The sequence below is a fragment of the Euleptes europaea genome, chromosome 20, assembly GCF_029931775.1.
Source record: "Euleptes europaea isolate rEulEur1 chromosome 20, rEulEur1.hap1, whole genome shotgun sequence".
Classification (NCBI taxonomy): domain Eukaryota; kingdom Metazoa; phylum Chordata; class Lepidosauria; order Squamata; family Sphaerodactylidae; genus Euleptes; species Euleptes europaea.
In genome coordinates, this window is record NC_079331.1 from 630123 (window position 1) to 752018 (window position 121896).

Sequence of the window (121896 nt, forward strand, 5' to 3'; positions counted from 1 at the left end):
AAGGTCAAGGTTGAGGGGGTATGCTTCTCCTTCCCCAGGAGGCCTTTGGCCGAGAGCCACAGTCATCCCGAGTGGGTTTTATGGCAGGTTTGACATCTGTTGTATGAAGTCATTTTACTGCTTTAGCATGATGTTAATGGCTCCTGATCTGGTTTTATGGTCGCCTGATTCTGATTGTCCAGTTTTGACTACCGTTGCAACTTCAGGACCATGCCCTGCGAGACACTTAGGAAGCGACTTGGGCTCTGCCTGCCCTTATCCCCCCCCCCACAATCCATCCTCCAGAAGGTACCAGCGCATTCTTCCTCTGCCCTGCAAGGTCCCCCCAATACCCTCTCCCCGTACCTACCAGGCTTCACCCCCTGAGTTTTGGGTCAGAGCCTCCAGACACGTGGGCCCTCTTCCTGAGCACCTAGTTTTCTCTCTGCAGGGAATTTGACAAGGTGGAGCCGTCAAGACCTGGACCAGCCTGGAGGGGGGGGCATGCGTGCCAGGCGGAAGCTTGGCCACCTGACGCTTTTGTGAACTTGGCCTCAGGGGTCACGGCTCCAGGGGCTCACCCTCGCCCGGCACGGGGCTGCCTCTGCTTGCAGCTCATCTGGGCAAGTGGAGGCAGAGACGGCCAGTCTCCTCCACCTACTCACAGGATGCGTTTCCCTGCAGCAGCCAACCACACCTCCTGGCTGGCAGCCAGCCGGGGAAACCTGTCCGACAGTCCAATGAGCGCACATCAGGCTTGGCAGCAGGGAGCTCACCGGAGAGGGCCTCCTTCTCCTGCCGCTTTTCGTCCCCCCTCCAGCTCTGTAGCAACCTAGCTGTCTGAGGGTGGTCAACAGGTGAGTGGAAGGGGGGGGAGTTTGCTGGCTCCCTGGCTTCCCAGTCCTCCCCCCCCTCTCTCTCTTGCGTCGGCTGCATATAAATAGAGGCGGCCAGCAGAGTGACGAGAAGGCAGCACGTGGTGGAAATTGGGAAGCGAGGTCTGGGAATGTGAAGTGGGCTCGGGAAAACCCGTCCTGCGGCCTGGTCAGATGATTGCCAGGGCCGCCTTGGGGCTCGCCAAACCTCCTCTTTCGACATTTTGGGAGGGGTGTCAAAGTTCAAGAGAAGCCAGAGAGGATTACAGAGCTGCCCTTTTGCTAGAACTGCCGAGCAAGAAGTCCAGATGGCCAAGAGGAGCGAGAAGAGCTGGAAGGACAGCTTCGCCTTGAAGAACCGTTTGGTGAAGGAAGCCCTCTCAGAGTTCCTGGGGACCTTCGTTATGATAGTAAGTGGAAGCAGATCCCCCCCTCTCCCTCCCTCCCTTCCAAGCAGCCGTGCATGGCGCTTCACTACTCCCTGCTTCAGCTCCTCTGCAGACACTGCTCAGAATGCATGCAGCCCTACAGGGCCCCTCCAAACTAGGCCAGGCAAAGGACGCAGGGCAGGCTGTCCCACGGCACACACAGGACTCCGCTGCACGCTCTCCAGCACCCCGAGAAAGTGTGCAAAGAAGAAAAAATCAGATCCAAACACGCCTCTGCCATTTACAGAACTTGTGAGCCGGGTCCCCTACGGCCAGCATTAGAACGAGCCATCTTAGGGCCAAACCACAAGCATTTTCCTTCCTAACGAGCAGCCACAGAGGACCCCAGTTCGGATCACGGGGATGGTACAAGGGAGAGGAGGCTGGCTCCATCCCCCAGGGCTGTTGCCTGAATGTGCTTCAGCTCACCCCACTGGGGCACCCACCGTCCAACTGGGGAAACGGCACAAAGTCGAGCGGAGAGATTTCCCAACCCAATCAAAGGTGTCAGCCCCCATGCCCGCTGTGCCGTTGCCCCAGCCTGGCCCCGGGGGCTGCACACGGCTGCTATTGGTGAGCGTCAGCTGCCCACAGGACTCTTTCCACTGGCTTTCGCTGGAAATATGTTTCAATGTGTACCTTGCCCCATGCCAGGGGGTTTCTTTGAGGTTGTACTCCTCCTATGAGGGAATAAGGAGGAGGTGGGCTAGCTGTTTTGGGTGGGCAGGGTCCCTAGCACACACGTTCCTGAGTGAATCCTTGCCTTCCCCTCCCCTCAGCCCACCCCTCACCGCTTGGGAAAGACCGAACCAGACAGCAAAGCACCAGAGTAACCATCAGATCGGCAGGATTCCAGCTCCTCCCAAAAGCTGGAAATGTCTCTGTTCTGATTTGGAGCATGTAGGATAGTTGTGAAGGGGCACAGTTTGGTCAGAACTCAGAAAGAAACGTTGGTGAATTTCGCAACCTGACTCACCAACAGCTCAGGTGCCTGAAAACCTGCCGAAGCACCTGAGGAACTGCTTGCCAGAGCCGTTGGTTCTAGAGAGGTGTTGAACAGTCCCCAGTGGGTTTATTCTGTCAGGAACCAAAGTGTGGGTCTGGGTGCTCCATCCAGCACACAGCCATTCCTGCCTTCTGCGACCAGAGATGAGGGCAAGTGAATCCCACAGATTGGGGAACTGAGGCCCAGAGGTTCAGTTCTGCCCCGGGCTTCTCCTTCCATGGAGGTTTTTAAGAAGAGGCTAGATGGCCATCTGTCAGCAATGCCAATTCTATGACCTTAGGCAGTTCATGAGAGGGAGGGCATCTTGGCCATCTTCTGGTCACTGGGTGTGTGTGTGTGTGGGAGGTAGTTGTGAATTTCCTGCATTGTGTAGGGGTTAGACTAGATGACCCTCGTGGTTCCTTCCAATTCTATGATTCTATGGGTCTTTGTGGCAATTGCATTTCTTGAGCGAAGCCTGATGAATTCAGGGACGGCCCGGCACAATCTGGTGCCAGCAACAAAGAACCACACGTGGATGGGAAGTGTGTATGTGGGGGGGGGGGGAGATCCATGAGGAACTTCTCCCTCAAAGCCTCATTGAAATGAAAGGGAGCTGCGGAAGAGAACAATTCATTGCATTGAGGCTTGTGCAGGAGATCTTCCCCACAGATGGGCCCTCAGGAAGCAGCGGTCCCTCTGCCACCCCCAAGGTGCCCCAAATCTGCCACCTGCCTGAAGCCAACACTTCTGTCTAGGGCAACCCCATGGACTAAAATAGAGTTCAGAGACAGTGATTTGAATGTGCCGACAGTTTGGATTATCTGGCCAACCTGAGCAGCCGAAGACAATTGTTATCTATTTTCCACATTAAAAAAGTACCAAGAATAGACAAGCAAAGCTTCAGGAAAGCACTAAAAGAGCCGAGAAACTGAGCTGCCCTCTGGTTCAAGTCATTATTACAGTCCACGGCCAGTATATAAATAAAGAAAACCTTAATTACAAAAGGAATAAAAGTAATATACAAAATCCCTTAATAAACACCGGATGTCCTAATGGATGCCAGCTAAAACTACACATGTCTGACTACAAATTGGCACTTGGACACTCTCCTGGTCAAATATTAAAAATTGCATCATTTCAGTGTCTGAAACCCTTCCCCCTCTTCAGTGTTGTCCCTTCCCACTTTTTTTAACGATTAGACCAGGGTGCAAAACTTGGCAACCAATCATGTCGTATGGTGGTTCTTATCTTACAGAAGCTATTCAAGCATAATTTTATTAGATCTTTCTAGCAACGGTCCGATAGAATAAGGTGCATTCAAAAAACGCGTGCTCTATCGATTTCTTTTCGTGGGCAGACGCATGATTTCTGTTCGTAAGGGATTTTCTTGAATCTTCCCTCCAGTAGTGCAGAGGGTAGGGTATTACTTCTAGCTAGTGTAAACACCCTCCTAGCCTTAGTAGATTCCAAAAAGAATAAATAAGCCGCCGGGGTTGCTATAAATCTGACATTATCAGGAGAGATAAATCCGGGAGCAGCCGTGATGTCCAGTTGTCTCTACATCAATCACCCTCTTTCAGCTCTTGTGGGCTCCTGCCCTAGGGCCAGGAGTGTTTGTGGTGTGAAGCCCAGTTTTTGTAGGAAGCTCCACACAGCCCTCTGCCAGCTAGATTGAAAATTATCTTGTAGTATTAGGGGGAATAAACCTTGGGGATTTAAGTTACCTGAGAGCCACTTGTAGATCGATAGAATGCGTATTTTGGCTTCAACTCTCAGCATTCCAGTTTCCAGTCTGGTCCAAGCATTTGGCACACATTTGGGGACCTGTAAGAGTGCCACCCCATAAACAAAGTCTGCCTAGGAAACGTCGGAATGTGACGTCACCCCATGGGTCAGGAATGACCCGGTGCTTGCACAGGGGACCTTTACCTTTAAGAGTGCCCTTAGAAACTTTGCCTGGACTCTCTCGAGAAGATTGAGAGATGAGGATGGTGAACCTAAGTATGACCCACAGACAAGTTGTGGTAACGTTTTGGCTTTGAATAGCTTGAGCACTGCAGGTATGGAAAAGCCCCCTTTGGGTCTATAGAATGTTAATATACCAGTTGCTGCTCTTGTCCCAACGGCTGCCGTCGTGGTATACGGCGCACCGTTTTCACGCCTGAGGCCATCAGCACCCCCCCAAAGGTATTTAAAATTTAAAATTAGAAACTTGTTCTAACTCGTTCCCCTGCAATTTCCAACATCTAATCTTTGGCCTTTTCCCAAAGGAGAGGATCTTAGTTTTTTGATATTGGGGCTAAAAGGCATCCCTGCCTTACACCTTTAAAAGTTCTAATGGATTCCGTTAAGTGCCCAATGCGGCTACACCTTACTCTCAGAGCGGTCTGCTCATGGATGGCTTGAATAAGAAACAATAAACTGAGGCAGCCCGTAGTTTTTCCCAGAGTCTCCCCCTAGGAACCGTGTCACAAGCCGCTTTTAGATCTATGAACGCTGCATGGAGTGATGCATTTCTCCCTGAGCCATTTTTTTCCCAATGAGATGCTGTAAAAGCAGGGAATGGTCTACTGTAGATCTACCTGCCCTGAATCCTGCTTGTTCTTCCGCCAATATGTTCTTTTTGTCCAGCCAGTCTACTAACTTCTCCAGTAGATGCTTAGTGTATAACTTGCTTATGATATTTAGCAAGCTGATTGGTCTATAATTTGAGCGGTCGTTCCTGTTACCCTTCTTAAAGAAGGGGGCGACTATAGCTGTACCCCAATCCGAAGAAGAAGAATTGGTTTTTATATGCTGACTTTCTCTACCACTTAAGGGAGACTCAAACCGGCTTACAATCACCTTCCCTTCCCCTCCCCACAACAGTCACCCTGTGAGGTAGGTGGGGCTGAAAGAGCTCTAACAGAGCTGTGACTTGCCCAAGGTCACGTAACTGGCTTTGTGTGTAGGAGTGGGGAAACAAATCCAGTTCACCAGATTAGCCTCCGCCACTCACGTGGAGGAGTTGGGAATTAAACCCGGTTCTCCAAATCAGACTGCACCGCTCCAATTTAACCATATTCTCCAAGTCAGATGTGTTTAGGATTGTTTCAGAACTATCATACATGGATTGGAAAAAGGAAACCCATCTGTCTGGCGGAAGGCAAGCTGACAAAGGGGAAGCAGCCTTGGTGTTTCCTTCAGTAACTAATTTCCAGAAGAGGGACTGATTTTCACTCTTTGCTTCCTCGATCAGATTGGCCCATACCTGTCTATTATATTATGTCTTGCGGAGTTGAATCAGGGCTTTGTACTCTTTCTTCTTAGTCAGGCTCTGCTGCAAGTTTATACGCAGAAATCAGGGCGTTTTTTGCCATAGCACAAGAGTGGTCAAACCACGGCTTGGGAACAGGTTTAGGATTCTTTTTCTATGTTACTGAACAGATTTAAGACCTTGAGCTAGGTCCTCGTACCTTTTCAGAGGATCATCTATATTTTGAGGGTTTTGAGCTACCTCTTGGTTGATTCTCAGTCTTTCGGCTGAGAGGAACTCCTTCACCCTCCTGTCTAATCTTGATGACCATTTCACCCTACAACCTGGATGTTGGGAAGCTAATACACCCAGAAGGTGTACGTTCTTGCAATTCTGGACTTCTCTGTCCAGCTGAAGGAGAAGTGGAAAATGGTCTCCCTCAAAGAAGGTAAACTCGCCCTTTGGTTCACACCCCTCATTTCTACATTTAATTTTCTAATAAATCACGCTGGAGCAGCTAGAGTAAAAGCAGATTTCCAGTAAGACATAGAGAAGCTCGACTAAAGGGTAGACGTGAAGGGCTGTCACAGAGAAGAGGGTGCTGTTTTCTGTTGCCCCAGAAGGTCGGACCAGAGCCAACGGGTTGAAATTAAATCAGAAGAGTTTCCGCCTAGACATTAGGAAGGATTTTCTAACAGTGAGAGCGGTTCCTCAGTGGAACAGGCTTCCTCGGGAATGGTAAGCTCTCCTTCCCTGGAGGTTTTTAAGCAGAGGCTAGATGGCCATCTGTCAGCAATGCTGATTCTAGGACCTTAGGGAGACCATGAGAGGGGAGGGCACCGTGGCCATCTTCTGGGCCTGGAGTAGGGGGGTCACTGGGTGTGTGTGGGGGGAAGGCAGTTGTGAATTTCCTGCATTGTGCAGGGGGTTGGACTAGATGACCCCGGTGGTCCCTTCCAATTCTCTCCCCTCTGGAATAACAGTGGGTCTCAGGTCAGTTCCGGAAATCTTTGTGTCCTCATCAGTGGGGCAGTCCCATCGCTTCCTTTGACCCTCTTATCAGCTGTTTTGCTGCATATGTGACCCACAATGACCCAGGCTGAGTCCAAGGTTAGGAAAGCAGAGGGGCCGCTGGGAACATGCTTGTGTCGTACAGCACTAACAAGTGAATAGGAGGGGGGTCAGCAGCAATGCCCCCCCTCAGAAGACCTGGGTCCTGGCAGCTGCCCCACTGCAGCCTATGCTGATGCCAGTCCTGGGCCGTGGGGCCTGCCTGCTGCCCAAACATGGTCAACACCTGGCAATTGGCAACCCTGGAGCAGGGTTGCCCTCCAGGGGCAGCTCCAAGCCCCTTCTGCAGGCCGGCAGGGCCAGACGCCAAGGGCTGCACGTGGGCATCCCTCAAGATTGAGCAGTGGGGGCTTTGGGGGGGGGAACAGCCTCGGGGTTTGCTGGAGGAGAACCTTGGGGAGGGGCTGCGGCTCAGTGGTAGAGCATCTGCTTGGCATGCAGAAGGTCCCAGGTTCTTGAAATAGGCTGGTGGTTTTATGAGATTAGAGGAGGAGGTGAGGGCCGTGAGGGGCTGGGTGGCTCAGTGGTAGAGCCTCTGCTTGGCATGCACAAGGTCCCAGGTTCAATCCCCAGCGGCATCTCCAGTTAAAGGGACTAGGCAGGTAGGTGATGTGAAAGGCCTCTGCCTGAGACCCTGGAGAGCCACTGCCAGTCTGAGCAGCAAGACTGACTTTGTTGGACCAAGGGGGGTCTGATTCGATAGAAGGCAGCTTCATGTGTTCATGTGTTCAACCAGAATGGGCATCCCTGGCTGTGGAAGTCAAAGGAGGCCTCCTTCCCTGAGATTTGGTTCCCTGGAAGAGGCTTTGCATATCATGTGAGGGGGAAGTCCTGAAGTGCCTGGTTGTCTTATAGAGTCCTGGCCTGTGGAAGGTGTGGATCAGAAGGCTTGGAAAGTTAATTAAGAGCAGATTGCCCACAGCCAATCTGGCGACACCCCTTTTTCTTGTAACAGAAGGGGGAGGAGAGTGCCCCGGGGGAGGAGAGACGGTGGGGGCTGGCTTTTTTCCTAGAAAGTGAAGGGTGAAGAGAGGAGACGGTGTTGCTCCCTCAGTTTCCGTTTAAAGAATCGATACATGTTGCTCAGTTCTAATTTCAGGAGCAGCTCAACTGAACACGGGGCTTCTGCTGAAAACGGCATCCCCAGGTCAAGCCCTGCCTCCTTTCTCCCGTTGCATATCAGATGGTTCATCTCGTTCCCCAATGGCATCCCAATAGGGTTGAGGGCGGGGTTTGTAGAGGGGAGGGACTTCAATGCTATAGAGTCCAATTGCCAAAATGGCCATCTTCTCCAGGGGAACCGATCTCTATCGGCTGGAGATCAGTTATAATAGCAGATCTCCTGCCACCACCTGGACGTTACACACCTATATACACAGCAGCACAAGACAACAAAACAAACTGGTCAAGCTATGCAACAAGTGCTATATTCTATGTGCAATGACAAAACATAAACACTTATTAATATATACAGTGATCTTATCTAAACAAATAGAACTATTTACAAAGGTTAATCTTTCTTCTTTAGAAGCATTATTCTTTTGGAATCATTGTCCATGTGTAATCCTTTCAAGGCTGTCAAGATTGAATATCTTGTTGTTGAAGTGCATACGTGGAGTCATATCCTGTTGGTTGCACTGTCAGTACAAGGTTGGGGTCTCACGAACTTCCCAGTCCGGGGCGTATTACAGGGGTCCGGATAGTCGCCCTGTTTCGACCCAAAGTCTTTTTCAGAACATGTTCAAGACAGTTAGTATGTCTGCTCTTCCGAAAACAAGAGCAGATTCTTGAACATGTTCTGAAGAAGACTTTGGGTCAAAACAGGGCGATAATCCGGACCCCTGTAATACACCCCGGACTGGGAAGTTCGTGTTTTGCTACCACCTGGAGGTTGGCAACCCTAGCCCCGATCAATGTGAGAATGTGCAGCCATCTCTCCCCCCTCCCGCCAACTATTTAACCCTTCTATTCCTGCTTCATTTCCCACATGCTAAACTAACAATAAATGTTTTTAAAGCCTTCATATAAAAAGGCCACACTGGTATTTTGAGTATTTGCGTTTCATTTTACATGGGCCATTTGAACCAGATCTTTATGAGCTTTAAAAGCTTTCAACGTATACATGTTGGCTGTCTCCTTATGAAATGGACATTAATATAACCTCGCCATAATCCCTTGTTCTGCCGTTGGAAAGGAAGCACTTGGGAAGAGGCGGCTTTGGCGGGGGCTTTTGCCCACGATTTTCGATTACTTAAATAGCCGTCTTTAATTCCAAGACCCCCCCCTTTTTATGATGCGTTGGGCCCGAGACCAAATGAAGGGAAATCCATTTGAACCTGAAAGGGTATTGACCGCATTCCTTGGAGACCTGCCGAATAATGGATATGACTCGTTTTATTACTGAAAATTTGATTACCTTGTAATACGCAGCAGGGAAACGATAAATATGTAACTAATGATCAAGGAAGAGCCACTTAGTTTTAAACAATTTATAGGGCTGTGTCGTCCAATCAATTGTTTCACGGGAGAGTTATATGCTCCACGTGCCGGGGAGGGGGGAGAAGCAGAAGATCATCACCTGTCACCCCATCCTGCCAAGGTGCCCGGGGCTTCCTTTGAGGGGACTGCTGGGAAATAGGCTCTTCTGTGACCCCCTGGGCCAAGGAGACATGGGGAGTGCTCCCACGGTCTGTGGCTCCCACGCTTGTCCTGCTGTTCTTTCAGATTGAACGGCAGGGGGCAGGAAGACTGCTATCCTCATGGGTTTGGAGGAAAGAACCAGAGGCCCTGCCGGGCAGCAACGTTTCTCTCCAGATCAAAAGAGATTCTGTCTAGACATTAGGAAGAACTTCCTGACAGTGAGAGCGGGTTCCTCAGTGGCTTCCTCGGGAGGTGGCGGGCTCTCCTTCCCTAGAGGTTTTTAAGCAGAGGCTAGGGGGCCACCTGTCAGCAATGCTGATTCTGTGACCTTAGGCAGATGATGAGAGGGAGGGCACCTTGGCCATCTTCTGGTCATTGGGGGTGTGGGGGTGGGGAGATAGTTGGGACTTTCCTGCATTGTGCAGGGGGTTGGACTAGATGACCCTGGTGGTCCCTTCCAGCTCTATGATTCTAAGATCAAGTGAGCCTGTGGCAAGTCTGGACTTTCCCCGTGATGGGAGCAAGGGACCAGGGGGTGTTCTTCACCCTCCTCCCTTCTGTGGTCGGGCATCCGTCCATTGCTCCCCATTGTGCAAGCACAAGCACAGAGGCCCCCACAGACAGGCCACACTGAGGCCACAGGCAATCCTCCTCCTTCCGCCTGACGCAGCTCCGGCTCCTCCGAGAGTTGGGCAAGAAGGGAGCGTCCCTTGCCTCCCTTCTCCCGTTCGTCCTGTGGTTTCCATTTTACAAAGAGGGAACTGAGGCCAAGGGGCACCCACCCTGGCCGGGCCACCCAGCGAGGGAGTGTTGTTTCTAGAGCCCAGGGCCCGGGTGTCTGAGAGAACCCTATTTATCCTGGAAAGCCATATTTATATATCTTGGAAAGACTAATACACACATCCTGACAACAGGAGAAAGGAAGAGCCCCTGAGCTTTACTCTCCCCTCCGCGAGGGATGCTGATAAAGCCCAGCCACTTTCCTGGGAACGAAAGGCAGGGCCGGTCCAGGAGGGCCTTTGTTTTCCTTCCTGTGATGTCCGCCCGGTTGTAGACAAAAACAAGGATCCGATATCGATGAGGCAAGGCTTTCTGGCAGAGGGAGCGGAGGTGGCCGGGACGGGCTCTGCCAAACTAAGCTTTCCTCTAATGACTACCATGACTAAGGGGTGGGGAGGCGGGGGGAGCCCACCGCAGACAGCATCTCCCCACCTACCGCAGCCGAAAAGATGCTGAGGGCAGCGCAGAACTCTCATTTATACCCCACCTTTCTCCCCAATGGGGACCTCTCCTCCATTTTATCTTCACAACAACCCTGAGAGGTAGGTTAGGTGGAGTGTGTGCAACTGGCCCAAGGTGACCCAGCAGGCTTCCGTGGCAGAGCGGGGATTCAAACCCCTTGTCCAATACTGTAACAACTACATCATTCTGGTGTGTTGTGTGTTGGGTTGCCAGGTCCCTCTTCGCCACCGGTGGGAGATTTTTGGGGTGGAGCCTGAGGAGGGCGGGGTTTGGGGAGGGACTTCAATGCCATAGAGTCCAATTGCCCAAGCGGCCATTGTCTCCGGGGGAACTGATCTCTATCGACTGGAGATCAGTTATAATAGCAGGAGGTCTCCAGCTAGTAGCTGGAGGGTGGCAACCCCAGTGGTGTGCTCTCCTTATTTGAACCAGAGCAGAGGCTGCCCAAGAGGCAGAGCTGTGCAACCCCCCACCCCTCCACCTCAGCTGCATTCATTCCCTGCACAAAACCCCGGGTCGCACCTGACGGAACTGCTCGGATGGCACACCTAGACACGCCTCTGCCTCCAGCAGCCTCCTGTTCAACTTGTGTAACCCGGCCCCCGCCCAGGATGTGTTTCAGCCTGATCCCCCAGCAACCTGGCCGGGATTCTCCCTGTCTCCAACCGTTCGTTATGCAACACAGTAAAACACACAACCTCGGGCTCTGCGTGGCCACGGGGCGTAGCCTGCCAGCGTTAGGTCAGGTCCGAATAGGGTTGCCAGGTCCCTTCCTCTTTGCCACCGGCGGGAGATTTTTGGGCTGGAGCCTGAGGAGGGGTTTGGGGAGGGGAGGGACTTCAATGTAGGTTTGCCAACTTCCAGGTAATAGCTGGAGATCTCCTGCTATTACAACTGATCTCCTGCCAATAGAGATCAGCTTACCTGGAGAAAAGGGCCGCTTTGGCAATTGGACTCTATGGTAATGAGGTCCCTCCCCAAACCCCTCCCTCTTCAGGCTCTGCCCCCAAAACCTCCCACCAGTGGAGAAGAGGGACCTGGCAAGCCTACTTCAATGCCATAGAGCCCAATGGCCAAAGTGGCCATTTTCTCCAGGTGAGCTGATCTCTATCGGCTGGAGATCAGTTGTAATAGCAGGAGATCTCCAGCTATTACCTGGAGGTTGGCAACCCTAGGTCCGAAGGCTCCCTGTTTGACCCGGCTGAGGTGGTCTGTCTAAATGGGCCCCTGTCCTCCAATTATATCGGGTGCAATCCCCCAACAAGTTCTCCCACACAAGTAGGGTTGCCAGGTCCCTCTTCGCCACTGGTGGGAGTTTTGGGGGGCAGAGCCTGAGGAGGGCGGGGTTTGGGGAGGGGCTTCAATGCCATAGAGTCCAATGGCCAAGACACCCATTTTCTCCAGGCGAGCTGATCTCTATTGGCTGGAGATCCGTTGTAATAGCAGGAGATCTTCTGCTATTACCTGGAGGTTGGCAACCCTACGTACAAGCCCCACTGAAATGAACAGGAGTTGTGCAAAGGACCAGTAAAAAGGGCCCAGTGAGATTCAAACCGGGCCTTCTGTCCCAGCACTTCCCACCCACCTTGTGCCCCATGGCAAGGGGCAGCCTAAAAGCCAGGCAGGCTCTGGGGGCCTGGGCAGCCCGCCCTGTCCTGTTTGGGCCGCTTGGCCTTGCCGATGCTCCACTGGGGCTGCTCTCAGCAAGCTTCTCTCCCCCCCCTCCCCGCAGACCCTGGGATGCGGCTGTGTGGCCCAGTCGGTACTGAGCGGAGGAGCGTTGGGAGGGGCACAGGCGATCTCCGTGGGCTTCGCCATGGCCGTCACCATCGCCATCTACGTCGCAGGAGGCGTTTCCGGTAAGCCCACCTTTTTGCCTCGGGGCTGTTTTTTTTTTTGTTTTTTTTAACCAGTTCTGCTTCTGGTTGGGTTTGAGGTGGCCGTTTCCAAGTAGTCTGTATGCTGACTTCTCTTCTGCTCAGTGTAGATTCGTGTTTGGGGATATCACAGTGGATTAGTGGATTGGTTGTTATTAGGGATGCATGTGTCTTCCCACCCACCCCTGTGGTCAATTGGCCGAACAAATGCCCTAAATAAACAAACAGCAGCCTGCATTTAGCAAGGCTGAAACAATGGGGGAGGCAGTTGTGAATTTCCTGCAATGTGCAGGCGGTTGGACTAGATGACCCTGGTGGTTCCTTCCAACTCTGTGATTCTATGATTCTATAATTAGTCAATTTAAAATATTGCTTAAAAACCCTCTGATGGATTACAAACTTGCCCCCGCACTAACTGGGCAGCGATGTTTTTTCAATTGTTGATTACTTTTATCGTAAGCACCCATACGTTGTGGGGTGGTAGGGTCTTAGAAGAGACATTATTTCCTCTTTCTCAGGAGGGAAAGCTTCTTCTGGGAGGAGGGCCAGCCACCAAGAATGCCTCGGTCCCCAGAACAATTTGGGATTTGCTGTTTTAGTTTTGTATTTAGTCAGGGATGTGCTTAGATATTATGGTAAGGGGCCTTAAACCCCAAGGAAAGGCAGGATATAAATATTTTAATAAATAAATAAATGAACCATTGTGGTGTAGCGGTTAAGACTGCTGGACTAGGATCTGGGAGACCTGGGTTCAAATCTCTACTCGTGCCATGGGAATTCGCTGGGTGACCCTGGGCCAGTCGCATCCCCACGGCATAACCTGCCTCACAGGGCAGCGGTGAGGAGAAAATGGAGGAGGGAAGAAATTATGTGAACCACTTTGGTGGGGCATAAATGAATTAAATAAACAAGATGTATAAAAAGATCCCTTTATGCATGAGCAAATCTATGCACACCTAACTCAACTGATCCATCAGGTAAAATCCATACAGTTAATTTGCGGCAGGCTCTTTCACTAGAGGGCAGCTCGAGTATTTTTTGAATTCTTGTTTTGGAATGTTAGAAGGACATTTGAAGTTGAGACTTCTTCAAAAAGGCTTCTGTCCCCTGCTTGCAACTGTCGGTGGCGAGCAGCACCAAAGGGTCCAGTGGCAGACCCCGGGCCCATTAAGTTAGCAGCTGATCCCAAAGTAGCGTGAACCGCAACTAGTTGGGAGGACAGGACCTGGGTTCAAAACGATTGCTGATAATTTGGAGAACCCGCCCCTGAACTGAAAAAACGAACCTTAACAAACACAATCTGGGGAAACAAATGCACAAGAACAAAAACTTGACCACAGTTGGATAAACAGTAACAATAAGCCAAGAAAGATGCTGGAATCGCACCAGGTGACTCACTGAAAAGAAATCTGCCAGAAATCTGATCTTGTAGAAAACCCTGGAAACACGATTCCAGGAGGCATTCAGAAAAAAGAACCCAGCCCAAGGAAGAGGAGGACACCACTGAGGTCAACCCATCCTTGGCCTCGGTCCCAGTCACCAAGCTGGAGAGAACTCAGAAGAAGGGTCAGCGGCCCAGGAAGCAAGACCAAAAGGAGCAAGAAAAGCAAGTGATTAAAATTCAGTTGATACCCTTGGATTAAAAAAAGTTAAGCAACAGCCTGGATCACGCGTGTCGACCGGAGAAATTCACCTCTGGCTCCGGTTTGGGCTCTCAGCCTCTGGGGATTTTGCATCCTCTATTTTGCAGTTCTGGGCCAAACGACACACCCTGCAGGGGAAATCTGATCATCACACTCCCAGAGTTTTCAGTTTAAAAATTGGGGGGGGGGGAGAGGGTAGTGGAGAACCAGGCCAAGGCTATGAGGTTGGCAGGAAACAGCTGTCCCCCTTTCCTCTGCACCGGCACACCAAAAGAAATGCTCCCTCAATCTATTATAAGGAGAGACGAAAGGCAGCCACGCTCTTGCTCCACTCACTCTGTTTATGCCCTGGAACACCATCTCAGAATTAACCCCCTTCCACTCATGATGTGGCTGTCTGATCTAGGGCTGCCAACCTCCAGGTACTTGTAACCAAAAAAACCACAGAAACACAATTCAATATTGCATAACCATTCCGTATTAAAAAAATATACACAATCAAACACCAATCTATTTCCACTACAGTGGAACCAACACACCAACCATGGAGCATACAGTTACTCCTTATCCTATGTAACAATTCACAATTTGTATTTTGGTCACGTCATGAGACGACAAGAGTCACTGGAAAAGACAGTCATGCTAGGAAAAGTTGAGGACAGCAGGAAAAGAGGAAGACCCAACAAGAGATGGATGGACTCAATAAAGGAAGCCACAGCCCTCAATTTGCAAGATCTGAGCAAGGCTGTCAAAGATAGGCCATTTTGGAGGACTTTGATTCATAGGGACGCCATGAGTCAGAAGCGACTTGACAGCACTTAACGCACAAGCAATTCATAGGTAAGTATTACAATAGTGTAACTACAAGTGCTATTTAGTATACAAAAATGTTATTTTTGGAGCATACAGTTACTCCATATCCTATGTAACAATTCACAGGTAAGTAGCAATTCATAGGTAAGTATTGTAATAGTGTAACTACAAGTTCTATTTAATATACAAAAATATTATTTTTGAAGAATTATTATACAAAAATACCAGTTGGTATTATTCTTTTGTGTCATATAATTCAGCACATATATAATTCTTCACTCTCCCCATGGGTAGAACATTTACATTTTCTTCTGCCTTACAGGGGCTAGACAGATTTCCTAAGGGGAACCCACAACTCAGAGGAAATCTGTCTAGCCCCTGTAAGGCAGAAGAAAACGTAAATGTTCTACCCATGGGGAGAGTGAAGAATTATATATGTGCTAAATTATATGACACAAAAGAATAATACCAACTGGAGATAAAGGTGTCAGAGGAGGAACTGAAGAAGAACAGAAAAGATCGTCTTCCTCTTCTACCTGACATCTGGAAAAGACAATGAACAGATTCAAATTAATATTTTTGTATACTACGGTAAATAGAACTTGTAGTTACACTATTGTAATACTTACCTATGAATTGCTACTTACCTGTGAATTGTTACATAGGATATGGAGTAACTGTATACTCCATGGTTGGTGTGTTGGTTCCACTGTAGTGGAAATAGACTGGTGTTTGATTGTGTATATTTTTTGAATGGTTATGCAATATTGAATTGTGTTTCTGTGGTTTTTTTGGTTACAACTATTGTGTACACAGAAGTGTCTGTATTTGTTAATTAACCTCCAGGTACTAGCAGGAGATCGCCTGCTATTACAACCGATCTCCAGCCGTTAGAGATCAGGTCCCCTGGAGAAAAGGGCCGCTTTGGCAATTGGACTCTAGGGCATTGAAGTCCCTCCCCTCCCCAAACCCTGCCCTCCTCAGGTTCCACCCCCAAAACCTCCCGCCGGTTGTTAAGAGGGACCTGGCAACCCTAGTGTGACCCCCTCTGGGTCCCTCCCCCTATGACTGATCCCTTTGGTGATCTGACTGGTGGCCCATCGTGGAACTTATCACGTGGCCCTCAGGTGAGGCATTTCCAAGGCAGGTGCCTCCTCCTCCTCCACACACACACAAACACTCCTGCTATTACAGTGGATCTAGGGTTGCCAGCTCCCTCTTTGCCACCAGCGGGAGGTTTTTGGGGCGGAGCCTGAAGGCGGGGTTAGGGGAGGGGAGGGACTTCAATGCCATAGAGTCCAATTGCCAAAGCGGCCATTTTCTCCAGGGGAACTGATCTCTATCGGCTGGAGATCAGTTGTAATAGCAGGAGATCTCCAGCTAGTACCTGGAGGTTGGCAAGCCAACGCTAAGCCAAGCCAACGCTTTCCTGGGCTCTGGAGTTGCCAGCGGAGGCCCCCGTGCTGCACGCCTGTTTTCTCCAAGGGATCTCCAGCACCACGAAGTGCTGCTTAGGGACTGAGGAAGGCCTGGCCTCCACATGAATCTATCCCCCCCCCAAGCCATCTCAGCGCCTTCTGGCCCCAGGCAGTCCATATTTCCAATTGCTGACAGAGGAGAAAATTGTTCATTTGATTCAAAGCCAGAAAAAAGGGAGGGTCTTTTTTTTTAGGAGCCGTGCTGCCAGCGGCCAGCAATTCTGCAGAGACAGTCCTGGGAGCAGGCGGGCCGGGCTTTGCTCTCTGCTGGGCATCGGAGGTCACACCACGTCGGACGCGGCACAATGCTGGTCTTTATCCCGCTTGCCTTATCTGTGTTTGCTCGCTCGCCAGAGATCAGAGATGCTCCGGTTCCCGAGATAACACCCTGACCCCCGGCGCGAGTCAACAGAGAAAGCGCACAGACGGGGCCCTTTCTTCGCAGACAAAGGTCTGTGCTTATCGGAAGCTTTTTATCCAAGGCAGCCTCAGCCGGCCTTCAAGAGAAGCCCTGCCTGCAAATCCCGTCATCCCAATAAATGCACTTGAAGCAAACCGAAGACCTGCTTGTCTGGCATTGTGAGCAAAACCAGCTCTTCCATTGATTCGTTGAGATATTTCTAGCCCATTTTGCTCTCCCATGGGGACCCAAAGCAGCCCACCATATTGCTCTCCCTTCCTCCATTTTTTCCTCACAACAACCCTGTGAGGGGGGTGAAGCTGAGTGTGTGTGTGACCGGCCCAAGGTCACTCAGCGAGCCTGCACCACACGAGTGGGGATTCAAACTTGGTTTTTGTCCAGCAGCACTTCAGAGACCGACAATAATTTCGGGGTATGAGCTTTCCACAGTCAAAGCTCCATTTATCAGATACTCCTCAAAAGCTCATACTCGGAAAATCTTGTTGGTCTCTAAGGCACTCCTGGACAGGAGGCTGAAGTTGGTTCAGGAGGCTGAAGTTGGTTCCAGTTCCCAGTTCGTTCCCTATTCCCAGTTCCTTATTCACATTTCCTAGTTCCTGAATGATATTGAGGTCAATTTAAAAGCTCTGAGCCCCCAAATAAGGATTGGACCCCTTAGCCTCCTCTCCTGGACTTGAATCTATCTCTTCTACTGCAGACCGACACGGCTCCCCTCGGAAACTGGCCTTGGCACGCCCCACACTGGCTCTTCACCCCTTCCAGGATGCCTTTGGGGCAGAGAGCCGGGTCTTCACAGCTGGCTGGCTGACCCAATTGTAGAGAATCCAGCCTTTCCCAGGCTGTACCATTTTGGTGGGGGTGGTGCTGGACTGCTGTTCTACTCTTGAACACATGAAGCTGCCTTATACTGAGTCAGACCCTGGGTCCATCGAAGTCAGTATTGTCTACTCAGACCGGCAGCGGCTCTCCAGGGTTTCAGGCAAGGGTCTTTCCTATCACCTACTTGCCTGGTCCCTTTAACTGGAGAGGCCGGGGATTGAACCTGGGGCCTTCTGCATGCCAAGCAGATGCTCTACCACTGAGCCATAACACTTCACATGAAGCTGCCTTCTACTGAATCAGACCCTCGGTCCACCAAAGTCAGTATTGTCTACTCAGACCGGCAGTGGCTCTCCAGGGTCTCAGGCGGAGGTCTTTCACATCACCTACTTGCCTAGTGCCTTTCACTGGAGATGCCAGGGATTGAACCTGGGGCCTTCTGCATGTCAAGCAGAGGCTCTACCAATGAGCCACAGCCCCTCCCCACTCTGCATGCTGGGTGTCAAAAATTATCAGGCTGAGAAAACATTTTGGTCTGTTCTTTCCCCTCACCCGTTCATTTGTTTGCAGGGAGGAGGGGATGTGACCCACTGGAGAACATTTGAGCAGCGCCCTTACAAGCCTGGATTGCCACCTGAGATAACACCCTGACCCTCACTGAGCACGCAACCTGGGCCAGGAGTCCCAAAACGATACACGGGGCTCTCTGTGACCAAAGTCGCTTGCATGGTTCTTGCCCCAGATGAGGAGCTCTGTCCAGTTCCCATGCTTGCATGTTCCTACAGAGACAGGTCCACCCCAAAAAGTTGTCATGGGGCTTATTTGGTCCCACTGAATGAAGTGGCATCTCCCCTATCCACCCCGCAAGAGTGGCTGTACACCTGGTTCCACAGGCCCTGGTCATTCATCCTCTAGTCTACCACAAGGGGGGGCTGAATGGGAGGCTTGCCCCCACCTGCAAATCCCAAAGTTGACATAGAATCATAGAGTTGGAAGGGACCACCAGGGTCATCTAGCCCAACCCCCCTGTACAATGCAGGGATTTCACAACTACCTCTCCCCCCACACCCTCAGTGACCCCCCTACTCCATGCCCAGAAGACAGCCAAAGTGTCCTCCCCTCTCATCATCTGCCTAAGGTCATAGAATCAGCATTGCTGACAGATGGCCATCTAGCCTCTGCTTAAAAACCTCCAGGGAAGGAGCACTTCATGTGCCCAAACAGAGAACTGCATCACAGTTGCTGGGGTGGGGACTTTGTATGCACCATGTGGGACTCAGAGGCAACCACACACGCCCGGCTCCTCTGACGGTCCACCTCCTGAGCCATGTGCCTGAGGAAATGAGCTGTGACTCATGAAAGCGCAATCTAGAATAAATGTTGTTCACTTTTAAAGTGTTGCTGGACTTTTGTTTTGCTACGACGGACTAATGTGTCTCCCTCTTTGCTTCCCACCTCCTGGGCGCTCTTTTCCAGGTGGCCACATCAACCCAGCCGTTTCCTTTGCCATGTGCATAACAGGGAAGATGCCCTGGGCCAAGTTACCCATCTACATATTCATGCAGTTTCTTGGAGCGTTCTTCGGAGCTGCCACCGTCTATGGGGTCAACTATGGTGAGTGGAAGGAACACGTTTCTGCCTGGGGAACTGCAGAGCAAATCCAGTCTTCAGTGCCGACACTGGGAAATCTTGCTCCAACGAGGGCTGAAAGACACTTCATTCCGGTGGGGCTTCTGCGCAAGAAGTTCTCGCTGGATCATGCCCCTTTGGAAGTGGCCAACATGAAATGGGGAAAAAACACTTGGGATATGGGGGAGATGGAGCCCATCTCCCAAACATCACTGTGCTTTTAAAAGGGGTTCCTTCTTTAAGAAGAGACACATGTTCAGACAGATCACCTGAATGTTCCTTTCATGTGTGGGTGTGGGAGGGGAAGCAATGCAACCCACTGAGCCAGCATTCAGTCTGCTGACACACACACATGCACACATTCTTTCTCTTGCAAAGCTGGGGGAAGCCCGGCCGAGGGACACACTGGAAAGCTCTCCTTTTCTGCTCTGTCTTCTCCGAGAAGGTCTTTGCCCAGGGGTGGGTAAGAGAGAGAGTGCACAGTTCACCAGTGGGGGGACATGGCCAGTTTCTAGTGGCCCACCCCATATCTGTAGGTTGCTGGGATTCTGGCCAGGCATGCCAGAGATACACACCTTGGTCTGATCCTGCATGGTACTTCTCCTGTTCTGATGCAGGATCACTGAGTGCCAATCAAGGCACTGATCCCTCTGCTGTGAAATCCTACATGTGTTTTTGCATAGTGGGAACACTTTGGTGGGCCGTGGAAATTCTAGCCAGAAAAGGCCCAAGGCCCCCACCTGGCCTTAGGCAAGCCAGCCTCAATCCCCCATCTTCCAATTGGCAATATGAGCATCATCTCACTAAACGACCGTGCAGGGTTGCTTGTAAGGCTTGCTGTGAGTCTGCATGAAATGCCTCGCAATGTGCATGTGCTGATTAATTCTGAGTGCAACGACCGCCGCTCCCTAGATGCACTGATGGCCTACACCGGGGGGAATTTCACCGTCACGGGGCCAACTCGCACCGCCCATGTCTTTGCAACGTACCCAGAGGAATACCTGTCAGTGACCAATGGATTTGCCGATCAGGTAGGCAGCAACGAATGAGGTGGGCAGCTTGAGCTGCCAGGGAACCGTGGTCAGGCTTTCTAACCATCAGCGCCTCTTCCTGGAAGGATGGCAAGCAAGCATTGGAGCGCCAGGCTCTGGGAGGGCGGAGGCATTCCTGGGTGGCCAGACGTGGGCTGTGCATGCTCTAGGCCCCATTTGGACTTGGCAGGGGTTCAGTTAGAGCTCTCTCAGCCCCACCTACCTCACAGGGTGTCTGTTGTGGGGAGGGGAAGGGAAAGTGACTGTAAGCCGGTTTGAGTCTCTCTTAGGTGGTAGAGAAAGTCGGCATATAAAAGTCAACTCTTCTTCTTCCTCTGGAGCACAGCAGTGCCTGAGCCTGTCCCCTTCCCACTCCACAGGTGATCTCGACCGCATTTCTCCTCCTGGGCGTCTTTGCGATCTTTGATGCAGGCAACCTGGGCGTCCCAAAGGGGCTGGAACCCATCGCCGTGGGGCTGCTGATCATCTTGCTGACCTCTTCCATGGCCATGAACAGCGGCTGCGCCATGAACCCGGCCAGGGACCTCAGCCCGCGCCTCTTCACATTCCTGGCCGGATGGGGGCCAGAGGTCTTCACGTAAGTGGGATCCGGTTCTGCTCCAAGAATTTCCAGAGCCCTCTGGGCTCAAAAGCATCTTTGATGCATGTGGCCAAACTGCCTAGGGGCAAACCTATCAGGAGAGATCCTTTTGCCACACAGCTAGATTTGAGTCCAGTAGCACCTCTGAGACCAACAAGATTTTCAGGCTATTAGCTTTCAAGAGTCAGAGCTCCCTTCATCCAAAACCATTTTGCCACACAAACACACATACGCATCTGGGTAGACAATACTGACTTCGATGGACCCAGGGTCTGATTCAGTATAAGGCAGCTTCATATGTTCACGTGTGTTCATGTGTTCATGCGAGCCAGTGAGCCACAGCTTCAGCCCCTTAGCCCTGCTGGAACAGGGAGCTTCTGCCTCTGGTGTGCGGTTTTCCAGACAGCTTTGCCAGGGACAAAGTGGCTTCCACACTGGTTGCTTAATAACTTTTGCTCTCTGGTTGCTTGTTTATTTATGTAGAGCGTTTCTGTGCGCGTCCTCTTTCACAGTCCTGCATGAGGCAGCTTGCAGTTGAAAAACACAGTATTACAAAACAAACCCTGACAAAAACATATGACTTTGAATGAGAAGAGATTTCCCCCAACCTCTTCAGATCTTCCCCAGTGGGTCCCCCACCATGGTTTGGAGACACATCTGGAGGTAATACAGCGAAGAGCCTGGAAGAGAGAGTGCTCAGGACCCCAGGAGATACAAGAATATGAAGCAATAACTTGGAAACATTGCGGCATGCTTTCAGTTTTTAAAGTGCACATGCATTATATTGCTATATATTTTACAACAGCCCTGAAAGGCAGACCAGTACAATCCTCCCCATATGGCAGATGGAGTGGGGGGGGGGGTCTTGCCCGAATGCACCTGGGGAGATAGTTTGGAATTTCCTGCATTGTGCAGGGGGTTGGACTAGATGACCCTGTTGGCCCCTTCCAACTCTATGATTCTGATTGATTCTATGAGATTATAGCAGGGGTGACATTTGAATCAGGGACCTCATTCTTTTAGCCCCTAAACCGATGATGCTCCTTTGGGTTAGTGCCAAATAGAGCATGGCTAGCCCTCGGAGTCTTCCATAGGATTGCCAACGTCAGGTTAGGAAATTCCTGGAGATTTGGGGGCGTCGATCCTGGGGGAGGGGGGTTGGGTTGAGGGGGCTCAGCAGGGATGTGATGCCAATCAAGCCCACCCACCAGGGCTGCTATTTTCTGGGTTTCAGTTGTAAGTCTGGCAGAATCTCCAGGCCACACCTTGAGGTTGGTAACCCTAGCCTCTAAGGTCTAACCCCCTCCTCCTGGCTGCCGGTTGCCAGAATTAACCAAGAAAGGGGGGGATTTCAGTGACTCCTTGGTGTTGCAAGGGTGACATCTGGTGGACAAGGACTGGTAGTGCTTCCTGGAAAATGTCCTTAAAATAAGAACTTGTCCCTCCCTCGAGCTTGCTTACTTTAAAAAATAATAATTCTTATATCTTGTAATCACCGTTGAATGCCCCCACTGGGATAGAAAAACAGCAACTTCTTTTTAAAAACAAATACATGTGAAACGCACTATCCAAAGCTTTTTTGCCCATTGCAGCAAAATAAAACAGGCCCCTGAATAGGGTTGCCAACCTCCAGGTACTATCTGGAGATCTCCTGCTATTACAGTGGATCTAGGGCTGCCAGGTCCCTCTTTGCCACGGGTGGGAGGTTTTTGGGGTGGAGCATGAGGAGGGCGGGGTTTGGGGAGGGGAGGGACATCAATCCCATAGAATCCAATGGCCAAAGCATTCATTTTCTCCAGGGGAACTGATCTCTATTGGCTGGAGATCAGTTGTAATAGCAGGAGATCTCCAGCTAGTACCTGGAGGTTACAACCCACAATAATTACTTAGCTGTACTAGTTTATGTTATTCAAAAAAACACAGCTGTATGGCTTATATTTTCTTTCTCAAACTTACTAATAAGGTTACCTTATTTTGGGTAACAACAATAAGCTCTTCAATAGTAGTAAGTTTGAGAAAGAAAATAGAAGCCATACAGCTGTGTTTTTTTTTGAGTACCTGGAGGTTGGCAACCCTAAATGGATCTCCAGCCGATAGAGATCAGTTCCCCTGGAGAAAACGGCCGCTTTAGCCACTGGACTCTATGGCATTGAAGTCCCACCCACCCCAAACCCCGCCCTCTTCAGGCTCCACCCCCAAAACCTCCCACCGGTGGCAAAGAGGGTCCTGGCAACCCTACCCCTGAAAGACAAACCAACCAACCCAATTCCATCAATCAAATGAGCAGGAGTGGAGCAACACCAAACCATCTCCAACCCGGGAGGCAGCTGTGTGAGGCACAAGAAGTAGACCCAGTTAACAGCTGGGGAGGGTGGCACCGCTGGAGCGGGCAGCACCAAGAGGCGGTGAGGAAACACAGACAATGGCACCATGCTGATCCCTCTTTCTCTCTGCCTCTTTTTCTCAGGGCTGGCAACCACTGGTGGTGGGTCCCGATCCTGGGCCCCATGGTCGGGGCCGGTTTTGGGGCCGCTGTCTACATGCTGTTTATCGAACTGCACCACACTCACCCTCCACCACCTCAGAGCAACGCTACCCGCGACAAATATGAACTCACCAGCATGTAGGCTGGCTCCCCCCGGGTCTGCCCCTCGCTCATTCTGGAACGGCATCCTGCGCCAAGCTCTACTCCTTCTCAGTTCCCGCTTCACTACGAGGATTTCTCACATTAACTCCAGCACTCGACCACGTGAAGTTTGCAGCATTCACGTGTGCCCATTTCCCAGGCTATGTCACTGACGTGCCCACACCGATAAAGCACCACACACTTGTTTTATACAATTGCGCTGGGCCCTCTTTTTGTGCCACGTTTTGCCAATCCATGCTCGTCCATCACTGAAACCCCACACACAAGGAGCAGGCCTAGACTGCTTTTTTAATGTGCGTGTTGCTAATGGGGAGAGGGGACGGGCAGGGAGGGACTGCCAACCACAGACGCACGGAGCTCTGAACCAATCTTGGAAATAAGCAGAATGCAGGTTTATCTGAGACAAGCCAGGGAGAACGGTTTGACTCCTGAATTGCAAAAACCAGGTTCGTTTGGGGTCAACATGGCTGAGCCAGCAGCAAATTAGGTCCCGTCCGTTCGCGAGGATTTGATCCTGGGTGAAACACGGAAGAAACTGGGCTAAGGGACCATGCGTTTTAGACCTGGGTCTTAAACCAGACTAGGTCATGTACAGCCTCAATATCCTGAAGAAATTTGCTGAAGGAGTATTTCACAAGCATCTCTGCCTACGTGGAGGAAGCTTTGGGTAGGCTGCCTGCCCCCATAACACCACTGGGAGGCAGCTGGGCAACATGATGCTCGGACCACCCCCTGCCTCACGCTCTCCTCTGAGCATTTGAAGGGTGAGAGGACCCACGCCCCTCCTCTGGCTCGCCCCCCCCCCCCATGGCTGTTTGTTGACGGCTCCCAGGGAGAGGCTGAGCAGGGTTGCCAGGGCATCTGGCACAAACACCCGGGCAGAGCTGGGGAAGGAAGGCCGCTCTGGGTGTCCCTCACCGTTTCCCTGTCCTGGTGAGTGACCACCTGCCTGCTCTCCACAGCCTCAACCTGCAGCTCTCGCACATGCGGGGACAGGCCTTCTTCCCCCACTAAACTCAACCACCCTCCCAAGCAGGCCTCGAGTCGGTTTGTGGCTTCAGCGCTGCTACGGGGTGGGCATTTAAACCAGACCAGCAGCAACCAAACAGGATGGGGGAGGAGGGTCCAGAGGGCAGGAAGGGGCCAGTATGGGAAGCAGGGGGGCAATCCTGGTGGGAAGGTCTGCAAGGAGGTGGGCAACAGACGGGGGCGGGGGCTGTCTTTGCCCTCCTGACTCCCCTTCCCCTTTGGCTCTTCATCTCATTTCCTCCCACTCCATTTCCTATGGGATTGCGACTGACACAGGTTTGGCTCCAAAGCGCTCTTCCTCCAAAGTCGGGTCCATTAAAGAGCCTGCCCAAGAATTCATTGGTGGTCAGTGGAGCACAACCTCTTGACTGGCACGGCTACACTGTCCTCACAAAACAAGACTGTCCTACACACCCTACACTTTGCAGCAGCTGGAATGGAAATAAGGGGGGGAACCCTGGAAGCCCGAGGGGCAGAAATTTGAGGGGATCTGCCATTCTGGAGAAATTCTGGCAAGAGCTTAGATCACCATGATTACATTCAGAGAAGTTGTGCCAGAGGTCAGATGCATTTTGGAAAAGAGGCAGTTTTATACTATATTAATTATCTGTAAACCACTTGTAGAGCTGGCTCAAAAGGCTGCGTGCCCTTGAAAGAGGGAAAGAGTTTGTGCTGTAGCACTGAAGGAAGTCGCATTTAATTTCATTTTGATTTTTGTCACACACACACACGCAGAATATATCCCCCCCCCCTTGCTGAGGATTGCCAAATATCCGCAGTTCCTGTCAAGGTGGCCGATTCCAAACTCCGTTTCATAGCGCAAATGACATTACCCTGGCCTTCCTTTCACAGCTCCCACTACTCCAAGAAAGATGGCATCTTCTCCGGTGCCCGGCTCAGTCCGAGGCCAGTCTAGGACTCAACTGTTGTCCCCTCAAACCGAAATCCAAAGCCTGCTAAAAGCTGGAATTAAACTTTTCCGTGACAATGAAGACCTCCGAGCTCTGGCGGCATTCAAGAAAGCTTTCCTACTCTCGAGTCGCCTTCCAGAGCCCCCACACACGCAGGCCACCTGCCTCTTCAACCTGGGGGCCGCGTACATCGCCACCGGCAAACCCAAGAAAGGCCTAAAATGTACCCGGAAGGCAAAGAAAATGGGTGCCGCCGTGGAGAAAGACGGCGACTTCTCCTTCAACATTGCGGCGGCTTATGACAACTTGCGAGAGTACGCAAAAGCCGCCGAGTTTTATGGGAAGGCGGTTCATGAATATGAGGCCGGGGAGACCCCCAATGCCGCAGATGCCCTGGTCAAGCTCGCTTACTGTTTGGCCAGCACAGGTGACTCCGCCTCAGCTGCTGGGTCCTTCCGCCTTGCTGGCTGGGCTTACCGAGAGGCACAGCAACCGGAAGACGCGGCCATGGCCATGCGGGAGGCAGCCAATTACTTCCTGCGGAGCCCAAAGTACCACCCAGAAGATGTGCTGGAGGCCTTGCAGGTGTGCAGCCAGCTGTGCATGGGCATAACCAACCTGGAACTGCTCGGTAGGACCCAGTTTGGTCTCCCACACATCAGAATCCTCCTTGCCCGACTTCGCCCTGGCATTTGGGGGTCGCCAATTACCAACTCTCCTTTCTGAAGCATAGCCAAGACATTGGCCAGCGCCAAGACATTGGCCAGCCTTCACACAGGGCCCTAGAATCATAGAGTTGGAAGGGACCACCTGGGTAATCTAGTCCAACCCCCTGCACAATGCAGGAAATTCCAAATTACCTCCCCCCACACCCCCAGGGACCCCTACTCCATGCCCAGAAGATGGCCAAGGTGCCCTCCCTCTCATGAACTGCCCAAGGTCATAGAATCAGCATTGCTGACAGATGGCCATCTAGCCTCTGCTTAAAAACCTCCAAGGAAGGAGAGCTCACCACCTCCCGAGGAAGCCTGTTCCACTGTTCCCCTGCATGCTTGTTGCTTGCCACAGATCCCAGTTCCTCAGTTCAAGGATATCTGTTCTCATGCCCACCCTCCAGGTTAGAGATGTGCACATGGTAAAACATATGTAATTACTTTTTTATAAGAACATAAGAAGAGCCCTGCTGGATCAGGCCAGTGAGCGTCCCATCTAGTCCAGCATCCTGTCTCACACAGTGGCCAACTAGTTCGTCTGGGGGGCCAACAGGGCTTAGAGGCCTTTCCCTGATGTTGCTTCCTGGCATTGGGGTTCAGAGGTAGACTGCCTCTGAACATGGAGGTCCCCTTTTCTCACCATGGCTAGCAGCCGCTGATAGACTCTCCACAGATCTGTCTAATCCCCTTTTAGAGTCATCTATGTCTGTGGCCATTACTACATCCCCTGGAAGCAAATTCCACATTTTAATCATTGGTTGTGGAAAGAAATATTTCCTGTCCATCCTGAACTGATGTAACTATGTGTATGTTTGTATTAAGTTTCTTCTAACATGGCATTCTCCTGATGTGCAGGAACACCTGTACGCAATACAAAAACACTGCCTGAAAAGAACGGGGAGGCAATCATATGCATGATCACAGAAAAGTGGCTTTTGCTTGCAGTGTTTCTACCCACCTGTACACCAGTAACATTGAAGAAGAAGAAGAAGAGTTGGTTTTTATCTGCCGACTTTCTCTACCAGTTAAGGGAGACTCAAACCATCTTACAATCACCTTCCCTTCCCCTCCCCACAACAGACACCCTGTGAGGTGGGTGGGGCTGAGAGAGCTGTGACTAGCCCAAGGTCACCCAGCTGGCTTCGTGTGTAGGTGCAGGGAAACAAATCCAGTTCACCAGATGAGCCTCTGCCCGCTCATGTGGAGGAGTGGGGAATCGAACCCGGTTCTCCAGATCAGAGGCCACCGCTTCAAACCACTGCTCTTAACCACTACACCACGCTGGCTAACATTGGGAGGTGGGAGAATAAGATGCACATGAACTGAAAGCAGGGGCAAATTGTGCATCCTTCAGTTCCTCATACCTCTAAGCAGTTTTGCAGAGAAAGAGGAGGGACACAGGTCATGTCTCAGGGGTCTCCGAAATGCCGGAAGAGTGAACAGAAGGGGGTCTCTAGAGACCAGCCTTGTATAGTTATACCGGGGCCTATAAATCAAGAGGGCATAGAAAGGAGAGTCCAACCACATGGCACCCATGCCCTAGCATAGCCAGAGGAGCATCCAACCCCTCCAGGAGGGCAGTGCCAGCATGGCGTCGTGGTTAAGAGCGGTGGTTTGGAGCAGTGGACTCTGACCTGGAGGACCGGGTTTGATTCCCTCACTCCTCCACATGAGCGGCGGAGGCTAATCTGGTGAACTGGGGATTTGTTTCCCCATTCCTTGCACAAAGCCAGCTGGGTGACCTTGGGCTAGTCACAGCTCTCTCAGCCCCACCTGCCTCACAGGGTGTCTGTTGTGGGGAGGGGAAGGGAAGGCGATTGTAAGCCGGTTTGAGTCTCCCTTAAGTAGTAGAGAAAGTGGACATATAAAAACCTCCTCCTCCTCCTCCTTTGTGCTCAGTCTCCCACCCCAACATCCTTTCTGCTACAAGGGGAGGTGTTTCTGAAGCCTGAAGCCCCCTCTTGTCCCCCACGGCATTTCCACAGCAGTCCCGCTTGTGATTCTCTCTCCCTCCCTCTTAGGCAAACTCCACAACCACCTGGGCCTGCACTACGCCGAACTGAAGCACTTTGGCCAAGCAGAGATGCATTTTGCCGAAGCCCTGAAGCTCTGCAGCGGGGAGAACTTCACGCTCCGCAAGGGGGCCGTCCTGCTGCAAAACCTGGGGGCCATCTACAATGCCAGGGGGGAGCCCCAGCAGGCGCTCAAGTACCACAGCCAGGCGGCCGACAGCTACGGTCAGAATGGTCCCTGCAGCTCCCCTCTCTAATGGGCACAATCCGATCCTAAGACAGCGTGGAGTAGTGGTTAAGAGCAGTGGTTAAGAGCAGTGGTTTGGAGAACCGGGTTCAATTCCCCACTCCTACACATGAGTGGCGGAGGCTAATCTGGTGACCCGGGTTGGTTTCCCCACTCCTCCGCATGAAGCCAGCTGGGTGACCTTGGGCTAGTCACAGCTCTCTTAGAGCTCTCTCAGCCCCACCTGCCTCACAGGGTGTCTATTGTGGGGAGGGGAAGGGAAGGTGGTTGTAAGCTGGTTTGAGTCTCCCTTAACTGGTAGAGAAAGTCGGCATAGAAAACCCCAACTCCTCCTCCTTCTTCTTCAGGAGCGCTGGGAGAGAGGGCCAGCCAGGCCCAGTGCCTCTACAATCTGGCCAGTGCTCACAGCCAGCTGGGGAACGTCCACCGTGCCCAGCTTTACTATCAGCAGGCACTGAAGGCTTTCGTGGAGGCAGGTAAGAGGAGGGGGCTCCCCACCCCGGTTTGCCTAAATATGAAGAAGACCGAGGAGGAGGAGGAGGAGGAGGAGGAGTGGGATCACTGTCCCTTGCTCACCAAGGGCCCTCCAGCACCAGCCTCAAGCAAGCGCTGACCCCCTGCTCCTTCCCTCCAGGCGATTCGTATGGTGAGGCCCAGGGCTGCGAAGGACTGGGGACCGCCCACCTCTTCATGGGCCACCCGGATCAGGCCACCCAGTATTACAAACAAGCCCTGGCTCTGTTTGAAAAGTCAAAGGTACATCGCTATTGCGCTTGCTCTGTTTGCTTGGCACACAGGAGAGGAGGTGGGGGGGGAAGGAGAGGGAGGCCTCCTTTGCAAACTGCCTTGACACCCTCCCCCCTTTTACGTACAGAAGAGCCCCTTCGCTCCAGTAGGGCTTCTCTACCACTGGTGCCTAGAGAAGGCGACTCCGTTCAGCTCTCATCTCCTTCCGAATGGAGCTTTCGGCTCCAGACCTCAAAGGCCACGGAAGGCACCTCAGGAGAGAGATGGCCATGCAAACAGGAACAAAGGGGCAGGCGGGTGGGGGGAGTGGAACTTCTCCTTTTGCGTCGGGACTGTGAAAAGGCATTTTTAAAGTCGCATTTTAAAAAAGAGCTTTGAGCGAGCATCAAAATTGACCATGCAAAAATGGCCAGAGAGACATTTCCCCCGAAGCCTCAACAGGTCCCCCTTCAAAGCTCAAGAAACTGAGATGGATAAGTGGAGGATCAGCACCAAACCTTCCTCCAGTCAGCTGTGTGTGTGTGTGTGTCATTTTATCTGCACTCAACCTCTTAGAAACATTGCATGTGTCAGATCGTAGGCGGGGGGGGGGAGAGTCCAAGATGCCCCCTTTGAGCTGCCCCACTCTGACAGGCAGGACCCCATTATGCCAGCTGCCGAGAGCATCTGTTCCCCCTGCCCCTGGCTCAGTAGTCCAGTCTCTGCAACAACCCAGGGCAGAGCGTGGAACGGGGGCACGGCCCAGGTCAGAAAAAGGCGCAGGGCTCTCTCTTCTGCTGTTTCCAAACTGGAGCTCTACCACCCTGCTCTACCCAGAGACCTCTGAAGATGCGCGAGTCAGTGTCTCAGCCCACGGTCAAGCGTAGCTGCCGGCCCCTCTTCCTGGCAGCGGCTTTTCAGGATCTCCAGGCTGAGAAAGGTCTTCCCAGAGCCTGCTGAGACCCTGAGGTTAAGGATGCCAGCAAGGCTGGGTGAAGTGGCCAAGCGCAGGCTGGAAGCACCAGGGCTGACCCTGGCATTTCTGAAAGAGCCAGCTCCACGTTGCCTGAAGCCAGGCCGCCTGGGGGCACATGGAAGAAGACCCTTCCCGGTGGCTCTGGGGCTTTTCGAGGTCCCCACTTTGCAGCAAGACTGTCCTGCTTGAGCCCTTCTCGCGGCAGGTGTCTTTCTCACATCCTTTTCAGCACATTACGCAACCGCTTTAATTCCAGAGCAACGTCTGCAGCAGCAACCAGCTTGAACATCACTTTGTGACTTAATTACCATAAGAGTTTCGCGACAGAATCAGTAACTTAGGCAGCAGGTGTGCCGTTTAGTTAACAAAGAGGGGTGGGGGAGACATCGTGGAAGGGGCTCTCCCAAGTTTGGCAGGGCCTTGGAAACTCCCAGCCAACCTCTCTAGGAAAGGAAAACTGCAGAACGGCCCGATAGGGGAAGCCACCCCCCCCCAACATTCCCTGCAGAGACAAGATTTGCTCAAAGGGCTGCTGCACAGAAGAGGTCGATGTGGCCCGTCTCTCTTCCACACGTCCCTTTCTGCAGCACGCGCTGTGATCTAGAGATCAGAGCCAGAAGTACACACACAAACACACATAACCGCCTAAGACTTTGTTTCTGCTTTCCTACATGTTCAAACTCCGGCTGGCTTCACAGCCAGCAAACTTCACACGAGTTGTGGGTTGGACACAGAGATTCTTCTCCCCTTCTTTGCAACGCAACACACAAGAGAACCCAAAAATAACAGCAAAATAGGCACCCGGGGTGACGTTCCTGCCACCGGCAAAGGGTGAGATAAAAAGCGAAGCATGGGGGGAAGCAGGGCCCGCCTTCACCCAACAACAGCCAAACCGTATTTACTTTGCACAGATTGGTTTCCAGCTTTGTTAAAGGAAAGATTTAAGAGGGATCAATAGCATCCCATCCCTCCCCCCAAAAAGAACATTGCCATGACAACCGGCAAAGCAGAGAAGGGTGTGTGTGTTATGCATAGGCATTTGACACAGCCTGAATACCCAGGTGAGCAACATGACGGGGTCGAGCAGAGGAATCACGACATGGAAAGGCAAAAGGGTGGCTGAATGCAGAGAGAGCGGGAAGGGACCCCCCCCCCCGGCCCTGTTGGCAGGGGGCTGCCTCTTCCAAGCCCCACTTGCCAATGGGGCGGGGGGGGTTGGTGGTTGAGGAAAGGTGGAAAGGGACAGATCAAGGGCTGCCTAAGCAAGGGGCACCCGCAGCCCCCTGAGAAAAAGCCAAAGCCGAGCAAGTGGGCACTCAGCAGAGTTGGTTTTTATATGCTGACTTTCTCCAGCACTTAAGGGAGACTCAAACTGACTTACAATCACCTTCCCTTCCCAACAGACACCCTGTGAGGTAGGTGAGGCTGAGAGAGTGCGACTAGCCTAAGGTCACCCAGCTGGCTTCATGTGTCGGAGTGGGGAAACAAATCCAGTTCACCAGATTAGCCTCCGCCGCTCATGTGGAGGAGTGGGGGAATCAAACCCGGTTCTCCAGATCAGATTCCACCACTCCAAATCACCGCTCTTAACCACTACACCAAGCCTTAGACGCAGGCCTCGAAAGCTGTCGGCTCATCACTGTGACCCTGACCCAGGCTGTTGGACCCCCCCCCCCCAGCCCAGTGCAGTCTGCCCCTTTCCGGGCATGAGGCCCGACATCCTCTTCACTGGAGATGCCACAGACTCAGCCAGGGACACCCCTGTGTTCTTTCCCCAAGCAGCGCCAGCCCCCCACTCCAGACAATGGTTGCTTTGCGCTGGTTCCCTCCTGGTTCTCTTTCCTCCATCCTCCCACAAACAGGAAGCACCTGACGTCCCCCGAGAGCGAATCCTGGAGAAACTGGCTGACATCGCCAACTATCGAGAGGCTGTCCCGGGTCGCAGTTCCCACACGGGTGGCATTGCTGACTCAGGAGCAGATGTAAGAGAGGGGTTTGGGGCCAGGGCAGGGAGAGACACGAGAATGTTGGAAGCACGATCCAAGGGGTCAGCATGCCAAATATTCAGCTGGGGGGGCGGGAGAAAGGGGAGCTGGCTCAGGAACTTCCATTTTTGTAGGGTTGCCAACCTCCAGGTATTAGCTAGATCAAAGATGCACTGGTATAAATTAGACAAGCTGTATGAAAGAATAATACCAAACTCGAAAATTTCTATGAAAACTTACATTCTAAATAGTGAGTACTGGTAAGTGCAATGTGCTGAAACAACATACAAGTGACAAAACTGAAACTTAAGGTAACATACAAAAGAACAAAGAGACACTGAGTAGCTGTGACAACGCTACTGACTTCTACAAGGCAGCAATGCTTGCAAGGTAAGTAAAAGTCCCAGAGATATTATAAATGTCCATAAATATGCTTTCCTTCGTTTTCTCCGTTTTTACTCCAGGTTGTATAGACGTGCAAGAACAAGACGGAGAACGAAAAATGTCTTGTTCTTGCATGTCTATACAACCTTAATTGATGTTGTTTCAGCATACAATTCTTACTCACTATTTAGGATATAAGTTTTCGAGCTTGGTATTAGCTGGAGATCTCCTCCTATTACAACTGATCTCCAGCCGATAGAGATCAGTTCACCTGGAGAAAATGGTCGCTTTGGCAATTGGACTCCGTGGCATTGAAGTCCCTCCCCAAACCCCACCTTCCCCAGGCCCCGCCCCCAAAATCCCCCGCTGGGGGCAAAGAGGGACCTGGCAACCCTAATTTTTTGTCACTCAGGTCAAAGGGGCAGGGAGGGTGTTGGAAGGTGGAGCAGATCAGGTTAGGACTGAAGGCCGCAGACAGGCTTAAACTGAAAAGGAAAGGCAAAGATCCAGCTTCTGGGTCGCACTAAGCAGAGAAGTCCCACTGCAGCAACTGGTGAGGGGGCAGGTGGCACCCCTTTGACTTCTGCTTGGCATGCAGAAGGTCCCAGGTTCGATCCCTGGCATCTCCAGTTAAAAGGGACTAGGCAGGTAGGTGATGTGAAAGACCCTTTTCTGCCTGAGAACCTGGAGAGCCGCTGCCGGCCTGAGTAGACAATACTGACTTTGATGGACCAAGGGGGGTCTGGTTCAGTAGAAGGCAGCTTCATGCGTGAGTACCGCAAGGAAGAAAGGTGGCTAATAAATGTTTTTAATAAATAAAAGAAATAGTAAGGCCTGGGGTGCCGCAGAGTAAGGACAGCCCATCTCTTCCCACTCCCGTTTTTCTCCTGCTCCCCAACTTCCACCTCTTCTTCCTAGCTTATGCCCGTTCTTCTCCCGGCGCAAGCCTTCCTTCCGGCAAGAGGTGGAAGCAACCTTGGAGGGCTCTTGATTGCCTCTCATGCATCCCCACCCCACCCCGTGCTTGCCCAGGAGATTATCCGGGAGGGCACCGCCTGTGCTAACCGGGTGTGTGTGTGTGAGAATGCGGACTCGGGCAGAGAAACGTCTTGGCTGGGCCCTCTTTGCAGAGCACCACAGATCATTTTCGCTGTTTTTGTTTTTGCTTTTTTTACAGAAAGTTTCCCAAGGGGGAAAAAGCACTTTCTCAGACTATTATTTCCTTGAAGCTGAACCCTTACGTCCAGATGAAAAAAGTTAATTGCTTGCCTGCTTCAGTTCAGCTGACTCTCCTAGTTTCCAAGTGATTAAGATTGCATTGGAGATGATTCGCGGACTTATTAAATTAATGTTTACAGTTCTGTCTGTGACAAAAAAAAATAACACGTTGTCATTTTAATTAAATTATTAATACATTACTTTGGTTCCGCTTCAGATGTCCATGCAGTGAGAAGGGGGGGGTCCCCCTCAGAATTCCTGATGCAATATTTGCCTCTAATTGGCAGTATGTGGGAAATTTTGGATTAAAATGCAAATGGACTCCGTCTTCCAGGGGGCTTCCGGCTTCTGTGCTACCCTCCCCTCCACACCGAAAGTCACCAGCTCTTTCATATCAACCTTCCTTGCTGCCAAGGAAGGGGGGGGGGAGACTTGGTCTTGAAGTAGGGTTGCCAACTCCAGGTTGGTAAATCCCTGGAAATTTGGGGCTGGAACCCAGGGAGGGAGCTTAGCAGGGAAGCGATGCCCTAGAATCCACACTTCAAAGCTGCCATTTTCTCCAGGGGAACTTATCTTGGTCATCTGGAGATCAGCTGTAATTCTGGGAGATCTTCAGGTTGGCAATCCTAGATTGAAAATATCCCGGACTAAATTGAAGGTGAGAGGAAGCCAAGAGAGAGCCTGTAAAGAGTGGGAAACCTGCTGAGTACGATCCCCAGTTCCTTTGCCAGGGCCCTCCAGATACAGCCACCTCTGTTCTGAATTTGGGCTAGGAGAGGTAGGCCATTGGCGAGGGGATGCAGGAGAACAAGCTGGCATGGAGTTCAGGGAAGATGGAGGGGGTTGTGGGTGGAGAAGGCCTGAGGGCATTGATCTACCAGGCTAGACTGCCTCAAACTGAGACCAGAGAGCCAGGCACTCAACCCCTGGAACAGAAGGGGAGGGTCCGTGGCTCAGTGGTAGAGCATCTGCTTGGCATGCAGAAGGTCCCATGTTCAATCCCCGGCATCTCCAGTTAAAGGAACCAGGCAGGTAGGTGATATGAAAGACCCCCGCCTGAGACCCTGGAGAGCCGCTGCCAGTCTGAGTAGACAATACTGGCTTTGACGGACCAAGGGGGGGTCTGGTTCAGAATAAGGCAGCTTCATGTGTTCATATATTGTGCAGAAGGCCCTGGCCACTCCAGAATGCTGGAAATAATTTTGGTCTGATGTGGAGCATTCTCAGCATTTGGCCAGCTGGACAGTTCAGGGCACCTCTGAAAAGCCTTTCTCCGGCCTCCTGAGCTCACCAGAGAGTGGCCAGCAGCCAGCCAGCAACCCTTCCTTTGGCCGACCCTTAGCCAAACATTTCCCTCCCTCCCTCTCTCCTTTTCTCTTGGCTGTCCACCTCTTCTGCCATTTCTTTTCTTTCCAGCTAGAAGAGCAAAGAACAGAGGATAATTACATGCTAGCGGTTGGAAGGCCTGATTTGTTCTGAACCAATAAACGTGCCTTCCAGTTGTCAGGGAACAAAAGGAGGCGACCGAGGAAGAACAGTCTTCGGTTTGCAGCTGGTGCTCCAGTCTGCGCTCCCCCCCCCAGCCTAAGAATCCATTGTTCCCATTTCCATTTTTCTCCCTTCTTGGGAAAACAAACAGACCCCCATGGCAGAGAAGGGCTCTCCAGCCTTCTTGAGAGCAACGCAGCCATTTCTCGCCTTCCAAAACAATGCAAATTCCATTTCTGACAAGCATCATGCAACCCAAGAGGCATGCCCCAGAACCCTCACAAAGTACTAAAAAGTACCTTAACCAAAATACAAACCACACACAAAACCAGAAGCGGTATGGACTGAGCAACAGTCTGATATTTGCGACACTGTTCTGGGAGCTGTTCAGTAAAATATATCCATATGTAAAAGTATATTTTGGGTCTCTAAGAGCGGACCTGCCAATATTTCACAGCTGAAAACCGGCATACTCCTCTGCTTCAGCAGATGGGGCTACTGGCAGAGGAGAGCTGCCTCATCCAGCACAAACAAGATGCAAATGAGCCCCAGGCAGAAAGCAAGAGCTAAAGTTGCATGCAAACAGATGACCCTTTCTGACGGTGAGGGCTGTTCGAAGGTGGAATGTGCTGCCTTGGAGGGTGGTGGAGTCCCCGACTTTGGAGGTCTTTAAGCAGAGGCCGGATGGCCATCTGTCGGGAGTGCTTTGATTGTGGGATCCTGCATGGTGGGGGGAGGGTTGGGGTCACTGGGGGTGTGTGAGGGGAGGTAGTTGTGAATTTCCTGCATTGTCAGGGGGTTGGACTAGATGACCCTGGTGGTTCCTTCCAACTCTATGATTCTATTGATTCTATGACCCCTCCCCCAGGGGAGAAAGCAGCCAGGCAAGGAAAGTGAATGATAGAGGGCACGCGTCCTGACACTCTAGCACATGTATAAAGGTAAAGGTCCCCTGTGCAAGCACCGGGTCATTCCTGACCCATGGGGTGATGTCACATCCCGACGTTTACTAGGTGGACTTTGTTTACGGGGTGGTTTGCCAGTGCCTTCCCCAGTCGTCTTCCCTTTACCCCCAGCAAGCTGGGTCCTCGTTTTACCGACCTCAGAAGGATGGAAGGCTGACTCAACCTGGAGCCGGCTACCTGAAACCCACTTCCGTTGGGATCGAACTCAGGTCGTGAGCAGAGCTTGGACTGCAGTACTGCAATTTGCCACTCTGCGCCACGGGGCTCTTAGCACATGTATACCTGCATGGTATACATGGGCCCATTTTACAGCTGAGGGATACTGAGGCACAGCAGTAAAGAAGCAAGCCGAAACCAGAGAGAGATACGCAGCCACAACAATCAAGAAAATATCCCCCATTTTCCAGACTGGTAGGAATGCTATGCCACTCGATTGCCATCCAAATTAGCATTTGGCTGTGAATCGAGTGCCCTGCTTGGATGCTTTCCATCTCTCTGTCCCCTCTTGGAAACAGGATATGGGGCTAGATCGACCCTTGGCCTGACCCTGCAGCCTTGTTCTGAGGGCCTCCTTAAGCAGGCAGGGCCAAAGAGGCAGCGCCTTCCCCTGCCGGTGGGTGGCTCTCAAGCCCCTCCACTTGTCTTGGGAATTGCACACATTTCTTCCTCACCGGCATCAGTAGACCATAGGCAGGATTACCTAGGAATGGACACCCCCCCCCCTCCAATTTTCATCAAGTAAATAGCTGCTCCTGTGGTGGACGCCGGGACTCAGGAGTGCCTTTGAAGGCTTCAAGCAATTATAGTTTTTCTCTTTCCAAATCGATGTAAGGGCTCTAACACACACACACACATTTTAAAAACAAGATTGTTATTCGTGAACTAGATTGCCTGGCCAAGTCACATTTCTCATTAAAATTTCTGCAGTGTCGGTTTCAAGAGAAAACAGTTGAGGAGGGAATAAAAGATGCAGAACGAGAGAGAGAATGAGAGAGAGAGAGGCCTCCTGGAAGCTGAAAGTCCAGAGAAGGAGCAAAGGAAGAAAAACCGGGGAGCACCTAAAAGTTCATCTAGCCCAGTCCACCACCACCCCACAACATCAGATCAGCATGTTCAGCGCCACAAACAGGAACCAGAGGTGCACCGCAAAAGCTGGGTGCAGAGGAAACCACCGCTGGTTGATTTGCTACCTTCAACCCTGGACTCCAGAACTCTGAAGAGCTGCATGATAGATCTAAATTCAACAGGGGCGGTTTTGCACTGAATGGAAGACTAACCACAGGGCTGTTGTCGTGTCACAGGTTGGGGATCTCACTTGAGGGATGGATGCACCTTTTGCCTAGGATATGGCTAAGCCTACCTGGAGGAGATTCCTTTCCTTACTCTCGCTCCCAGAGCCCTGAGCTGCTGGCAAAAATTGAACCACACATCAGACAAATTATCAAACCCATAAAATAAGAACACACATCAGACACAGAGCAGGAAGGGATCAAATCCCTTTCAAAGTGTGTTTGGACAGGAAACTATCAGCTTTGGTGGAAGATAACAGCTCAGTTCAGAGGGCGGAACAATCACTGCAATGGTCAGAGAAGAGCCTAGCGCAGACTCCGTCCTCCCACGGACTCGTGCGGGGAGACACCATGCCACGGCATGAGCCCTTGCATGAACAGCGGATCCACCTTGAGCTACCAGGCCCTTTTGGAGAGCCCGCAGCTGCCCCTTCCTGCTGCAGAGTCCGAATGCTCGCAGTCACTGCTTTCAAGCCAGGTTGTCTGTGCCATCATCGCTACCAGAGAGAACGCGCCCAGTTCTTCTACTCAAGCCACTCCACAGGAAATCTAGTATCTGCATAGTCCATGTTTATGCCACCCTTCCCAAATGGAAGGGAAGGAAACCTGGCCCTCCACCCCCAAAGAGCCAAGGCCTCCTGGCCAGCCTGCGCTTGTGGCATTTGACTCCTGTCCTGGCAGAAGATGGCAGCAGTGGGGGCGGGTAGGTGGGAGAGCTGCAGGGCCTTTTCAGCAGTTGCCCCTCACCACTCCAGGATGTTCATCAAGGGCCTTACTCACCCACAGCTTCCCAGAACTCTGGTTCCAGGGGCCTTTTAATGACTTGGCTGCGTGGACCGTCCGGCGGGTGGTCCTGGCTCCTTGGCTCCTGACCGTTTCAGCCAGGTTGGGCATCTTATGCACAGCCCTGAATTCTGAATCGGGCCTTTTCCTGTTGCACAGAAATGGATTGGTGGCAGTTGGGGTGGGTGGGAGGGAGTTACCAGCGGTGTCACACTTGCCTAGATTATTGCTTTAGCTTTAGGATTTGTAGTATCCGTTTATTTTTCACGTAATGGGAGGCCAGTGGGGGTATTCTTCAGAATAAAAAAGCAGCAGGCACATTTTGTTAAACCCCCCCCCCAGTCCAAGGACACCGCCATTCACTGCAAACAACCACTTGGATTGTTTGCCGAGTTACCTGGCCCTGCTGAGAGAGACACACTTTTCTGCCTGTCTATCATCCACCTCCACAGTCAGCCAGGCACTGCAGGGGAAACACCGTGGAAATGGTGGCCAAGCGACCCCCACCCCCTCCTCGGCCAGCTCTCTTGGGAGCAGCCTAGAACTTCTGCAAATAAAGCCAGCCAGAAACTGATACTGGCCCAGGACCCAGATGACCCACACACTTGACCCCTCAAGCCTTGGGTGGGTAGTAAGAGAAGTGCGCTGGGCACATGCCCCTTTCCATCACGCGTGGTGCAGATAAAGCAGACCTCAAAAGCTGGTTCCGTGGCATCCTGCCGCTTGAAATCCCCATGCAACAGAGAAACATGGCAGAAAACCCACCCCACTGAGGAACATTTTCCTACAGGCTGGCAATTCTGCGCTCGGTGACTGTGCATTAAAATTAATTGGAATTACTCATGTACATCACACAGGGCCTTTTAAAAAAGGAGAAGTCGACACTGTCCACGCATGCCCAGCAAGCCAGCAGCCAGGGAGAAGACAGGACAAGGAACTCCTTATTTACAAAACCATCTGGAAGAGCCAGGACATAACTTAAGGACTGCGCAAACAAACCTCAAACACACTTATCTATTTCCCGCACCAGTCCGACTGGCCCCGGTTCTCTCAGGGAGGGCAGGATCCTTCCCACCCGCCATCCTCTGCACCACCAGGGGCCTGGACTTCGGACCTCCTGCAGGCAAAGCGGGGCTCTTCCGGTGAGCCAAAGGCTCAACCCGCCCACCTCTCCAAAAGCCCTGCGCTGTCTGCTCTGGCTACTTCTGACCTGGTTATCCATTTCCCTCCTGTCTGGCTGAGCAAACATCTTAGCGGGACTCGTCCTTGGTGCTGACCCATCGCTCTTCCCAGCTGCCCCTTCCATTCCTTGAGCCCCGAGGATCACTTTTCCTTGCTCAAATCTACATCAGTCTTGCGGTGGGAGGGGGGGGGCTTGTCGGGCCCTCTGCAGGGTCACCACATTTTGCCCTCCAGGGGTATCTCTTTCAGCAAAGGTTCCCTGACCAAGGCTTTTGCCCACCTCATGTGCAACACAGACCCTGAACTGTCCCCCCCTCCCCGCGCCTTGTCCTGTCGCTAACACGTTTTGTCATGAGGAGGTTTCTCCCTCCATCTTGCACCCAAGTTTATACCTCTCTCTGTCCCGAGAGGGCAGGGTTAAATTAGCGTGGTTAGCAGGGCAAGGGGCACGGCTCCCAGCCAGGCTTCTAAACAACCTCTCTAGCCTTTGGTAGGGCTGCCAACCTCCAGGTGGTGCCTGGAGATCTCCCAGAATTAACACTGATCTCCAGAGATCCGTTCACTTGGAGAAAGTGGGCCACTTTGGAGGGCGGGCAGTATGGCATTATATCCTGCTGAAGTCCCTCCCCTCCCCAAACTTCGCTCTTCCCAAGCTCTGCTCCCCCCCCCCCAAATCTCCAAGAATTTCCCAGAGTCGGCAACCTTTTAAGTAAGGTTAAAACACAGCACCTGCTTCAAGTATTGGGAAAGGCGCCCTTCAGATGCTGGGACTTGACGGCACTTTCCACCACCACCACCTTGTAGTGGTTAAGAGCGGTGGGTTGGAGCGGTGGACTCTGATCTGGAGAACCAGGGTTGATTCTCCACTCCTCCACATGAGCGGCGGAGGCTAATCTGGTGAACTGGATTCGTTTCCCCACTCCTGCGCACGAACCCAGCTGGGTGACCTTGGGCCAGTCACAGCTCTCTCAGCCCCACCTACCTCACAGGGTGTCTGTTGTGGGGAGGGGGAGGGGAGGCGATTGTAAGCCGGTTTGATTCTCCCTTAAGTGGTAGAGAAAGTCGGCATATAAAAAACCAACTCTTCTTCTTCTTCAGGCTGCAGGGCCTTTTTCTTCACATTTCTGAATACTTCCAGCTGTCCTTGCTGGGCTTGTGTCTGTAGCAGCCCCTCAAGCCCGGGAGATTCCTCGGGGGCTCAGAAGCACAGACAGTGGGACGGAGAGAGCAGGGCTCCCTTTGGGAGGTTAATCATTAATGGGCCTCTGGGTGGTGATGATCGAAGGGCCCCGGGTTTTTTTCCCTCTTCTGGGACTCGCAGAGAAGCCGTCGGTCCTGCATGGAGGAGGCCCACCATGAGAAGCCCCCCGGTTCTCGCCCTGCTGCTGCTTGCCTGCGCTGCTGCTCAGGAAGACCCCACAAGCAGGAGGAGGAAAGGTGAGCAGTCCGATCTTGTGCCATCGGGAGCTCAGCAGTGTGCTTTGGGGGCACTCCCGCAGGCTTTAAAATGGGGCTGTTGCGGTCTGCTCGGCCCTCAAAGGGGGGGGGTTGAAGCTGACCATAGCATGCAGTGGGTCCTGACTGGGAGTCTGAGAGCCAGCGTGGTGGAGTGGTTTGGAGCGGTGGACTCTGATCTGGAGAACCGGGTTCGATCCCCCACTCCTCCACGTGAGCGGCGGAGGCTAATCTGGTGAACTGGATTCATTGCCCCGCTCCTACGCACGAAGCCAGCTGGGTGACCTTGGGCTAGTCTCAGCTCTCTCAGCCCCACCCACCTCACAGGGTGTCTGTTGTGGGGAGGGGAAGGTGATTGTAAGCCGGTTTGAGTCTCCCTTAAGTGGTAGAGAAAGTCGGCATATAAAAACCAACTTCTTCTTCTCCTCCTCCTCCTCCTTCTCAGAAAGGGCTAGCTTCTCACTTGCTTGAAAGCAGAGTTGGCACTGGCAGAAAGGTGGAGAAGGGTGAACCAGAGCAGGGCAGGGGGGGTTGCTCCAGCGGTTAGGAAAACCTTCCAGCTCCCAAAGGCCTCTGCTCTAGAAGCAGAGCCTGCAGAGCCCTGGGCTATCTTTCCTTGTTCCCTTTGCCTAAGGTAAGGCTGCTGTGTGTAGTCTCAGAGGCGAAAAGGCCCCTAATGAACCAAGGACGCTCTCACCAAAGTGGAAAAGAGCCATGGAACAGGGAGGGCTGCAGGTACCCTGGGTTTGACGGGAAGGTTTATCTCTCTAAAGATGCATTTAGGAGTTTGCGAGGGGAAATTCAACTTGAGAGGGGATTTGGGAGCAGAGAACAGCCCGAGAGGAACGAAGTTCACCCCCACCGTCCCTTGTTCTTTCCTGCTCAAACTAGTCCCCTCTCAAAGCTGCTCTTCTGCCCACTCCAAGCCTCACAAGCATTGGGGTTCTAATGTGATGAGCTCCAGGAGGGGGGAGTGCCTTAATACCAAAACCAGAATTCATCACCCAGCCTGGCAACAAACTCCAGACAGACCAAAAGAAATATTTCTTCTCGCAGTGCAGAAATAATTAGTGGACTTCACTGCCACAGAGTATGGTGACTGGTGACAATTTCAGACACCACCAGTGGCCAGGGGGGCTTGAGCTGCGCTGGTTGCTGCTGGAGCAGGGCGAGGCATGCCTGGCGCCTCATGCAGGGTGGCGCTTCGGTCATCCCCCCCAGGGACGAGCCCGGGGAAGAGGCACACGCCTTCTCTCATCACCCATAAAACAGCTGGCCAGGGATGCTCTGAGCCCATCTGCTCCTCCCCTTCCTTGCTCAGGAGGCCGCCTGCACGCGCTGGCCATGGCTTAATGTTAATGCTCAGGCATTTGTTTGCTTTTGAAAAAGACAGGGTTAACCCAAGAAAAGCCACCCAGTTGATAAAACAGAGAGTTGTGAGGCAGGCCAGCCAAAGGAGATAACCGAAGAAGAGCTCTTGCAGTTTCTTGCCAGTTTCCAGCGGGCTGTTACACGGCCCGTTTTGCTGACAGAAACAGGAGCTCCGTCCCCGCACGGAAGTTGGGGACTAGCAATCTCAGCCTCTGCAAGCAGAGCAGCCTCCCCTGCCTCAGCATTTCTGTCCTCGGCAGGGGTTAAGCTGGGCCTGAGGAGGAAAGAGCTTGGCAGCAGGTAGCCTGCGCTCGCCGCCATTTCCGAGCAGCGTAATTAAGTTTTCCTGGCAGTGAGAGGCAGGAGTGACAGAAGGGCCCGTCCACCCACGCGTGCCAAGGCTGGTGGCGAATGTCCCACCCCTTTGGCAAGGGCTCCAGAGGAAATACGGTGCTGACGGCACAGGATGTGAGGAAGAAGAAGAAGCCAATCAAATGAATCTGTCAAAAACATGTGTTGAACTCTGAAAAGCGAGTGGCACCACAAGAAGAGGAGGAAGAGGAGGAAGAGGAGGAAGAGGAATAGTTGGTTTTTATATGCTGACTTTCTCTACCACTGCCCCCTTTATCAGAGAATCCACCTTAACTTCATCAACCCATTGTTTGCTGGTAGGGCATGAGCACCCAGTTGAGCGCAAGGTAGCTTTTCTAATGCCTATTCAGGATGTGGCCACAATTGACCATGTAGCCTAGTTTTTGCAGTACGCAATGTGGATCCATGAAAGACACTGTAAACGGGAACAGGCGAGCTCTGTGGAGTAAAACTGTATGATGATGTTCTCTGCAGGTATTCTGCATGCCAATAAAGGTTTGATTGATTGACCTCAGATCAGTGCTATGATTTATGCATTTTCAAGGAAGCCTCTGTAGCTTGTGGAACTCACATCCCTGAAGCGCATCCTCTCTATCTCTCAAAACAAACCCTCAACGGGTGGGGCAATTTCTTGGCTCAGTTCACCTGCAAAGAACATTCTGGTTCCAAGAACTGGAGAAACGTTCTGCTGGAGTACGAGAAAAGCCCAGCCCAGCCCGATTTAGGATGAACACAGCCCTTGAATCTGGTGCGCAGCCCCCTACCATTAAAATCAACAGACACTGGAATCAGAAGCTCTTCTTACCAGACAGCCTTGGGAGTTCAGGTGGCCGGCAGATGACAAACGGGCTTGTTTGCAGAAGATCTTTGCAGCAGACGATTCTGCCCAGATGCTGATAGCTCGCCCCTCAGCCCACTGCCTCCTCCTCCTCCTCCTATTTTAGAAGTAAGAGGGGCAGCGGGATTAATTAAACTTGGCTGGATTTGCCATTCAGTTCTTTCCCTTCCTGGCCTGCAGACTCCACATTCAATTATTCCAAACTCTGCAAATAAAAAATACTAGCTAGAAACATATGAAATATTCACCCTGGTTAATTATGGATGGCATGATTTAATTTCTCCCCTGGTCTCGAGGCTCTCAATTCAATTATTCCGGGACCTGCAAATAAGAAATACTAACTAGAATCTGTGAAGTATTCGCCCTCTTTAATTATGAATAGAGGGATTTAGTGGCAGCCGAATGGCAAATAAGAAATGTTACCTTCCTGCAAGAACATGTTCCCCAGGCCTTTGCCCCTCACCCCTTTGCAACCTACCCCCACAATTTTTACTGCTCCAGCCCTTCCTGGCAAGAGGGGGTGGGTGTTCATCAGGCACCAGACTTTGGCTGCCATTAAGATTGGCGGCAGGAGACAAGCATATCAAATGCGCAGGGCCCCGTCCACTGGAGAGATCTGACTTCAAGTACTTGAAGGGCTGCCATAGAGAGGAGGGTGCCGAGTTGTTTTCTGTTGCTCCAGAAGGTCGGACCAGAACCAACGGGTTGAAATTAAAAGAGTTTCCGTCTAGACATTAGGAAGAATTTTCTAACAGTTACAGCGGTTCCTCAGTGGAACAGGCTTCATCTGGAGGTGGTGAGCTCTCCTTTCCCTGGAGGTTTTTAAGCAGAGGCTAGATGTCCAGCTGATCGTATGACCTTAGGCAGCTCATGAGAGGGAGGGCCATCTTGGCCATCTTCTGGGCATGGAGTAGGGGTCACTGGGTGTGTGTGGGGGAGGTAGTTGTAAATTTCCTGCATTGTGCAGGGGGTTGGACTAGATGACCCTGGTACTCCCTTCCAACTCTGTGATTCTATGACTTTGGAAAGAGCTGAACCTGGAAGGGCCACTCTAAGAACTGCCACACTGACAAGAGGTTTCCCAAAAGCAGCAATGGGGAGGCATTGCTGGCTTGGGGGAGCACCTTGCCCAGGGCAACCTGGACAGGTGGCATCTGCCTGATGGGCTCTTGGGGTGTGCATTTGGAGATTTTTGGGGCAGAGCCTGAGGAGGACGGGGTTTGGGGGCAGGGAGGGACTTCAATGCCATAGAATCCAATTGCCAAAGCGGCCATTTTCTCCAGGTGAACTGATCTCTGTTGGCTGGAGATCAGTTGTAATAGCAGGAGATATCCTGCTAGTACCTGGAGGTTGGCAACCCTAGGTGTCACCATGTGGTAGCATTAGTCCAGCCCTCTTCGTCCCCAGCAGGTTTTGGAGCCTTGAGTAGCCCATGTGGCATTTGCTACTTCTGTCTTCCCATTTCACATATCAGGAACTGAGGTTGAGATAGGGTTGCCAGGTCCCTCTTCACCACTGGTGGGAGGTTTTTGGGGCGGAGCCTGAGGACGGGGTTTGGGGGAAGGGAGGAACTTCAATGCCATAGAGTCCAATGTCCAAAGCGGCCATTTTCTCCAGGGGAACTGATCTCTATCAGCTGGAGGTCAATTGTAATAGCAGGGGATCTCCAGCTAGTACCTGGAGGTTGGCAACCCTAGGCTGAGAGAATGTGACTTGCTCAAGTCAACAGACCGAGTCCCAGGGAGAGGTGGGACTTGAACCCAGCCCTTCCTAGGCCCCAATCTCTCCCTCTCATTTCTCATGAGCGTGGCTTTTTGAGTTACTGATATTTGAGCTTGTTTTTAACGGTGGCTTGCTGATTTTAAAGAGGGTGGTTTTTTTTGCGAGCACCCCCTCCTCCCAAACACACTTGAAGCCCAAAGCCGTGCTTGTCCAGAAAAAAAGCTGTGCTTCTGCTGATTTATCTGAACTGGCCCTCACCTTTGGCTAGTGAAAAGTTCTGGGGACCACTGGAGGGAGGACAGCCATTAATCTTTAACTAAGGGATTGTTAGCCTGCCATTCCAAAGGTGGCTTCTTATACGGCCCAGGAAGAGGTCAGACACTAACTGAACCCTAACCCTTTTATTAGAATATTATTATTATTATTAAATACTTTGTGTGAGGGTCCTTCCCTTCTGACCAAGAACCTTTAACTGGCTTTGGCAGGAATCAGACCTGGGGCTTGGTGCATGCAGAGCAAATGTCCTCCACTATGACCCCTAGTTCCCCCCCCCTCATGAAGAGGTCTCAGCAAGACAGAATAATAGACCCTCCGACTTTGTGTCTTTCTTTCTGAGCCCCGCCTTTGGCCCTCATTTCTACCTCCAAACTAGCCCTCTCAAGCTGCTACGTACTTTAAGAACAAAATTAGTTCTCCCAAATGTTTGTCTCTGCCGAGAACATGCCATCCAGGTCGGCAAGCCAAGTCCAATATGAGAGTGACAAAATTGTGGGGTCAAAGGTATTCCAACATTTGAACGCGCTGGCTTTTTCCACATCAGGGAAGCATTTATTTGGTACTTGCTTCATTTATACTCTGCTTTTCTCTCCGATGGGGACACGAGAGGGCTTGCGTCATTCTCTCCTCCATTTCATCCTTACAACAGCCGTGAGGTAGTGGTTAGTCTGAGAGTGTGTAACTGGCCCGAGGTCACCCAGCAAGCCTCGAAGTTGGAGCCTAAGTTAGAGAAAGTGAGCCACAGCCATTTGCAATGACAAGTTCCTGGAAAAACAGTCCTACAAAAATTATCCCCCTTCATCTGTGAAAAGTTAAGATGGTTTTTGAACTGGGACTGCTACAATGGGTATCCGGTTACGTTCCTCTGGCGTTCAGTGTGGCCTGCCTGAAATTGCCAATGTAGTTTTCAGCCCTAAAAACACTCAACTGTCTCGCATCATGTAGCCCTCAGAGGACCGTTGCTGAATCATAGAATCATACAGTTGGAAGGGACCACCAGAGTCATCTAGTCCAACCCCCTGCACAATGTAGGAAACTCATAAATACCTCCCCCAGCCACCCCCAGCGACCCTCACTTCATGCCCAGAAGATGGCCAAGATGCCCTCCCTCTCATGATCTGCCCAAGGTCACAGAATCAGCATTGCTGACAGATGGCCATCTAGCCTCTGCTTCAAAACCTCCAGGGAAGGAGAGCCCACCACCTCCCGAGGAAGCCTGTTCCACTGAGGAAGCGCGCTAACTGTTAGAAAATTCTTCCTAATGTCCAGACGGAAACTCTTTTCATTTAATTTCAAATTTGAAATTCCACCTCACTTTCCTTGCTCTCTGGGCATATGTTTATGCCAGCTGACTGGGGGTGGGGGAGAGACTTTGGCACAAAGGAAGAGTTTTCCTGGCAAAAGAGCTTCGTTCTTCCTTCTCTCCCTCCTTTGCTGCCTTTGAAGACTATCTTCAGCCAAACCCCGTTTCGGACCTTTCGGCTGGCACCCTCTCAGTGGCCGCATCCTGCACCTGGCAGAGAAGTCCTGGCCTCGGCACTCCTTTCTCTGCTCCGAAGCGACTAGAGGGCAGACATCCTGCCCAGCGCCAGCCGTTGCCTCCCCACTTGCCAGTGCCAAGGCAGGTCAGGGGAGTTATTCTTAGCTCTAATTAGCACTGCCACCTGCAGCTCTGCAGTGCTCTGGAAAAAAGAGGCAGAGATCTCTCAGACCTTGGAAAGCCACGTAGGAGCCGCCCTCCTGCCTGAGGTGGGAACTGGAACTGGTCCAATGGGGGCTGTCATATAAATCCGAAGCAAAACGGTCCGAGCCAGGAAAAGGATTCTTCCATGGATGGATGCGATGGTTCAGTTTCCGGTCAACTAAATCCTGGTGTCAACAGGCTTTTTGGAAAGTGCCCTTCCCAGGCAAGGATTTGGGCATGGGAGCCCACTGTCCTGCCAGCTGTGCCTAGCAGAGGTTTCCCAGATGTTGACGGCCATGCTGGACACAACCCTGGGCTTTCTAATAGGATCCCAAGTGAGCCTCTCCCTGCCTGGCATTATCCCAAAATGGTCCCCTCGGTCCAGGTGCCTCAGCTGAAGAAAAGGGGCACGCAGACATTTTTTCCCCGCAACCTCCTAGCTGCAGAGACCAGCGGCTGCCACTGCAGCATATGGTCCAAAGAAATATGCATGTGCGCCGGCCCATTCCAGGGACCTCATGAAAACCCTTCTGCTTTATTACATTAAACACAGGCTGTCGGAGTGGCTCGCAATATTGACACCAAATGAAAAAGGGGGAAATGAGGCTACGGACGCCGTAAACGAAAGGTGTCCAGGTGTAGGTTTATGACGCTGGTGTCCACAGCTGTGGAAGAGTTGATACTGAAAACAAAGCCCTCTGGGCCCAGAAGATGGCCAAGGTGCCCCTCCCTCTCACCATCTGCTCAAGGTCATAGGATCAGCATTACTGACAGGTGGCCATCCAGCCTCTGCTTAAAAACCTCCAGGGAAGGAGAGCCCACCACCTCCCAAGGAAGCCTCGTTCCACTGAGGAACCCCTCTGTCAGAAAATTCTTCCTAATGTCTAGAAGGTTTTGAACGACTATCTTGGCATTAGTGGCTGGTGATTTTCTTTGTCTTTGGGGTCTACACTGGGGCTATTTCTTTGTCTTTTGAAAGGGGGGGCAGCACTGGGGCTATAGGCTAGGGCTACCAGAGGGCAAGGGGATCAAGGCCTTACTCAGGCAGAAGAGCCAAGACTGACCTGGATGGACCGAGGGGTGGCAAGCACCTCCTCCTTCCCCTGCAGAGGAATCCCCCCCCCCAAGAACATTCAAATGCACTGGCCAATTCTTTTAGGGACAGACGTCCAAACAACAAATTATGCACGTGCACCATCAAAAGTTCCAGGTTGTTTTAAAGTTTCTCCTCCATTTGGGTGAGGCCAAAGGGTGCTTTGCTACTCTTGCATGTGGGACAGCTGCAAACAGAAGTTGTCTCCCCCCACCCTCAAGTTATTTTGCCTCTGCTAGTTGCCATGCTCTTCCCCAGAGCAGCTCCAGCAGCAGTTGCTCTGCAAATGTTCCCTTATGCCAATTCCTTCAATTGCTTCTGAAAAATGCTTTGCATTTAAGGCTGGCTCTGGGGAAATCTCATTTGGCGTCTCTCCTGGAAACGGTCCTATTTATTCACCCGCCTTTTGTGGAGGCATCTGGGAGCACGGCCTGCTTCAGACTGGATGCGATGGCCTTAATCTTCTGCTCCAGGAATGCTCTGGAATGAGGAACTCTTTGGGAACTGCTGGCCGTTTTCTCAGAGGAGGGCAGAGGAAACGGGGGAGCCGGGGGCCTTGGGGGTTTGTTGTGGAAGTAGGGGTCGCTGGGGGTGTGTGGGGGAGGTAGTTGTGAATTTCCTGCATTGTGCAGGGGGTTGGACTAGATGACCCTGGCGGTCGCTTCCAACTCTAGGATTCTCTCTGGCTCACAGAAGGGGCTGAGCCTGAACTTCTTCCCGACACCAGCATCGCGGCTGGCAGAAGCACTTCAGTCCATTTGCCACACCAGGCATATCCCAGCCTTTTCTACAAAGCTCGCTTCCCTGCAAAATCTCAATCACGCACCCCTACTGGAGAGTTTCCTTGTCCAACTCTGCAATGCAGATACTGTGCTGGATTGGTGGGTTTCCAGTCGTCATTTCCAATGGCACTTGGCACTGCCCAGGACTACCTTGCGGGTGAGCTCACCATTCAGGTGGAGGCCGAACGGTGCAGCCAGGGAAAGCGACTCCTGGCAAACAGAAGCAGCCTTACCGGAAAGTGTGATGTGAAACACCTCTGCCTGAGACCCTGGAGAGCCGCTGCCAGTTTGAGTAGACAATACTGACTTCGATGGACAAAGGGGGGTCTGATTCAGTAGAAGGCAGCTTCACCTGTTCATGTGTTCGGTGACCAGCATAGACCCTCACCATGCTCACAGACTTCCATGCCTATGTACAGCATCATCTTCCCAAGAGGAGTCCCAGACTGAGCGAGAGAAGAGCTGCAGCAGCCCCTTCGTTTATAATCTTAGGAGTCCATCGGACTCCTCGGGGCTCTGCCCTCTCAGAACCCAGGGAGGGGATACCCCCAGTCTCTGAGACACTTCAGCACCCTCACTTTTCACATAAGGAAATTTGAAGAGCTGCCAATTGAGTGACTAAGAGGCAGGGGTGGAGCAAGGACTTCCGGGAAAGGCTCAAGGGCTGGACCACATATCACACATGCAGAGAAATACCAAGTATGAATGCAAGAAAATGTGCAGAGCTGGGATTGGCTGAAGCCAATGGGAGCTACCGTTCCCTCTCCAAGGTGCTGCTCTGGCCTCCCTGCTCACGGCAAGAAGGGTCGGGTGTGAATCAGGGGGATAACCCACCTATTTCCAGCTTTCTTTGTCCTCTATCGCTGTTTCAGCCAATGAAGCATTTCACTAGACCGACGTTCAGCTGTCCCTCATGAAGCAGCCCGTTTGGCCTTCTGAGCACTGAAAGAAACAGAGAGAAGTCCCTTGATTTCTTCGGCCCTGCAACCTCAGGCATTCTCTGAGGCATGAACAGAACTCTGTTGTGAGCAGATCTTCCTTGCCTGGTTGGGGAGTAGGCTCGGGGGCCCTGCACCTATGTCCAGTTATATGTGAGGCGCTTGGAAAGCGTACAAGGAGTTCTTGCAGAGTTTGTTTGTGTGTGCATGGGAGGCTCACTACGTGTACCCTGGAAGCCCTGAACCCACAAAAAGTTGCTAGGCCCAGGTTCTTCCCTCTGAAGCAGCCATGGTCTAAAATAAATGCATTTCTAAGCCAGAATTTTTATTTAATTAAGTGATGAAAGTACTACATTTGTTCCCAGTGTTTACGGCTCACAGCTTGCCTTCTGGCTTCACGCAGCTCCCGTTCCAAAGCTTGGCTGTGGATGAAGTCTTGCTAAAGGCGCAACAGGGTGCAAATCACATTAATGTGTCAGAAATTAAAGGGGTGCCGAAAAGAGGAGAGTCAGTTGGGCGAAACACGAGGACGCAGGCGTCAGAACATCAATGGATGATTGGAGCTGGTTTTGTGACAGACGTACACACTCACCCAGCCTGCCCCGCATTTAAAACAAACGATTCCAACTCCCAGCAGTCTTTTTCTTGGTGAGCCTAGATGGTGCAAAGCAGGAAGTGAGCACCTACTCCGGAGGCCTGTGAGAGAAGGGCTGGCAGCCCCATGTGAGCCCCCCCCCGGGGTCTTCAGAAGGCTGAAGCCCATGTGAACCCCCCCCCCCAGGCCAGGATCTGCTGCTTGCTCTGCGTTCCCCTTAGATGCCTCCAGCTGTTGCTTGGTTTGCATGAGGCGTTCAGAGCCTGCCGGAGGAGAAATCGCATGGACAAATCACAGCTTCTTGACATGAACACAGACAAAGCTGCCTCATACTGAATAAGACTCTGGGTCCATCACGGTCAGTATTGCCTACTCTGACTGGCAGCAGTTCTCCCGGGTCTCAGGCAGGGATCTCTCACATCACCTATTACCCAATTCTTTTTACTGGAGTTGCCAGTAGGAGAGGGGCTGTGGCTCAGCGGTAGAGCCTCTGCTTGGCACGCAGAAGGTCCCAGGTTCAATCCCCAGTGGCATCTCCAGTTTAAAGGGCCCAGGCAAGGAGGTGATGGGAAACACCCCTGCCTGAGGGCCTGGAGAGCCACTGCTGGTCTGAGTAGACAATACTGACTTTGATGGACCAAGGGGGGGGTCTGATTCAGTAGAAGGCAGCTTCATGTGTTCATGTGAACCTGGGACCTGCTGTACGCAAAGCAGAGATTCTGTCACTGAGCACAGACCCTCCCCAAAACAGCACACAGCGGGGGATAAAATCTGTTAATCTCTTAATCCCCTTTTAAAGCAAAAGCAGAAAATAAAAACCACCAGTGGAGGGTTGCAAAACTTGCTTTGGATAACTGCATGGTCTCACACCCTCCAGAACAGGGAGGGCGCTAACCTGTTGAGGGTGTTTGTGACCGAGTCGTTTCAGCACCCGTACCTGAAGCCTCTCTCTCTCTCTCTCTCGCTGTCTTTTCAGGGCCTTTGGGGTCGCAGCTGCCACACCTGCGGAGGAAGGGTGACGGCCACGGCTCAGACACCCGGTTCCTGCTCTACTCCAACACCGCAGAGGAGAGTTGCCTGATCGAGTTCAAGCAGCTGCCGACCCTGGAGAGATGCAACTTCAACGCCTCTCTCCCACTGGTCATGATCGTCCACGGCTGGTCGGTAAGAGGGGACATGATCACCATCTTCAAGTACCTGAAGGGCTGTCATATAGAGGAGGGTGCCGAGTTGTTTTCTGTTGCCCAAGGTCGGACCAGAAGCAACGGGTTGAAATTAAATCAAGAGTTTCTGCCTAGACATTAGGAATAACTTTGTAACAGTTAGAGCGGTTCCTCAGTGGAACAGGCTTCCTCAGGAGGTGGTGGGCTCTCCTTCCCTGGAGGTTTTTAAGCAGAGGATAGATGGCCATCTGTCAGCAATGCTGATTCTGTGACCTTGGGCAGTTCATGGGAGGGAGGACACCTTGGCCATCTTCCCGCATTGTGCAGGAGGTTGGACTAGATGACCCTGGTGGTACCTTCCAACTCTATGATTCTAAATTCCTCATCTGTTCTGGTAAGGAATACACCTGGCGCTGGAGATCCAAGTGCCGGCGCTGCTTCTTCCAAACAAACAACCACAATAAGCTCTGTGTGGGGCTGCCTGTGGACAGTCTTCCAGAAGCAGCCACCAGTCCAGAAGCTGGTGGCCGGCAGTAGCCAAAGAGAACGTTTTACTCCTCATTCTCACACTACTGTTTTTTGGGATATCCTGACCACAGCCTTCCATTAGGGAGCCCCTTCTTTCTGTGGTACCATAGAAAAGGACCTGCTTGATGGCCTTTTCTGCAGGGGGGGGGGTGCTTTGCTTTGGACCCCTTTGCTGGAGGTTAGAGGCTCATCTGGTCCCCTGCTGACCACCACCACCAGCAAAATCCAAGCCCCTATGTCAAAACATCCTTTATTTCAATCGGAGGGGGGAAACTAACGTGTATGGCCAGGCTCTCCTTTGCCAGCCCAAGGCAATGACTACCCTCAGGGAGCTTGGGGTGGGTCAGGGGTTTCTGGTCTGGCCGGCCAGCTCTGTGCTCATCTTTGGGTGAGCTCTCGTCAAGAGCTTTCTTCCTGAGCCTGCAGGTGGATGGAAGGCTGGAAGGCTGGATTTGGATGCTGGCCGAAGCCCTAAAATCTCAGCACCCGCAAACCAACGTGATCATCGCCGACTGGCTCACCCTTGCCTGTCAGCATTACCCCATCGCGGTGCAGAATACACGGGACGTTGGCCAGGAAATCGCTCGATTCCTAGAATGGCTGGAGGTATGCAGAACTGAACATACATACATATATATTCACACACGCACCAAGGGTGTCCTTTGCCCCTGCCGTCATGCAAAGCTCTCATGAAGCTGCCTTATACTGAATCAGACCCCCCTTGGTCCATCAAAGCCAGTGTTGTCTACTCAGACCGGCAGCGGCTCTCCAGGATCTCAGGCAGGGGTCTTTCCCAGCACCTACGTGCCTAGTCCCTTGAACTGGAGATGCGGGGATTGAACCTGGGACCTTCTGCATGCCAAGCAGATGCTCTACCACTGGGCCACAGCCCCTCGTCCTGCTCCCTCCAAAGGGCCTTCCTGGCTGCCCCCTTTGCCCAGAATGGACTTTCACAACCCCAGCATGATGCCCCCTCTGTCCTTCCTTCAGATCCCTCCTTAAAACCCTCTTCCCTACAGCAACTGGAACTGGAACAAGCCCATTCCGCCCTTGTGGATCCCACTTTTTACCGTGATGCTCCTCGGGGCAGGGACCTTCTACTCTGCACACCACCAGGCACAAGGATGAATCGCAGAATAATTGTGTCACTGTTTTGAGCAGCATATCCCTTCCTTCCTAACCCTCTTCTAGGACACTGTCCAGTTCTCCAGAGGCAACGCTCATCTCATTGGCTACAGCCTGGGAGCCCACGTCTCCGGCTTCGCTGGCAGTTTTATTGGGGGTGGAAAGAAGATTGGCAGAATCACAGGTAAGGGAGAAGAACAGGACTATTGCCCAGCCCCGTGATGGCTGGTTCCTCCCTGCACTGCACAGAGCCAACGCTTCCAGGTTTACTTGTACTGTGAATAATTCTGAATATCTGAGCCATGATTCATAGAGTCAACATACTGGGATATTTAAGTATGTATGAACAGGAAATTTCAATATATTCCAAATGAACGCATGAAGCTGCCTTATACTGAATCAGACTCTTGGTCCATCGAAGTCAGTATTGTCTACTCAGACCAGCAGCGGCTCTACAGGGTCTCAGACAGGGGTCTTTCCCATCACCTACTTGCCCGGTCCCTTTAACTGGAGATGCCAGGGACTGAATTTGCATGCCAAGCAGATGCTCTACCACTGAGCCACAGCCCCTCTTCATGAGACATGAAGAAATCCTGGGGTTCTTATCCTGGCTGTGAGTTCATTTGGGGTTGGTCCTGATCCTTCTGCAACTGCTGTCCCCTGTAGAAATCAATACGTCAGTCTTCAAGAGGGAGGGGCAGATAAGTGGGCACCTTTTCAACCAGACCTCCCGGGGTCAATGCTCCCTCTGCCATAACAGCCATTCCAATCTTCAGAGAATTTCCCGACAGCAGAGGGCAAAATGGCAGACAGGAAACCCCCTTGAAGCCACCCTGAAATCTTCAGAGGAAGGGCAGACTAAATGTCTCCTTCCTCAGGTGCACCTTCTGGAAGCCCAAGGGGGAGAGTTTGCAAAAGGCCTTTTAGTGGCATTGGGTTGCAGAGTATTGTCTTCTGGGGCAATGCAGGCTGCCTTCTAGAGATCTAGTCCTACAATACATTATTGGCTATCACAACACGGTGATTCCTTCCGGAATCTAGACAAAGATAGAACGGTGAAGATAAAAGGATGGGTGGAGGGGCAAGGGAGAGAAACACTCTCTCCCTAAAACACCACGTTGTGTACAAAGGCCCAGGTGTGAGGGTCTCTGTCTTTGTGTCTCTGCTTTCCATCACCTGCTGTGTTATCAGTGAACTCGTAAAAGCAGTTCACACCTTCTGGTCTCAGGCGCCAGGCCTGATGGCCCATGTATCTTCCCCCCCCCGCTGTTCTTCCTGCCAGTACTCCCTCAGGCCGATGCGGCCTTGGAAGTGTGATAGCCGCCCAGACTTCCTGGGATCTGTCTGATGTTTTGTATTATGCCAAGCTTGTAACTTCCCATAACAATAAGTGTGAACCCCAGTGCCCCAGTGCCCTGGAGTCAATATATTCTGTAAACCCGTATAGCCCCTCACTTGCAACTTTCTACCTGTGCCTGTCTCATCTCCTGAAGGCTTCAATAAATCGATTGTTTCTGTATCAACGTCTGAGCAACTGATTTGGAGAAGCAAACTCAGAGAGGGGGATCTCTCACATTAAGTTGCAAGTCTTTGCCTCTCGGACTGCAGCTGTACCGCTTTGGACAGAATGTCAGCCGACGAGGACACCACCCCTAACCCCGATGCCCCCAAGGAACCGGACGAGCCGGAGAAGCCGGACCCTAAAGAGGAGGGAGCCAAGCCAAAGAAACCGAAGGGTCGCGCCCCCGACCAAGATCGGGACGGACGTCCCCGGGGGCTCACTTATTGGCTGGACTCTCCCAAGGGCTGGTCGCTCTCGCGGACTGCGGCGAAGGATCGCCGGTTGGCCTTCCCCAGCACGGGACTCGAAGGGGACCCGGCCCGCAAAGAGGCCCTCATGGAGGAAGAACGAAAACAGTGGCAGGAAGACCGCCGGGCTATGCAGGAGCAGATGGAGATCATGCAACGCGTAATGGGTGAGATGGCCACGACCCTAGATGCGCTGAAATTGCAACCTCCAGCCGGTGCTCCCCCAGACGGGGCGCCAGTAGTTCCGCCCGCAACCCCTGCCCCCCCGGCCCGTCGGGACCTGAAAGTCACGTATGACGGGTCGGGAGACCAGTTGACCTTTTTTATGGTCCAAGTAGACATTTTTATGCGGGAACAAGGCCGAACCTTCGTTTCTGAGGAGTCCCGGGTGCAGTACGTGGCTTCCTTACTGCAAGGGGAGGCGGCTGCCTGGATGGTGTTGCAGTATGAACTCCGCTCGCCGGTGCTGCGAACCCTGGACGAGTTCATGGTAGCACTCCGAAACCGTTTTGAGGACCCGACTCTAGGTGAGCGGGCTAAAGCCTCCCTGATGCAACTGCGCCAAGGGACTAAGTCGGTGGCGCAGTATGCAAGTGAGTTCCAGTCACTGGCTAGCCGAATTCTGGACTGGAGTGAGGCTACCTTGGTACAATGTTTCAGGGAGGGCCTCAACCCAGACCTCCAACATTGGGCCTTCATGCAAGGGAACCCCCCGGATGTGGAAGGTTGGGTTCGCCATGCTGCTGACATCGAGAATCGCAAACAACTCCTGAACTTGTCCAAGCAACGGATTGGGCGAGACCCCAGGCCCCGGGGTGACCGTGGCCGGGAACTCCGGCAAGGGGGTGGCGGGGTCCTCTCGGCCGCGGAACGCCGCAAGCGGTTCGAGGCCGGCGTCTGCCTGATCTGCGGGGGAAAGGGTCACTTTGCATCGCAATGCCCCTCTCGCTCAGGCCGTCCGACCCCTCCCCGCCAAACCCAGGCCGAGCCGACGAAACCGGCCGCCGACAGCCAGCCTCGCCGCAGAAGTGGACCACTGAGCCGGCGCTCCGGCGCACCCTCCGCTCTTCACGCACGTCCCCAGGATGGGGCATCCGACTCTACGGTCCCATCGGGGTCCCGGATTACAAATACCGTCTTTGATTCGGACGGCTCCCCGGAGGCCACTACCCCGTCCCCCTCTTCCAGCGAGGAGGAAGAGTGGGAACAGCCGGCAAAAAACGCCGTCGGTCTGCTGTAGAGGGGGCTCCGCAGCAGACCGTCCCTATCGTTGTGCAAGGAGCTCCACCGATGGTAAGCGCCCAAGAGGACAATGTATTTGTGCGTGTCCATCTGTCCCTACCCAAAGGGGGTCCCCCATTAGAGGTCCCCGCGTTGGTCGACTCGGGGTGTGCCCGCACCATGATAAATGAGGAAACTGCCAAGAAGTTGGGTGTCCGGCGCAAGCGGCTTCCGGGACCCCTCCGTTTTTCCCAAATGGACGGGAGTGACTTTAAACGGGGCCCGGTGACCCACAGAACTGCAGCCGTGATTATGTCCGTGGGGGAACATTGGGAACGGTTGTATTTCACTATCGCCCCTATTGTAACCCCTGTGGTGTTAGGGATGAACTGGTTAAGGGGGCACAATCCCTCCATTGATTGGGTTAAACGGGTGCTTTCCTTCCCCGAAAACCCCTGTGGGTTGCATGACAAGGAACGGGTACTCAGGACTCCAGCCGCCGCACTGGTAGGGTCCCCCGCCCCAGTCTCTCCTCAATTACCCTCTGAGTACTCGCAATTTACTGATGTTTTTGATGTTAGAGAGTGCGACGAACTGCCTCCCCACAGAGAAACGGACTGTGCCATCGAGATTGTAGGGGAAGGCAAACTGTCTAAGGGAAAGGTTTACCCCATGAGCCCTAGTGAAAAGACAGTGTTGCGAGACTATCTGGATGTCAATCTGGCGAGGGGTTTCATACGCCCCTCCAAGGCTCCTTATTCAGCCCCAGCTTTCTTTGTAAAGAAAAAGACGGGAGATTTAAGACTGTGTATTGACTTTCGCAGACTGAACGCAGTCACCCAGTCTAATGCTTACCCCCTCCCTCTTATTCCTGACCTTCTAGCACAATTAAAGGAGGGCCGAATCTTCACCAAACTGGACTTGGTAGAAGCCTACCACCGCATTCGCATCAAAGAAGGAGATGAACCCAAAACGGCCTTTTCCAGTTGTTTTGGGATGTTTGAGTACCTAGTCATGCCGTTCGGACTTTCGGGGGCTCCGAGTGTCTTTATGCAATTAATTAATGAGGTTTTGCATGATTTACTGTTTCGGGGGGTGGTGGTATTTCTCGATGACATCCTTATTTACTCTGAAACCATGGAAGACCATGTGCGCCTAGTGCGAGAGGTGCTCCAGCGGCTGCGGGAGCACAAACTGTATGCTAAGGTGTCCAAATGTGAATTCCACCAACCCTCCATTACATTTCTGGGGTATGTGATCTCCCACCAAGGGTTGGAAATGGACCCCGCCAAGGTCCAGGCAGTGCGGGACTGGGAACCCCCCACTACCCGCCGCCAACTTCAGCAGTTTTTGGGGTTTGCCAATTTTTACCGGAACTTCATTCCTAACTTTGCCCAAGTTGCGCTTCCCCTCACTGCCCTGTTGCGTACCAAGGACAAGGGGGCTAGCGCCGCGCTTCCCTCAGCCCGTTTGCAATGGTCCCCCCAGTGCCAGCTAGCTTTTGAACGTTTGAAGCTACTTTTTTCATCCGAACCCGTTTTGGCTCACCCAGATTGCACCAAGCCTTTTGTGGTGCAAGTGGATGCCTCGGATGTAGCCATGGGCGGGGCCCTATTGCAGAGGGATGAGGGGGGACGGTTGAGACCATGCGCCTACTTCTCCAAGAAGTTTTCCCAGTCTGAAATCAACTGGGCCATTTGGGAGAAGGAGGCAGCAGCGGTCAAACATGCCCTTACCATATGGCGACACTTCTTGGAAGGGGCCGAACTGCCATTCGAAGTGTGTACCGATCACAAGAATCTTGAGGCCCTCAAGGGGGCTAGAAAACTCAATGCCAAACAGGTTCGGTGGGCCCAATTTTTCGCTAAGTTCCGGTTCACTCTCAGACATGTCCCTGGCAAAGAAAATGCCCTAGCCGACGCTTTGTCACGACTTCCCCAGTATCGCAACGATTTCGATCGCCCAGTCGACTCCCTGTTCACTCCCGAGCAGCGAGGGGAAGTTCCTAGCTTAGCCGTCACCACCCGGTCCCAAGCCCGACCACCGGAGACCCCCCCTACACTCAAAGGCATCCCGGAAGCCTTCCAACAGCGACTCCGGGACGCCTCCTTGCAGGAGGAGGAGCATCATCTCCTCCCCACTGGTCTGGAACGTACCAACACTTGGTGGGTGCAAGGGGGGAAACTGTACGTCCCCTCCTCTCTTCGCAAGGAAGTATTGGGACTTGTACATGGTGCCAGGCTAGCGGGTCATTTTGGTTTCATAAAAACGCTTCACCTGGTTCGAAGACAATTCTGGTGGCCCGGTATGAGATCTGATGTAGAGTTGTATGTGCGCAGCTGCCCCACCTGCGCCACAGCCAAGAAACGGATGGGAAAACCCCCAGGGCTTCTCAAACCGCTTGAGAGCCCCTCCCGTCCCTGGGAAGTCATCGCCATGGATTTTATCACCGACCTACCTCCGAGTCGGGGAAAAACGGTTCTTTGGGTTATCACAGACCTCTTTTCCAAACAGGTTCACTTCGTTCCATGTGCAGGCCTTCCTTCAGCCCAGGGCTTAGCTAAACTGTTCATCACACACGTCCTCAGGCTACACTCGATCCCGAGGAAGGTCCTCTCCGACAGGGGGGTCCAGTTTGTTGCCAAATTCTGGCGGGCCTTCCTAAAGTTAATGGGAGTGGAAGAGCAGGGCCTTTCTTCCGCCTATCACCCCCAAACGGATGGTCAAACAGAACGAGTAAATGCGGTGGTAGAATGTTATTTGCGTTGCTATGTAAATTTCCACCAGGACGACTGGGTCGACCTGCTGCCATTTGCCGAATATGCGTATAACAATGCGCCTCATTCCTCTACCGGCTTTAGTCCCTTCCAAGTTATATACGGGACGGATTTCGGCCCTTTCGGTTCTGCCCCCGTCTCGCCAGAGCTCCAGTCTACCCCTGACCTTCAGGAGTGGATTCAGGTGGTTAAATCCACCTGGCCATGGTTGCTCAAAAATCTGGAAAGGGCAAAAAGCAAGTACAAGGAACAAGCAGACAAACACCGGTCTCCGGGATGGGAACTCAAGGTGGGGGAGCAAGTCTATCTGTCCACCAAAAACCTCCGCTCTCTTCGCCCCTGCAAAAAACTGAGCGACCGTTATGTGGGACCTTTCCCCATTACCAGAGTAATCAACGAGGTTACTGTGGAACTGGACCTCCCAAAAACTCTGAAAGGAGTCCATCCAGTCTTTCATATAAGCCTCCTCAAACCCTATGTGGCAGCCCCCCAGTTCCACCCCCCTCCCGCACACGAGATTCCTACCGTAGTAGGAGGGGACACCCATTTGGAAATATCCAAGGTTTTAGACTCCAAATGGAAGAAAGGGAAACTGTTTTACTTTGTTCGCTGGAAAAACCTTGGCTCCGCTCATGACGAATGGGTGGCCGCACCCCACATGGCGGCTCCTCGCTTAGTCCGGGAATTCCACCTTGCTTATCCCGATAAGCCTCGTCCTCTCGGGGACCCCGGGGGGGGGCCTTAAGGGGAGCAGAATGTGAGGGTCTCTGTCTTTGTGTCTCTGCTTTCCATCACCTGCTGTGTTATCAGTGAACTCGTAAAAGCAGTTCACACCTTCTGGTCTCAGGCGCCAGGCCTGATGGCCCATGTATCTTCCCCCCCCCGCTGTTCTTCCTGCCAGTACTCCCTCAGGCCGATGCGGCCTTGGAAGTGTGATAGCCGCCCAGACTTCCTGGGATCTGTCTGATGTTTTGTATTATGCCAAGCTTGTAACTTCCCATAACAATAAGTGTGAACCCCAGTGCCCCAGTGCCCTGGAGTCAATATATTCTGTAAACCCGTATAGCCCCTCACTTGCAACTTTCTACCTGTGCCTGTCTCATCTCCTGAAGGCTTCAATAAATCGATTGTTTCTGTATCAACGTCTGAGCAACTGATTTGGAGAAGCAAACTCAGAGAGGGGGATCTCTCACACCAGGATAATGATGCTGCAGGACAGGAAATGACCATGAAGCACCAGGAGGGCCCTCAAATGGGGCCTGCTGCTCTAGGATGGCTCCGGCTCAGCGATGCTTGAACAGAATGACTGGATGGACGGTGGAATCTCCACCACAAGGAAATCCAGAGCCAGCAAAGACCCATTTCCTGAAACATAGCAGAAACTCAGAGTAGACATGACCGCCCGTCCCTCCGAACCTGCCCTTTGCATTTCTGCAGGCCTTGATCCGGCCGGCCCCCTCTTCGAAGGCATGTCCCCGACAGACCGCTTGTCGCCGGACGACGCAGACTTCGTGGACGCCATCCACACCTTCACCCAACAGCACATGGGCCTCAGTGTGGGGATCAAGCAGCCGGTGGCTCATTTCGACTTCTATCCCAACGGGGGGACGTTTCAGCCTGGCTGCCACTTCATGCACGTCTACGACCACATCGTACAGTATGGAATCAGTGGTAAGGCAGAAGGCATGACTGATCGCAGGGGAAGCGAAGGTGCCAAGGATTGCTTTGCACCCATTCCCCAAGGGGCAGGAAACTCCAGGGTACCGGCAACATTAGCCAGCCTTGCAGAACTGTCCTCAGGAGTCTCTTGGAGAGAAGCCATCCCCAAAGCCTGACCTGCTAAGTTCTGCCGCCCCCCCCCTTTTGTTTTGCCAGGGTTCACGCAGACGGTGAAGTGTGCCCACGAGAGGTCGGCTCACCTGTTCATTGACTCCCTGCGACACAGTGATAAGCAGAGCATGGGCTATTGGTGCAAAGACATGCAGACCTTCGACAAGGGCCGGTGCCTCAGCTGCCGGAAGACCCAGTGCAACACCCTGGGATACAGCATCCGGAAGGAGAGGGTGCCTGGCAGCAGCAGGCGGCTCTTCCTCAAGACACAGCCTCACATGCCCTTCAGAGGTGGGTCTCGTCGGGCATCCTGCGTGCTCAGCATTATTATCACACATCCTACATAGGCTCCGTCTCGCTTACACCCCCTGAGCCGTGGTAGAGCATCTGCTTGGCCTGCAGAAGGTCCCAGGTTCAATCCCCGGTGGCATCTCCAGTTAAAGGGACTAGGCAAGTATGTGATGTGAAAGACCTCAGCCTTATTTAACCCCACCTCTTTCCCCCAATGGGGAACCAATTCAAGTGAAACAAATGGAACCAACCAGCCAATCAAGAATATGCCAAATCTGGGGTAGGTTCTGGATCCCTTTCAGAGCCACAGACTAAGAGGCCCCCCCCCCCAGCCATGCCCAAGCTCAGTACCGGTGAACAGAAGAGAAACTCTGCCTGGATCTTGAACACGTGAACACATGAAGCTGCCTTATACTGATTCAGACCCTTGGTCCATCAAAGTCAGTATTGTCTACTCAGACCGACAGCAGCTCTCCAGGGTCTCAGGCAGGGGTCTTCCACATTACCTACTCGCCTGGTCCCTTTAACTGGAGATGCTGGGGGTTGAACCTGGGACTTTCTGCATGCCAAGGAGGCTCTGCCACAGAGCCACAACCCCTCCCTCTTATGCAGCTACTGTGAAGGCATTTGTGATGGCAGCATAATTTGAACCCGGCACTTCCCCAGTTACAGTTCACGGAATGAGAGACCCTCCCAAGATGTCCAATCTTTGATCTTTCCTCACTGGATTTTCATTTCAAGCCCAGCTTGCTGGGGCTGGTGCCACAATTCCAAGAATGTGCACATACCCAAAGGTCAACGTACAGAACAAAAATTGTCTTTCACTGGGGAAACAGTGCGGCTATTCTTTCAGACTCTATCAAGTGATCTGCAAGGACTTTCCCCCAAATGCTGCAAACATCATGTGAGAAACTCAGAGGCCAGGGGGCAAAAAAAACCCTCCACCAACAACACCCCCCATGCTCTTATGCAGCTCTGCCTTTTCCAACCGCTGAAAAGAAGCAGAGATTCCAGTGGCATGGAGTTAGACCTGCCAGAAAATTCTCCCATGCAAGCCCTGTAGCAATGAATGCTGATTCTATGACCTTGGGCAACTCATGAGACGGAGGGCACCTTGGCCATCTTCTGGGCATGAAGTATGTATGGGTCACTGGGTGTGTGTGGGGGGAAGGTAGCTTGGAATTTCCTGCATTGTGCAGGGGGTTGGACTACATGACCCTGGTGGTCCCTTCTAACTCTAGGATTCTATGAACGGGAGCAGTGCAGGAGAACTACCTTGCTCTTAAGTCAATGACATGGCTCTATGGGGAAACCAGCGGCCTTCCATTTTGAGCAAAGCCTACCGAGTTCAAAATCAGGTGCGGGGAGAGAACACAGCACCCTAGAGCATGAGCTGCCCCATAGATAATTCTTGGCCCCCCTGCCGTTTCCCGTCACAGTTTACCACTACCAGTTCAAGATCCATTTCATCAGCGAATTCCAGGAGAAGCAAATCGATCCGACGTTCACCATCTCTTTGACCGGCAGCCAAGATGACGTTGAAAACCTCTCTATGACCCTGTAAGTAGTGGGGCTTCTGCCTCTGCCCTGTGATGCAGGCCCTCCAGAATAACCAGTTAGCCATGGTGATGCTGGATTAGATGGGACTTCACTGGTCTGAACTCCAGCAGGCTGCTCTTATGTTCTTAGGGTGGGCGGCCCACAGAATCTGTAGCCTCGCTGCTTCGCTTCCTCTTGTGCCAATCCTTCTACATACCTCAACCATGGCAGGAAACAAGTGGGGCTGCTTCAGCAGGCCTTTGGCAGGAGATTTGGGGTTCAGTAGAAAAGGAGAGGGCCTGGGGTCATTTTTAGGAGCTCTTGTGAATTCATCCGTATTCATTTTTTTTTAAACGTGGCTGCTCTAGCTAAGAAACAGGACCATGCGGTAGATATTTGCCTGAGTTGTAATCGCAGCGGGCATTTTGACTCCTTTCTCTCTCTTCTTGCCCCAGAGTTGAAGGCATTAGTGGAAATAAAACCTACACCTTCCTTGTCCCCCTGGATATCGATATTGGCGAGCTGATGATGATAAAATTGAAATGGGAAGGAGTTGCAATTTGGGAAAACATCTGGAACACCGTGCAAACCATCATCCCGTGGAAAAAGAGGAACCACCAACCGGGGCTGATCGTGAAGATGCTGAAAGTCAAGGCGGGAGAAACTCAGCAGAAGTAAGCCTGGCAGGGCTCGGCCATCAGGAAAAGCCTCTAGGAGCCAGGAGGAATAGAAGGGCTCCACAATCAATACACCCCACGTAGGGCCACCTTTGAAAACCACTCAGCTGCTGCTGCTGTGGCAGAAACTCTGCAGGGTAACTCCGGACAGGTGAAGAGAGCCAGCGTGGTGTAGTGGTTAAGAGCGGTGGTTTGGAGTGGTGGAGTCTGACCTGGAGAACCGGGTTTGATTTCCCACTCCTCCTACATGAGCGGCGGAGGCTAATCTGGTGAACTGGATTTGTTTCCCCACTCCGACACATGAAGCCAGCTGGGTGACCTTGGGCTAGTCACACTCTCTCAGCCTCACCCACTTCACAGGGTGTCTGTTGTGGGGAGGGGAAGGGAAGGCGATTGTAAGCCAGTTTGATCCCTCCTTAAGTGGTAGAGAAAGTCGGCATATAAAAACCAACTCTTCTTCTTCTGAAGGCAGTGCAGGAACATGGCAGTTCCCAGTCTGGCCCAATTGTATAGGCCCTTCCTTGCCACCATGCCCAATTTTAGGTAGGCACCTGCCTTTTACAGCCCTCAACAGCCACGGGGCAGCAACCCTTAGGGAACGGCTGCTTCTGCATGTTCCTTTCCCAGGTGCCTCAGATGGCAGGACCAAGTAAAACTGGTAAGGGCTAGGCAGCAGGGGCTTCTTGGTTTTGGCCTCCGCACTCTGGAAATCCTTAGCAGACTGCCTCCTTGGCAGCAAGAGGAAGTATTTTGAAACGCTATTACCTGACTAAAACCACAATGCATGTTTGATCAGCTGCCGTGCAGTCTGTCCTGTTTTGATTGCTTTTGCCATTAGCTGCTTTTATTGTGGCAACACACTGGCAGCTATTTCCATCACGACCGGTGCTGTTTTGATGAGAGGTTTTAGAGTTATTCGATTTATTGTGCTGCTGTTTTTAGGATGGGGAGGGGGCTTTTGACAGCATACAGGTGCTTGGATGCCTCCCAGCAGAGGATGACTGGAAAATATTATGAATAGTAAAAGCTAGTCACTTGTTTCCTCCGTCTTCTCTCTCCTGCCCAGGATGACATTCTGTTCTCAAAGTGCCGATAATTTGCACCTCTATCCCGGGCAAGAGAAAATGTTTGTGAGATGCGAAATCAGTTCCCGAAGGCTGAGGACTCAGGCATGAGCAGGATCCGCCCAAACCTGGAGCCGCCTCTCAAGAATTGACCTTCAAGTCTTTTTAGAGAACATTTATTTTTAAAGTGCAGATAACGTATGAAAAAATAAATAAATTACAAAAGAAAACCGACCCAAAAATATAACAGGCTGCATATATTCAAATGAAGGTTATCTAAGGATAGAAATATGGAAGTGTGAAAACAGTTGTTAAATAGACCCAAAAATATGCGTATCTGCAAAGAGCTGAAAGAAGGGAACGTTCATTATCGACTTAATAACAGGATACCATTTAGCAAGAGCCGTTTTGGGCTGGGCCAGCGTGGTGTAGTGGTTAAAGTATCAGACTAGGACCTGGGAAACCCAGGTTCGAATCCCCACTTGCGCCATGGAAGCTTGCTGGGTGATCTTTAGACCAGTTACTGACTCTCAAACCTGACCTCCCAAGAAATACCAAGGTTATGGAGGCAGGCAATGGCAAACCACCTTGAAAACCTAAGGGGTCACCATAAGGTGTGACTTGACGGCACCCCCCTCCCAAACAAAACTCAGTCTACCAAGCTTATTAGGTCTGCCTGGAGGGTGAGAACTTAGAATCATAGCGTTGGAAGGTACCCCCAGGGTCATCTAGTCCAACCCCCTGCACAATACAGGAATTTCACAACTACCTCCCCCCCACACACCCCCAGTGACCCCTACTCCATGCCCAGAAGATGGCTAAATTGCCCTCACTTGTCGAATGGGGAAGGCCTGGGGGCAGTTCCCAGCCCCCTTGCAGTGTCCTGCTTAAAAGAATAAGCAGGGAGAGGCAGCCACGCCACAGAAGAGACAGGCAAAAGCAAAACAGAAAGAGGAGGTCAGGACGGGGAAAAAATCATAAAGGCCAGGAAGACCTGTTGAGGTAGGCCTGGCTCACCAGATCCCACAAAGCAACCTCGATCTTGGGTTGTTGCTTTAAACTGCCACACAGGTCGATTATTCTCAGCTTCCGTCGGGGACAGTTGAGGTGGGGGACTGCTTCTCTGCACGGATTGGACCCTTTAGCCTCAGAAAATGTCCGCGTACACAGTTGTACACAGTCAGCAAGTCTAGCCAGGTACGCCCGAAGGCCCCAACCCAGCCATTCTCTTATCCTATTAAAATCTCTCTCAATCATGACATCCAGCACAGCTGTGCCAATGCAGAACGTCCAAACAAAAATGCCGGCAAAAGAACTGCAGAGCCAGCAGTTCTTTGCATCTTTTGACGAGGCGCGCGTCACAGATGCCGCCCAGGCTCCTCCGCATTGTTCCCCACCCCAGTACACATTCACAAGGCATTCACCAGCACGGCTTTGTTCTCCATACCTTCCCCCACCACCATTTCTGCCCACTGAGAATATAAATAGCGCGCTCACCCAGAACAACTTGAATGCCCTCCTGAGCCATTTCAGAAATCTATACTGAGAGGTAATGCTGGAAGGATAATGACATGGAAAGCCAGGCGGTTGCGTGTTTGGAAATCAATGCCTTTGAGCGCCTTTTGGGACCTCTCTCCCTTTCGATGCAAGAAGTTTGGATGTAGCGGCCCCTTCCCAGAAAGAAGGGAAGCCTGCTCAGAGCTCTGCAAAACACTCACCCTGCCGTAGAGGCGGATTTCACCACATCTGAAGCTGCACTTGTGGCCTCGTAGCTTCCTGTCCTCGGCGGTGACCCTGGAGGCCGAAAACAAAATATTTAAAACGTACACTTAGAAAAACCAAAGCAGGAACCCATTAGAGGGAAAGGAAGCACTCTGCCTGAACCATAAATATTAACGAAGAAAGGATGCTCTGCAGAGCCTTTTGGTTTCTTCAGCCCTCTTTCTGTCTCCTGGGCCCCGAAGAAGCAAGTCCCCATTTCCCCAGAGTCATCCAGCCAGGAGGACCGAGGCTCTCCCCAAACGGGCCGAAGCCCCCGGCAACAAACCAGCCCCCCCACCCATTGCCTTATCACGATGTCGAAGTGCGGGTCGGGGGCCAGCTGCACCCCCCTCCCCAAACAGGTCTCTTATTCAGACCCTGTTGTGATATTGGAAGTATTTCTGAGGTAAATACCTTGATCGATCGATCTCTGCCTGTCTGTCTCTTATTCAGACCCTGTTGGGTTCTGAGGTAAATATCTATCTGTCTGTCTGTCTGTCTGTCTAGGTAAATATCTATATCTACACACACACGCATAGGTATATACCTCTATCAACAATATATGCCTATATCAAATATATAGGCAAATACCTTGCCTATATATTTGACTGGCTAATGAAATAGTCAAAAACCTCTATAAAATCATTTCATTCCATAGAGCCATTGTGCTGTTTTTTGGTACAAGCTATAGATTTGCCTGGACAGACAAAGGCACTGGTGAAAAGTCAGCACATTTTATTCACTAGAAGGGGGGGGGAAACCCCCAAGGTCTTCAACGGAGGAAGCACGGGACATTTCCGCTTCCAGGGGTGAAGGAACTCTCCATTGCGACCCATAGACAGCAAGGAGGCCCCGGCTGCCTCCCCTCAGGTGAGGAGGCTGCCGGAGCCTGGTGGCCCCCCACAGGTAAGCTCCTGCCAAGGGTGGGCTGGGTTCCTCTTCCACCTCGCAGCCCCCACCCCCCCGGCTCCCAGGAAGGGCCCAGGGGGACTGGGGGCTTCTGGTTTCCCCCAGGGTGCTTAGTAGGGATCCCCTGCACATAGGCTGGCTCTCCCCTAAAGCGACCCCACCCCACCCCTCGAAAACCCCAATAAAAACCCTGGCTTATCCGCAGCCTGCAACCAGGGCCTCCGAGCCCCTGTCTGACACGGGAGTAGCGGATAGGGTCCTGGGTGGCCCAGGTTTGAACCCCCGCTTCTGCCGTGGAAGCTTGCTGGGTGGCCTTCGGCCCAGCACCAACTCTCGTCCTGGCCTACCTCACAGGGCTATTGTTGCTGTGAGAGAACTGCAGAGGGGGGAGCGGCCTTCTAAAAAGCCCCTTTGAATCCCATCAGGGGGGCACAAGGGAAGACATGTGCCTGAGGAGGGGCGGCCTCTCCCCCCCCCCAACCAGTGGCGCTCCCTGGCCTCTGACTGGCTGGCCATCAGGACCAGCCTGAGGTTATAATCTCCCGGATTGGTTCAGAGGCCAGGAGGCAGGACTTTGGGCAATGAAGGGAAACATACCCTGCATTAATAGTTGCCAACCTCCAGGTGGTGGCTGGAGTTCTCCCGCTATTACAACTGATCTCCAGGAGAAAAATGGACCACTTTGGCCATTGGCCTCTATGGCATTGAAGTCCCTCCCCTACCCAAACCCCACCCTTCTCAGACTCCACCCCCAAAATCTCCAGGTAATTCCCAACCCGGAGCTGGCAACCCTATGCATGAAACTTCATTTAGAAGACGGCATCAAACTCAAATGTGGGGCTCACTAATCAAGTTCCACAAAGAGGGTCTGGAGGCTGCATTTGGCCCCCTTGGTGGAAGGGTTCTTACCTGCTTTTCCTCCAAAATAGCCTACAAGATGGTGTACAAATGACAAAACAGATCCCGTTAAAACAATCCAACAGAACTAGTACCAGAATCTATTCTATGCCATATGTTTGCGGGGAATGGATGGATAGGTTTGGCACCAAAAAAATGAAGCAATGCTGGGAGGGGCCGTGGCTCAGTGGTAGAGCCTGTGCTTGGCATGCAGAAAGTCCCAGATTCAATCCCCAGTGGCATCTCCAATTAAAGGGACTAGGCAAGTAGGTGATGTGAAAGAGGTCAGTCTGAGACCCTGGAGAGCTGCTGACTTTGATGGACCGAGGGTCTGATTCAGTATAAGGCAGCTTCATGTGTTCATGTGAAACAGTAGGTGCCAGCTAATAATCTGGATGGGAAAGGAATTCCCTAAGTGGGGGGGGGCACTCCAGAAGAGGGCTGTAGGAGCTCATCTTATTCCCAGGAAGCCCTTGAACTGCCCTCCCCCCAGGGATATGGCAAAGGGGTGCCCGGAAACAAACGGGGAGCCAGCAAAGCTCTTTCAGAACTGGGAAGGGTTCTCACGCGCCCTGGGCCTGCTGAAGCTTCTACAGTCTTCAAGGGCAGCCCTATGTGGGATACAGTGCAGTAATCAAGCCTGGGAGTAAGTGGACAAACAGCGGCAAGATGAGCCACGCTGCAGCGAACAACACCTGCACAGCAGGAGGAAACAGCCGATTGGCTTTTGGAATCATGGAAACCTTCGGAATGATTTCATCATTTCTATTTATTAATGCATTTCAAGTTTCAAAAAACCTTACATTTCTTTGCACAATACTTTATTTTTTTTGCAACTTTAGTAAAAATTTCCAAAGTGAACAGAAAAAAAGATACTGTATAAAACACAGTGGACATTAAACCGACAGCAGTATTAGATCGCCATTTGTCCAGATGTTTTGTTTTCAATTTACCAAATTTTGACTTAAGAGTGGAGAGTTCAGTGCACTTTTGTCTTTCGCAGAAAACATTTCAACTTGGACCCAAAATCAATCAGGGCAGCCAGCTCTCTGCCAATCGCCCGAGTCACAGGATAACATGAGAAGCAAAGAATTTACATGTTCCAAGATCTACCACACTCAAGAAGTTACTGAGAACTCCTGCAGAATAAAAGTCATTGATTTAGAAATGCAAACCTAGCTTTCAGTCTTTGCACAGTTTGAAAAACAAAAGCAAACCTAAATGTATTTTAAAATGTGTTTTAAAAGCAACAACAGAGATTGCTAAACTTGTTAAGATCCTTTAGTATTATTTAGAGTCTATTGGTTTGGGGGTTTTCTCATGTACAAAATTTGTCTCTAAACCATGTACAAAAAAGCTGTATTTTGAAAAAAGTCACCACATACTGTACAAGTTTTACAAGGAAGAGATCCCATTGTATTCTCTAACATTTTTGGCCTTGCTGGCTTGCGTCACATTATGAGAATGCGTGTGTAAACCTTATACTCTTGGAAAAACAAAACCAAAAGAAGGACAAGAACCCCCCCACACACAAAAAAACCCACCCTCCCTGGACCCTTAATCAATCTGATTCCTAAGCAAAGCCAGAAATATTATAGCCATCGGCCTCCCTAATTAGCTTGGTGCTTTTGGAAAAACAGAAGCAGTGGCTCACAAGCTTCCATCAGGCCCTCTTCCATTTCCTGCATAGCAGTTAAGCCTATCACAACATCGCATCTGATTTTCCTCTTGTAAAATGCCAATTATTTACACTGGCCATCGAAGATGGGGGGGGGGGGGCAGGCATGCTGCTCTGAGTCTCCCCTCTGCATTTCAAAGGCTCTACGACCCTTCCCCAGCCTACACAAGTTAATCAGGCTCTGGCAGCGGCTGCCGCCACCGCTACATTTGTTTTAGTGGTTATCTTTTTAAAAAAACAGTATCATGCTGAGAGGCTACCAAAATACTTGCTAAAATTAAAAATAATAATATCCACACAGCTTGTCATCTCTCCCAAGTTCGTCAGGACTGGAAACCTAATGATCGCATATTAAGACTATCAGAGCATATCAAAGGAAACCAGCTACCATTGCATGAGAAAAATATAACACACATGTTATCTTTCTACCGAAGCCTGGGGGGAAAAAAACCTGATTATTTAACAGAATAATAGGCAGAGATTTTTCTTTTTGAAAATACTTATATGCAGAGAGCTCTCAGAAGCCAGACAATTTTCATAAAAAACCACAGTGGGAACCTTCTGGCTCGCGCTATCCCCAAGACAGCAGCAGAAAAGGGCCCAATCCAGAGGGCCCTCTTCCTGCACAAGTCACCCCCCGCCCCCCAATATCCAAGTGGAGGGTTTGTGCAGGAGCAGCAATCTGGCTTTCAGGGCTAGAACGAGCATTTGCAGTAATTCTGACCACATTATAGATACATTTAAAAAAAAGAACTGGATTTGATTCACAATTCCTGCCCCTAAAGCAATACAGAATCCTGGACTTTTATACACCACCAACCTCTGTTATCCTGAGTATGTCAATTAAACAGTAATTTCTTCATTAAGAGCGTAAAAGGTTTATAATACAAAGAAACATCCATATTGCAATTCTCTTGTTTTACATTTGCACACACAAGTACGGGTGTACATTAGAAATACAATGTCTGCATATAACAATTTATGTACACTGGCAAAGTAACGTCTCCAGTTTTGAGGCGGTCTAAGCTTCCTAGCCTGGACAGTTGAAAAATAGATAACTTTGATTTGGGTGTGAATGGAGGGTTCCACAAGAGCCACGTTTGCCTGCGAGAGAAGAAAAGGCAACCATGAAGAGCCGAGGGGAGAGAACCACGGTGCTTCAGGTCGGCCGCTGGAGCAGTGGCTTCTCTTTCGAGCGGGGAAACGCGGGGGCCGGACAGGTCCCAAGAAGCCCGCCTCCTCCCTGACTTTCGCTTCCGCTGCTTTGTGAGTTGAAAGTTAGACCGGGGACGCAGGTTTTCTTTGGAGTGAAATTTTTTTCCCACTGTAGGCACTAGGAAGAACCAAGGCAACAGGGCAGCAGTGCTCAGCGTCTCATGTGGCCCATCTGGTAGCTCTCGCGGGGCCTCTGGCGGGGAGGAGGCTGAGCCGTCGGGGGCGGTCTCCGGCGCTTCAAAGTGCCTGCCGGGCAGGAAAGGGAACACGGCACAGCGTCACAAAGGGGCAGCCGCAGCGCTAGAAGCTCACACATTCGCAGTCAAGAGCCACCTTGCCGGCAAAGTGTTAAAATTCAATTTCCCTTTAGATTCTGAAACAATGTTACTGGGAACAGAACCGGTAAATTTAGATAAAAGCCACAGGAAAACTATTCAGTTATATGACAACGGCCGCAAGAGTTGTCCTGGCTACGGTACGGAAGCAAGAAGTAATTCCGGATTTGGAAAGATTTGGAAAAACGTCTGAATACGCAGCGATGGCTAAACTATCCAACTTGCTGAAAGGAAGATTGACGGATGAATTTGAAAAGAAATGGAAGCTTCGTTATGACTATGCAAATCTGAATGTGTAACGTAAGAAATATATACTTAAAAGTGGAGGATAGAAGATGTTAGAATAGGAAAGCAAAGGGGGTAACAGGCAACATAGCTAAGCCAAAGTAGAAATGAAAACAGTAATGAAGTATATTAATGTTAGACATTTTATCACATAAAGAATTGGTTAATCAGAAGATTGGAAGAGCTAAAAAAAACAGGATGTTTATAAAACATAAGTAATTTAAGAGTTGTTGATCTGGTAATTACACTTACTATATGGTTTGTATGACTATGTTAGAAAAGTATGAGTATGTTAGAAAAAGCAAGTATTTACTGATTTCCCTGAAAGATTGACAAGACTTTGTGTATGTGTTTGTTGAAAATTTTAAATTAAAATATATTTTTTAAAAAGAGCCACCTTGCTGGCGTTCCCCCCTTCTCCACCTTTCCCCCTTCGCCCTCTCCCCATCGTACCGGTCAGAGAATGCAGAAATGAAAGGCGGCTTCCTATGCACATGTACTGAAACACACACACACAGGATGCGTTTTAATGACGCGAGCCACTCCCATCCCCACCCCCGGCAGCCCTGGAGAAGGCACTTACCTGGAAGGGGCTTAGGAGGGGGCAACTTGGGGTTGCTGCTTGGCGTGTGGACACTGCAGATCTTAATGAAGCCGGCCATCAGCATGATCAGCGCAATGCCCATCAGCAGGACTGCCCACCAGTGTGCCTGGAATGGCAAAGGATCAAAAGGGGCTTGGTATACGACTGGCCTCGACACGCCCCGGACCACTCCTTTAGTTCCTGCATTTCCCTCCCACCCTTCCTGGTCCCCACCCCACCCCCAACAGCCACCCAATGAAGTAGGTTAGGCTGAGAGGGAGTGGCTGGGCCCAGGACTCCCAGCCCACCGAGCGAGGCTTTCAACCCAGGACTCGCCTGGTCCCAGCCAGCCCCACATGGGCAAGAAAACAGTGGCCCCTTCCCTCTGCTAAATGGGGCCCACGGAAGCCTGAAACGGACAGTGGCGGCAGAATGGGAGGATCTGAAGCCGGGCGGCCCCTTCCCAAGTGCCCATGGGAGGCACATGAAATTTCGCTGAAAGACCCGTGTCGCGGGAGGCCTCATTAGACACAGCGGAGGCACCACAGCAGCATGGCCCCAAGCAGTCACAGTTTGGCAGGAATGGAAAGGAAGAGCAACCAGCAGCAGGCAGACCAGAATGGGCCTTTGACTGGGGTAAGGCGGCAACAGCAGAGAGCAGCTAGAAACCCTTTCTGGGAAGAACAGAATCAGCATTGTAGGGACTTCGTGACAGGACTAAGAACATAAGAAAAGCCCTGCTGGATCAGACCCAGGCCCATCAAGTCCAGCAGTCTGTTCACACAGTGGCCAACCAGGTGCCTCTAGGAAGCCCCCAAACAAGACGACTGCAGCACCATCCTGCCTGTGTTCCACAGCACCTGATATATTCGGCATGCTCCTCTGATACTGGAGAGAACAGGTGTGCATCATGACTAGTATCCACTTTAACAAGTAGCCATGAATACCCCTCTCCTCCATGAACATGTCCACTCCCCTCTTAAAGCCAGAGGCTGAGGACCTGAGGGGGCACTTGGTGGAAGGGGGGCGGGGAAGGGACACCCCCAGGACACAGAGAAGCATTTTCCTACAGTGAGTTTGGTCACTGACCTTGTCCTTCCGAGGATTTCACGGTGACCCTGGCTTCCCCCCTGCCGGGGAGCTGGTTTCAACAAACTGCGACTGGCCCAAGCCACCTAGTCCAGCGTCACGGTTAAGGAAGGGTTTGAAAGCAGACCTCTCCCTTCAGTTCAACCTTCCCATGAGACTCTACTCTTCCCATCTACCTAAAACTGTGACGGTGGGCCTGCAGCACGGAAGCTAGTCTCCAAGTTCCAGCCATCCTCAAAATTCACCATTCTCCCTCTGTATGTTCAGTCAACCTCTTATTTTTGAACTGTGGCCAAAGCAGTGGCTTTTAGTAACTAAAAAAGTCAACTTTGGTCAAATATAATTATTTTTAAATTATCTGACAAAGGCAAGATTTAGCGTAACTTACAGGAAAGATTCCATCCTTCAAAACCTACCACAATCCATTCTGCAATGTTTTCGTAGAGCTCGGGGTTAAAAATGGCTTTTTTCAACCTGGCCAAGGGGCCATCTGCGTCCACCAACCGACACCTCATGAAGACATCGCAGTAACCTTTAAAATCGTTGCAGGGAGATCCAGGCTGCAGGGTGATGGTTTTGCTGTTGAAGTGCTCCTTCCACTTAACGGATCCCGTACTCGCACACGTGTCTGGAAGCACTGGAGGACGCAGGACACAGGGGTCAGGGCCAGGTAAAGAAAAAGCAAGAAAGCACAAAATGTGCAGCAAAAAAAAAAAAAAAAAGGCATCCAAAATGTATCAACAGAGCAGCTGGTTCTTAAGGGGCCGCCTTCGCTAGATAAAAGAATTACAATGAACGTGGGCCCGGGAGGCAAATGGCACCCCTCGCCCCAATTCCCATAATTCTACTGGGACGTTCTTTTGGACAAGCTCCACAGAAATAAACAAGAGGCATGCAAGAGGGTGGACGTGCTGCTGAGCAGCTCCTGCTTGCTTCAGTGCATCTTGCAACAGAGAAACTGCTGGTGGATTGGGCCCCCAGGTTCCAGATCTACCTTTCCCCTGCCCGCCCATTCTGCTGCCACCTCACCTTTCCTCACTGTCAGGCTGCCTCTGAATAAAAGTTAAGCGATCTCCAAGGAGGAATAAACCTAAACTCTAAAAGATTTCCAATACACTACAACTCAGGTCTTTGGCCTGAAAATATTGTCTGCCAATACTGTATTTTACATTCTTCTAGCACTTAAATGGTAAAAGCAGGTTAGCCTTTTGAAAATTGACTGAACAAACCCCAAAAATTACACTTTAATCCTCAAAGACCTTGAGGAGGGTCTGTGGCTCAAAGGAAGAGCCCCTGTTTTGCACGCAGAATGTTCCTGGTTCAATCCCCAGCATCTCCAGTTAAAAAGGATCAGATAGGAGGATGTGAAAGACCTCTGCCTGAGATCCTGGAGAGCCGCTGCCAGTCTGAGTAGACAATACTCACTTTGATAGACCAAGGGTCTGGCTCAGTATAAGGCTGCTACATGTATCCAATGGCCAAGTGTTTGCTCCCTTGCCTTCCCACTGACCTACCATGTTTGTTTAACTATCCACTGGCAAGAGTCTGACGGTGACAATGCCCCGTTTACCATTCATCACCCCCAGTTCTCCTTGAAGGGCAGCTTACTTTTCTCCATGCAACAGACGTGGCACAATTCCTTATCATCCTTCGCATCAGTGCTGGCACAAGTACATTCTTCCAAGCCGTACTTCTCGCAGATAGAACCAGCACATTGCTGTCGAGGGAAAAAAAAATTCTTACCCAAACAAGCTTCACATCCCTCGGTTAAGCAACAAATTGAAGTGGAGAGGAAGCCAGAAAACGTTTCAAGCATCCCGCTACTGAAACAACTCGGTCCTCTCCCATAGCAAAGAGGCCCACTTGCTTTGGGGAAGGTCAGCCTCCCACAGAACAGCAACCTCCAAGCCCCTCAAGTAGCACCACAGACTAAACCAGATGGCCAGACTGTGCCTCCTTTTTAAACCCCTTCTGCACCACGCAGGGGAAAGCATCCTCCCTGTGCAATAGGCATCCTACGGACAGAAACTCTTTTGCCTAAGTAAAAATCCATTTTCATTCCTCCCCTTCCAAAAAATCACTAGAAATGGTGGAAGCTGGAGATCTGGCAGCAAAAACACACACACAGATGAGGCACTTTGGGGGGGGGGGCTAGTTCAAATCTTGCTGGAGATACAGGAAGTGGAAAGCCAGGACTACGTTGGGTTAGAGTTCAGCTACAGCAGCCCTGTCTGTCTGCTCCATGGAAGATGTGAAAGGCAATAGGATGCGGGGGAAGTTATGCCCCCCCCGCATTTCTTCCCCCAAATCAGCAGAAGATCCACCTCCAGTAGCCCTCTTTGACCTTCCGTCTCCAGACCCCAGAAAACATGGGGTCAGGATGCTTGCCTAAAGCCCGGAGAGCCCACCCCCCTCACCAGCCCACCTCTGCAAACCCCGGTGTGATGGGGTTGGGGTGAGACTCAACTCCAGAGCTTTCTCCACCGGCTAAGCTGAGAAAATGGGGGGGGGGCGATCCTCATGGACAGAGAGCAGGTCTAAAGAGCAGGGGGAGACTCACGCCATTAATGCAGACTTGCGTATTGCGGTTGCAGTCGGTCAAGTTCGGCTTCGGGGCAGACGTTGGGCAGAAAGACGTGTTGCCGTTGCACCTGCCTTCCTCCGCGCACTCCGAGTCGTTGCGGCATTTGGCCCCTTGCCTCCGGAAGTCGCACTGGGCTGTACAACAGGGGCCTTGGCTGGGACTGGAAAGCAAAAGGAGCAGCCCGTGATAAGGGCCCCCAGAGCTCCTCCGAAGGAGACCCCCGGCCCGCAGGCTGTTTGTTGCCCGTACAGGCCAGAACCCTCTGCACTCATCAGGCACGTGCGGCCGAGAGGAGGGGGAGCCACTGCTGGGCCTTCCACACCGACGGCGGCTCTACAGAGGAAGGCTTCCCCCTCTGATCCCCGAGAAGCCGCAGCTCCCAAGCCCAGGCAGACGCCCATACCTGCACCGCTTGCCTGGCCTCAGCTTGCACTTCTTGTCTTCCGGCTGGTTTGCGTCATAACAACAGTCGTCTTTGCACTGGTCGCTGTAGCCACAGTCGCAATGCTCCCCTTGTTCCACCAAGCCGTTCCCACAGATTGGCTGGCCAGACTCTGAGGACCGCCAAAAGACAAAGGCCGCTCACTGACTGAGGGGGCAGAAGCCCTTGGAAGCACACCCAGAGAGCGTGCAGGGATGTGACGGGGCCCAGCAGCGCACCTCTTCTGACCCACGCCCACTGCTGCAGCTGAATTGCCCCGCAGATTTTTTTGAATTTTGCATGCTGAACCGTCATTCCGGAAGTGACTGCGAAGCCGGCAGGTGCGAGCTAGCTATGCACATGCTAATGGCTATGCAAACGAACGAACGAGCAGGTGAGTGGGGGTGTGTGGAATTTCTCCTTTTGGGTCGGGACCATGAATAGGCATTTCTAAAGTCGCATTTTTAAAAAGAACTTTGAATCAGCATCAAAATTGACCATGCATAAATGGCCTAAGAGTACCGAGCCTGCCTTCTCCCAGAAGAGCACTGCCTGGGCCCGAGGGGGCTGCCCTCTCTGACGGGAGTGGGAGCCAGACCTATTGAACGTGACACCCTAACAGCAAAGAAAGGGCACCTGGGAAGACAGCGCCAAACCCAGTCTCTTGTACCGCTGGTGTAGAAGTCATGCTGCCAACGCCTCACCTGAGCAGCTCCCAAACCAAAGCAAGCTCAAACGATTAACTCACAAGAACAACTCGGAGGAAAGACATACCGACAAAGCAATTGTTCCGCTTCTTTTCCAAAACTTGGCTGATATTCCGAATGCTACACAGAGAGAACTTGTTGTTGTTCAGCTTGTCACCAGACGTGGCTCTCGCGTACATGATGTAGTTGCCGTTTTCTTTTTGCCCTAAGTTCTTAGATTCCCCTGGAGTGCATTCTGTTCCAGAGTCATGCTGAAAGAGAGAGAAGTGGCAACTTTCTCACGAAAACTATCTATTTGCTGCTACCATAGACGCCTGTACAGTATCAGTTGTACATAAAACATGACAGATATTCCGGTGGGGGGAAAGAAGAGGAAGAGTCATATTTGCACACAACTTGCCTGTAATTAACTTAAAAACTCTTCACAGAACATTAAGCAACTCCATTAAAACTGTTTTTAATCAACGTGCTAAAATTACTGTTTTTATCCTGGCTTATCCACTAATAGCGAATATGTTGTAATGCCCAGGCCTCATTTATATGCTGTAAACAGTTTGCATGCAGGCGGAAGCCAGCTTCGTGTATAATGGCAGCAAATCACTCTAGCATCAGAGAAAACAATGAAGTTTTAATACCCCAAAAATGCTTTGCACATCCAGATACGAAGCTCTTAAGTTCAGCACAAATAAATGGGCTTTGCGGACTCTGGTACATTTTGTGTTCTAGATGCAAGCGCTCACGACCAACACAACTTGCGAGTCAAAAAAGCCATCATAATCGGTAAGCCGGTGCTGATTTTTTCTGAAGCGCTGACATGAATCCCCGTAAGTTATACTGACCACTACTGAAAAATTGGTAGAAAGAAAAATGAAACTGCTTCAAATTATGCCGAAAGACTCTTGCTGTTTGTATACTACCAAGCTTTTACCATGTACCTAATTTATTGACATAGCATGCCCTCCATACCTGGGCACTCGACTGGAAGCCAGCCCCTGAAGAAGCCCAGGCTACCCCTCGCGTTCATTTTATCAACACTTTCACAAGACAATACTGTCTCCGGCCTTGTTAATATTTACCTTGGAGAAGCACCCAAACATAACTTATGTTTAGCCTGAAGAGGAGAAGACTGAGAGGGGATATGATAACCATCTTCAAGTACTTGAAGGGCTGTCATATAGAGGATGATGCCGAGTTGTTTTCTGTTGCCCCAGAGGGTCGGACCAGAACCAACGGGTTGAAATTAAATCAAAAGAGTTTCCGTCTAGACATTAGGAAGAATTTTCTAACAGTTAGAGCAGTTCCTCAGTGGAACAGGCTTCCTCGGGAGGTGGTGAGCTCTCCTTCCCTGGAGGTTTTTAAGAGGAGGTTAAGATGGCCATCTGTCAGCAATGCTGATTCTGTGACCTTAGGCAGATGATGAGAGGGGGGGGCATCTTGACCATCTTCTGGTCACTGGGGGTGTGTGGGGGGGAGGTAGTTTTAAGTTTCCTGCATTGTGCAGGGGGATGGACTAGATGACCCTGGTGGTCCCTTCCAACTCTGATTCTATGATTCTAAGCAACACCACCAATTGGCCAGGAAATAAAGCAGACTTCAGAGGTGACTGAACAGGCACCACTTCCTAGAAGAGCACTTGCTCTACTGCGTCTCAATGACATAAGAAAATCAGGGGGTGCCAGGACACACCTGGACCATGTGGCTTGGCCGGGGGATGCTCTGCAGCATGCGGGTGCACCCCCATGCCACTGGAGGAAAAAGTGACTCTGTGCCATTGGCTTAGTGTTGGGGGAGAGGGAAGGAGATAAGGCTTTAGCAAAACTCTGTAGAGTTTCTGAAGACCAGTGACAAACACCACGTACTCACCGGAGAGCCAAAGTTATGTCCAACTTCATGCGCAAAGGTGATGTGAGAGACTTTGGGAGGGACGTGAGAGCCGTAATTCTGAACGGTAATGATACCAGTGTTTAAAGACTTCTTTTTGCCATCGGAATAAAGTTTGCTCTTCTCACAGATTCCACCCGAGCTCCCTGCAATTGAAGTAAAACGGCAGGGAAAGGGTTTCTGTAGATGCCTTTAGGACACGATGGAGAGAAAATAGGAGGAATGCTCCCTACACAAACGCCGCAACAGCATTTTCCACTTGAATCACCTTTATCAAAAACATCTTTATAGTAAGCTGGCATAATTTGTGGAGAGTTACTTTGACAGTAAGGACGTGTGGTCATGAACGCAGCTGCAAACACCAGGGCTCTGGAGACCCTTTTCAGCAGAAAGCCTATCCTACAACTAGTTTATCCCAAGGTATGAATTTCACTGCGATAGATGGAGCTATTTTACCTGGCTGGCACATGAGAGAGGGCCTTTTCGGTGGCAGCCCCACAATTATGGAACAACCTCGCCAGGGAGGTGGGCCTGGCCCCCCTCACTGTCAAGCTTCAGCAGGCAGTTGAAGACAGTTTTATTTATGACTCCATTTGACTGATTTAGTTTTTACTTATTGGCAGTCCTAACTGGAGATTTTAAATTGTGATTTTGTATGGGGTTTTTATAATTGTTGCTTTTATTACGTTTTTAAAATAATTTTTATTTATAAAATATTTATATTTATATTGTCAGCTACCTTGAGTTCTGCAAGAAAGACTGCTAATAAATGCTTTAAATAAATCAATATATTTGTGTGTGCTCTCCTTTCTGATAGCTCAGAATCTCTACAATAACTGTAGGGTGGGCAGGTGGGGGCCGTTTTGCTTTCCTAACGATCCCCGACGCCGAAGGGGCTCCTCTTGGCCACAGGAGAATGAACTGACATCCTGGGACTCTCTGCTCTTTTTTTGTGTGGTTGGCATCCAATTTAGGCACCACCAGGATACGCAAGAAGCTAAGATTCGTGGCTCAAGCCTGAAGAGTTTCTTTCAGAGTCCCTTCAAGCTGCTCCGGGGATTTCACCACACCAAAGAAGTTCGTTGTCATGTGCAAACATTGCTTCAATGTCTTGTTCTCTCTTACATATTTCCCAGGGCATCTCTGCCCTTGTTCTCTGCTTCCAGAATTCTACCATCAAGATAAGGTAAGAACCTCTAAGGAGATTAGCACGTGGTTACATGATCTGAAGATTCCGCAGGAGAAGGGGGCAGGGCCGGCTAAGAATTCTTGAGGTCCTCAGCGCTGTGATTTTTAGATCTGAACATCCCCAAGTGCCAAATCCCAAGTGTTTAAATAGCATGCACTTCATTTCTGCAAACAACTTAGAAGCCTAAGAATATCTACTTATCCAGGAAACAGGGTGACTCATTCTTCACAGCATATTTACAGATGAACTGTGCTTTGGGAAGTCTAGGTTGAAACCATGGGCGGACTAAAATACCAGTTAGGCAAGTCACACCCGCTACAGTGATACCACAGCTATCCAAGATAACCTTCCTGAGGCAGTAGAAAGGAACAAGAGTCCAGTAGCACCTTAAAGACGAACAAAATTTCTGGCAGGGTAAGAGCTTTCGTTCCCCTGCACCCCCCTGTGGGTAGAAAAACGGCAGCTGCTGGTCAATAAACAAGAGAACCTATTCCCAACCAATATCAACAATCCTGAGTTTTATTTTGTAGATATTTTCTCCTACTATGCCTGCTCCCACCCCATTCAAGCCTGGATCTGCATTAAATAGTACTGAATATCTGCTGCCAACATTCACACAGTCGAAAGGACTGATTTCCTGTCTGATGACAGATGGTATTTCTCCAACAAGCAACAGTAGTGTTAAAAAGAGATTGAGTCTCTCAGTATGTTGCAATTGACCAGGCATGAGCCACAGTGCTTTTCTTTTGGCCCAAGAGCTTGCCGTAGCAAGGCTCCTGAAAACATCTCCACCCGGTCCTTAGCTCAACATTTTAATGCGGAGAAAAGCCTTGAGTCAGGCAATTTTAGAGCTGTAACTCTAGAAGGTTCTGAGCAACTCTTATGCAGGCACAAAACCCACGGGGGTCCACAGAGATGTTTTAAATCAGTTCAAACTCTGGTCGACCACTCAGTTTGCAGAGGCAGGACAGAAAAAAAGCTGTAAATGCACACAGCCACAACTGTGGTCCATCTTGCTCAGCAAGCTGCTCTCCAGCGATACAAGCAGGCTCTCCTGACTTGCCAACAGAGAGCCTTTTTAATCCAAAATGTCCAGCCCGGGACTGTTCACACATGACCAAAGCTCCAATATTTAAAGTCTGCTTACCCGACGGCGCTCCTACCCAGGCCAAGCCAAGGACACCGTCGTCAAAGTCCCGGTCCGTGAACACGTAGGCCAGGCAGTAGTCGTCGTGGTTCTGCTCCGAATTGAGCTCCAGGAACTTCTCCACACCGATGTTAGGGAACCGGAAGGGGTTGGTAGGGTCTTTTTCATCTTGCGTAGTGTTGATCTAAAAGGAAGCCGCAGGTTGTCAGACAGCACTGGAAAGGCAGAGTAAAAAAGCCTTTCGAAGACTCTCGCTACAGACAGGGGCCTTTGCCTCAAAGTACCAGGTCACAAACATTATACGCATCACTCCTTTTCACTAATTAACCCTTCAGTTGATGACTCAGGTGAACAAAACGCATCCATCACAAAGCTTTCAGAGATGCCATGAAGGCCCTGGAGTTTGATTCGCGAGGGCGTTTTCAATGCGTTTGTGTCATTGACCAATGCCGCACTCAACCAGAGGCCAGAATTCACGCAGGATCGGACCTACAGTCCAGACACTCATGGAACAACAGGGAAGGCTAGTGGGGACGATATGCGCTCCCATGCGTGGGGACCAGAATGATGGGGAGGAGTGAACAGGAGGAACGCATGGAAGGCAGCGTTTCATGCCCTAATGTGACAGGAGGGCAGTGGCACAGAACGGATGCTGGACCAAAGGCAACTGAAGCAGTTTTTCAACCCCGAGGCTTGAATTAGTCTGCCAGATCCAGGGACCTCAGAGCAGCATATGTGAGATATTGCCAATTTATCCACCCCCCTTTAAGGTAGGTTAGGCTGAATGTGAGAGACGGCCACACGTTCCCTCTGGGGATGAGCTGGGATACCCAGATCCAAGTCGAAAACTACATCCCACTTCTTGGGACTTCCCAATAATCCAGGTTTTGTCAAGCTTGGCCAGTCGCTTTAGTCACTGATGTTTTCCTGGAAAAAAGGAGCTGTACTCAAGATCTTTGTACCCCAGAACTGCTAAAAACCATGAGCGGGCAACTGGAGCAGAGGGAAATTTTTACCTGGCAGCAGAGAAGCTAGCCAGAGCGTGTGCCAGTGACGACGACAGAAGCCCAGAATTCAGTCACGGGATGCTTACCCGTATTCGTTTCACCATAAAACTGATGTTCCGGATTCCTGAAAAATCTGTCGACTGGTAAATTGTGTCAATTGCTTTAACATGGCTTGATATCTGAAAGAGAAAAAGCATGCAGATGCTGACAGCAGAATAAAAGGTTCGGTTATCCAGGAAGCAAGGAAAACAATTCTTACTCTCGGAAGCAAGGAAAACAATTCTTATTAGACTAACTGGTGGGTGGTACAGGAGCACCCCAGGCAGTAACTATCACCAGGCAGCAGCAAGCAGAGTTGAAGCTGCCTCATACTCAGACGGGAAGTGGCTCTCTAAGGCCTCAGGCAGAGGTTTTTCACATCATCTCCTGCCTGGTCCTTTTAACTAACTGGAGATGCTGCCGGGAATTGAACCTGGGACCTTCTGCATGCCAAGCAGAGGCTCTTCCACTGAGCCATGGCCCCTCCCTTTTAAGACAGTCCAGGTACCTTGTGGCTTAATCACAAACCTTCTAATCGTATTGAAGATTAGTGGAGGAGAGGGATGCTAATGGCCCGTGTTGTCAAAGGGCGGGATCCAAGGGAGGACACACGCGCCCAGGAAAGAACAGCACAGGCCTTGCCCTTCCCGATTCTGTCACAGAATCTGTGTCCATAGACACCAGCCAGGCACTCTGCAGGCCTTATGACAGCTCTCAGCAAGGAACCAGGGCTGGCGATTTTCTCAAAACGCACGCAGGATCTTGGCCAAGGCACATATTCAAGTCAGCTCTCCCGTCAACAAGGCTATAAACTTGAATCCCCAGCCAAAATGCTTATAGTAGTAATTAAACAGCCGCTCTGCCTTTCACAAGTGTCCACAATTGCAAGAAGATTGATTGATCTCAGTGAAATTTTGTTTTTCCCCCTCACCCTGGCCTATTATCTGTTCTAGACGTGCACAAACTGCCGTATTTCACATCCGCAAAATCTCAGGACGGTACTGACTCCGTTACTGAGAAGACCCTGTTGCCCAAAGCAGGAGAACAGTTTGTTTCCACACTGCCCGCAGCCATCCTTGAGAGCGGGCTTCCGAGAGGCTGGCAGAGCCGCTCCAGGCCTGACGGTGGCACAGAGGCCCTTGCCTTCCAAAGGCCAGCAACGCTGGCAACCAGGACCCACTGCTCACCTGTGCAATCACGGCTTCCCTCGTGCCGTAATATCTGAAGAACAAGTGGTCCGTCTGGATGAAGAGCTGGCAAGTGTTCTTCTCCGCTTGTGTGGCTCGCTTCCTTCTTAGCCGCTCAGGGCCAGGATTGGCAGGCTCTTCTGAAAGTTTCTGAAGCATGCAAAGTCAAGGGCCTTATTAATTATAAACTACACCTGTACACTGCCTATCACTTCAAATGAATATAGAACAACAGTTAAAATGCTGTATATCAGTCACTCCCAATGTGGAACCTCCACATTCAGAGGCAGCAAACCTCTAAGCAACAGTGCCAGGAGGCAATGTCAAGGGAAGGCCTCAGCCTCTCTGGTCTGTTTGTTGGCCCTCCAGAGGAACTAGTTGGCCACTGTGGAAGAGAGGATGCTGAACCAGATGGACCACTAGTCTGATCTGTCAGGGCTCTTCTTATGTTCTTATATCTGTGGGCACCATGGTACCTGCAAATGTATTTCGTGGTGCACACTTGCCACTTAACAAAACTGGTGACCTCTGCTACACAGAAATATACTGACAGAGACAATCTAAGCTTCTGAGACCCCTGTGTCAAGTGATCTTGTTAACAGGCTGTCCATGTGCCAGAGACAGAGGCCCTTTAAAAGTTAGTCCTGATATGGGAACCGCTTTCCTCTAATAACGCAAGAAGAGCCACGCTGGATCAGATTTAAGGCCCATTAAGTCCAGTATCCTGTTCACATAGTAGCTAACCAGCTGCCTCTAGGAAGGCCACAAGCAGGATGACCGCAACAGCATCCTCCCAGCAACTGGTACAAAGAGACACCATTCTGCCTCTGGTACTGGAGGAAGTAGATATCCATCATGCCTAACAGCCACTGATAGCAGCCACCATCCTCCATGGTATGTAAGGCCTACACCATGGTGCAGAGGTAACATCTAAAAGTCCACAAGCAGCTGAAAAGAGAAAACCATACGGCTCTCTCCTGGCACATTCTCTACACCAGTGTCCCTGTGGCCAGCTCTGTCCATGGGGTTGCAGGTCTTTCCATGTTAGTTCCACAAGGGGCTGGATCTATGGAAAAGGTGTTTCCATGGTGGGCCTCTAACCTGTAAAGGGCACCTCAGGTAAACAGGCTACGCGTTATCTGTTAATTTCTGCAACATTAGTGTGCCAAAGCCTGTGGGGGGTATCCTCCATGATGGTTGTCACTTTTAATGGGAAACTGGATTTGACGCTCCTTTGTGCTACCCAGGATTAAAACCGCTTGAAGCAAGCCAAGCTGTCCTATCGTCCCATTCGCTGGTACAGTGATGTGTCTCTCAAGAATGTCTGCCTCCAATTAATCTGGCACACAGAAAGTTTATCCAAGGACTAAGAGAAAATAAAACATGCTCACGAGCCAGCTGAATGCATGAATGAAATTTCAATGAATAAAGGCGCACTTCTGCAGCCGGAGGCCATTCTTAGCCAAGCTTTTAGGACTGCTGCTGACAGGTATTTAAAACGTTCTTAAAACCTGCAATTAACTTTTTAATAGAAATCAGAAAACCTAATAAAATCTTCTCAGCCAATGGCATCCATGTTCTTGCCTCTGTAAAAAGCTTCAAGGACTCCACAATTTTAAGGCGAGTGCAAGGCTCATGCCCCATTTCCAGGCAACACGGCCTGGGTTCCAAAGATCTGTGCACAACCACCTCCGCCTGTCTACGGGGGCTTTGGCTCCTCCCCCAATGCAGCTGCCCCACTATGTGGCTAAATGGAGGGAAGAAGAAGAGGAAGAAGAAGAGGAGTTGGTTTTTATATGCCGACTTTCTCTACCACTTAAGGGAGAATCAAACCGGCCTACAGTCGCCTTCCCATCCCCTCTCCACAACAGACACCTTGAGAGGTAGGTGGAGCTGAGAGAGTGTGACTAGCTCAAGATCACTGAGCTGGCTTCGTGTGTAGGAGCAGGGAAACAAATCCAGTTCACCTGATTAGCCTCCGCTGCTCATGTGGAGGAGAGGGGAATCAAACCCGGTTCTCCAGATCAGACTCCATCGCTCCAAACCACCGCTCTTAACCACTACACCACGCTGACTGGCAACTTTAGGAAGTAATCCAAGACAATGGTGGGGCAGAGGTGGCCGGACGTTAAGAAAGGTAAAGGTAAAGATCCCCTTGGGAATGCACAATGTCTTAGTCACGCCCTAAAGCGGCCCGGGCTTGTGCTTGCAAGCTCCCTGATGTGCAAAGGGGCAAATAGGAAAGCCGTGACGCTGTATCAAGGAGATACATCAACTTCCAGGACATTTTCTACCTGGTCTGTTGGCTCTTCCACACCAGTCATTTGGTACCTCTTCATTCTTTCAAACACAGAATGATCCGCACAGCCACCTTGCGGTCCATATTTATGTGGGTATCCTAAAATGCAAACCACATTTCTTGACTTTAAATTATGAAACAGAAGGCAAAAATCAGCGAAATAGAAAATAGTGAATCTTTTGAGCTGTAACAGTCCGCACATTTTTGCAAGAAGCTCTTTTTAGATTACGTTTTTTAAAATACAAGAAGAGGCTGGACTCGTCCCACATTAAGATGACAACTTCGGAGCAGCTTAAAAAAAAGCTGTTCATATTTTGATTTAACAACACATGCCGACAAAGCAGAGTTCCATAGGGAGCAGATGTTCTACCTCTAGCATATTTTTTGCTTGGGATGGGGAGAAAAATCAGCTAGCAGATATGTACAATTGAAAGCTGTTAACACCATAAGGATACCTGACAGGCCTGGTCTTTCCTTAACTCTCAGAACCCCCATAAAGATGGGTATCCAGGGTTACCTGCCATTTCATAGAATCATAGAGTTGGAAGGGACCACCAGGGTCATCTAGTCCAACCCCCTGCACAATGCAGGAATTCTGAACTACCTCCCCCCCACACCCCCAGTAATCCCTACTCTATGCCCAGAAAATGGCCAAAATGGCCTCCCTCTCATGATCTGCCTAAGGTCATAGAATCAGCATTGCTGACAGATGGCCATCCAGCCTCTGCTTAAAAATCTCCAGGGAAGAAGAGCTCACCCCCCCCCCCGATGAAACCTGTTTCTAGAAGAGTTTGGTTTTGTCCTAGTGGCTCTAAAAAAACCAGGAAAGTCCTAATGAAGTATACACCTCATCTTCCCCATGTGCACTTTAATACATAACTAGGCCCGGAATTATTTACAGGCTGGTTTTTAATGTAAATAACACTTCCAGCAGCAGCTCAGTGATTAGTGATACTCATAACAACAAGGCCCCCAATGTTTGCACAGCTGAGATGGCGACGGAAGCCAGGAGCTGCATAAATGGAACACTAAGCAGCATCTAAGCAAGCCTGCGCCCTGAACAACCTCAGTCCAGCTTCAGCCCAAGAGCAGCGGATGCTCCGGGACAACTCAATACTGTTTGGAACACCTTTGTCAGCCTGCAAGAAGACATCCAAGAAGAGTCTCTCCCGGCAGGCTCTTCTCTTCCAGTGCTTTTTTACACCACACTAAAACACCACATGTGGTCAGACCACCATTGCCATGTGGAGGGGGGGGGAGGCTTACACTTACAATTTAGCTTTCCTTATTCTCACAAATCCGATGGCAAATTCTGAGCAGAAGAATATTTTGAGATAAGTTTTGAGAGGAGTCAGGCAGCACCCAACAAACACAACCCCTTATACAATGGCTCTGTCTCATCGCAGCTCTGGATGACCGCTCAGTCAGGGATATAAATTGCCAACAGAGCTAGCCCATAATGCGCTCTCAGTCAAAGCCCGCCCACCAAGCAAGGATGCCATCTGCAGTCCTACACACTTAGCTGAGCAATCGCCACAAGCGCGCCTGTACTAGATTTCTAGGAGATTAAAGGTTTAAAGAGGTTGGATCTCCTTGAATGAGCCAGGCACTCAGTAAGTCCTCTGAGACAAGACAAGGCCAAGAACTTGCGGAGAGGTGAAGATGATGTCATATCCCTCCCATCAGAGAGGCAACAGACTAAATACATGAAGTTGCCCTATATTGAATCAGTCCCTTGATCCATCAAAGTCAGTATTGTCTACTCAGACCGGCAGTGGCTCTCCAGGGTCTCAGGCAGGGGTCTTTCACATCACCTTCTTGCCTGGGCTCTTTAACTGGAGATGCCAGAGATTGAACCTGGGACCTTCTGAATGCCAAGCAGAGGCTCTATCACTGAGCCACAGCCCCTCCAAAATACACATGAACACATGAAGCTGCCTTCGAATGAATCAGACCCTTGGTCCGTCAAAGTCAGTATTGTCTACTCAGATCAGCAATGGCTCTCCAGGGTCTCAGGCAGAGGCCTTTCACATCACCTACCTGCCTAGTCCCTTTAACTGGAGATGCCACTGGGGAATGAACCTGGGGCCTCCTGCATGCCAAGCAGAGGCTCTGCCACTGAGCCACAGCCCCACCCCTGCTTAGAGCACAGGGAAACCTGAAGGAATTGTGCCAGTGAGCACCCCGGCAGGCCCACCATTCACAACAAAGGCGAGGAAATAACGGATGACTCTGCCTACTGTGGGCGGGGCCATCAGTCACGTTGCTGGGGGAGAAAGGAGGTCATTGTTGTGTACTGCAAAAGCTAGACAGTCTAAGATCTTTTAATCTGGGAAATTAGCACAGATGAACGCTAGACCCAGTCAACGAAACAAATGCTCCATTCAAAACAGGCGTGGATCATGAGGCATAGCAAACATTAATCTCCAAAGAGCTCTTTCTCCTCCTAGACATCAACCAAACCCAAAACTGCACCTGAAATTCCAACCCAGCTGCTGTGCGCGGGAGTCTCCTGTCCAAAGGTACCTGCTGAAGGATGCCGCTTTTGGCCCCTGCTGCTGAATATCCAGGGAGCCTGAAGGGCTCCCCGACCTGTTTCTGACCACGCTCATTTTTGACGTCTGCCTTGGGTCCATTTATTTCCCGCTGTAAATAGTGGGAGCGCACTGAAGACTGGGGTAACTCATATTGCGTTTGGAGGGGGGGGGTTGTAGAGATAAATGAGCCCCTGGTAGTATGGCAGGTATTCTTGGGTCCTGTGATAGATGGCAATTTAGCTTCCCTTATCAAGCAGGTATAAAACAGCCCTTCTGTGACACAAGGGAACACCTCAACCCTCTAACGGTGCAGGCCTTCTGGTCAAATCTCTCCAAGGTTTGGTAAAGCACAGCTCCATGTTTAAACGTGCCTTGAAGTCAATCCCTGCCCTCTTGGGAGCTGAGAGGGAGAGTCGTTATCATCCTCGCTTCTGAACAGCCTTCTCTTGCAGCGAGGCTTTACGCATGCAGAAGACCCCCAAGAAGGCCAGGAAATATCCTGCTTAACTGTGAAACGTGGTCTTGGTGAAAGCTCGGACCTGATGTTTCTCCAAGCAGAGCTGAACTAACGGGATAACTTCAAACAGGCCGTGCCTTGAAGCCAATTACAGCCCTAATCAGCCTCATGAAGTGAAGATCATGTGATAGTTTCTGATGCAAAGTGAGTATTAGCGAAGGCGAGGGGAAGGAGTATTTCCAGAAAGGCGCACTTAGGAATTGTCATCTTTCAAGAAAACTATGAAGATGTTTTTCAATGGAAAGCAGGGCGGGGGAGGGGGGACGAGGACGACACACAGGGGACAGGGAGGAGGGGAACACGCAGGGGAACAACATTTTTATTCTCATTCACAAACATTTTTAGGGAAAATGTGACTGTATAGGTGTGTCGCCTTGTCCTGACTGCATCACACTAAGAGAGGGAAAACACAGAGGAGCAGCGAAATAAATCTCAACCGAGTTCAAAGCTCTACCACAGCCACCAGGAAATCTACCGGATGTCGTCCGTTCTACGCTGAATTAGGTTAATGTCTTCTGTTCATTTCCTGGCACATATTTGGAAACAATGACACAGCATCACAAACAGAAACTGCCTGTAAACAAAACTTCCTTTTAAAAAGTAAAACTGGGGTGAAAAGAAGGGGAACAGAACCCAGTGACATTTTTTTTGGGTTTTTTAAAAGTAAGTCTAAGGTCTGAAGGAAGTACGGACGTCAGACTGAAAAGCCACCACTAGCTTAGCTAGCTTGGGCCGAGGGGTGAGGAATCAATTCAATCTCCAAAATACCATCTCAGCTTCAATCTGCGTGCTGGTCCAGAGATAACTGACTCCAGCTTCTGATCTTAACATATAATCAAAGGTGAGTCAAGGGGGCTCTTCTAGGGTAAATCAAAGGGGAAAACGCTACTTCCAAGCCCCATTTTCCGCTACTGTTTAATGCCTTCGCACCCACCGCATGCAGTATGCTCAGCCTTTGATTTCTTGCAAAACGTACCTGCGGCCACCAACCAAGCCATGATTCATCTAAGGCAGATTTCTGCGTTTCACGACTTAGCTTATTAGCACTGCCCAAGCAGTGGCTAAACCAAGGTAACTCCTGCATGCCAGCATGGAAAGAGCTGTGTAACTTAATTAGAATCATTAAGAGCAGCAGCAATGAACTATGAGCTATGACGGGGGGGTGCATTGGGGGCTCCCATCTCCCCTGGGTCGTGAAGTGGCCTCAGGGCAAACCAACTTCCTCACCCACAGCTTCCCCCCCCCGATCTGCAGTATGGAGATGATCCTTACTGACCTACCTTACAAAGATGTTGTGAGGGTTACAAGGTAATGTATGTGAATGGCTTTGAACACTGTTAAGTGCTGTGCAAATGCTGCTGCCCCTTCCAGAAAATGGGCCTTAAATGAGACCCCAAACCAATTCACTATCTAGTGAAAATGTTAATAATAGGGATGCCTTCCCCAGTTGCCCCCCCTTCTCCCCTGCACAAAGCGCTGCCCAGGAAGAGAACGAGCTGATCCTCCCTTGCAAAGCCAGCTTTTGTTTACGTTCTTAATAAGACTTCATTTTGCATTGTTGTTCCTGAAAGCTGTTAAGAAACCTCTTTCTTAAAACCGGGAGACAGGCAAACAACCCCCCACTTCTTTATCCCAAGCAGTCTTTTGGGGAGATGGTGGCCCTGTTACCTGCCCACAGCAGAAAGACTTCTCAAATATGGGGACAGACACCTTTTTACAAGCATCCATTTAATTCCAGTATCAACATGCACACCCCATAAATTTAATTTTCTTGCTTAATAAACTGCAAACACCAGTTTGGGGAGGCCTCTTTGTGTAAATCTAGCGAGTTCTTTTGTCAGTAGTGTCAAGACAGAAATTGTGTTGCGCGAAGCGACCTCTCCTTCCCATCCGACCCACTACCAAGCACCCACGCGGCTGAGAGTCAGGGAGCAGGAGGGTACAGAGTGGTAGACTAGGTGGGGCGGGGGTTCCAACCTCCCCTCTGCCACGAAGCTCTGGGTTACCGTGGGCCAGCCACACATGCTCAGCCTCACAGGGGGGTTTGAAGATAAAATGGGGAAGAGAGAACCATAGACACCACCCTGAGCTACCTGGAGGAAGGGTATCTATCATAAGAGGGTACGAGGTAGCCGGTGGCAGCCAAGCTTCTGGAAAGAGCTGTTGTGACTGCTTGAGGTGTCATTCCAATGCTCAGAAAGAGCAGAGAGAATGCGGACCAATTTCAGAGAGAGGAGGAGGAGGAGTCAGTTTGTTGGGGATTATTATTCCACACAGACTCTGGCAATAGCAGTATTATGAGGCCAACTAGGATAAGATTCTGGTAGACTGGGAAGAAAAGCAACAGGGAGTCCAGACGCAAGGTAGCCAAAGGGTAGAGAACAGGCAACAGAAGAGGAACTCAGGACAAGTGCAGAAAGAAAACAAGAAAGGGGGGGAGTGAATTTTAACATACTGCTTTCAACAGGCCAGCTTTCGGCTGCCAGCTTATAGCATTACCAGAAAGCTCTTGCTCATTCTAGCCAGCACAGCATTTCCTGGCCACTCTCCTTCCCTTGAGGCAAGCCATGACCCCCACGTCCAAAGCTAGCCTTCCCTTCCCTGTGTACCCACTGGCTGTTTGCACAGGGCCCGAAACAAACTAAGCTGGCCAGCAACCAAAGCTCCACCTCCCTCATAAACACTGGTGCCAACAGAGAAGATCAGGTGATTAGAAAAAACAAGAAGAAGCCAGAGATGGAGCTGAGAGCGGAGCTGAGAGCAGAGAAAAGACGGGAAAGTTTTATCACTTTGGAATGCTTCAGAGACTTGCAGGCATAATTCACTGACACTGCTGACTTAAATTAATTCCAAGCTACATAGGACATTTAGAGTATATTTTTGAAGAAACTGTTGCCTGCCCTGTGTTATTATGTTTACCACCACTAATTACTACCGAAGGGCAAGCTAGGCCTTCAAACTTCAAACCCACATTCAGTGATTGTTGTGAGGTCATTCTGCACAGTTGCACCCGTCCCCCATAATTCTCTGATGCTCTGAAGAAAGGAGGCAAGCTGAACTTCACCACCCCCAGATTATGTAGTCCACCAGGCGCTGAGCCGTGCCTGCCCACCATCAGGATTGTGAACGGATAAGCCGTCCACCCTTTCAATGCTTGCAGGAGTAGGGATTCCAATCCCCTGTAGTGACTGCGAGCATGAAGTCACCAGCTGGCAGTTCTTCTGGGCTAATTAACACCGAGGATGAGGTTGTGATCTTGGGTTAAGTGACTAAGATGATCATCCTCCATCTATCCCCAGAACAGGCGTTTGCATCAGCCTGGAAGCCAGAGCCCCCCCGCCCCCGGGAGCAGTAGCACATGACCACGGGTCAGTACCTGGATCGGGTGCACTCTTTGGAAGCAGCGACTCAGTGGGAGAGAGTCTGCTTGGCATGCAGAAGGTCCCAGGTTCAATCCCCGGCATCTCCAGTTAAAGGGGCTAGGCAAGTAGGTGATGTGAAAGACCCCTGCCTGAGACCCTGGAGAGCCGCTGCCGGTCTGAGTAGACAATACTGATTTTGATGGACTGAGGGTCTGATTCAGTATAAGGCAGCTTCATGTGTTCATGTGACTCACGCATGTCAGAGTGTACAGGGAGACGTACTAAACTGGGTAAAAAGCCGGCATGGAACCCATGAGATGGCAGTTCTTCAGGGTTAACTAACACAGAGGACAAGGTCTGATCTTGGGTTAAGTAAAACTCTTTGTGGGCGCCTAACAAAGCAATCACACTACGCACACAGAGCCATCCTGGGCAGCCATGGGAGAAGGATGGATCTCACTCGTTTTCTTCGTAGCCCTTTCCCTCCCTCGGTTAGCAATTCAGCCACCATCTGAACTCCTCCTGTCAAATGCGAAGTTTCCTTTTCTGCCTCTGTCCCTTAAATTTAATGCTTCTTTATATTGTAAGCATTCAGGCTAGAACCTGATCAATTTCATCCCCATAGAGTACACCCAGTACAGAATAGTATTTTTTTGGCTAAAATGTTTTATACAACACTTTGATCAACGTCAAAGTCTCTCAAAGGAGGCCAACGAGATGGCGCTTTTGTGAAATCTTATAAAAACATTACATGCTCCAACCTAGCCTGAGAGCCAGCTGTACTTGAAAGATGATGGACGATTCTGAAAGGAGAAATGACCTCTGTGTCATCTTCTAGCACTTGGTTCACGCATTTTCACTGGAACAACAGAATGGAAGCACTTACTAATATCATCTTCATGATACATGACGGAGTGAAAAGGCAGGGCTCTGTCCTTGATATATCTTTCGGCTGGCTCGATGTAAAAAGTACCAGTGTGAGTCCGGATGAATCCTTCAAATCTTCCATCAATAACAGATCCATGGGTAAAGCTTCCCTGTTCACCTATTGGGGGAAAAAAAGCACGTAGAATTTATGGAAAGAGATGTGTATTGCCAACTAGGAAAAGAGATGTGTGCTGCCAATTCTTGTTTATACACATTAAGCACCAATTAAGCAGGCATCCTGAGACAGCCTGGCAGACAGTCGGTGCCCACGCAGCTGACCGCTTGCCCGCCTTCTCCCTCAGCCACCACTTACGGAGCTCTGTCCACAGCAGGAGCAAGCACTGGGGAACTAGCAGCGCCTCCAGAACTCATGTGTTAAACACTGCCTGACCCTGAAAGGAATGTTCACAAACCAGCTTGCTATAAAACCTTTTCTACAGACCTTGTAAAAAAACCCCAAAGGATTATCACAAATCTAACACCTGAAAATAATGGTTCTGGTGGCCTGCCTTGCTGAAGTCGATTATTACTTTTAGCAGGAGGCAAATGGCCAGGAAAACACCACACAATTATGCACACAATGGCAGCTGGCGCCAGGAATAAGAGCCGTGTTAAGAAACAGTTAACATCCTGTTAGCAGCAAGCTAGGATTTAGCTTGTTCATTTAAGTTCCTATTTAAATCAGGAAACAACTTATTTACCTTTTTTCATTAAAAATACCATACACAGTTGCTGAATATATACATTTTTGTTAATAAAGGTTAATGTAAAAAAACAGATTTCTGCACACATGCTAGCCAAACCTTCTATTCCAAAAGGCCACACCACTAGTGCCAAATACCCAGAACTGGGTTTATGGACGATCTACTTATCAGATAAAACAAGCATCTCTTAACACACAAAGTATCGTGGGATCCTCCAACTACAACTCAGCTTTGTGGCTGTTGAAATGATGCGCAACTGCAGAATGTCACAGGTGCTTTTCTCACCAGTGGCTGGCCATGGCCAGTTGCTTCTGGGGCCAGATCTCCTCTGCTGATTGGTGGGGTAACCACAGCATGGCCAGAAGCTCAAAGAGCATTTTGCTCTAAAATCAACATGGATGATCACATTTGTTTTTTTAGCTCTGACCAGCTGTTACAGACACACTGGCTATAAAACTGCCAGTGAAAATGGAGGGACTTGGGCTCTGGGGCCAGGGCCTATGTTCTCAATATCCCCCCCAAATCTGGCACCCTCAAATTCTTGCATGCCACGCTCTCTCAAGTTTTTGTGCTTTTCGGCACAATAGCAATCAAATTTTTTACCATCACAATCACCATAAATATGTCAACGTGGGGGAAATTGTTAACCTGTCTATACAAGAATTATTAGATCTTTGCACCAACTAAAAAAACGTGTTGAAAGGAGATTAAAGAATCCATGAAACAGATATGACAGGAGGAAAAACCTGAAAGTTTAAATTCACATTGTTGGCAACAACCAGGTTTTTAGGTTGACTTTCCAACACCATGTCAGTTACTGAAAGATGATCTACTACCCGTATCACAAGAACATTAAAGTCTATGCACCATCACTATTTCCAAGTAACAGCATTTTAAAATTAAATTCAGGACCACTGAACTTACCATAAATGTGCCCCGTATAAATGTGAGAGGTATCATAATCAAGTACTTTATTGGACATCTCTAGTTTGAAGTCATCACTAAAGAGGGACATGTCTCTCTTCATTCTAAGGTTAAAATGTCTGTGAAGGAAAGGTGAAAGAGAGCTTGGCAACATCTGCATTAAAGACCAATCTTTTTTCTCCATTGCCTGCGCACCCTGTGACAATATGCCATGGCTGAACACTTTGGTTTCTTGAACAGATTAAAAAAAGCAGCTTCACACAGAAAGGTTGCATTGCAAGCTAACATGAATGCGCTGGCAAGAAGAGGGAGAACAGAAATGCATCACGGAAATAAACAAAGCAGGGGGAGAGATGCAAAGGTTGGCATGGTCCTGTACTTGGGACATCACATATAACAAAAAGCCCCAAGGAATTCATTAGGTGAGAAAAGCCCACTTTCAGATCCTAACTAAAACAGTATGCTACATTTTACTGTTCATTTATATTTCACTGATATGCCTGAATACAGAGTAAAAAACAAAACAAAAAAAAACTATTTACCTTCCATGAGCATGAAAATCTAAGCGCAAAAATTGGTCTTCATGAGAAACTGCTCTTTTGGCACGCTGGTGTTTTTGGTGTAATGAATCCACATCGTATGACAATCCTTCGTAATGTCTTACATGTTTATTTAAAGGGTTTCCGTACTGACCTGTGAATAAAACAAGGTATTGATACGTCAGACACATTGATACTTCCAGGGACGGGGGGGGGGGGGGGAATGTGTATTTGTTTTCATTCTGCATTAAGCGGACTGCTTACAAGAGTGAAGGTTTTTGAATGCTGAATCTACACACCTTTAAAATGAAACACAAAACTCAGTATTTGATGGTGCTGCCGTCTGAACCCCTTTTCTACTTTTTTTTGGCAACAGAAAACAAGAATCGTATTGTAATATGAAACGTTCGTTTTGATTTGAATCTCGTGCTCAGTACTTTTTATTCCATCATAAACTATTACTGACTTCGATCCCAATCACCATGAGTTTCAAACTAAAAAAAACATGAAGTGCTTTTCAAATGACCCTCAGACCAACTTGTGCTCCTTAGGGAAGGGAGTTTTCAAGCAAATCTGAAAATCCTGCATGGGGTAATGGCTAAATTGGATGGAAGAGAGAAAAATCCCCAATCAGGGCTAAAGCCTGCAGAGGAGCCCTGGCCAGCCGTTGGACTTTTTCACTAAGTCAGGCTAAACTACTGAATACCCTGTTGCTGTTATTCTAAAACAAAGTTTCCCTCTGACAATATTCAGACTTTTCCACATTTCTTCCCAGCTTGCATACAATAGCGTACCTTATCATAAGAATTAACCCCACTGGGAAAAAAGGCATAGCAAAATTATTTGACAAGAAGAATGCCTAACCAGAGGGTGGGAGAACATGAATTCCGAGAGACGAATCATGACTCAGAACAAAAGCAACTGAACAACGGAGAGGCTATTTAGCACTGAATATTTGGAGCTTATGGCGAATATCAACTATGGGACAAGATGGCTGGATACAGCCAGGAAGCAAAGTTCACATAAAAGCGCATGCTTCATTGGATGAGTATTGATCCAAACACAAGAGCCCTTCAGAAGATAACAAAGCTTGACCGAACATGTGCGCGTCCATCTATTTACAGTACAGGCCGAGAGAACCCATTCTTTCCCTGCCAAAACTGAAGTATGCTCTGAGTCATTAACAGTGTCGGTAGCAGGAAGCGAGAACTGGAGGGTTTGGGGGGGGTGTTTGTTGCAAAACTGTGACCAGTCATTGCTTGAGGCAGTGTGGCAGCCAGCTGAGCGCATGATTGCCCGGTGTCAGGGAAGCCTTCTTCCCTGATTGCTCTCCCAGCACATGGGTCCAGACAGATGCAAGTGCTACAAGGAACGCAGCTCCCAATCCTTGGAGTTTAGCTCCGGGTCAGAAGGAGCTGCCAGGCTGAAAGGTCCAAAGGGGCCAGGCCTTCGCAGTGAGTTGCAGGGCTGCTGTTGACGGCCGTTTCTTGAAGCGGCAACATACAGGGATCACTCTGGGCTGTTTGGCACCGCGATGAACCAAGCGGTCAATCGCAGCACACCTGATATTCTCCCCAGCTCAACAGCACAGCGAACTCAGACATGCACAGACAAGCAGAAACCAGAATCACAGCAGCTCACGGAATGAAGACAGCTGGGGAAAGACTGGTGAAATGGTTTCACCGATGACTCTTAAATATGAATTACTGGCACTGCATTTCACTTCTCTAAGGAAATATGATATTTGTTTCTACATCTGTGGGGATCACATATTTCTAAGCCCAGACAGCAAAGCCGTTATTTGTTATTAACTACAATACTGATGGTTTCTGCCTTGAGCTTGTTTTATTTTTCCTACTTGCCAACAGGCGACAATATATGCTTAGGTGTTTGAAGGCACAAAGGCTTGCAGCAACATCCATCAATGTGTACAACTGTAATTATTCATTGAATAAACAGTGAGTAATGTCTGCTTTTACTTCATAAATATAACATGCAGTACTGTTATGTACAGCTAAGATATGCAAAATACATTTCATAATCTTCAGTTTTGCAAGGCGAAGATGCGTGTGTGTCAATTTTGCAGCAGCTTTGTTTTTGGCATCTACTCTGTTTTATTTTATTCATTTTAATTGGGTTTTTAATATTGAACAGCCAAGTCTCAAGTAGAATCTATCCAGAGACGGTCTTATCATGTCCTGATAGAGATGTAGCCGTTAGGGCACGCTGTTTGCAAACACAGAAGGTAAGATGAGTTTGCTTTAATTATATTTCATTATAGTTAGTATATTGTGTGATTATACAGTTGGTTTGTATTTTGGAATGTTATATTTTTAGTTGAAGAAGTGCCTGTGAATGAAACGACCTGGTCTGGGGCATCTGTCGTCCTTCTTCACTGACGGGTCGTATCACTGACATTGTTTATTAAAGATAATAACCAGCACTTTGAACTAAACCTGGAAACAAAATGAAAGCCAATGCAACTACTTGAGAACTAGCATTGTATGCTTAAAAATTGCCTGCTGGAGTAGGTCAACAAGCAGCTGCCTTTTGCACCATTTGTCTTCAATGGCAGCCCTGTGCACAGTGCATTACAGTAGTCAAGCCCAGAGGTTACTGATTCATGTATCGGCATGGAAAAATAAGCCTCTCCTAGGAAGGGCAAAAAGCTCCATTCAGGATGGAGGGGGGAAAGCACGATTAAGACAAGGAAGCAATTTGTTTTATCAACTTGTGTTGATAAAGATACTGAAACCAACAATCTGTAAGATTCCCTTCCCCACCAAAACACCTGGCTTCCCTTCCAGCATCACATCTGATTAGTCTGGTTTTAATTTCAGCTTCTTCACCCTCATCCACTGGACCTTGGCTTTAAAAGAATGGCTTTACTTGCAGCTTTATTCTCTTCATCTCATGCAGACAAAATGAAAACAGCAGTCATCTGCTGTGGAGGAACAAGCATGTCCTCATCCTCCAGCCTGTATCGTAGGTCTCAAGTGTAGGCACCTGCCAGGCACCACCCGTACAATCCTTCCACCACACAGATGTGAGAGACGCGTGACAGGAAGGAAAGGAGGCAAAACAAGACTTTCCTTTGCAGTCCCCTCCTCCTTGGTAGATGATGCACAATGCAACTGGTGGATGAGTGGCATGCCCTGGGACCAGTGGGAGGCGAACTGTGGAAAGCAATGTTGCGCATACATACACGCCTCTTCCCGACAAAGCTTCCATTTTGCAGCTACTGCCTGTTCACAGAAGGTGTTTCAGAAGGATGTGTGCTTGGAACACTCCAGCCCCAGTGCTTGGTCTCCAACATGCTGCAGCTTGAATGCCACAGTCCAGTGGAGAGGAGGACCGGCACCCAGAAGAGACGGGGGATCCATTACAGAGCTGCTCTGGGTCAATATGGCAGTCCCAAACGACCCGTTCTGCTGGAAAACTTTATGCAACTCTTAGCGTTTGAGGGGATGGTTGAGGATTTTAACAACTCAAGGTGGGAATCATTTTGTCTACCCATTTCATACCAGAGATTCTAAACTGCTTGAAAATACTTAAATTGAAACTCAGGTGTAAGATGTGAAGCACACATCAGATGTTCAGGTACAATTGAACAACCCCTCCCCCCTGTATTTTGACAAATCCCTACTTTGACAACCTGGAACAAACCTCAGGGCAGGTATGGAAATGCTTCTTTATCCTTTCCAAGGCCAAAACTGTAATTAGAAAGCCTAACAGAATAACCAGAAATTCAGCTACTATCAGGTGAAAACACAGTAACTGTACAAAATGTACAAACACAGACTAATATGACTCAGAGGGGGGAAAGGTATCTTGTCAGCAACACCGATACTCAACTCTTTACCCAAAAGATGAAAAGCTTATTAGTTTGCCTTAACTACTATAGCTTCCCACTGTGTTATAGTTTTCTACAACAATTTGCAGAAGACTCCTCGCAGTTCAAAGTTACGAGAACTTGCTCATTAGTTCCCTCAACCTGGCACTCAGAATCATATAACATTTCTACCTATTAGGACTACATAAACGATTTGGTAAAGAATGTCACATTCTTTCATGTTCAGCGGCAGTATGTAGCAATCACATTAACTGTACAGCAGACAACCTGACATAGATTACTTTTCTCTTCCGCATCTGCTACACAAATGACCACCAGAGAGAGATTTCTGCCTGAGCAGAAACATTCCACTAGCGATTGGGGAAGTGTTAATTCTCAGCAACTTCCTGATAGTCAAACCACAGAGGCCCCCATACTAGTGAGAATGCCCAGGATTCACTTAAAGCCACCCAGCTGAGTTGTGATTTGAACCACCGACTTCCAGCACGGAGCTTATACTCCTGACTGCTTATGCCAGTCCTTCCTTCAGATCCGAAGTAACACACACGAGATGGAAGCCGCAGCTGCCTGACTTCCTACTGAGGAGACTCAAAAGGGTTTATCCTTTGTGCACAGGGGTCCACCACAGTTAAGAAGCTACAGAGGAATTTTTAAAAAGAACCATTTCACACACACCCTACATATTCTGGGAGACATTCTGAAATGGAGTCTTTAATATTGCCCTGAACATCCTCATACCAAGTAAGTAAAGAAGAAAATTTTGAATTGGTTAAATGTAACAACACTGCCTATGCTATAACAGCCTGGACTAGCACTTAGTTGCAGATTCTAAAAAGCAACAATACAATTTTTCAACAGCGCAGGAGCTTTCTGAAGTGCTCAAAGTATACACATGAAAAAGCATTCCCTGCTTTTGAACATAATGTTAGCAAAAAGAAACCAGATTGTCTAAAACAAAGCATGCAGGCAAGAACAGTTTAAATACCAACCTCAAGTGTACCAGAATCCTCAAGTTCAGTGTCAGCAGTCACAGAACTCGGTGCAGGGAGAAAACAGAAAACCTAGCAACCCTCGGAGACAGCCAACAAGAAACAGGGCTCCTACAACGTTTTGTCCCCAATGTCCAGCATTAATAGATTCCGATACTTAAGATCACGAGGGCACCTTCGTTCCCCACCTGCAACCTTGCCCGTCGATGAAAGAATGCCCAAGCAGCTGGATCGCATTACTAACAGTATGGCTGAAAGTTAGGCAAAGCTTCCGTGCAGAGTTCAAACTCGGGAAACGCTCCCAACAAAGAACCGTTTTATCTTGAAAGCTCGCAGGTGCTTTAGGCGTCAGCATCCGCCAGCCTCAAAAGCGACGCAATCTCCTCACATTCTTTGTGGAGAACAACACACAGAACCCTTTTCAAGCGAAACAGATCTAAGACGCCGCACGCCGCACTGGAACACATCATGTTCCAAGTAACGTAATGCCCAACGAGGGCTGCCGTTGCAATGGCAACCCGGCTCACTGACCCCGGCTGCACAACCAACGCCAAGAATTGAAATCAAACTTTTCTCAGCTTTGTGATAACTCTTCTAGACAACGGCACATTTCCAGCAAGCATGGCGTAGTGGTTAAGAGCAGTGGTTTGGAGCGGTGGAGTCTGATCTGGAGAACCGGGTTTGATTTCCCCATTCCTCCACACGAGCGGCAGAGGCTAATCTGGTGAACTGGATTTGTTCCCCCACTTCTACACATGAAGCCACCTGGGTGACTTTGAGCTAGTCACAGCTTTCTCAGCCCCACCTACCTCCCAGGGTGTCTGTTGTGGGGAAGGGAAGGTGATTGTAAGCCGGTTTGATTCTGCCTCAAGTGGTAGAGAAAGTAGGCATATAAAAACCAACTCTCCTCCTTCTTCTTCACCTTATATGTTATGTACTTTAACTAGGTCCTATTTGATTCAACACAGGGTTCCAGTATTTAGTCCCGCTCCAAAGTAGCAATGCCCAACAGAAATGGTAAACACGCACACAAAAGCTGCAATAATTGATTTTTTGTTATAGGAACAGCAGGTTACATGCGAATCTATATTAGCAAGCACGGTGACATTGAGCCTGCTGCGCCGTCCTCCCTACTTATAACCCCTCTAGCATACGTCACACTGACCTAACAAGAGTTTCAGTCCTTAAGGATGGGACTTCAAAATTCACATTGGGGGACGAAAAGTTGATGCTTAATGCACTTAAGCCAGCCATTCTCGAACATTAAAATCAAACTGACCTCACAGAACAAAATGGATGCCCGCTAGACCAAAACCTTTAGCGCTATTGCCGATGTTGACAGAGAGCACAACAAATACATATCAATACCCTTACGGTGCAATCCTAAGCAGAGTTGCGCTCAAAGCCCAGTCCTCTGCTTAGAAGCCTCAGACTCAGTCTGTTTAATGGGCATATTTATTTAAAAGCACGCCCTGCTCAGTTCAAGGGGACTACCCTCATGTGGGCACAGGACAGCCGCCTGGTCGGAACAGATTCTTTGCTACGTGTACAGTATTCTATGAACAAGATCTCTCTAACTCCCAAAGGCTTCTGCGGGGTCTTTGCAAATGCATACAGGAGCTTGCCTTTAAATAGAAACTTTCCAAGTTCAGCTTCTTAACGGAAACCGAGTACGTAACACTGGTTACATAAAAACAGGCTGACCTCCCACTTACCCACAGAATTTAACAAAACTTCTTTTGATCTTCTATGCAATTGTTTTGAACTAGCTTCAGATTTCTTTGTCACAAACTTCCCACAAAACCAGGCTTCACACACACACAAACACACCCCAGTAACTACCGCTGGCTTATCAGTGCTTGCTTCCCCCTCTCCTCCTAGGACCTACGCCCTTCAGTGCTTCCTGATAACAGTGGTTTGCCAGCCAAGCTGTGTTACTCATCAAAACGTGCACACTAACAAGTATATTAAGACCCTGTGCTGAGACCACACCTTGTTGCCTGCTGGAGTACAAAGGGTTTCGGTGTGTCATGAGGGATCCCGTACACAGCAACATCCTGGGTCCAAACGGTGTAGAAAGAACACCACCGAACCAGGATGCCACCCCATGCATCAGAAAAAAAGCCATCGGCCTGAGGGCAGCCTGAGACTTATAAATTGGGCAGCTGTGATCTAGACATGTGCAAGATGGGCGTAATGGTTCGAAGACTGGCGAGAGCCAAGTTCAAGTCCACGCTCAATCATGAAGCTCACTGATCCTCCCTCAGCCTCATTCAGCTCACAGGGTTGTTGGGAGAGTTAGGTGGAAGAGGCATCGCCGCTGTACTCCAGGGGTCTGGGTGTAAAAACTTAACAGGGAACCGCAACGGTATCCGTACCTGCCCATTTACACAGGGCTTTGAGTTCATCTGGAGCAAAATCAGTGCTCCTAGTTCTCACCATCTGACCCTGAGCATTCCAGTCAGAACATCCAGCGGCTGGCTAGAAGTGTCTGCTCTATGCTCGGGGTGGCGTTACACCACCCTTTCAAATCCAAGCTGTGCCTCCAATGATCTGGGCCGCCCATGAAGAGGGGGCCAACCTGGGCTGCTGGAAAAGACCTCTCTTCCAGGCAAGGCCTCCCTCCTCCTTTGTATGCCTGGGAATTCCAGATCACCGGCCGCTTCTTCCAGGTGTGTGCGCTTATGTATGATTGTTTTGGAGAGTGTCGATCTGCAGTAGGAGCCAGATTCAAGTCCAGGAGCACCTTAGAGAACAGGATTTTGGGGGGTGGGTGCGCCAAAGAGTCCGGGTTTTGGGGGATCAGGTGCACATGAAGCTGCCTTATACTGAATCAGCCCCCCCCTTGGTCCATCAAAGTCAGTATGGTCTGCACAGACCAGCAGCTGCTCTCCAGGGTCTCAGGCAGAGGTCTTTCGCATCACCTACTTGCCAAGTCCCTTTAACTGGAGATGCCACTGGGGATTGAACCTGGGACCTTCTGCATGCCAAGCAGATGCTCTACCACTGAACCACAGCCCCTCCCCAAAGGAATATGTTGTCCCCTCTTGACCACATAAAGCTGCCTTCTACTGAATCAGACCCCCCTTGGTCCATCAAAGTCAGTACTGTCTACTGAGACTGGCAGCGGCTCTCCAGGGGCTCAGGTAGAGAGGTCTTTCACATCACCTTTAACTGGAGATGCCAGTGGGGATTGAACCTGAGACCTCCTGCATGCCAAGCAGAGGCTGTACCACTGAGCTCTACAGCCCCTTCCCCATTATGCACATATCTAGGTGCAAGTGGGAAGGGAGAGGCCTCTGAGCCCTCCTGTCCAGGGCAGCAGGTGGGGGTGATTGGGTTTGCAGAGAAAGGACCTCTTCTTCTCTGGGCCCCTTCTTCTTCTCTGCAGAACCCCATTGGCCCCACCCACCGGCTGGGGCAGGAGGGCTTGGAGGCCTCTCCCTTCCCACTTGCACCTAGATATGTGCAAGAGTGGCGTAATGGGGAAGAGGCTGTAGAGCTCAGTGGTACTGCCTTTGCTTGGCATGCAGGAGGTCCCAGGTTCAATCTCTGGCATCTCCAGTTCAAGGGCCCAGGCAGGGAGGGGATGTGAAAGACCCTTTTCTGCCTGAGACCCTGGAGAGCTGCTGCCAGTCTGAGTAGACAATACTGAGTTGGATGGTCCAAGGGTGTGTGTGTGTCTGATTCATTAGAAAGAAGCTTCATGTGTTTGTGTGTATTTTGGAGGGGGCTGTGAGCTCAGTGGCGGAGCCTCTGCTCGGCATGCAGGAGGTCCCAGGTTCAATCCCCAGCGGCATCTCCAGTTAAAGAGACCAGGCAAGTAGGCAATGTGAAAGACCTCAGCCTGAGACCCTGGAGAGCCCTGGGGAGGGGGCTGTGAGCTCAGTGGCGAAGCCTCTGCTGGGCATGCAGGAGGGTCCCAGGTTCAATCCCCAGCGGCATCTCCAGTTCAAGGGACTAGGCAAGTAGGTGATGGGAAAGACCCCTGCCTGAGAGCCTTGGAGAGGGGCCGTGGCTCAGTGGCACAGCACCTGCTGGGCATGCAGAAGGTCCCAGGTTCAATCTCAATGGCATCTCCAGTTAAAGGGACCAGGCAGGGAGGGGAGGGGAGGGGAGGGGAAAGACCCTTTTGTGCCTGAGACCCTGGAGAGCCGCTGCCCGTCTGAGTAGACAAGACTGACTTGGGTGGACCGAGGGGGGCGGTCTGGTTCAGCAGCAGAAGGCAGCTTCCCGAGGAGGGGCCCGTGGCTCAGTGGCAGAGGCTCTGCTTGGGCATAGCAGGAGGCCCCCGGCTCAGTCCCCGCGGGGCGCCTCCGCTCCCCCCCCCACCGCCCCTGGCCCAGGCGAGCCCGGGACTCCCCACCCCCCACTCGCTGCACGGAGGCCAGGCCAGGCCGGGCGGGGGAGGCGGGCGGAGAGCGAGGCCGGATCCCGCCGCCGGGCCCTCCCCCCCTCCCTCCCGGCCTCCGTGCAGCGGGGATCTCCGAGGGGGAAGTGGGAGAGGGAAGAAAGGGAGGTGGGGGTGGGGGAGGCCTGAGGGGGAGACACCGCCTTCGCCCGCGGGGGGGTGGGTGGGGGAGGGGAGCCCCTTCTGAGGAGAGAGACCCCCCCTCCCTCCCTCCCTTCCCGCCCGGCTGAGGGAGGGAGCCAGGCCGCGGGTCCGCTTACCTCCGGCGCCGGCCGCCCAGGAGCCCAGCAGCAGCAGGAGCCGCCCCAGCACCACCATCTTCGACCCCCGGCCCAGGCCTCCTGCCGCCTGCCGCCTCAGCCCCAGCCCAGGCCGGCCGCCTCGCGCTCCCTCGCCGCCTCCTACCCACAAAGCATCCGCCCCGGGGGGGGGGAGGAGGGCCGGGGGCGGGCGGGCGTCTCCCTCGCTCTGCCGCCTCAGCCTTCTCCGCCGGGCCCGGGCCGCCGCCAAAGTACCTCAGCGAGGGCCCCGCTCCGGCTGAGGCGCGCCCCCGCCTCGCGCGCGCGCGCACCCCCCTCCCTCGCTCCCTCCGCTCTTTCTTCCCACGGTGCGCGCGCGCGCACGCCCTGCCTCCCCGGGGCAGCCGCGGCAGAGCGACGCCAGGCGGGGGAGGGCGGGGCGACGGCGACGAGGCCCCGCCCCCCGCCTTGTCTGTCTGTCAGCCCCGCGCGAGCGCGCCCTCCTCCCCCTCCGTCGCGCCGCAGCCAACCCCGGCCGACCCAGCCGAGGCCCCGCCCTCCTCGTCACGTGCCGCCCTCCACCCCGGGTTGTTGTTGTTTTCGTCGCGCGTGCGCAGGAGCTCCCCGTGGGGGGGGGTTTCCTGGGGTGGTGGAGTGACCTGGGTGTGCGTGTGAGCGGGGCTTTGGCCGCGTGGTTGCACGCAGGGCGCTTCCGCAGAAGCACAGCTGGAGTCGCGTCCAAGAGGCCCCAGTTAGTCCAGGTAGCTGTGAATGCCCTGCCTTGTGCAATGGGTTGGACTAGATGGCCTTGGTGGGCCCTTCCAAGTCTAGGATTCTATGAGGGCACCTTGGCCATCTTCTGGGCATGGAGTAGGGGTCACTGCGTGTGTGTGTGTGTGTGTGGGAGGTAGTTGTGAATTTCCTGCATTGTGCAGGGGGTTGGACTAGATGACCCTGGTGGTCCCTTCCAACTCCATGATTCTATGACCATCTGTCAGCAATGGTGATTCTGTGACCTTAGGCAGATGATGAGAGGGATTCTATGATTCAGAGTCAACATTCCCTTCTTCAGCGCTCTTGAGTACCGGGGCACGCATAGGATTGCAGCGTGCAAATCCCTTGCGCAAACCCTCCGAAGGCAGAGCGGCCCGCTTCAGGCTGGGGAATTCCTGGAGAGGATGGAGGTGGGGAGGGACCTCCTCATCAGGGCATAATGCCAAAGAGCCCCCTCCCCTCCAAAGCTGGCACTGTCTCCTGGGCAACTGACCTGTGTAGTTTGGAGAGGAGTTGTCATTCTGGGAGATCTCCGGGGTGCACCTGGAGGTTGGCAACCCTATTCCAAGGTGGAATGCAGACGCTGAGCCCGTTCCTGGTCACATGAGCTCAGGACTATTGGAGTAGGGGTCACTGGGGGTGTGGGGGGGGGAGGTAGTTGTGAATGTCCTGCATTGTGCAGGGGGTTGGGCTAGATGACCCTGGTGGTCCCTTCCATCTCTATGATTCTTTGACCATGTTGAATGGATGGCTGAGGGATTGTTGGCTGGCTGCCCCTGGAGGGCTCCAGTGTCCCCTTGGAAAGGCAACAGCTCCCGGATCATGTTTGGCTCTGCCTCACTGGCTTCCGGAAGAGGGGAGTGTGTTTAGAGGGAGTGAATTTTGGGGGGAGTGGGGTCCTAAATCTGTGCGAAACGAATAAGTAAATTCCATGGATTTAGTAAACAAGGCTGGCTGCCGACTGGGCTGTCAGCAAAGCTTCTGCAGCTTGGCATTTGCAAGGTGCGGGACAGCGTCTGACGCCTCTTCGTCACCAGCAGCTCTGTTTTCTCTCGGCCTGGCTCCTGTCCAGTCTCTTTGCTGATTCCACACATCCCTTCCAGGAACTCACGTGGGGCCTGAGGAACAGGAGCCACAGAGCTGGGCCTCAGCAGCTGTTGCGCCTGGCTCTGGGATGAAACTTTGGGTCTTGCGGCACAAGCAGAGATGCTCCGGGGACACCCTCACAGACTTGCCTAGCAGCTCGGTTTAGAGGGCAAGGCGGTGTTGCAGTGCCTACGATTGTGCTTTCCATCCCAAATCACTTCTTGATCATATCCGGCGTACTCCTGCTCCGTTGAATTATTCCAGGATCAATGGGTCGGCCCAGCATCAGGGCAGGACTTCCTCCTCTGTGTTGCTTAAAGTAACACCCCCCACACCTACTGTGGAATTATGCAAGGAAATCACCTGGAAATTGGTTATTAAGTGTTCTTGTTTGAGACGGCAGATCTCCTTGCAAAAGGTCAAAGCAAGATGCAAGAACAGAATAGTTCAGTCCACTCTATGAAGGCCCAATGTGAGAATTCGGATCAGTAGTGAAATAAGGGAGAGTAAGTCTGGTTTCTTCCTAGAGAAGGGCACAAAATGAATAATATGGGATCATTGCCTGCTATTAAAATCCTGTTGAGTTACATCATGCTTATTATTGGTAGTGATTTTTTTAAAAAAACTTTATTTACTTACTTTATAGCCCCCTCCAGTGGAGACCCAAAGCAGTTTACCTTGTTCTCCCCTCCTATACAACATTGGCCTCTGCCGGTAAAATTCTCACCAGTAAAATCATGATTACTGGAATAGCTGAAAAGCCAGATGCCAGGCTGTTCAGAGGCTCAGTGAGGGCAGCAGGCCAGACAGTGGCAACACTGAAGCTTCTCGTTGGCCTAATTCGAACATTTAACCAGTGATCTCTACTTAAGGGGTGTGTGCCATTGGACAGCAGGGAGGGGGCCTCTTTGTGCACAACCAACTGAGCAGAAGTTGGAATTTCAGCAGTACCCACTGTAAAGGTCTGCAGCCACATGTATTTGTTTAAAATTTATTTAAACCATTTTTAAGCTGCCTCTTTAACCAGCTCCACCGCTGGTTCGGGAGCCTCGGAAGCCCAGTCAGGACACAAAAATGAACAGCAGCCACATGGCAGATGCGCCTCCTTGGGCCCTGCTGGGTGGGCTTTGAGAGGCGTCTTTGAGAGGCGTCGAGCTTGACCTCTACCGTCACAGTGGTTCCTGGATCTCAATGCTAGATTTGCAGCATGTGATTTGGGAGCTTTTTACAAAGTCAGGATTTTATGGCAATATATACATATTTGTTTGGTTTTCTTGTCGTCAAACCAGTAGAGGATTCCTTTTTTTCACGGCAAGTTACCCGACTTCAGAGCAACTTTTCAGAACGGCTGTTGACAGAGAAGGGCTGCAGAGGTGGGAGGGGCCACCTCTGTAGCTTAACACAGGAAGCAGCTGTTTCCCGGAAGGCCAACGGCTGGTGTTTTGGTTCCAGTCCCCCCCAGTGGCAAGGGGCCTCCCTTTCTTCCTCCTTGAGTGTGTGTTATTGTTATTCCGCAGCCAACTACTCCAGAGTAGCAGGAGCAAGCAAGACACACCCCTGCTGCAGAGGAGGCCTGCTGGATCGGACCGAGGTGGGTCCATCCAGTCCAGCATCTGTTTCCCACAAGGGGCTGGCCAGATGCCCTGTAAGGATAAGCCACAGACGGTCTGGTGCGGAGTTTATCAAGAGCCCCTAAAGTGTGGAAAGAGTGACTCTGCATGGAAAGGGCAGGGGGTTTAGGAAAAGGACAAAGACTTTGGGGTGGAGTTACTTCAGCATGAGTTCACCAAGCTGGAGGCCTCCCAAGCATTGCCATGGGTCCCAGAACTGGCGGGAGGGGGCATCGGGCAGCCCCCTCATATTTACATAGCACAGAAGAGTCAGCATAGTTAAATGGTGGAACTCCCTGCCCCAGGATGTGATGATGGCTGCCAACTTGGAGGGCTTTAAGAGGGGAGTGGACAAGTTCATGGAGGAGAGGGCTATCCATGGCTACTAGTCAAGATGCATACCTATTCTCTCCAGGATCAGAGAAGCATGCCGAATATATTAAGTGCCACACAGGCAGGACGGAGCTGCTGCAGTTGTCTTGTTTGTGGGCTTCCTAGAGGCCCCTGGCTGGCCACTTGGGCTTGGTGGGCCTTAGTCTGATCCAGCAGGGTCTTTCTTTTGTTCTTAAGAGCATACTGAGTGCTGTAGAGCGCAGGCAGGATAATAATGCTGTGGCAGCCGTCTTGTTTGGGGGCTTCCTAGAGGCACCTGGTGATGTAGTCTCCCCATTACCATAGAGTCCAATGGCGTAATGAGGACAAGGAGGCTGGGGTGAGCTTCACAGCTTGCTTTATTGGCCAAGGAGTCAGACCGGGTGATCCCAGAAGCAGACTAATGAGCTCTGCTATCTTGTCATACCCCGGGGGGGGGGGCGCAATGCAAGAGGTTTTATAGACATTTGACATTCCAACAAAATTCGATGCAGCTTGGCACTGCAATGTCATTGACCTTCTACCCCGCCTGTGTGAGCATTGTTACATCTGAATAGAGCTCTATTGTTCTCTGGCAGGGAGAAACGAAACTTAACGGAGGAGTGGGTGGGAGGAAAGATTTCAGTCTGTGTGTGTGTGTGTGTGTGTGTGTGCGCGCGCCTGGTCGGCCCCTGTGTGAACAGACTGCTGGACAGGATGGGGCCTGGGTCTGATCCAGCAGGGCCTTTCCTTACGTCCTTATGCATAGTAGTTATGATGCATACCCATTCTCTCCGGTATCAGAGGAGCATGCCAAATATATTCGGTGCTGTGAAACACAGACAGAATAAATGCTGCTGCAGTGGTCTTGCTGTGGGCTTCGTAGAGGCTCCTGGTTGGCCTCTGTGTGAACAGACTGCTGGCTGGACTGGATGGGGCCTGGGTCTGATCCAGCAGGGCCTTTCCTTACATCCTTATGATGCGCCAGTCAGTGAACAATCCCCCCACTTTTATTATATTTATTATTATTTATTATTATTACTACTTTATTATTATTATTGTATTTTTATTATTATATTTTATACTATTATAATTTTATTATTACTTTTATATTTTTATTATTATATCATTTTACACTATTATTATTATTACTACTTTTATTATCACTTTTATATTTTTATTATATTTTATACTATTATTATTTTTATATTTTTATTATATGTTATACTATTATTATTATTTTTATTATTACTTTTATTATCATTTTTATATTTTATTATACTTTATACTATTATTATTTTATTACTACTTTTATTATTATATTTTTATTATCATATTATTTTATACTATTGTTATTTTTATTATTATCACTTTTATTCTTTTATACTTTTATTATCATATTATTTTATACTATTATTAATATTTTTATAAAAGCACGCACGGGGGTGGAGAAAGGGCCCCGCGTCCGGCCACGGCGTCCTGGCGCCGCTTTCCACCGGGCCGCCGCCTCCTCCTCCTTCTCCTCCTCCTCCTCCTGGCGAGACAGCGCCGCCTAGTTCCGTCTCCCCAGGCACCGCCCAGCGGATTGGCTGTCCGGGGCGGCCCCGCCCCTCCTCCCCCCCTCCTCCGCGCACGCGCGCGCGCGCCCGGGCCCCGCCCTCCCTCCCTCCCTCCCGCGCGGGGCGGGGCGGGGCGGCGTCGCCCCTGTCATGGCGGCGTCGGGCCTGCAGGGGAAGGAGCCTCGGCGTCGGGCGGGCCTGTGAGGCGGCCGTCCGGCGATGGCGAGCCCGGCGCCGCCCTCGGCCTGCCCCGCCGCGCCTCCGGGCCCTGCCGCGCAGGAGGCCGGGCGCGGCGGCTCCCCTCCGGCGGGCGGGCCGGGCGGGGCCGGGCGGCGCCCCTCCTCGGCCTCCTCCTCGGCCTCGTCGTCGTCGTCGTCTTCCTCCCGCCGCGAGGAGTCGCGCAGCCCCGAGGACGAGTCCTTCGCCAACCTCCACTCGTGCAGCGGCCCCAGCAGCTCCGACCTCAACAGCGACTCTGAGGAGGCGGCGGCGGCGGAGGGCGAAGGGGGAGGGGACGGGGAAGGGGGGCCCTCGACGGCCACCGTCGCCGCCGCCGCCTCTCCGCCCCCCCCTCCGCCCAAGGAGCGCTTCCCGGGCCAGTCGGTGTACCACCTCAAGTGGGTGCGCTGGAAGGAGGAGAACACGCCCGTGGTCACGCAGAACGAGAACGGGCCCTGCCCGCTCCTCGCCATCATGAACGCCCTCCTCCTGGCCTGGAAGGTGAGCCGGGACACCCGTCACACGCACCCCCCCCCCCCCCACACACACACACACGGGGCGGCGAGGGGGGCTGCGGCGGCTGCTGCAAGCGTGGGGGTGGGCCGGCCTCCCGGGCGTCACCCCTAGACCCCCCCCCCCCGGCTGCCCTGGTGGTGGTGATGGGACGGGCTGCTGTGGCATTTCCCAGCCCCCCCCCCCGACCCTGGAGAGCCATGGAGAAGAGCTGTGGCTCAGTGGCAGAGCCTCTGCTTGGCATGCAGAAGGCCCCAGTTTCAATCCCCGGTGGCATCTCCAGTTGAAGGGACTAGGCAGGTAGGTGATGGGAAAGACCCTTTTCTGCCTGAGACCCTGGAGAGCCGCTGCCGGTCTGAGTAGGCAATACTGACTTGGATGGACCAAGGGTCTGATTCAGTAGAAGGCAGCTTCATGGGGAGAGACTGTGGCTCAGTGGTAGAGCCTCTGCTTGGCATGCAGAAGGTCCCAGGTTCAGTCCCCAGTGGCATCTCCAGTTCAAGGGACCGGGTAAGTCGGTGATGGGAAAAACCCCTGCCTGAGACCCTGGAGAGCCGCTGCCATTCTGAGTAGACAATACTGGCTTCAATGGACCAAGGGTCTGATTCAGTAGAAGGCAGCTTCATGGGGAGAGACTGTGGCTCAGTGGTAAGGTCCCAGGTTCAGTCCCCAGTGGCATCTCCAGTTCAAAGGACCAGGCAAGGAGGTGATGCGAAAAACCCCTGCCTGAGACCCTGGAGAGCCGCTGCCGGTCTGAGTAGACAAGACTGACTTGGATGGACCGAGGGTCTGATTCAGGATAAGGCAGCCTTATGTGTTCACCTGCTCAGCATGCAGAAGGCCCCAGGTTCAATCCCTGGCATCTCCAGTTGAAGGGACCAGGCACGTAGGTGATGAGAAAGACCTCTGCCTGAGACCCTGGAGAGCCATGGAGAGGGGCCATGGCTCAGCGGTAGGGCCTCTGCTTGGCATGCAGAAGGCTCCAGGTTCAATCCCCGGCAACTACCACACGAAGCTGCTTGATGCTAAACCAGAACCCCCCACCCTACCCTTGGTCCATCAAAGTCAGTATTGTGTGCTCAGACCCACAGTGGCTCTCCAGGGTCTCAGGCAGAAAAGGGTCTTCCACATCACCTCCTTGCCTCTGGTCCCTTTTAACTGGAGATGCTGCCGGGGATGGAACCAGGGACTTTCTGCATGCCAAGCAGAGGCTCTGCCACTGAGCCACGGCCCCTTATACTTGGCCCATCAAAGTCAGGATTCTCTACTCAGTCCAGCAGCTGTTGTCCCAGGTCTCAGGCTGAGGTCTTTCCCATCACGTCCTTGCCCGGTCCCTTTAACTGGAGATGCCACTGGGGATTGAACCTGGGACCTTCTGCATGCCAAGCAGAGGCTCTGCCTCTGAGCCACGGCCCTTCTCCCTCCTGGCATCACACCTGACCTCTAAGCGACAGGGGCCAGCTGCCCTGGAGAAGATGGGCTGTATGGGGAGGATCTGTGGCTCAGTTCATAGAGACTCTGCTTGGCATGCAGAAGGTCCCAGGTTCAATCCCCGGTGGCATCTCCAGTTAAAGGGACCAGGCAAGCAGATGATGTGCAAGACCCCTGCCTGAGACCCTGGAGAGCCGCTGCCGGTCTGAGTAGACAATACTGACTTCGATGGACCAAGGGGGGTCTGATACAGTAGAAGGCAGCATCATGTGTTCGTGATCATACCCCGCTGTGGCATTTCCCAGCCGGGAGCTGGCCACCTCCAGGGTTAACCCAGGTGCTGGGAAGCCCTGGAGAACAGCCTGCTTGCCATGGGCTCGCTCGGCTGTGGAGGGGAGCCTTGGGTGGGGCAGAGCTCCCCAGTCCAGCAGGTGCTTGGCAGGCAGCAAAGGCTGGGGAGGGCCCAGGCCTGACAGGCCAGGGTGTTGCCTGCAGCACCTCATGGTCGGTTGGAGCTGGCGGGGCTGTGGCTCAGTGGTAGAGCCTCTGCTTGGCATGCAGAAGGTCTCAGGTTCAATCCCTGGCAGCATCTCCAGTTCAAGGGACTAGGCAAGCAGGTGATGTGAAAGACCTCAGCCGGAGACCCTGGAGTGCTATGGAGAGGTGTCGTGGCTCAGTGGTAGAGCATCTGCTTGGCATGCAGAAGGTCCCAGGTTCAATCCCAAGTGGCATCTCCAGTTAAAGGGACTAGGCAAGTAAGGTGATGTGAAAGACCCTTTTCTGCCTGAGACCCTGGAGAGCCGCTGCTGGTCAGAGTAGACAATACTGACTTTGATGGACCAAGGGGCGGGTACGATTCAGTAGAAGGCAGCTTCATGTGTGTTCAAATCTGAAGGAGGGAACAGAAATGCTTCAAGCTTATTTTTCTCGGGGCAGAAGAGCTGTCTGGTGGGAATCGTGGTGAGGGGAGTCCATTCTGTGAAATTCTGTTGAAGGTCTGTAGCAAAAACCAGGGAGGTGCCCTTAGCCCCCCCTCCACAGATCTCCGTGTTTCCATGGCTGCTTGGAGGGACGGGTTGCATCCTACTGTTTGTTCAGCAAACCTTCTTTTCCGCCCGGCGCCGAAAGGAAAAACGACCCAGGTGGCCTGGGACTCAGCACCGCCGCCCTCTGCGGAAAGATCTCTTTTGTGTACTGTTCCGAGCTTTAACTGTAGGAACCTTTCTAATTTTGGAAAGCACACGCAGTCTTGTGAAACGGCACATCTGCCATCGGCTCGAGACTACGTTGCGCCGTCTGAAGTGTGCACATAAGGTGCGTTGCAAATGGAAACAGTGCAGGAAATGTGTGCATTGTTGGGAAAGACAGGATAGACTGTGGCTTCCTGTTGAGATGGCGGACCCAGGCTCCCCCCCAAACTGGGATGTGAAATTGGCCTGATTGTTCGTACGTAATGGTAGGGCGCTAGAGACTTAACCAGAATACCGAACAGAGGGGAGGCAGGCATGTGGAGGAACAGTCGTTTCCCATCTTGACAGCTGGCCTGCAGGAGAACAGCTAGATTCAATTTGTCAGATAGCCAATGAAGGGACCTTTGACTCTTGAAAGCTTATACCCCGAAAATCTTGTTGGGTCTCCAAGGTGCAGCTGGACCTGAATCTAGGTGTCCCGTTTTGGAAGTCACATTATTTGTAAAAGGAGTTGTGTGATACATGCACGCACTGTTTCTGGCACGCAGGTAACGCTGGCCCGCTGATAGGCTACTTGCCAGAAGCAAACACACCACGGTGTATTTGTAAAAGTTGTGAAAAGTTTCCTGCCACTGAAGGAAGCGCTGTGTGGGAATGCCACGTGCCGCCCCACACACTTGGGTTTCTGTGTTGCTCTTTATATCCTGGCTGTGTTGTTCAGGGCTGCCAATGCAGGGCTGAGCTATGCTCACAGTTCCCACACTCCCTCCTGAGCAAGCTTTCCTGGGTGTTGCTGGTTTGGACACAGACATCAGGACACGGTGACTGGCTTCATACTAATGGCTTTGGGTTGTGCTTGGGTGCTGTTTGGTGGGTAGTAAAAAAAAACAGTTCTCTTTCCTCTTGTGGATCAGAGCAGACCTTGTACCAGGTGTGTTAACTTTCTTTAAAAAGCATGTGTGCGAATGCCTTCTAGTATGTGCAAATATGCTTTGCCTAGTAGGCTGATAACGGTCCGCTTTCAGGCACAGCTGCTTCTGAGGGAGTTTCCGGTACAGTCCTCAGAAGGGTTTACGCCCCCGTAAGCCCACTGACTTCAGGTGCAGTTCAGTTTAGGATTTCTGTACTGGAAATTCTGTTTTGTTGGTCAATTTTATCACTTTCAAGTATGATATTGACAACTTTCTGCAGAATATAGAAAATTGCTAGTAGCTCTGGTAACTGAAATCCACAACGGGTGGAAATTAAAACAAAAGAGTTTCCAACTAGACATTAGGAGCTTTTTCCATTCTGCAACCTCTGACGTTTACATTCTTTCCCAGGTAAAGCTGCCACCAATGATGGAAATCATAACTGCTGAACAGTTGATGGAATATCTAGGTGAGTACTGACAGCTTTCTACGTGTGATCTGGGTTTGAGATGAATTGGCACAAACGGGCCAGGCTCTGGCAGAATACGGCTTTTCTAATACAAGATGTTCAGGAGTTGTTAAATGTAGAAAGGACCAAGACAGTACCAAAATGAGATTAGCTCACTTCAGATCCACGAGGGAGTCAACTTGCCTGCTTTGGTGATGAGCTTAGCTTGGATATCAGCTCCTGAACCTCAGGCCCTGCCCCTCCTCGGTCACCTTCTGTTTTTGCAAGGAGGAAGTGATGCGCTGGCCTCTAAATTGGCAGTAAAAACAATGCCCACCAGTTCTCAAACATAATTTGCCGTAGTGGATATGCAAGGCAAAAAGCCCTCACAAGGATGCTTCTGTCATTGTGGGTCAAGCAGATGATTTAAGGAGAATCGCTGCTTTTGCCCAGGTGGGCACGTACAAAATAGTAGTCAGGCACTAACAAGGCCAGAGTTGAAGAATGCCACGTTCCTGTGACTTAAAACTGCCCTCTCAGCGCTTCAAGATATTCTGTTCCAGAATAAATCAGAAGTTGGGGTTAGAAAGGTCAAGCCATCTTAAGAAAACCTTCATTTTATCACAACAGGTTATTTGGAAATGTTCATACACTGAGTAGTTTCTCAGTATGAACATGGAAGTGCAGTATGTCAAGATACTAATAATGGCTTAAGATGCCGGCTTCTCTGACTTGAATGCTGCTGCTGGGTTGCTTGGCCCCTCTGATGCTTGGGTTAGTAGCAGCTCACTTCTGGCGTGGTGGTGGTTGCTTAATTCTTGATGTCGGCTCAGGTCTGAGCTTTGCCTGAAGTCTTGAAGTTGCGTATAACAGCCCTCTTTGAATTGTGGTGCTGCAGCTTTCCAATGAGTCTCTTCTCTTCCAGGAGATTACATCCTCGATGCCAAACCAAAAGAGATTTCTGAAATACAGCGCCTAAACTACGAGCAGGTAATAACGAGTTCTTCTAGGGAGGAAGCGACACTTTCTAGGAGTGAATTAAAAGCAGGCACATTCTATTTGTATTGTGAAATTGCTAATTACGGCTTCTGTAGAATCTGATTCACAGTGAGTCTTTGAGTCTTTGTTGGTCAGGGACTCCTCCTAAGTAAAAAAAAGAACCTTTTAGTGTATAGAAAATACGTGATGTTGCTTTGGGCGCCTGGAAATGGCATCTTTTTTCCTGCGAAGCAGATGATGCAATCTAATCTCGTGACTCTTTGCCTCAGATGGGATTGTCTGTTCCTTGGGCTGAATTCTACCAGCTTTTCTTGTAGCACCTGGAGGAGTGGCCCCTTTCCACCGCCATGTGGGGGACTGTGGAATGTACATTGGGAAAATCTATGAGGGGCAGTGAGAAGGGGAATGGGGCAAGATCGCCCTTCCCCTCTCTTAGAACAGCTAGTCAGACCCAGTAATTTGTCTTAGTTAAATTAAGGGTTTTTGGCCAGGACAGATAGATGATTCTGGTTTTTTACATCGTTTTATTTTCATGAATTTCTTAAATATCTGGAAAATGAACAGGAAGGGGTTAAATCCTCCAGTAAAATATCATTAGTAAGTCATGATCTCAGAAGCAGTTCCTTTATTCTGGACATCGGCCAACCTGACTTGGTATTTGTGAACACATACCAGTGCATTAGGATGAGATTGGGTTACTTGTCAAAGACTCTTAGAAGTGCCTGAGAATTACCAATAAATGTTAGAAACAACGGTCACTATAAATTGTTTGGACACTTTACTAGTGCAGCTTGGTAAATACTAACCTATCAGAAATGGAGCATATAATCGATTTATGACCTGGTGGTGGTCCTTGTAAATGCTGGATCGTCTTTGGTGCGGTCAATCGTCCTCCTCTAGCGTTACGGTCCAGCACTTCAGAGATTTCACTGTAATGTACGACCTGCTTTTAAAATATTAACGTAGGGGTGTGCTTCTGTGTGTGGCCTGATGCAAACGGTGACGTGTGTCCGTCTCTTTTTTTGGCAGAATATGAGCGACGCCATGGCAATCTTGCACAAGCTTCAGACAGGCCTGGATGTCAACGTGAAGTTCACCGGGGTGCGGGTCTTCGAGTACACACCTGAATGCATCGTGTTTGACCTTCTTGATATTCCGCTGTACCACGGGTGGCTGGTGGACCCTCAGGTGAGCAAGCGTGGGTGTGCCGCTGATCCCGTTCTGGTCTCTGCTCCGTATCGGAAAAGCTGCCGTGTACAATTCTCACTCGTTTAACCGTCCGTGTCCTTCTGTATGAGGTAGAGCTGTATACAGTGTTCAAAAGTAGTACTCGGAATTACATTTTCTCATGATAGAGGTAACGTGTTAAGTCAAAATGGGGCTTTCCTTCCAGATCGCTGACATTGTGAAAGCGGTTGGTAACTGTAGCTACAATCAGCTGGTGGAGAAAATCATATGCTGTAAGCAGTCGGACAACAGTGAGCTGGTTGATGAAGGTGGGTGAACTGCTTTTGCGGTTAAAACTAGCTCTGGTGCTGTGTTCAGTGTAAGGAGAATAGTCAGCTGAATATTCCTTCAGCAGGTAGATCTTGAGTCTGCCATATCCAGAATTCTCAGTTCCATGGCCATGAATTTTAAAAATCAATTTTCAAAAATATTTTAATGCTTTTTTCTTTCTCCATTCATGCTCTTTTGATTTGGCAGGTCCAAATCCCAAGTGGTTTGCAACTTCCTAACTCATTCCCTCAGTTTTACCATAAAGCAGACTTCTTATAGTCTGGAACTGCCATCTTTTGAAATTAACGGTTTGAAATAAAATCAAAAGAGTTTCCATCTAGACATTAGGAAGAACTTTTTAACAGTCAGAGCGGTTCCTCAGTGGAACGGGCTTCCTCGGGAGGTGGTAAGCGCTCCTTCCCTGGAGGTTTTTAAGCAGAGGCAAGATGGCCATCTGTCAGCAAAGCTGATTCTATGGCCTTAGGCAGATGATGAGAGGGAGGGCATCTTGGCAATCTTCCGGGCATGGAGTAGGGGTCAGTGGGAGTCTGTGGGGGAGATAGTTTGGAATTTCCTGCATTGTGCAGGGGGATTAGACTAGATGGCCTGGTGGTCCCTTCCAACTCTATGATTCTTCTCCCTGCTCTAACTCTTGCACACCACCCATTCTGTGGATGGCATCTGGTGTGCCAGGCTGGCCTCGTGGCAGACCTGTGTGTCGGGAGTTTTAACGAATGAAACCTCACCTGGCCTCCGTTGTGGCGTTCTGTGTGTGTAGACACGGTGTCTTGTCTTCACAGGTACTGTGGCAGAGCAGTTTCTAAACAACACAGCCACTCAGTTGACCTACCACGGATTATGTGAGTTAACTTCCACAGTTCAAGAAGGAGAACTTTGTGTGTTCTTTAGAAACAACCACTTTAGCACCATGACCAAACATAAGGTATCTGGCTATAAACGGTTTTTGTCATGTTGGAGTCTGTCAATGTGATACTCGCGGGCCTGAAGCCCCACCCCCACCCCGAAAGCCGTGCGGCTTTCTTTGAGTTGGCCCTTTAGCAGTTACTTAACTGGGCAGGGCCCAGGAGGACCAGCTGATGCTTCCTCTATGGGCGTTCTCCGCCCTCTAATAATGTTTTCCTTGGCTGGATTTCTGTACATGCTTAAGAATCTTGAGCGCAGGTACATTTCAGTGCTTTAGACATAAAGATTTGGCTTTTTGCTGATCTCTAAGAATCTTCTCCTAATATGTACAGCCGATGAATTATTCAGTGGATTAAGTGGTCTGTTTGCAGCCGTGGCCTCTGTTAGCTCTGTGTCCCTGGAGCGTTTGCCCCATCTGTGCAGAGGCTCCTGGGGAAGAGAAGCCCCGTAATGGAACCCCCTCCACCCTCATTTGTGTGTCTGATGAAATCCATCTTGTTTACCCAGATTCTGAACAGTAACTTACTGCGTTACTGATACTGAGTCTGTATTGCTGACTATTAAAAGTTGGCTCTGTTGTTTTAATGGTGCGGCTTCAATTTAATTTAATGCTTGTAAGTGGCCTTTGGCGCAGAGAGGCAAGCTGCAGAACTGCAGTCCAAGCTGTGCTCACGACCTGAGTTCAGTTGCGACAGAAGTTGGTTTCAGGTAGCCGGCTCAAGGTTGACTCAGCCTTCCATCCTCCCGAGGTCGGTAAAATGAGTACCCAGCTTGCTGGGGGTAAAGGGAAGATGACTGGGGAAGGCACTGGCAAAACCACTCCATAAACAAAATCTGCCTAGGAAGCGTCGGGATGTGACGTCACCCCCATGGGTCAGGAATGACCTGGTGCTTGCACAGGGGACCTTTACCTTTAAGTGGCCTTGGAGGCTTTCAGAGTGGAAAGCTGAAATATACTGGGTTAACAGCTAGCCCTTTAAACCTTCCACATAGCTCTGTTTTGCTGTCAGGGATTTCCCTGGAGTGGCTGCGCATGGCTTGATGTCCGACCAAGAGAAGCGGTACGGCCACACAGCCGGTGTCGACAGGTGTTTGCCAAGCTTCTGGAACCCGTGAGCTCAGAACGCCACCACTGACTTCATAGTGTTCACCGGATCTGCTGATTGCATGACTTGTTTCCCAATCAATTCCCCAGTTTTTTTAAAAAAAATTCTTTCCGTGTAGGGTCAGCTTTACCTTTTGGTGACAGATCAGGGTTTCCTTACAGAAGATAAAGTTGTTTGGGAAAGTTTACACAACGTGGATGGGGATGGAGATTTCTGTGACTCAGAATTCCACCTGCGACCTCCGTCAGATCCAGAAACTGTATACAGGGGGCAGCAAGATCAGATTGACCAGGTAAGCCTTGAATGTTGTCTGGCAGCTCTGCTGGTTACGCATCTGGGATGGAATGTGATCTTTTCCTCTTCTCCCCCACCTCACACTTCCTTGTTCCACAGCCTCTTCTTCCCCTTCCCTGCTCTGGAGGCAGAATCATTAGGCTAAACTCTGTAGGCTTAATGCAGGAAGGCACTGGTTGAGCTAAAATAGGTGGTTTGTGTTACTGGCTGAACCAGGTCATCCCACTATAGTTAGCTAGGCTCTGTCCAGCAGAATCAAACCATGGTTTGAAGGTGGTCTACGAATCACGGTTAGTCTTAGCTGTGCTTTCCTGTGATGTGAGTGTAGAGGCAGCCTGCCTATAGAACACAGGCAGTTGAAGCCAGCAATTGCCAGGTAGTCTAGGAGTGATGACCTATGTGGCGTAGTGGGTAGTCAAACTAGGATTTGGGAGGCCCAGGTTTGAATTCCCACTTGGCCGTGGAAACTCACTGACTGACCCTGGGCCAGTCCCGCTGTCGGCCTAACACACCCCACAGAGTTGTGATGAGGATAAAATAGAGGAAAAGAGAACAACTTGGACTGCTTTGGGGTTCCCATAGGGGAGAAAGGTATGACATAAATGAAATACTTCTTCACACGGTGCGTAGTTAAATTGTGGCACCCGCTGCCACAGGATGTGGTCACGGCCGTGAACTTGGAAGGCTTTAAACGGGGAGTGATCAGGCTGGGGTCTGATCCAGCAGGGCTCTGAAGTCGATGAAGTAGCTGAATCCTGGTTTCAGCAAAGCTGTTGCTATGTTCGGGTAGCGGGTAACTCGTAACCGGGGCACCCTGTTGGCTGCGCTGTGTGAATGCAAGCAGTGCGCCCTGGCCCAGCGTTCCTGTGGCTGTCGCTGACATCCCCGTAACTGGCTCTTGGGGGGGTGGGAAGAAGGGGCCGTTCGGTGACGTCAAGTTTCCGTCCTAGGACTACCTGATGGCCTTGTCTCTGCAACGAGAGCAGCAGAGCCAAGACATTGACTGGGAGCAGCTCCCGGAAGGAATCAGTGACCTCGAACTGGCCAAGAAGCTCCAGGAAGAAGAGGACAGGCGGGCCTCACAGTTCTACCAAGAGCAAGAGCAAGCAGCGGTTGCTGCAGCTGCTCCACTCCAGGTATGCCGGGGGGGGGGGCGGCGGCGTGGGACCATTTAAAAAAAGGTAAATGAAGCTTAGCGGAAGTGTTCAGGGAGCTTTTGTTAAGGACTGAATCCACGACCTCCATTTGTGGTTCTAGCTACAGTTATCCTCTTGGGTTACGACCACAGTATGCCGGCAGCTGCAGACGGAAGGCCTTCACGCTGGCGATGGCTGCTTTCAGCATCCTCTGGTGACAGGCCAAAAGGGGATTTCAGTAGCTGTATGCCCCCTCTCCACAAGTTCAGCAATTTGTGTGACACAGCGTGGCTGGTATTTGTGGTGGCCTTACTGTTCCTAAGCAGAATGATTATTCATACAAGCCACGTTCCCCTTCCTAGCAGGTGCCGGGAGCCGCTTCTCCAGCGACAGGAAGACAATCTGGGGGCAGCGAACGGAAGCGCAAAGAACCTCGGGAGAAAGAGAAAGAAAAAGAGAAAGAGAAGAACAGCTGTGCCATCCTATAACAGCAGGTGGATTCTGCCTGGACTCAACAGCCAGATCCTTGGATCCGAAGGGTGGACGCCAAGCCCCCCGCGCCGCCTGTGCCTGATGGCCCCTCAGAGGCCATTGCCCACACGTCTTTCCACAGGAGCTGGATGCGGCCGCCTGTGCTTCTGAAGCATGGGGAGAAAACTGCGCCTTGGTTGATGAGTCCCCCCACTTGCTGCAGGTTTTGCACTGCAGGGAACACGAGAGTTAGCTCTTTCTTGTCTCAGCGATGAAAGGAGGGCAGGGATTGGTTTTCTTGGTGTGCTTCTGTTGGAGGCCTGCGCATCAGCACAAAAGAACCACACCGTCTTTCAAGCCTCTGGGCACTGCGCAGTGTCTGTCATACGCCGTCATGCTCTCCTGGAGGGCGGGTGTCCCCCTCAGCAGCCTTCAGCCTGGGCTTGTCCTGTGTTGGCACACAAGGTGGGCGTCTGCGACTGAGAACCAGTCTCACGAGCTGAAGGAAGCAAGAAAAACAGCCCCGTGGACCTGCGGTTAAACCAACCGGCTGTAACTGGTCTTATTGCTTCCTTGTGAGCGAGGCCAGAGCTTGACCTGTTATTTATTGACCTCTCTACGCGGGAGAATCTGGTATGCCACAATCACTTGTCACTTGCCTTTTCTCCGGAAGTACCTTGGACAAGT

General features: G+C 50.9%; 5 protein-coding genes across 5 annotated transcripts; 4 read left to right on the top strand and 1 right to left on the bottom strand.

Annotated features, from left to right (window-relative positions):
- The first annotated feature begins 1162 nt into the window (after window positions 1–1162).
- On the top strand, window positions 1163–23397 carry AQP9 (aquaporin 9). The gene is made up of 6 exons (XM_056865880.1): window positions 1163–1264; window positions 12191–12317; window positions 18986–19123; window positions 20051–20169; window positions 20550–20767; window positions 23238–23397. The coding sequence occupies exons 1-6, from the start codon at window positions 1163–1165 to the stop codon at window positions 23395–23397; spliced, it is 864 nt and encodes a 287-aa protein (XP_056721858.1).
- A 1921-nt stretch (window positions 23398–25318) lies between these two features.
- On the top strand, window positions 25319–35097 carry LOC130492223 (tetratricopeptide repeat protein 24-like). Its single transcript, XM_056866022.1, has 6 exons — window positions 25319–25988; window positions 28092–28307; window positions 28677–28805; window positions 28964–29085; window positions 31894–32013; window positions 35035–35097. Exons 1-6 carry the CDS (start codon window positions 25319–25321, stop codon window positions 35095–35097), a joined length of 1320 nt encoding a protein of 439 aa, XP_056722000.1.
- A 5583-nt stretch (window positions 35098–40680) lies between these two features.
- On the top strand, window positions 40681–64622 carry LIPC (lipase C, hepatic type). Its single transcript, XM_056866023.1, has 9 exons — window positions 40681–40762; window positions 51428–51615; window positions 52569–52748; window positions 53334–53451; window positions 60512–60745; window positions 60950–61195; window positions 62635–62755; window positions 63190–63408; window positions 64478–64622. Exons 1-9 carry the CDS (start codon window positions 40681–40683, stop codon window positions 64584–64586), a joined length of 1497 nt encoding a protein of 498 aa, XP_056722001.1. The 3' UTR covers window positions 64587–64622.
- Window positions 64623–70990: 6368 nt separating this feature from the next.
- On the bottom strand, window positions 70991–104769 carry ADAM10 (ADAM metallopeptidase domain 10). The gene is made up of 16 exons (XM_056865964.1): window positions 104712–104769; window positions 95202–95352; window positions 94660–94778; window positions 92991–93149; window positions 85684–85787; window positions 83390–83539; window positions 82250–82342; window positions 81157–81340; window positions 78803–78966; window positions 77007–77190; window positions 76215–76365; window positions 75788–75971; window positions 74836–74944; window positions 73644–73864; window positions 72139–72265; window positions 70991–71181 (listed from the first exon to the last, which is right to left on the bottom strand). Exons 1-16 carry the CDS (start codon window positions 104767–104769, stop codon window positions 71087–71089), a joined length of 2253 nt encoding a protein of 750 aa, XP_056721942.1. The 3' UTR covers window positions 70991–71086.
- A 5520-nt stretch (window positions 104770–110289) lies between these two features.
- On the top strand, window positions 110290–121226 carry MINDY2 (MINDY lysine 48 deubiquitinase 2). The gene is made up of 10 exons (XM_056866024.1): window positions 110290–110376; window positions 110464–110790; window positions 114746–114803; window positions 115708–115772; window positions 116811–116969; window positions 117175–117277; window positions 118079–118221; window positions 119427–119600; window positions 120553–120738; window positions 121101–121226. Exons 1-10 carry the CDS (start codon window positions 110290–110292, stop codon window positions 121224–121226), a joined length of 1428 nt encoding a protein of 475 aa, XP_056722002.1.
- Window positions 121227–121896: the final 670 nt, after the last annotated feature.

Coding starts and splice junctions, on each gene's coding strand:
- AQP9 (XM_056865880.1), top strand. CDS start 1,163: ATGGCCAAGAGGAGCGAGAAGAGCTGGAAGGACAGCTTCGCCTTGAAG. Junction 12,318..18,985: donor CGTCGCAGGAGGCGTTTCCG/GTAAGCCCACCT, acceptor GCTCTTTTCCAG/GTGGCCACATCAACCCAGCC. Junction 20,170..20,549: donor CCAATGGATTTGCCGATCAG/GTAGGCAGCAAC, acceptor CCCACTCCACAG/GTGATCTCGACCGCATTTCT.
- LOC130492223 (XM_056866022.1), top strand. CDS start 25,319: ATGGCATCTTCTCCGGTGCCCGGCTCAGTCCGAGGCCAGTCTAGGACT. Junction 28,806..28,963: donor GAAGGCTTTCGTGGAGGCAG/GTAAGAGGAGGG, acceptor CCTTCCCTCCAG/GCGATTCGTATGGTGAGGCC. Junction 32,014..35,034: donor TTGCTGACTCAGGAGCAGAT/GTAAGAGAGGGG, acceptor TTTTCTTTCCAG/CTAGAAGAGCAAAGAACAGA.
- LIPC (XM_056866023.1), top strand. CDS start 40,681: ATGAGAAGCCCCCCGGTTCTCGCCCTGCTGCTGCTTGCCTGCGCTGCT. Junction 51,616..52,568: donor TGATCGTCCACGGCTGGTCG/GTAAGAGGGGAC, acceptor CTGAGCCTGCAG/GTGGATGGAAGGCTGGAAGG. Junction 53,452..60,511: donor GAAGATTGGCAGAATCACAG/GTAAGGGAGAAG, acceptor GCATTTCTGCAG/GCCTTGATCCGGCCGGCCCC.
- ADAM10 (XM_056865964.1), bottom strand. CDS start 104,769: ATGGTGGTGCTGGGGCGGCTCCTGCTGCTGCTGGGCTCCTGGGCGGCC. Junction 83,540..85,683: donor TGGAAGAGCCAACAGACCAG/GTAGAAAATGTC, acceptor TGCATGCTTCAG/AAACTTTCAGAAGAGCCTGC. Junction 75,972..76,214: donor AGGCCAGGCAAGCGGTGCAG/GTATGGGCGTCT, acceptor TTTGCTTTCCAG/TCCCAGCCAAGGCCCCTGTT.
- MINDY2 (XM_056866024.1), top strand. CDS start 110,290: ATGGCGAGCCCGGCGCCGCCCTCGGCCTGCCCCGCCGCGCCTCCGGGC. Junction 110,791..114,745: donor CCCTCCTCCTGGCCTGGAAG/GTGAGCCGGGAC, acceptor ATTCTTTCCCAG/GTAAAGCTGCCACCAATGAT. Junction 117,278..118,078: donor CAGTGAGCTGGTTGATGAAG/GTGGGTGAACTG, acceptor TTGTCTTCACAG/GTACTGTGGCAGAGCAGTTT.